Source organism: Mixophyes fleayi, chromosome 7 (assembly GCF_038048845.1).
Source record: "Mixophyes fleayi isolate aMixFle1 chromosome 7, aMixFle1.hap1, whole genome shotgun sequence".
Lineage (NCBI taxonomy): Eukaryota > Metazoa > Chordata > Amphibia > Anura > Limnodynastidae > Mixophyes > Mixophyes fleayi.
The window spans coordinates 15974938-16119116 of record NC_134408.1 but is presented as its reverse complement, the minus strand read 5'-3'; the positions used below and the strand labels follow the sequence as shown (position 1 = coordinate 16119116).

The 144179-nt window shown below is 43.4% G+C and overlaps 2 protein-coding genes across 8 annotated transcripts; one reads left to right on the top strand and one right to left on the bottom strand.

The window, feature by feature from the left end:
* Positions 1-5026: 5026 nt before the first annotated feature.
* On the bottom strand, positions 5027-18982 carry LOC142098628 (galanin receptor 2b-like). Of its 3 annotated transcripts, none has more exons than XM_075181463.1 (3): positions 18921-18982; positions 6344-6734; positions 5027-6043 (listed from the first exon to the last, which is right to left on the bottom strand). In XM_075181463.1, the coding sequence occupies exons 2-3, from the start codon at positions 6715-6717 to the stop codon at positions 5308-5310; spliced, it is 1110 nt and encodes a 369-aa protein (XP_075037564.1). In that variant the 5' UTR covers positions 6718-6734; positions 18921-18982; the 3' UTR covers positions 5027-5307. The 3 variants fall into 3 exon arrangements, with proteins under 3 accessions (XP_075037564.1, XP_075037563.1, XP_075037565.1); XM_075181462.1 differs by lacking the exon at positions 18921-18982 and adding an exon at positions 18725-18910; XM_075181464.1 differs by lacking the exon at positions 18921-18982 and adding an exon at positions 9107-9211.
* A 32547-nt stretch (positions 18983-51529) lies between these two features.
* SEPTIN12 (septin 12) lies at positions 51530-143619 on the top strand. 5 transcript variants are annotated; one of them, XR_012678175.1, is made up of 12 exons: positions 51530-51950; positions 94435-96054; positions 128873-129073; positions 133241-133357; positions 134002-134083; positions 134544-134681; positions 134965-135082; positions 135586-135681; positions 137490-137586; positions 140954-141005; positions 141592-142391; positions 142424-143619. XR_012678175.1 is itself a non-coding variant. In XM_075179137.1 (11 exons), the coding sequence occupies exons 1-11, from the start codon at positions 51896-51898 to the stop codon at positions 141713-141715; spliced, it is 2700 nt and encodes an 899-aa protein (XP_075035238.1). In that variant the 5' UTR covers positions 51530-51895; the 3' UTR covers positions 141716-143619. The 5 variants fall into 5 exon arrangements, 4 of the variants coding, with proteins under 4 accessions (XP_075035238.1, XP_075035241.1, XP_075035239.1 ...); XM_075179137.1 differs by having other exon boundaries at positions 141592-143619; XM_075179140.1 differs by lacking the exons at positions 51530-51950; positions 94435-96054 and adding an exon at positions 104907-104952 and having other exon boundaries at positions 141592-143619.
* Positions 143620-144179: the final 560 nt, after the last annotated feature.

Below are 144179 nucleotides of genomic sequence, written 5' to 3'. Positions count from 1 at the left end.
CACTGATACCTTATTTGTTTATAGAATATCGCAGATTGACACTATGGCATTGTGACAATTCCTGTGCACTGCTATTGACTACATCCTTGTTTAGTAGTATTGGTATTAACATCATGACTACAAAGTGTCGTTAATTCCTCTGAATGGGCGGGCTGGCTGACAACCAACCAATCAACATAGAGCCCCACCTACTGTCATTCACAGCTGGAACCGATAGGATCTTCTGACTGGACCAACCAATCATGGAGGAGCACTGCCACACACGGCACCTTTATAAACTCTCTAATATCCCATGTTGAGCATCCACACATTGGGGCTAGATTTACTAAGCTGCGGGTTTGAAAAAGTGGGGATGTTGCCTATAGCAACCAATGAGATTATAGCTTTCATTTATTTAGTACTTTCTACAAAATGACAGCTAGAATCTGATTGGTTGCTATAGGCAACATCCCCACTTTCTCAAACCCGCAGCTTAGTAAATCTAGCCCATTGACTTTATTGATCTGATTCACTACCGAGACAAATTCGTCCACTGGTTCCACGGAACTTCCACTTATTGGTTGGTCCACCTACAGACTGGAACTCTGAGTATTCGGCTCTTTCTTACCTACCTTATTGAAGCACCTGCCGTGCTTTTCAGCATCGTCTCTATTAGATTACTGCCAGAGGACTTATATATCACACATACCAATCTTGGAATTGACCTAAGGACTGTCCACTGTTTGTCTATTGGTCCTATCCATGTTATTTGTACACTGCTTCATGCTGATGTGTCATTTAGTTCACAAATGTTTATGGTTGAATTTTACTAAGGGTTGCAATCTTTGTTTTGTTTTATACAAGAATTGATATATGATCTATTTTAGCATTTTTACTGTCATAACTGTATTATTAAAATACCTGCCCGCTATTTGGACTATTGTTTACTGATCTGCGCCAAGGGTATTACCTCTATTCCTATTTTTCCTTTTATATCCATTAACCTGTAAGAGAAGATTCAGAGGATACTGAGGTGCCCGTCATAGACTGTGATCCTTCTTACACTCTGCAATAACCGCTAAATAACACATCTAGTTTCCTAACCTCAAACGGTAAAGTTAATTGATTGATTAAATGGTTGCCAGGTTACGTAATTGCCTTAATGAGATTAATTTGCAATAATCGTTGCAAACTGTGCACAGCTAAATTGTACAATACAGGTGTGAACTGCGAGAGGCCCATCATTAGCGCCCTCTTATAGTCCTGCTCCCATTGGGTAATATTAAGGTGTTATTCAGAAGCCGATGTAAACACAATTACACAAACCTGCTTAGTGAATGGCTCAATATATTTTGTTTTTCTAAATTAGAATTTGTTTGACGTTACCTGTGAAAGCGACATGGATCCACGTTTAACATAATTTGATTTAGACGAGCAGATTCCGAGAAAGTGTCTTAAGCAAACTGCTCAGTAAATCGTACAGGCGACATTAATCCTGGTGCCAGCATGTCTCTGCTGTATAGGAGAGTGGGTCCCTGGAAAATAGAGTGGATGCAAATCTCTTGTGTTTTGCTGTCTGCCACTGTCTCTGCTGTTTCTACTGCATAGTTGCCTACTCTCCCAGAATGTCTGGGAGACTCCCGAATTCTTGGGAGTCCTCCCGAGAGAGCAGGCAGTTCTCCCTGATTCTGGCCAACTGTGTAAACTAAACGGAGGGGCGGGGCCTAGTGACGTCATGGGTGCCCCATCATTGCCCTGCCCCCTGTTTTTATTGGTCCAGAGTAGTGATGACGCGATTCTTTGAGCCCCGCCCCCAAACACCCACCTGCCCCGCGGACCTCCCGGGAATCATCTTGCCCACGTTGGTAAGTATGTTCTACTGCCACTTGTCTGAACAACAGCGGTATGCAGGAATCGGGATCATTGGTGTTCTGAGCAGATTGCTGACGTCAGTTTCAGGGGCTGGGGGTGCAGGGGGGCATCGGCCCCCCAGACCGGTCCCATAGTGGGCCACCTTGGGGTTGGGTCACTGGGCCACCTGCTTTTTATTCCCTTTAAAATGTTCCTAACAGGCTGCTGAGCCTAGTCTTGACCCCCAGGCTAAATATTGCAGCCCTCCCCTGGTCACTTTCCATTTGGAAGGTAACGTGAGCAAATCTGTAATTGTATTAAATTATTTTATTTGGTGAATTTCCCTGATTTTACAACACTTACCTTTTACACCTCAAAAGATACCCAGATCAGATACTAGTGTAGTGCTCTGCAGTAGTTTTGTATAATGTTGTGTACATACAGCTACATAAATTCTCTTTACCATTTTGAAACTGTATGAATTGAAATTAGTTAAAATGAATAAGTTAAATTGATTGAAGGCGGTAGCACGGTTAGGAGGGGAGTGCGTTCCTCGCTCGTACCCCTGGGTACTCCTTCTGTGATGTCACTAGTTCCGAGTGAATTGGCAGGCTGCATAATGGTTCAGCCCACAAAAAATGTCTGCCTCCACTGCACGGAGGTGACAGCTCCACTTTAAATACATTTACACAGAGGATGCCTTCATGTGGAGACCTCTATGTCACTACAAAATCGGGTTAAGATATACAATTGTACAAATCCAATTTACACATTTGCATACCTCCCAATGGTCCCGCTTCTGGAGGGACATCCCGATTTGTGTGCTGCAAAAGGGAGGGGCTTAGCAGGAAAGTGGGTGGAGTTTACGCAGATTTGTGGGTGGGGTCTGGTCTGAATTGGAGTGGGGCTTATTTTGTCCTGCTTTCGGAATTCTAAATGTTGGGTGGTAATGCCTTTGTGAGAAGAACTAATTTTCCTGAGAGCTCTAAAACAGGCCTGTCCAACCTGCGGCCCTCCAGATGTTGTGAAACTACAAGTACCAGCATGCCTTGCCAGTAGATAGCCAGCTGATAGCTGGAAGGGCATGCTGGGACTTGTAGTTTCACAACACCTGGAGGGCCGCAGGTTGAACAGGCCTGCTCTAGAGCCACTCATACACAACATAATACGAGCACAGTGACTGATTTTAGGTTTGCTCAGCAGCAGGTGAAGGGGGGCTGGTTCTGTCATCCGTATGACGCTGATATCTTTGCACACAGAGGTTATAATGTCACATCAGATCTCTAGGGCTTAAATCATAACTCTGTCCTTCTCTCCGAAATCCCAACGTCCACTTTCCGTTCCCCGCTGAAAATCTTCTTGTGGATTTCTACCAGGCAGCTGCCCTTTTCAAATACAGTACTCTTATTATAGACAAATCCACAGAAATCCCTGGAGGGGCCGTGTACAATGTCCGCAGCCGTCCTCATGCATTAAAGACACAGAAGTTACCGCAGCAATGGGTGCAAGTGACATAAATTTCTCTTTAATATATATATATATTTAAAAGAAACCCTTGGTATCACTATGTTATACAAATATTTCCATGTTAGAATACCAAAGTAACATTTACATTATGATTATCTCCTTTATATTGTTATTATTATTATTATCATCATCATCATCATCATCATCATCTATTTATATAGCGCCACTAATTCCGCAGCGCTGTACAGAGAACTCATTCACATCAGTCCCTGCCCCATTGGAGCTTACAGTCTAAATTCCCTACTATAGACACACACTCACACACAGACAGACAGAGAGACAGAGAGGGAGAGACTAGGGTCAATTTTTGATTGCAGCCAATTAACCTACCAGTATGTTTTTATTACAGACCAGTAGTGAATCATGACTCTTTGGCATAAATTTAACTGCGTGATATGTATGTGTTTTGGCTGGTGTAGTGTTTTAATACTTGAGACATCAACTCTTATATGCAAGAAATTGCATTCTATATACTGTAGATAATAAGAGTATTCAGCAGCACATTAAAGATCTGTATACATGTACTTGGCCTGAATATGCGGCTTTATATACGAGCATTTGTTGAACTCATCCGATGGTTATAAGAATAAATGGGGAGATCAAAGATCAGACCAAAAAGCCGGATCCCGTGAGGTTCCGTTAGTGATGGTGGCCCCACACACAGAGATACAGAGTCAAGGGATGAAATGTGTCAGTTAGTTATGAATACACCTGTGCTCCAGCAAAGAGATATGGAAAACAGGCACTGTTAGGGGTCCCTGAGGACGGGAGTTGGGAACCAGTGTTCTAGAACATCGCAAACCTTACCACTCAACAGTCTATTGACACTAGCTATCAGAAAGGAGCTCCGTCCTGATCAGCTGATGATGGCCATGTGACCTTGTTTTCCCACCATTGGTTCTACACCCATATCTACCAGTAGTCACAATTTTACTAGGACAGGACAGATAGTTTGTGGCCCACAGAGGCAACGCCTGCCAGAAAAGGGGCAGGATATTTTGAGAAACAAAGTGGATTGGTGGATTGTAAATGTTGACATGGATGTAATTAAATGGCTAGCAGAGACAGCAACAGTGTAAATACTTAATCTCAGTCTGTGTTGGGATTTAAGTGACCTTTTGCCTTAATATTGTGGAGGCAGACATTTTGTGCGGTAACCAAATGAGAATCACGTCACTTCTATAACCGTCAATAATCCCGATTTCCATGGGACATTGCCGAATTACCATGGCAAAAAATGGGTGCAGCCTATAAATGTGGATGTGATCTTGTTTAAAATGTATATGGTTTGGGAAGATCTGGAGCGTGGCCAAAAATGTCTTAATTTTGGGAATGTATACAGTTTCTGTCTAAACTAGTATTCATAAGAAGTTAGCCTAAAATGCAAGAATACATATTCAATTGCCGTATGGCCCGGTGATTTTACCAGTTCTTAATGGATTAATTTGCTTCCTTCTCATGAACATCGATTCATTCCACAAGATGGCTGCCTCCACCATGTGTAGGTGGGGTGCACATTATGATGATTCTGAACTGCAAAAGTGATCTACTTTTTAATCTGTAAGTTGAAACTTATCAGATGTACATAAAGCGTTTCATTAAATAAACTGCAAAATATCCATCAGGGTTAGGGACAACTATGCCTTGTCAAAAATCTCATTCCAGTCCATAGGGTACAAACATTTTATTAGGGGAATATATTTCAAGGTATTTGTTCTTTAAAAGTCTCGGATGGTATAGTGTCTTCTGCAAAGAGCAATAAGTTAAACTTAGGTACTCTGTAATGGAGATGCTTATCCATCTCAATTAATCTCAACCCCCACAAGGGTAGGCATCTAACAAACCTTTTATCGATACCCACCATACACTCTGACTAATTTTATTCCAGAGAAGGTGCTTTAAATATGGTGCATCTCATTTTTCTTTCAGTCTTTACTCCTCTACTACAAATTATGGGGTGCCCAGTTGTCTGGAGGAGTTGGAATGATTGCCAACTGTCTGTCGTCCGTTTCTCTTTCCATGTTCTTCGTTTATGTGGGAGACTTCTGTGGAGGCGGCGTCGAAACCTGGTTCAGCGTTGGCTGGACTAACCACATGGACCTTGTTCCGACCCTTCTTCCTCAAAAGGCAGCTGAACACTTTCTGGAAGCCTTTACGGAAGTGTTTGGACACTAAAGCATAAACGATCGGGTTTAAGCAAGAGTTGGCGTAAGCCATGCAGTGAGAAAGCAGTCGGAAGGCATACGTAGCTTGGTTAAATGGAAAGTCACCGTAAAGGTAGCACATGACCACCACATGGTGAGGAAGCCAGCATAAGCAGAAAAGAACGGTCACGATAATGATCATCTTGGTCACCTTGCGCTTTGCCTTCTTAGACTCTGACATGTCCTCTAGAGGATCAACAGCAGTCCACAGATATTTAATGGTCCTGGTGTAAGACAGACTTACTATAAGCACAGGGATGACATAACCCACAATGAAGGTGCCAGTATCCATAATTTTGCGAGTTCTCTCTTTCCACCCTGGCATGCAAATGTGGCTGGTCTCAAAGTCCATCAGATCGTAGTAGCTTAAGTATGGCCCAGCAAAGACCACGGAGAGGCCCCATATTATGGCCATGGTAGCGACTGCATTGCACGGCGTTCTCAGTTCCCGGGATCGCAAGGGATAACGGATCGCAAGATATCTACAAAAGAAACAAAAAAATTAGATCAGTTCCCTTTTTCGTTCTGATCACCACATTGTCGTCTTATTGATGCTTGCAAGATGCTAGATTCCTTTCTGATTTTTACTTAATTATATCCAGGTTGTTTATGCTGTGGGACACACATGTATCTTTGGTTTCTACCTCTTTCTAGAGTATACATTTCATTGCTCTTTCAGAAGTTACAATACATTGTTTGATGGGTCCATAGACTTTTATCTAAATTCTCTACAACTTGAGATACCTCTTTATGGGTTCTAGAAATGTGGAAAGACAACATACCTGTCTACAGACACCGCTGCCAGGGTGAAGCTGCTGGCATACATGGTTAGGTAGATGAAGAAGTGGACAGCTTTGCACATGAAAGCACCAAAGACCCAATCTTCCAGGGAGTAGATGGTGGCCTGGAATGGCACGCAGAAGATGATGAAAGAGACATCTGCAACGCTGAGGTTGAGGATGAAGAGGTTCGTGGTGTTGTGAGTCCTCTGTCCGCTCCTCAGAAGGACGGCTAGGACTAGACTGTTCCCCACCGTGCCCAGAAGAAAAATGAGCGAGAAGATAACTGGGACCACCACGCTGGCCGGGTTAAAGAGGCTGAGGTCCGATGAATTCCAGGGGACTGCTAGGCCTGCAAAGTCATCGTGTTCCGACATGGACCCAGCTGGAGGAGCTGTGGGAGGAATGTTAGAAGTTAATTAACATTTAATTGTTCTAGGTGGGCATGTAAAAAAATAAAAAAATAATTTGGGTATAAGTTAGCATACAGCGAGCTGGTAATATCTCCACCTGCTGGGGAACTACAAGTCCATGGAGACTGTATTCCCAACAGAACGGAGCAACTGGGAAATATCCTCAGCTCTGACAGTCTCCTGCAATGTTTGCCTATATTGGTATGGTGACTGGCGGGTATGATGGTACCCTGACAACAGTACTTTAGTGAATACACGTTTTTGTGTTCTATTTTGTATAGATACCCATTGAAGAGCATCTGTCACCTAGACTCATAAGAACACATTTACCAATATTGCATTTAGTATAGCTCACTACCGTCTCAATTTCAGTAGGACTGTCACCCTTCTCTGTCCTGGACGTCCCAGCTCCCATATTGCCCTGTGACTCAGGATTCACTGTGGGTGTGGAGGTAGGAGGCTATTTGTCAGAGCGACCAATGATAGACAGTCTGGTAGCAAATGAGATTGAATGAGCTGCAATTGGATTGGCTGTAGGACTGTGTACCACATACTGTAATGTGCAACTTTTAGAGGGGGGATTCAATTCAACGCAAGGTTTCATAAGAGTCTCGCATGATGGCACTCTGATTGTAATAACAGAAATCTCTCTACCGTAATAACCAGTAATGTGAGCAAGCGCACAAGGCTTCAATGGGACCTCGCACTGAATTAAATTGCCCCTTTATTATTATTATTATTATTATTAAGTGAGACATGATGGAATTCTCATCTCGCATCACTAAGTTTAGCAGTAAACTCATCTGCCAGACTCTCTGAGAGATGTTGTTGTTAGGAAGCCACAATGTTGGCAAACAATTTTGATGATGCTGTCTGGTAGCTACCTCATCATCAGTAAGTATTAAATGTGTATTAAGACGGGGGGACTCAATTTGTGGAAGTGGCAGTAATGAATAGGAGGAGAATCAACTTGGGTAGGTGTTTACCAAATAAACTTGGAGAAGCAAATATTTTTACAGAACTGTACTGATGAGTGTGGGGGCTGGGGTATGGCAAGGGGTGGTCTTCTTTTGTAAAATTTTGTCCCTCTTTTCCCATTCCAGCCCTAATGTAGGCCGCCATTCTTTTGACAAAAAACAGTACTCCTAATAATGCAGTCTGCCAATTCATATCCTTAGAAATATTTCATCATGAAGCTTCTCAGTTACATCCTAGTCAGGTGATTTCTCATGACTACTGGTTCAGCAAACAAAATGGCTGCCTACACCTTGGGTAGGGTTACATGTGCACTTCAAGTAATGTGTTTTCCTGAGCCACAGTTTTATTTGCTTAACTTGGAGTGTTAAGGTTCTGGGGTGTAGTCATTTTGTTTGTCTACAGATTTCAGTTAAGATGACGGCTGACCAATCAGATTCTAGCTATCAGTTATCTTGTACATTCTAGAATATGATAGCTAGAATCTGATTGGTTGCTATGGACAATACCTCTACTTTTATTTTTTTTGAAGGATTGATAAATGTTCCCAGACATGTTGATTGTAAAGTGGGTATAACTCCATATAAAACATCTTTTTACCTTTTTGGCAGCAAGTCTTCCGAAGTTATTTGAAAATAAATATTTTTCCTATATTGGATATTACTTTATTTTTTAGAATAAACATTAGATCTATTTTGTTCTCAATACATAACCAAACCTGCCTATTTCCCATTTTTAATAGTAAAAAAAAAAGTACCAAATGAACACTAGCTAGGCAGCGATAAAAGAAAATCCATGAACTTCATCTAATGCAGGAAAATATCATTTATTATCCGCTGTGCACAATCTCTTTGTGGCATGATCATTCTATTACAAGTCGCTTTTTAATAAGAACCGTGGATTCAGAACGCCGACTTTAATCAAGACACTCGGCACGTTATCCCCTGGGACACATAGGAAGCCCCTGACATTTGCTGGCACAACATTTCGTGGAGGAAATTTTGGATTTTGTTTTAATCAAACAAAATCATTTCAGTAATAAAATAAGAACTTTCACTTACTGATACATTTGATTTTTATAATAAATGAATATGAAAGATAAAGGCTTGGAATTAATTCACCTTATATCGAGTCATCTGTATTTAGGAGATTACAACTCAGTATATGGATCCAGAGATAATCACCTGGGATAGCTCACAGAGATCCATGTAGGATAAGTGTACATTGGTAGGATATGCACGTAATGACCTATTAATATCACCTATAAACATTATCACCAATGGATGGCTTATCTGTATAGCTTTATATCACTATTATCACCTACAGCATCATGACTTCTGCAAACATGACATTTTCTTGTAAACATCCAGCGTCTCACCCCCTCATTCTCCTCTCTCCGTGGGAGAGAACATTGCAGAGCACCGGGATATCCATCCATAGACGTGTAACTGTTTCAGCAGGGAGCCTGGCAATGGATCAGAGAAACGTCTTTATTTCTATTCATGCTCTAACTTGTGTCATCTGGAGTCCTTATCACATCCCCAGTTTACTGCTTATACTATATATACCGTGGCCACCAATAACAATATATAACATTATGATAGTAATGTTGGTTAACCCATTCACCTGTTTTATTTTGGGATGTAGGTTTGTGAAGGATTTTCAATATATATATATATATGTAAGATAATGCACCCCCTACTATAAATTATAAGGATATCCCGTGATCAGATAAAGGCAGGAGACAGCAGACCAATTCTCTTACAAATTATCTCCTTTTCAAAAGCTCTCTGCTTGGAAAAACTGGCTGTCAGACACAGTCTGCTACACAGACACAGAGTTGCAGCTCTCAGCAAGTCATGTGATGGCAGAGGGGCGAGAGGGTAATATTGCTGTGCAGACAGAGCGCAGAAGGGCGTTCCAAATACTGAGTCCTTGGTCACTGCGCAAGGCATATTTGTCCATTGAAAGTAGTTGATTCCTAACTTTTGGCCCCGGCCCCTGACTTTTGACCCGGCCCCTAACTTTTGACCCTGGCTCCTAGCATTTTTTTCTGCACACATTAGACGTCCTGTTCCTGTGGACAGGAAATCATATTAAATTGTACCACATAATGACAAAGCAACTGGCCAGGCTTTATACAACAAGGCATATCTTAGTTTAGATTTAGTGACCCGTTAAAGAGAGCCCGTCACATTCCTGCGTATTAGTGACTTTTGTACGCTCCCTGGTGATTTCTTTTAGTCAAACACAAATGCGTCACGTTCTCTTTAAGCGTCCAACCTGACACGAGCAATATAAAACACATCCCAGAGGACCATCCTTCTACTTCAGAGCATATATTAAACCATATGAAATTATAGCGTGCCGGGAGACCCAGATTTCACGGTCTACAGTTATGTGTAATAACTGTAATTTCAGCTTGATGGAATTTGATCTGTCATGTGTGATGAGGCGCTGACCTGCATGGGAATTACATTCCGGTTTGCAGATCTACTTTCATTTTATTGACATAATTTACATTTAAATACTGTATGTCGAGATCTCCTCCTGTACAGATTTGTTAATGTCCCCTGCAGGCCATAAGGGCGGCCATTTTGTCACATCACTGACAGTGACAGGAGCCAGTGACATCACTGAGGCACTGCGTCTCACAAATATGGGTTCCATTTACAAGATGGTTGGCGGAGGATTGTGAGGAGTGAACATTTAACTTTAAATTAGGTACTGATAGATTTACTTTGTTATACAGATGTCCCGTAAACATACAGTATACAAGGGCTGGCTGGCAAATTTTAGCCCGGGGACGAGAATCGGCTCTCACCCTATTAGTAACATTTTTGAAGTGTTGCCTATCGCTGATCTACAACATTCTAGAAAATGATAGCTAGAATTTGAATGGTTGCTATGGGCAACACCTCCACTTTTCCTTATAAGGTTTTCAGAAATCTACCCCCAGGAGTAATTTCAATTGATAATGGATGTACATCATCCTTGGCTCCTTATATGATCCAGCAGGCCCCTTAACTCTACATTATTTTGCCCACCGCTGGTGCATCAATTTGATAGAAAATATACATTTATATACATAGTATATTTAACAAACAGTATCTTTATAAGCACCGTCGTGCATGTTATTTTGCCAGTGTATAACTATTATCCATGGACCACAGTAGTAGGGTGCCCCCTAGTGGCAGAATTGCCAGGATAAAGTTGCTTTTTTGACTTTATCAAACAATACATTCTGGTAAAGCGGTTCTCATCTCAAACTCTCACATTACTCAGAAACATAACATCGGGATAAACGTATCTTACTCTATAAATAAGGATGATTTCAGCATCATGTACATTTAAAATGCCCCATTTGCAAATGTTTGTGCTCCGAGTTCAGCTGAAGGTGGATGGGTTGAAAGTGTTGGAGGGATAAAGTGTGCAAAACATTTCATCACGGAGCACGATGTGATGTTGTTCATTATATGGAGTCCTCTGTGTTAAATCTGAAACCTATTGATAGAACACTAAATAGACATCAAACACTGAATATAAAAGCACTCTCAACGGTCAAAGCAACAGGGACGGGTCTATTCCTGCACAATGACACAAGGGGGACTCGTGGTCACACAATGACACAAGAGGGACTCATGGTCACACAATGACACAAGGTGGACTCGTGGTCACACAATGACACAAGGGGGACTCGTGGTCACACAATGACACAAAGTGGACTCATGGTCACACAATGACACATGGTGGACTCGTGGTCACACAATGACACAAGGTGGACTCGTGGTCACACAATGACACAAGGGAGACTCGTGGTCACACAATGACACAAGGTGGACTCGTGGTCACACAATGACACAAGGTGGACTCGTGGTCACACAATGTCACAAGGTGGACTCATGGTCACACAATGACACAAGGGAGACTCGTGGTCACACAATGACACAAGGTGGACTCATGGTCACACAATGACACAAGGTGGACTCGTGGTCACACAATGACACAAGGGAGACTCGTGGTCACACAATGACACAAGGTGGACTCGTGGTCACACAATGACATAAGGTGGACTCGTGGTCACACAATGACAGAAGGGAGACTCGTGGTCACACAATGACATAAGGTGGACTCGTGGTCACACAATGACATAAGGTGGACTCGTGGTCACACAATGACATAAGGTGGACTCGTGGTCACACAATGACACAAGGGAGACTCGTGGTCACACAATGACACAAGGGGACTCGTGGTCACACAATGAAACAAGGGAGACTCGTGGTCACACAATGACACAAGGGAGACTCGTGGTCACACAATGACATAAGGTGGACTCGTGGTCACACAATGACATAAGGTGGACTCGTGGTCACACAATGAAACAAGGGAGACTCGTGGTCACACAATGACACAAGGGGACTCGTGGTCACACAATGAAACAAGGGGGACTCGTGGTCACACAATGACACAAGGGAGACTCGTGGTCACACAATGACACAAGGGGACTCGTGGTCACACAATGAAACAAGGGAGACTCGTGGTCACACAATGACACAAGGGGACTCGTGGTCACACAATGAAACAAGGGAGACTTGTGGTCACACAATGACACAAGGGGACTCGTGGTCACACAATGAAACAAGGGAGACTTGTGGTCACACAATGACACAAGGGAGACTCGTGGTCACACAATGACACAAGGGGGACTCGTGGTCACACAATGACACAAGGGGGCTCATGGTCACACAATGACACAAGGGGGCTCGTGGTCACACAATGACACAAGGGGGCTCGTGGTCACACAATGCCACAAGGTGCACTTGTGGTCACACAATGACACAACGGGGACTCGTGGTCACACAATGACACAAGGGAGACTCGTGGTCACACAATGACACAAGGGAGACTCGTGGTCACACAATGACACAAGGGAGACTCGTGGTCACACAATGACACAAGGGAGACTCGTGGTCACACAATGACACAAGGGAGACTCGTGGTCACACAATGACACAAGGTTGTAATTGTAAGATCAGCTGTCTTCAAATGTTATGACAGAACAAGTGACATTTTTGGGATGTTTGAGATATGATGAGACTGCACCTAGGTACTCTTACATTTTTAATAGTCAATAGGAGTAATTTACTACCTTTTATTTAGGGAAAAACCTTCCATTATAAGTCAAACTGTTCAGTAGTAAAAAGCAGTCACTGGAAAATGGGACATGTGAAATCCTTAGTGATACCTAATATGTGGACAGGTAACTTTCACAATGTTTTGAAGCATCTCCCATTGCCCGAGTAGCTTTATTATCAGACTATTATTATAATACCATCAGACTATTACTATGACACCATCAGACTATTACTATGACACTGTCAGACTATTACTATGATACTATCAGACCATTACTATGACACCATCAGACCATTACTATGACACCATCAGACCATTACTATGACACCATCAGACTATTACTATGACACTGTCAGACTATTACTATGATACTATCAGACCATTACTATGACACCATCAGACCATTACTATGATACCATCAGACTATTACTATGACACCATCAGACTATTACTATGATACCATCAGACTATTACTATGATACCATCAGACTATTACTATGACACCGTCAGACTATTACTATGACACTGTCAGACTATTACTATGATACTATAAGACCATTACTATGACACCATCAGACCATTACTATGACACCATCAGACCATTACTATGACACCATCAGACCATTACTATGACACCATCAGACTATTACTATGATACCATCAGACTATTACTATGATACCATCAGACTATTACTATGATACCATCAGACTATTACTATGATACCATCAGACTATTACTATGACACCATCAGACTATTACTATGACACCATCAGACTATTACTATGATACTATAAGACCATTACTATGATACCATCAGACTATTACTATGACACCATCAGACTATTACTATGATACCATCAGACTATTACTATGATACCATCAGACTATTACTATGACACCATCAGACTATTACTATGACACTGTCAGACTATTACTATGACACCATCAGACTATTACTATGACACCATCAGACTATTACTATGATACCATCAGACTATTACTATGATACCATCAGACTATTACTATGACACCATCAGACTATTACTATGACACTGTCAGACTATTACTATGATACTATCAGACCATTACTATGATACTATCAGACCATTACTATGATACCATCAGACTATTACTATGATACCATCAGACTATTACTATGACACCATCAGACTATTACTATGATACCATCAGACTATTACTATGATACCATCAGACTATTACTATGACACCATCAGACTATTACTATGATACCATCAGACTATTACTATAACACCATCAGACTATTACTATGACACTGTCAGACTATTACTATGATACTATCAGACCATTACTATGATACTATCAGACCATTACTATGATATCATCAGACTATTACTATGACACCATCAGACCATTACTATGACACAATCAGACTATTACTATGACACCATCAGACCATTACTATGATACTATCAGACCATTACTATGATACCATCAGACTATTACTATGATACCATCAGACCATTACTATGATACTATCAGACCATTACTATGGCACCATCAGACTATTACTATGACACCATCAGACCATTACTATGACACCATCAGACTATTACTATGATACCATCAGACCATTACTATGATACTATCAGACTCTTACTATGACACCATCAGACCATTACTATGACACCATCAGACTATTACTATGATACTATCAGACTATTACTATGACATCATCAGACTATTACTATGATACCATCAGACCATTACTATGACACCATTAGACTATTACTATGATACTATCAGACCATTACTATGACACCATCAGACTATTACTATGACACCGTCAGACTATTACTATGACACCATCAGACTATTACTATGATACTATCAGACCATTACTATGACACCATCAGACTATTACTATGACACCGTCAGACTATTACTATGACACAATCAGACCATTACTATGACACCATCAGACCATTACTATGATACCATCAGACTATTACTATGATACTATCAGACCATTACTATGACACAATCAGACTATTACTATGATACTATCAGACTATTACTATGATACCATCAGACCATTACTATGATACCATCAGACTATTACTATGATACTATCAGACCATTACTATGGCACCATCAGACCATTACTATGACACCGTCAGACTATTACTATGACACCATCAGACTATTACTATGATACTATAAGACCATTACTATGATACCATCAGATTTTTACTATGACACTGTCAGACTATTACTATGATACCATCAGACTATTACTATGATACTATCAGACCATTACTATGATACCATCAGACCATTACTATGATACTATCAGACCATTACTATGGCACCATCAGACTGTTACTATGACACCATCAGACCATTACTATGACACCATCAGACCATTACTATGATACCATCAGACTATTACTATGATACTATCAGACCATTACTATGACACCATCAGACTATTACTATGATACTATCAGACTATTACTATGATACTATCAGACCATTACTATGATACTATCAGACTATTACTATGATACTATCAGACCATTACTATGATACCATCAGACTATTACTATGATACTATCAGACCATTACTATGACACCATCAGACTATTACTATGATACTATCAGACCATTACTATGATACCATCAGACTATTACTATGATACTATCAGACCATTACTATAATACCATCAGACTATTACTATGATACTATCAGACCATTACTATGACACCATCAGACTATTACTATGACACCATCAGACTATTACTATGACACTGTCAGACTATTACTATGATACTATCAGACTATTACTATGATACTATCAGACCATTACTATGACACCATCAGACTATTACTATGATACCATCAGACCATTACTATGATACTATCAGACCATTACTATGGCACCATCAGACTATTACTATGATACCATCAGACTATTACTATGGCACCATTAGACCATTACTATGACACCATCAGACTATTACTATGATACTATCAGACCATTACTATGACACCATCAGACTATTACTATGATACTATCAGACTATTACTATGATACTATCAGACCATTACTATGATACTATCAGACTATTACTATGATACTATCAGACCATTACTATGATACCATCAGACTATTACTATGATACTATCAGACCATTACTATGACACCATCAGACTATTACTATGATACTATCAGACCATTACTATGATACCATCAGACTATTACTATGATACTATCAGACCATTACTATAATACCATCAGACTATTACTATGATACTATCAGACCATTACTATGACACCATCAGACTATTACTATGACACCATCAGACTATTACTATGACACTGTCAGACTATTACTATGATACTATCAGACTATTACTATGATACTATCAGACCATTACTATGACACCATCAGACTATTACTATGATACCATCAGACCATTACTATGATACTATCAGACCATTACTATGGCACCATCAGACTATTACTATGATACCATCAGACTATTACTATGATACTATCAGACCATTACTATGATACCATCAGACCATTACTATGATACTATCAGACCATTACTATGATACTATCAGACCATTACTATGGAACCATCAGACTATTACTATGATACCATCAGACCATTACTATGACACCATCAGACTATTACTATGGCACCATTAGACCATTACTATGACACCATCAGACCATTACTATGATACCATCAGACCATTACTATGATACTATCAGACTGTTACTATGACACCATCAGACCATTACTATGATACTATCAGACCATTACTATGACACCATCAGACTATTACTATGACACCATCAGACTATTACTATGACACTGTCAGACTATTACTATGATACTATCAGACCATTACTGGGAATATCTCTTTATGATAAATATCTCATTACTCTGAATCACTGGTGAGTGCACACTGTGCTGCAGATTCACGTATTGTGTTCCCTCATTGTCCAGCGTGCAGATGATTTTTCTATATTTCTGCCAGTTTCAAAATTATGCCACAAGTGAGTTGGGATAATGAGCAGGAGAATTAGTAACCTTCTATCTACAGTCGTCAGTTAACAGATGTCTAACCATACAGGGCAGTGCCAATATCCCTGCCACGTCTGTACTGTACACATGGAGATCTAACATGTGCCACACTGCCAGGTAACCGGAGAACGTTTACTATAGTATGGAAGAGCTGGCGGGCATTACAACGTACAGTGTGCACTGCGCCAATACACACACACACACCCTTATTACTTACCAAGTGTCTCAAATAGTGCTCAGTGTTTATTGGTTAAATATCACAGTACTGGTACAGAACATGTCATACATCTGCCCTATGTGTGTACCATGTCATACATCTGTATCATGTCATACACCTGTACCATGTCATACATCTGTACCATGTCATACACCTGTACCATGTCATAATGTCATACATCTGTATCATGTCATACACCTGTACCATGTCATACACCTGCCCTATGTGTGTACCATGTCATACATCTGTATCATGTCATACACCTGTACCATGTCATACATCTGTACCATGTCATACACCTGTACCATGTCATAATGTCATACATCTGTACCATGTCATACATCTGTATCATGTCATACACCTGCCCTATGTGTGTACCATGTCATACATCTGTATCATGTCATACACCTGTACCATGTCATACACCTGTACCATGTCATACATCTGTACCATGTCATACACCTGTACCATGTCATAATGTCATACATCTGTACCATGTCATACATCTGTATCATGTCATACACCTGTACCATGTCATACATCTGTATCATGTCATACACCTGTACCATGTCATACATCTGTATCATGTCATACACCTGTACCATGTCATACATCTGTATCATGTCATACACCTGTACCATGTCATACATCTGTCCCATGTGTGTACCATGTCATACACCTGTCCCATGTGCGTACCATATCATACACCTGTAGCATGCCATACACCTGTCCCATGTGTGTACCATGTCATACATCTGTCCCATGTGTGTACCATGTCATACATCTGTCCCATGTGTGTACCATGTCATACACCTGTCCCATGTGTGTACCATGTCCTACACCTGTCCCATGTGTGTACCATGTCATACACCTGACCCATGTGTGTACCATGTCATACACCTGACCCATGTGTGTACCATGTCATACACCTGATTCAGCTAGTCATAGATTTCATAGTATCTCTGCTTTGTTTATTTCCTATTATAAATGAGTCTTCAGCTTAATCGATCTGTACAGAGCATGCTGGGACTTCTAGTTTCACAACAGCCACACATTACTTAGCACCCCTAAGGACCTTTTCTCTGCTCCGGGCAGTGGTTTTACTACATCACCCCCCCCCTCCTCCCCCCAACCACATCACTCACAGATGCTCCTGTCCCTAATATATAGTATAATTATATTATATAGTTAGATATCCCCAGTGCCCTAAATGTGTCTATTGGTCACTTCCCTGAATACCAGTATATCCTGCAATCAGTCTTCCAGATCCCAGTACAATCTGCCCAGATTCCGCTCCATAAAGTTGAGAGAATCCTTGATTTCTCTCGCTTGCGTCCTGCTGTACACACCTGGCAGCTACGTTGCCCCAGAAGTGCCCATACAGTCATAAGGTTAGATCCTCACTGTCACATTGCCCACCAGTCTTTGGCTCTGTAACCACTAAATGCCCTGCACTACCAGTATCTATCACCCCAATGCCCTGCACATTACACACAGATCTGACCTTGCATCAGTCATCTGCTCTGCCAGCTCCCAGCACACAGGGCACAGCTGTACTTACCCATCCACTACAGTTCTCAGTCCCAGTGGTGACACAATGCACATTCCATAGAGGGCAGAAGGTTGTACATCCAGTGATAACCTGATCTCTCTAGGACACCGTGCTCAGGTATCAGCTCAGTACATAGCAGCTTAGAGTCCGAGCCCAGGCACACAGCAGAACTGCTCTGTCCTCTCCTGCTGCCAGCCTGGCTTACCTTGTATAGGATGTGTGACTGCTCCGCCTCTGCCTGCCAGGCTCACACAAGCACAGCCTCCGATAAATCCTCCAACGCGGAGAGGAAAGGGTGAGATGGGGAACAGTGGAGAGAGGGGGGCATGGAAGTGACAATAGGGGGGAGGGATAATGCTAAAAGTCATCCAAGAGGAAAAGAAACAGACTGCAATAAACATATGTCATATATACAAATAAAGTCTAAACTCCTCTATTAACACTTTGGGTTAGTGTCGTTATTGAGCCATTGTAAAGAAACTTGGCGAGGATTTTATTTGCTGGGAGGAACATTTTAAAGGTTAATATTTATCTATTTTTAATGCTATTCCTGTACAAAATTAGCTTCTTCTTTATATGCTACCATGAAAACATTAGAAGACTCCTAGCTTAACATAAAAAAGGAAAATGTATTTAAAACCATTTACGGTATTTGATAAAACCTCAATCCAGGGCCTGATCAGTCAATAGGCTGACCAGGCTGCAGCCTGGGGCGCTGGAGCCTGGGGGGGCGCAGCGCCACCGAGATATTTTTTGTTTGTTTGTTTTCTAAATGTGGCAGCCGGAGTCATCGGGACCACCCCTGGGCTAAAGGAGCGGTCCCGACTGTCACTATCACATGACAGGCAGTCTGGCAGCGATCGCTGCTAGCTGCCTGTCAGTGTGGCCGCGGGTGCTTCTTACTCTAAGAAGCACCCGTGGCCTCACTGACAAGCAGCTAGCAGCGATCGCTGCCAGACTGCCTGTCATACACAGCGCTGAAGAGAGGACTCCACAGCATGTAAGTCCGTTCTAATGTCTCGAGGGTAGGGGCGTCAGATGGGCAGGTGAGGTGCTAAAGGGGGCAGGTGAGGTCGCTGAAGGGGGCAGGTGAGGTCGCTGAAGGGGGCAGGTGAGGTCGCTGAAGGGGGCAGGTGAGGTGGCTGGAGGGGGGGGGGGGGGGCACTACACCTGAAATAGCCTAGGGCGGCCGGAACCCTTAATCGGGCACTGCCTCAATCACAAATGTTATGACCATGAGGGTTATTACCGTATTTCCCCATGTATAAGACGCACCTTTTTCCCCAAAGTTTTGGGTCTAAAAACTGGGTGCACCTTATACAGTGGTAGTAGCGCTCTAGAACATATTGATGCTGCTCCTATGAAAAAAGATCTCGTATACTGTGGCTCAAGAAGCGCAAATCAATATTAGTGACTGTGAAAAAATTGAGGATAATGTTCATAGGGGGGTATTCAATTGACGGCGGGATCGCCGAAAATCCCGCGCTCTAAAAATATTACCGTTAATAGGCTCGGGGAGCTGCGAGCTGAAATCCAGCGAGTAAATTACCGTATTAACGGTTTTCCCGCGCAGGACTACCGTAATAACGGTAATATTTTTCGAGCGCAGGATTTTCGGCGATCCCGCCGTCAATTGAATACCCCCCATAGTCTTTTGCAGGAGTTCTAACCCTATTGCTAATTCTGCCTTACCCTGTCATATGCATCCTCTGTCCGGTAAAGTCTTCTTTCTTCTGTCCGTTCTGATCCCGATGTTGGAAAGTCGCTTACTGTCCTTTTCCCGATGACCGGATGCGCTGCGTGAACCACCGTTGGAGCGATCACATCCAGTTTCTGCTTTTGGCGTGTATGAAGTCATTTAAATTTCCTACGCGTTTTGACCAATCAGGACTTTGTCAAAGTCCTGATTGGTCATCCGGTCATCGGGAAGAGGACGGTAAGCGACTTTCCAGCATCGGGATCAGAACGGACAGAAGAAAGAAGACTTTACCGGACAGAGGAAGCATCTGAAAGGGTAAGGCAGAATTAGCAATAGGGTTAGAACCCCGTCTCTCCTCTCTGTAGTACCCGCTGCACAATTACTCTGCAAAAAACATTATCCTCAATTTTTTTACAGTCACCAATATTGATTCATACAGGTGCGTCTTATAAATGGAGAAATACGGTATGTATTGAGAGGAGAAACTGCAGGGGAGCCGGACACCTAATCCTAACATTACAAGATTTGTTGACTACAATTAAGTATACCATTATTTGGCACAGTCTGGTGGCGTCAGAGGTCATTCATCGAGGATTTATCGTTTATTATGGCAGCTGTTTATTAAGAACCTGACCGCACTAGGTGAACTTTCATTGGCCACTTACCTGCTCTGTACACCATTCACACCGTACCCCATTCAAACCGTAGAGGACTTTGTGGGTGCTGTGTCCTCTCGCTGTGAGGTGTAGAAAAGAAGCCAATATAATACAATATTATCCCTTCCAAATGTTTGCACGGTACCTCTGGATATCTACGAACAATTGAATATGCATGCAGGATAATTCCTATGACATGATATGCAATTATTCTTGATCTCACAGGGCTATTAATAGAGTAAGTTGAGGTACATTAAAGAAAAGTATATAAACGCCTTTGACCTTTTCAGTAGCTGTACATGTACTAATTACATAATATTTTTACGCCTTCAGTAGTTGCGGATATGTGCTATATGCACACACTGGTTACCATGGCTCATTTATTAGTTGTTTAAATTTTATGTGATTTAAATAATGGGGAGGAAATGCTGGGAAACTTAACACATTACAACAGGAGGGAGAGGACTCCCCCAACGATCCCTATGTCATTTGCATACATAGTAGAAAATGTTAAACATAACATAATTAACCTCTTGAGATGGTGACAAAAGAACAGAGGAGAGATATCATAAAGGCCAACGGTGGGATTCAAATGTGACACAGATGGAAATAAAGTGTCCCTGGGGGAGTTTGCTGCATGGAAAGTACGGCTCCCGAAGCATTTATTACCCACTGAAAGCATGGAGTTTATTATTGATACTATTGCAAACTGTAGATTGAGGTTCTGATAAAGCAAATCAAGAACTGGAGACTCAGGATCTATTAGTGCTGATCAGGAACTGGAGACTCAGAGGATCTATTAGTGCTGATCAGGAACTGGAGACTCAGAGGATCTACTAGTGCTGATCAGGAACTGGAGACTCGGAGGATCTATTAGTGCTGATCAGGAACTGGAGACTCGGAGGATCTATTAGTGCTGATCTGTTACTGGAGACTCAGGATCTATTAGTGCTGATCAGGAACTAGAGACTCGGAGGATCTATTAGTGCTGATCAGGAACTGGAGACTCAGGATCTATTAGTGCTGATCAGGAACTGGAGACTCAGAGGATCTATTAGTGCTGATCAGGAACTGGAGACTTGGAGGATCTATTAGTGCTGATCAGGAACTGGAGACTCGGAGGATCTATTAGTGCTGATCAGGAACTGGACACTTGAAGGATCTATTATTGCTGATCAGGAACTGGAGACTCGGAGGATCTATTGGTGCTGATCAGGAACTGGACACTTGAAGAATCTATTAGTGCTGATCAGGAACTGGAGACTCGTAAGATCTATTAGTGCTGATCAGGAACTGGAGACTTGGAGGATCTATTGGTGCTGATCAGGAACTGGAGACTCGTAGGATCTGTTAGTGTTGATCAGAAACTGGAGACTCAGGATCAGTTAGTGCTGATCAGGAACTGGAGACTGTCATGGTTCCCTCCTGTCGCGGCGATCGCTCCAGCGCTATACTTTCGGGTAGCGCTGCCGCATCATGTGACCTGAGAGGCGGGGAATTCAAACCTCCCCGCTACTTAGGCTTCACTCTCCTGTGTCAGAACAACAAGTGTGCTTAATGTCTGCTGCTTCTGATTCCTGAGTTTTCTCTGTGCACCTCTCTTTGTGGAATCTGGCCGATCTCTGTGTACTGACCCAGCTTGTCTGATTAACTCTGTACCTGCTGAATCCCTGGCAATACGTTCTGGCTGATCTTCTGTGTACCGACCCGGCTGCCGTTCCTGACTCCTCTTGTGTTCGCCTCCTCGTGCTTCCCTACTGGAGAGCAAAGTACGTCTGGCTTCCACCTCTATACAGATAATCCGCTATTACCTAGCTTGACGTATCCTTTTACTGTGTTCTCGGAACCATTCACCCTCCAGCTACCCCTCTAGCACGCCAGTGGTCTAACCTAGGGGCCGCGACCTGTGGGCTTCCGGCAGCTAAAACCATCCCGCCTTGCGGAATTTCTTGGAGAAGACCAGGGGGTTCATTAGACTCGACGCCCTGGGAAGGCCAGTGCCAATACCGGCTGGTAGTAGTAACCCGTGAGACGTAACAGAGACTCAGGTTCAATTAGTGCTAATCAGGAACTGGACACTTGGAGGATCTATTAGTGCTGATCAGTAACTGAAGACTCGGGATCTATTAGTGCTGATCGTGAATTGGAGACTCAGAGCATCTATTAGTGCTGAACAGGAACTGGAGACTCAGAGGATCTATTAGTGCTGATCAGGAACTGAAGACTCAGAGTATCTATTAGTGCTGATCATGAATTGGAGACTCAGAGGATCTATTAGTGCTGATCAGTAACTGGAGACTTGGAAGATCTATTAGTGCTGATCAGAAACTGGAGACTCGGAGGATCTATAAGTGCTGATCAATAACTGAAGACTCAGGATCTATTAGTGCTGATCGTGAATTGGAGACTCAGAGGATCTATTAGTGCTGATCAGTAACTGGAGACTTGGAGGATCTATTAGTGCTGATCAGGAACTGGAGACTCAGGATCTATTAGTACTGATCGTTAATTGGAGACTCAGAGGATCTATTAGTGCTGATCAGGAACTGGAGACTCTGAGGATCTATTAGTGCTGATCGTGAATTGGAGACTCAGAGGATCTATTAGTGCTGATCAGTAACTGGAGACTCGGAGGATCTATTAGTGCTGATCAGGAACTGAAGACTCAGAGGATCTATTAGTGCTGATCAGTAACTGGAGACTTGGAGGATCTATTAGTGCTGATCAGGAACTGAAGACTCAGAGTATCTATTAGTGCTGATCATGAATTGGACACTCAGAGGATCTATTAGTGCTGATCAGTAACTGGAGACTTGGAAGATCTATTAGTGCTGATCAGAAACTGGAGACTCGGAGGATCTATAAGTGCTGATCAATAACTGAAGACTCAGGATCTATTAGTGCTGATCGTGAATTGGAGACTCAGAGGATCTATTAGTGCTGATCAGTAACTGGAGACTTGGAGGATCTATTAGTGCTGATCAGGAACTGGAGACTCAGGATCTATTAGTACTGATCGTTAATTGGAGACTCAGAGGATCTATTAGTGCTGATCAGGAACTGGAGACTCTGAGGATCTATTAGTGCTGATCGTGAATTGGAGACTCAGAGGATCTATTAGTGCTGATCAGTAACTGGAGACTCTGAGGATCTATTAGTGCTGATCAGTAACTGGAGACTCCGGATCTATTAGTGCTGATCATGAATTGGAGACTCAGAGGATCAATTAGTGCTGATCAGTAGCTAGAGACTCTGAGGATCTATTAGTGCAGATCAATAACTGGAGACTTGGAGGATCTATTAGTGCTGATCAGGAACTGGAGACTCGGAGGATCTATTAGTGCTGATCAGTAACTGGAGACTTGGAGGATCTATTAGTGCTCATCAGGAACTGGAGACTCGGAGGATCTATTAGTGCTGATCAGTAACTGGAGACTCAGGATCTATTAGTGCTGATCAGGAACTGGAGACTCGGAGGATCTATTAGTGCTGATCAGGAACTGGAGACTCTGGATCTATTAGTGCTGATCTGTTACTGGTTTAGTGATTGTACACATCTGGAGTTGGAGACCTTTGAGCTATGAAAGTGGTCTGTACCAGTATAATGATAAAATATCTCAAAATGATTTAGTGATCACCCGCTTTTCATTGGTACATTTAATGTCTTTGCTACCATTGAGCATTGTCTAATAAATTTCACTGTCACCAAGTTAACATTAAAGGACCTATCTATGAAAGGCAAAACGCCATTTTTCGCTGGCGATAGGGCTATATCCGCTTCACCCCATACATATACGGGGTTACTGTCAGCAATAAACTAGTCATCCTCATACTTCTGCTTGAGGAAGCCCATTTAGCAAGTTACATATTCTGTTCTCGGGTTTTGATCTCAAAACACCAGACAAAATGCCTTATTGGCGATGATTTTTTTCGTACGATTGTGGCAATAAGTCATTTTTAATAAATGTCCCCATGTACCTAGCGTTTAGTGTGACTTTTTTCATTATCTGCCTGATATTTCCACTACGTATTTGTCACCAATACAAGAAAGTATTGTCATTATAGTGGAGTCTCTTAGAATGCTCCTTTGGTTTTACCACTAAGGGATTTTCAGATAATCTAATGAATCAACGATGAACTTGCAAGCTTCCTACGTCATCCTATCTATTAATGTATACAGCTGGGAGACCTGAGATCAAATTAAATGGTTTGAGAACTCTGTGTTTTGATAGAACAAAATCTTAATTAATGAGAATTCTATTCCTTTCTGTGCCCAGAATACATTTAATATATTTTTATTTAATTAAAGAAGTAATGTAAAAGTATACAGAGAACCAAAGCAGATTATAAAGCAGTAAAAGCTGTGTGTAATCCCAACCACTATCCTGTACCTCTCATTAGTAATTACAGGTGCAAAATCTAAGCTGGCGAAACGCGTGAAGCAGGTCAGTCCCATAATTCCTTCTGCGCACTGCACAGAGTTTATAGTCTATCACAGAACTGACAGCCTGGTGCAGTACTGGTGTGGTGGATGGTGCTTACTCATGTACTTAGCTGGTCTAAGCGATCATCCTTGTCGTGATTCATCTTCCCGCATAAATCCCGTTGCGTGCCGTATTTTGTGTGAAATTGCTCTGCGCATGATCAGAAACTGACTTTACGCCAGAGAACGCAAGCGTAAAAAATGTTTTGGAATTGGACGCATTTGTGTAAAAAAAAACACTGAGCTGCACAATACACCGCCACAAAGACACACAATTATGTGTATGGTGATTGTCTCAAATCCGTGCTAATCAGAATATGCACGAAAGAGCGCCTGAATGCGTTAAGGATGATGATCCACTATCAGCGACTGATTCATGCTGCTGAGATCATTATGGTGATGACTGGTGTTTCAACATAGTGTATAAAAAAGTGTTCCCAGCCCCAAAAACCGCTACCAGCACCAGACTATGGGGCACATTTATCAACAGTCGCAAAAAATGAAAATTAGTTTTCAATCCTTATCGCATTGATAAGGATTGAACTATTTCTGATATGTATTAAAAAAGCAACACAGGAACAGCAGTTCCGAAAAACTGCTGTTCCTGTGAAGTGGAATTCATACTTACCACGGCCTCTTCACTTCCGAAGACGTTTGTGATCCTCTTCCCACTCCAGTGCGCATGCGCCGGCTGAACACCTCAGGCATGCACACAAACATCCCTGCAATTCACTGTTGTAGAGAGAGAGCTGTGTGAGACAGGGAGGGATCATGTGATCCCTACACACATGTGCTGTGAAGCTCTGCTCTTCGGAGCAGAGCTTCACAGTGTTGAAAACTGTCAAAAACAGTAATGTACGCCAGTCTGAGCTGGCGTACATTGCCATAAGTGTAAAAGTATGTGCGAAAATTGTTACATTCCGGTACATAGCAGTCCCCATAGACATCTATGGGGACTGCTATGTACTTCGAAAAAAAAAATGCAAAGCAGCAGATATCTATGATATCTGCTGCGAGGCAGTGTTGATAGATTAGAAAAACACTTAAATATGCGTCCATTCCCCGAAAATAGCTGTTTTCGGGGAACTTACCAGTAAATTACCTATAATAAATAGGCCCCAATAACACAAAGGGCTGGTGGCACTATAACCATACTTGACAACTCTCCCGGAATGTCCGGGAGACTCCCGGGAATGTATGGCAGTCTCCCGCATCTGCCCACTCTGTAAAATGATGGGTTTGCGTCATTACGTCACAGGGGGCAACTTGCAGCCCCAGGCTGTTCATCAGGTTGTTAAATTGGATCCACCAAAATATGTGTGCCCCCACCCCATCCTCAATAAGAAAATAAAAAAACAGCCTCAGGCTCCACCCAACTCCAATGCCGATGGGTGCTGGGGTAAGCATTTTCTTCTGTGGCACTACTGCTCCCAGCCATCCCTGGCAGTCCTAAACTAGAAGCAGGATTCCACTTGGAATTCTGTGTGCTATCATGCAGTTGATATGTTTCATATACACACGTACCAGATACCCACACCCACACATACATGTTCCTCTACAGGTAGAACATACAAACATACTACATACACATGCATGTTGGCTATTATGGTTAAACTGAAACATTGGCTCCCTTACACCGCAGATAAACATTTCTCAGAAAGCTGATTTTAGGAACAGATACCATTTCTACTAGTGTATTAAGCTTAGCGGAGAAGGAAAGTCACAGCTGCGGATTCAGTCCTCAGTCTAGGGAAACAAGAGTGTCACAGTTACTGACAGTATATTTATATTTCTATATCTGACTTAGTTAATTGGCGAGTGGAAGATTAGTGATAATAGAAGCGGCACTCCGCCGCTGTTGTGGAGCTACAAATCCCAGCAGTTTTCCAACAGATGGAGGTAACTGATGGCAGGGTATGCTGGTACAAGTCAGGGGCAAACGCAGGATTTGTAGAGGGGGGTCTCCACACCACGCCGCCAATGGGCGTGACCATTATGCATGGGGGCGTGGCTATAATTTTAGAGAGTGCTTGGCTGCTCTCCAACTCTCCCTATCCCCATAATATACACGGGCAATGCTGCGTGCACTACTGTTAGGTGCATGCAGCTCTCTCTTTTCAAGTAGAGCCGTGTGAAGCGGGGGCAGGGTCCAGCCACCTCAATTATACAGTGTCCCAGGCTTGGATGGGGGTTTCCAGGCACTAGGCAACCCCCCCTTGGTTTGCCTATGCAAGTAGTCCCACAGCAGCTGGTGAGACACGAGTTGCCTATGTATGCTGGAGACATAAAGGGTTAGTTATTGTTTTGCAAATTAAAATGACAAAAGTCACTTCAGGGTGATACAATTTAAAGACTAATTATAAAGGAAATCATTGCAAGCTCTCAAGGCGCTGTGGTATGAAGTACATACAGTAATAATATACGTAACTACTAGCAGGCAGGAATATAAAGCCTGGTGTGTGTCAGGCTCGGTCATAACCTGAAGACCTTTAATATCTCTGAGGAACCAGAGTGTTTATTGCATCTAGGAACCCTACAATCACTTTTAACCTCTGCCCACTTAACATGGATCCCAGAGGCATTTCCCTCTTGTTTTAAACGCGGCTCCGTAATTAACAACGGGACGAGCGAGCCCGGGAGAGAGAATTTCATTAACCTCTTTGCGGGTCGGCACAGTATTCATCGGTATCCACCGTGACTGCGACACACAAACATTGTGACACACCATAGGTACACCATAGGTTCTTCCTTGTGTCTCCAATATTACAACGTGGATGGACTCTCAGAGGTTTATTGACTTTAAACATCAAATGAGCATTATTCTATAGCAGGTCTGGTCAACCTGTGGCTCTCCAGGTGTTGTGAAACTACAAGTCCCAGCATAACGTGCCAGCGATCGGGTGGCTATCTGCTGGTAAAGCATGCTGGGACTTGTAGTTTCACAACACCTGGAGAACCACTGGTTGGACAGGCCTGCTGTATTGCAAGCACACAGCAACTATCTTTGATTGATTTGGTGCAGGATAGGCAATGAAAGTAATGGGGCAGCACGGTGGCTTAGTGGTTAACAATTCTGCCTCACAGCACTGGGGTCATAAGTTCGATTCCCGACCATGGCTTTATCTGTGTGGAGTTTGTATGTTCTCCCCGTGTTTGCATGGGTTTCCTCCGGGTGCTCCGGTTTCCTCCCACACTCCAAAAATATACTGGTAGGTTAATTGGCTGCTAACAAATTGACCCTAGTCTCTGTCTGTGTGTGTGTTAGGGAATTCAGACTGTAAGCTCTAATGGGGCAGGGACTGATGTGACTGAGTTCTCTGTACAGCGCTGCGGAATTAGTGGCGCTATATAAATGAATGATGATGTCCGGCTGGTGCAGGATACTGGGACCGGCATCATGGTGACACAGTGCTTGTATTGCTACCTCAACATTAGGACCTTGGGTTTGATACAGACCAGGGTGCTTGTATGTACTCTCCATGTTTGTCTATGAGCTCTGGTTTGCTCCCATGATAGGTTAATTGGCTTCAGACTAAATTTGTCATAGGGCTGTGTGCATTTGTTTGCCTGTGTTAGGGAATTCGATTATTATGTCTGCTGGGGAGTGAACAGATAGCACAGTGCTCCGTGCTATTTGCCGCTGCATAAATCTAGGTTAATAAATTATGGAAAAGGCTGGGAATTGTAGTCACGGACAGATGCAGCACACTCCATGTATCCGCAGTACAAGGGGTGCTGAGATTCCAAGACATTCTGGGTTAGATTTACTGGGGGTTTGAAAAAGTGGAGATGTTGCCTATAGCAACCAATCAGAGTCTAGTTATCATTTATTTAGTACATTCTACAAAATGACAGCTATAATCTGATTGGTTGCTGCAGGCAACATCTCCACTTTTTCTAACCCGCAGTTTAGTAAATATACCCCTCTGTGTTATCCTTCCAACGTCTGCGCTGGGCCTCTGGGGATGGACCATCGATTTGGCTACATCTGTACTTGGCGGATAAACATAACTGTTGTGGATAGTTACTATTCTGCCAACGCTAACGAGGAAAGCATTAATTAGACGTGAAAGGGCAGTGCTGAGGAAGGGGCATTGTTATGTTTCCCCTGCAGACATATTGTAATTAGTGCAGAGATAATTGGGAGCTGTTTCAGACACATATGTATATGTAATAATGTAAATATTTGCCTACAGAAGAGTCCTCCTGCCGGGTTGCTGTGTGACATTGTCTTCCACCAGCAGGTGATGATGGGACAATCTCCTGTCCCGTCTATATTCATCGCCATTATATGATCACAACATAAACTTATTTTCAGTTGTCTTTTACTGTTTGTTGGATCTTCCTGCTTCCTGGCTGACAATGTCCACCCAGCTCCCCGTGTAGCTGCATATATTTGTGTTCTCTAACATAACGTGTCTTGTATCTTGGTGCTTTTACGTAGTTTGTTTTGCATTGCTGTACTTTTATCTACTGTGGCTTGTATTACAGTGCTCTTACATAGTGTGTCAGGCATTGGGGTATTCTTATATACTGTATTATATTGAGGTGGCCGTACACAGCTTATGTTGTATTGCAGTACTCTTACTTATTGTATCTTTTATTGAGGTGCTCTTGCTCACTGTGTCTTGTATTTGCGGTATTCTTACCCTTTGTGTCTTGTATTGTCCCGTTCTTCACCAGTGTGTCTGGTATTGAGGTGCTCTTGCACACTGTGTCTGGTATTGAGGTGCGTTTGCACAATGTGTCATACATTTAAGCGCTCTTGCACATTGTGGTATTGAGGTGTTCTTGTACACTGTGTCATATATTTGAGCGCTCTTGCACACTGTGGTATTGAGGTGTTCTTGTAAACTGTGTCATATATTTGAGCGCTCTTGCACACTGTGGTATTGAGGTGTTCTTGTACACTGTGTCATATATTTGAGCGCTCTTGCACACTGTGGTATTGAGGTGTTCTTGTACACTGTGTCATATATTTGAGCGCTCTTGCACACTGTGGTATTGAGGTGTTCTTGTACACTGTGTCATATATTTGAGCGCTCTTGCACATTGTGGTATTGAGGTGTTCTTGTACACTGTGTCATATATTTGAGCGCTTTTGCACACTGTGGTATTGGGGTGTTCTTGTACACTGTGTCATATATTTGGGCACTCTTGCACACTGTGGCATTGAGATGTTCTTGCACACTGTGTCTGGTATTGAGGTGCCTTTGCACAATGTGTCATGTATTTGAGTGCCCTTGCACACAGTGATTGGCATTGAGGTGTTCTTGCCAAATGTGTCTTCTATCGAGGCTCCCTTGCACACTGTGTCATGTATTTGAGTGCTTTTGCACACTATGTATTGTATTGAGATGCTCTTGCACACTGTGTCATGTATTTGGGTTCTCTTGCACACTGTGTCTATTATTGAGATGCTTTTGCACAAAGTGTCATGTACTTGGGTTCTCTTGCACACTGTGTCTTGTACTGAGGTGTTCTTGCCCAATGTGTCTTGTATTGTGTTGCTCTTGCACAGTGGGTCTTGTATTGGGGGTTTCCTGGCACCCGTTGTTCTGCAGAATAATACTCAGGCATTTAGCGGGATGTAAGGAGTCAGTTAAACAGCTGCGACTGTCAAACCGTCAGCCGCGCAGATACAGATCACCGCCTGGCGATCTTCTATTAATCCCACTGCATCAATCTGCAGACGAGCTGTCAGCGGGAGAAGCCTGGGAGGGAATCACTGCATACAATACAACCTACAGGGAAATTAGACAATTGAGGGGAAAAACAAATTGGTAATGTCTGCAAAGGCAGAGCTGGTAGTAAGATGAGGATCTGGGCAGAGCACTAGAGGATGGTATAGAGCCGATATAGACAGATAACACTGTTATGTTATAGGAGCCCATACACCCTGCCAGTATACTCGTCTTAGTATTGACGCTGGTCTTGATATTGTACTGGTTTAGGCATTGTTGCTGGTCTTGCTATTGATACTGGTCTGTACACTGCTCTTGGTATTGATACTGATCTTGATACTTGTCCATAGAACATCTCAGACATCATGTTAGTCATCTGAGTTTGGTTCTATTCATTTAGTGTTTGTAATTGTCCTACCCCCTGTGCCAGCAGCTAACCGTTAGTGTATGTTGCTCCAGTATGCAAATGTGGGAGAAAAGACTGATTTATTAACATTTATTTATATAGCGCCAGCATATTCCGCGGCCCTTGACAATTGGGAGCAAACACAGTAATAAAACAATACTGGGTAATACAGACAGACAGAGAGGTAAGAGAACCCTGCTCACACACTCACAATCTATGGGACAATGGGAGTGTGATACACAAGGGTAAGTGCTACATATTGTGTATTGGTTGAAGTGGGAAGTCACAGCGCAGTGTTGGTCTGGGGGCCAGAGGGTTGTTTGGGTATAGAAGGAGAATACATATACGTGGGGACTGTCTGAGGAAAGTCCTGTAACCGGGAATGGGAGCAGGTAATGAGTGTGGGTGAGAGACACAGATCTTGTGCAGAGTGGAGAGGTCGAGGTGGGAGATGTATGTTGGTGCAGTTTTGTTAATAGATTTGTAGGTTAATATAAGTAATTTATATTGGATTTGGTTAAATACAGAATGGGCATTATTGGTGATCGGGAGGGGTTGGTTTGGGAGGTTTGAGAACAGATATAAATGTATTATAGAGGTGTTTGCGGGAAGAAGCCGGGGCGGAGGTGAGAGGTTAAAAGCACGTTTGTCAGCCCACAGGAGTGGTAGATTCTGTTAGTGTCACAAAGACACTGAACCTCTGATTAGAGGATAAGAACCTATGGCCAATACACAGGATATCATGATGTCACTGGTTTCTTTTGAATTGATAGGCTTTCTGGACAGAGCTGATTGGATGAGCTGGAAAATATTTGAAAATGTGAGCAAGCCCTGGTTACGTTCAGTTGTCTCAGACACCTTCAGGATAGGTCAGATGTAACTACATCAAAGGAAAATAACACGATCACAGACTGGGGTCCCACAGGAGGAGAGTGAGAGATTCTGGTTGTATGACATGATACTAAAACCCTTATCTGACATTAAACATTATATTACGTTTACTTTGGCACACAAATAAGATTATTAATGTGACAGATTGCTTCGGCCATCAGGCAGTATTATAATGTGGATAATGACTATTTGAGGACTAGAGATTCAGGGTTTTACCTATCCAAAAGTCCAAAAATTCACAGCTGGTAGAATTCAAACTTGTTTACAGCACCATCTTGTGGTGGAAGAATACATTGCGATTAATATTGAGCAGCAATTCAGGTTAAATGTAATGTAATGTTAATATATTCCTGCGATAGTTAATCCAACAGCCCAATTCCATGATTTGGATCAATAAATTAACTATCGGGAGAAAAGGACAATGTGTAATTCTAGATTATCACATTATGCAGGTTGGCACAGAGTGTTCTTCTTGTGCCTGTGGGTCATTTGTAAAAATGTCTGGTATTTAAATTTGTGCTTCTCTTTTGTTTCTAACTTAAAGATTGTCTCTGTTGGTGGAGATTTTGTTAATTAACTTTGTCCCCATGTAGCTCTACAGATAGCTCCACCAAGCATACAGCACCGTTAACACTTACTTTTGCCCCGTTCTGGGATTAATCAGATGCACTTCTTGTGTCTTACCTTTAATACAAAAGCAACAAAGACTTTTGCATTTTTATCTACAGTAGAAATGGCAGATCTGTTGCTGGCTATAGCAGTGTGCTGGGGGAAAAAATGTTGTGTGTATGTTCCTTGCAGGATAACCCCACCCTTTCAGCACCTGTTATGGCCTATAAATTGATTTGAGCAGCTTCCACTTTTGTATTTGTCTGAGAGGCATGTTGGTGTCAGTAGCTGAGGGGGAGTGCTGACATTGGATTGCTATTTGGAGGCTTCTGGGGTACCTCTTTGGTAAGTTGGCTCTCAATTTAAAAACACATATGTATGGCCCAAATATATGGGACTCTCATTGTTTATAGTAGGACCATCCTATTAGCAAAAGCGCCTTGGCGTGGCGGATGGCTTAAACATACATTTGCAAATGTGTGCAACAAAGACTTTTGCATTTTTATCTACAGTAGAAATGGCAGATCTGTTGCTGGCTATAGCAGTGTGCTGGGGGAAAAATGTTGTGTGTATGTTCCTTGCAGGATAACCCCACCCTTTCAAGCACCTGTTATGGCTTATAAATTGATTTGAGCAGCTTCCACTTTTGTATTTGTCTGAGAGGCATGTTGGTGTCAGTAGCTGAGAGGGGGTACTGGCACTGAATTGCTGTTTGGAGGCTTCTGGGGTACCTCTTTGGTAAGTTGGCTCTCAATTTAAAAACACATATGTATGGCCCAAATATATGGGACTCTCATTGTTTATAGTAGGACCATCCTATTAGCAAAAGCGCCTTGGCGTGGTGGATGGCTTAAACATACATTTGCAAATGTGTGCAACAAAGACTTTTGCATTTTTATCTACAGTAGAAATGGCAGATCTGTTGCTGGCTATAGCAGTGTGCTGGGGGAATAAATGTTGTGTGTCTTACCTTTAATGTCAGAATTTCTGTTTACTCAGATCATCCTTCAGAAGTTGCTTACTGCACGCTGCCATATGTATATATCGCTAACTTTATAGAGTGATATATTTTACAGCAGACTTTTACTGGCTCTTGTTACCTGTTTACATAAGATATAGCAGAACAAAAGAAGCATTTCTGTTATTAATAGTCTTTGTTTGTCACTGTAGAAGATTTATGAAATACACCCAATCATAACTCCTAACATTTAGAATCCTGAAAGTGGGTCAAAATAAGCCCCGCCCCTGTTCCATCTAAACCCCACCCACAACAAACAATGTCATTTTGTTGGTGTGCTGTAAGAATGACGGCGCTGTGAGAGATGGAGCTGTTTTCACTGGTACAGAGTCAGGTTAGCTCGCGACATTAAGGGCTAGAGTTACTAAGCTGCGGATTTAAAAAAGTGGGGATGTTGCCTATAGCAACCAATCAGATTCTAGCTTTCATTTATTTAGTACCTTCTACAAAATGATAGCTAGAATCTGATTGGTTGCTATAGCCCTAAGTCTCCTCAAGCCTGATAAGAGCATTGTGACTCCACAGACAGCAGAGAGTCAGCCTCTCGCTTTCACTCCTGCAACCTCAGAAGTAAATGGAATCCGGAGGTTCGCTCGGAACTTTAAGGAATAACCTGACGAACGATTCATCACAGTTCACCATTTGAAGTTCGGCTCAGTGATGCTGCATAAATTATTTAAGAGAATATTACTTTTCTATTATTACTGTGGTAGATATTGGCGTCAGGTTATAGCAGAAAATCAATTTCCTTTTAAATAGTCCAAAATAAAAATATTATTCTTAGTCTTTCTACAACCTCAAAATATTTAGCAGTACTGTGTTGTATGGGGAAATTTGTGGAAACAACAATAAGCACTGACATAAAAGCTTTAGAGCCCATTACATAAAGGACATGTTGAAACTAGTGAGATTAGCGAGGCATGTCGTGGGTGTTTCCTAATGAACTGATTGGGTCCTTACTCCGAAATATTGTTTCAGCGCACAAAATGGCTGCCACCACTGTGTGCAAATGAGACATACACTATAATACAGGCAACTTTAAGCAATATATATATATATATATATATATATATATATATATATATATATATATATATATATATATATATATATATATATATATATATATTGCTTAAAGTTGCAATTTGAAATGGGGGCACTACTGTGTGGCATAACATTACTCATTACTATTATTATCTTTATATTAACAGCATAAAATAAGGAATATTTTATACACGCACACACACCTGGGTTTGACTAGATAACTGCCTCTTAATGTTTATATAAATAATTTATCATTATGCAGCTTTTATAATAATTGTTGTTTATTACTTTGCTATTGTCTGTGTAATGTGTACGCTTTTATTCCCTTTATTTAAATGTAATTCCTGTTGTGATTCAGTGTATGTGTTGCCATGTAACTTCCATTGTTGGTACTTTATTTTTTTTTCAGGTTTTTTTTGTCAGGCATTATTTAATATTTTTTCATTAATATTTTAAAGCTCTTTCTTATAACATAATCTAGTTTTGTGTACCTCTTTTACTGTTCTTATTAAATGCATGAAATATTAAACTACCTTTCGGTATATATTTTTTTTGTATACTTAAAACGGTCATTAGGGCAGAGAAACGGTTGTTAATTTATTTGGATCCCACCACTGGATATATGGAAGGGGGGGGGGAGGGGGGGCGATCGCCCCCCCTAGCAGGGGCTTGCTGCTGATGGCTGCACACTGTGCAGGTCCGTTCAGCATTGACAGTGTGCTGCCCGGCTGCTTTGATTGTGTTTTAAACACAATCAGAGCAGCGGGGCAGCACACTGTCATTGCCGAGCGGACCTTCACATACTGTGCAGCCGCCGGCAGCCTTAGAAATTAGAAAGGGGGTGGGGCCTAAATCCCCCCCCCCTAAAATCGCCCCGGGTAGAGCAGTTGCCTAGATCCGCCCCTGGTGTGTACTCCGCTACACTTGCTCTTGTTTACTGCTTTAACAGTGCCAACACCTTTGTGTACCTTATTGCACGCTATGTGCTGTTCAGACAGTGCCAACATGCACACATACATAAATCTCTGACTGTCACTTGTTACCATCAGCGTCGTATAGCACCATTACATATAACTGATATCATTAGCCCTCATAACCTCAGCGCTCGTCCAGCTCAGTATTCCTACAGATCACGGTGGGGTGTTTAGTGACATTATCCTCTTGTCTAACCCCAGACAACCTTGGCCAGGACTGTGATTTATGTAGTGAGTTATAGCTGTTGGCAGCATTGCTCAGACCAGGGAGCTCGTCTATCTGCGGGGCAGGGCAGGGAGTTACTGGCACGGGTTTAGTTATAACTACTGTAAGTTTGGCAGCGGAGAGAGATGATGATGAATGTGAGCACGGAGCCAATACGTTCCAGGGCAGCATTTCATCCTGCGTGACACATGTCACTTTAATGGTAAGCAATACACATTGTGTGATGTAGGTATCTTATGGAGATACTAGCACGCATGGGCTTTTTCTTAAAAGGATATTTAAAAAAAATACAGTATACTGAACCTTTTTATCATTTATATTTGCTGGAGAGTCAGAAACATCCACCAGCAGCGGCGACGGGCTGGCAAATGTTAGCCCGGGGGGCAAGACTCAATTTAGCAGCAGATTAGGAACATGCGTAAAAAAAATGCAGGTGGTCCAGTAATCCAACCCAAGGTAGCCCACTATGGTACCAGACCGGGGGGCACATGCCCCTCAGCCCAGCTTGCCCCTGTCCACCAGTTCTCTCACTGGGAACATAAATAAACATTAGAATAAATCACATTATTTTAAGCCTATTATTGTCTAATTGGCTGCACAGCCTGTTACTGGTTGAACTTTAGAACACAGGAAACACATCTAGACTGTGCCCAAGTTAGTAATATATGATTTAAAGAAAGTTTCCATAAAGGGTTCTCCACCCAAAATTACATTCACAGACCTAGACCAGCCTGTAGTCAATCAGAGCATTAGAACACCCACAGGGTTAGACTAACCTGTAGCCAATCAGAGCATTAGAACACTCACAGGACTAGACCAGCCTGCAGCCAATCAGAGCATTAGAACACTCACAGGACTAGATCAACCTGTTGCCAATCAAAGCATTAGAACACTCACTGGACTAGATCAACCTGTTGCCAATCAAAGCATTAGAACACTCACTGGACTAGATCAACCTGCAGCCAATCAGAGCATTAGAACACTCACAGGACTAGATCAACCTGCAGCCAATCAGAGCATTAGAACACTCACAGGACTAGATCAACCCATAGCCAATCAGAGCATTAGAACACTCACAGGGTTAGACCAATCTGCTGCCAATCAGAGCATTAGAACACTCACAGGGTTAGACTAACCTGTAGCCAATCAGAGCATTAGAACACTCTCACAGGGTTAGACTAACCTGTACCCAATCAGAGCATTAGAACACTCACAGGGTTAGACCAGCCTGCTGCCAATCAGAGCATTTGAAGGTTCAAAGCACAAAATGTTAATGAGCTGTCAGCACGGCTGGACATCCTGCCTGAATTCAAATAATGTATTGGCCAGGGTAATGCATGATCAAAACAGACATCTGTCTCAGCCTAGTTCGGCCTCTTTCTGCTATGAATACACAGTCGATGGGGCAAGGCCTTCTGGGCATTACCCAGAAGTCCTTTCTCCTATTGATGATCTTTTTTTTACATATTTTATCCAGGAAGGCATAGCTTGGAATTGATCAGGCCCCTTGATTTGAGACATGAATGATGCATGTATGTTCAGGTTTAGAGTAAATCTATCCCAACATGTATTGGCTACGTCAGTGTGTAGGGGTGTGACGTCAGTTGCGTGCGCGACTTGGAAATTTTAAAGCAGCAACACACGGACCCAGGTAAGTATTACCTTTACGTTAGGGGTTAGGGTTAGGGGTTAGGGTTAGGGTTAGGGTTAGAGTTTAGGCTTAGGGTTAGGAGTAAAATTAATATTACCATAGTCCGTGCGTTGCTGGTTTAAAAAAAAAACCAGTCGCGCACCCAACAGACGTCATTTAGAGGGGTCGCAATGTCCTCTCATCGGATTTCCTCTGAGTCTCTTTACTGGTAAGTAGTTATTTTTTTCTATGTCGCTCTGTTCCTTATCAGAAAAATTATGTAGGAGTAAACAGTGTCTGTGTTTACAGCACCGATAACTTGATTACCACCGAGTGTGTAGGGTATTAACACTTTTTCTTCTTTTACAGTAGAAGACAGATTCCACCAGGTGGCGCTATATGCCTAAAAAATTCCTGTAAATTTCCTGGCATTGCTTGAACATATTTTATTTGTCACAGACTCTAAATGACCACATAAAATACGAGAGCAAAAAAAGCAGGCCATGTGTGAACTATTCATATACACAAGCAAATATGTTCTTGCAAAGGTATATTTTATTTGCAGACGTAATAAGCAGTTTGCCTGTTTTGTTGAAAGGGATCCTGTAATGTTTGATCTTTCTTATGACCTCATTGTTCTCCAATATGGTGAGAGAACAGGATTTTACCTCGCTCCTTACTCGCTATCTCCTATCTTTACTGTGAGGACCCCCGACGTCTAGGAACTCTGACGTCTGAGCTGTAGTGAGCACCCATAATAACGGTCCCCAATATGGAGCAGGCCGCTGTCACAATGGTCCCAGAGCCATAGTGATTTGCGCTGGGACCTGAACTGTCAGCAGTTATAGCGATGTAATGATGGGGACAAGAGGCAGGCGATATAAGGCTCAGCTTGCGGCCTACTCCAAGTCAGGTTCTCCTTTCATCATCATCATCTTCATCATTTATTTATATAGCGCCAACATATTCCATAGCGCTTTACAATTGGGGACAAACACAGTAAACTAATAAACTGGGTAAAACAGACAAAGAGGTGAGAAGACCCTGCTCGCAAGCTTACAATCTATGGGCCCCCTTTGTGTGGGGGTCTGATTTCTTCAGAAACCCCTACAGCGAAGAGATTGGAAGCACTTATTAACTGTTTATAACCTGGACAGCTTCCTACAGCCGTACTTGGGAACTATCAGGATGTGATTCCGAGGTCCAGGTTTTTAGTTACATCTCTGGGATTAGCATCAAAATCTCAGTATCACCCAGAGCCTTAGTTCAATGCATGCGTCCTGCTGTTGGTGTCACTCACTCTATGTGTTACAGTTACCGGCAGCTGTTCTACCCTGAGTGATGGTGTTTTCCTTATCTATGAGTAAGTATGAAGTACTATACATTCTGATTGCTATACTGTAAAATAAGATCACTATACCATAGGTTTAATATATATTTTGTTTAATGCACTATAAATATACCATAGCACAGGATTACTATACACTACACTCAGATATTTGTATCACAGGTTCCAGACGGTGATGTAGCTTCCCATAAGGTGAATATGATATCAGTGTCAGCCCCAGCTATGTATCCACCAACGTCCTGTGTGGGGAATCAGTCCGGTTACAGTCCATTCTTCTTACATAACTCATACCGCAGCCCCCCCCCCCCCCTTCTGTAATTATAACTCAGGCCGGGACAGTGCAGTCCACAGACAAAGCTGGGATTGTGTAGTCAGACACCTGTTCCTGATACTAGACAAACCACAGGCATTACAGTGCTAGGAGAGCGCAGGTCTGTGTGACACACACGTAGTGTGGACACAACAGCATTCTGTAGCTCTTAAACACAGTGACACGGCGCTGACACTATTGGTCGCAGCGTGACACGGCGCTGACACTAGTGAACACAACGTGACATGGCGCTGACACTAGTGGACACGGCGCTGACACTATTGGTCGCAGCGTGACACGGCGCTGACACTAGTGGACACAGCTGGACACGGCGCTGACACTAGTGGACACAACGGGACACGGCGCTGACACTAGTGGACACAACGTGACACGGCGCTGACACTAGTGGACACAACGTGACACGGCGCTGACACTAGTGGACACAGCTGGACACGTCGCTGACACTAGTGGACACAGCTGGACACGTCGCTGACACTAGTGGACACGGCGCTGACACTATTGGTCGCAGCGTGACACGGCGCTGACACTAGTGGACACAGCGGGACACGGCGCTGACACTAGTGGACACAACGGGACACGGCGCTGACACTAGTGGACACAACGTGACACGGCGCTGACACTAGTGGACACGGCGCTGACACTATTGGTAGCAGCGTGACACGGCGCTGACACTAGTGGACACAACGGGACACGGCGCTGACACTAGTGGACACGGCGCTGACACTAGTGGACACGGCGCTGACACTAGTGGACACAGCGGGACACGGCGCTGACACTAGTGGACACAGCGGGACACGGCGCTGACACTAGTGGACACAGCGGGACACGGCGCTGACACTAGTGGACACAACGGGACACGGCGCTGACACTAGTGGACACAACGGGACATGGCGCTGACACTAGTGGACATGGCGCTGACACTAGTGGACACGGCGCTGACACTAGTGGACACAGCGGGACACGACGCTGACACTAGTGGACATGGCGCTGACACTAGTGGACACGGCGCTGACACTAGTGGACACAGCGGGACACGCCGCTGACACTAGTGGACACATTATATAGTGCATGCTGATTAGTAGTCACTGGAGTAACACTGTACATTGTGTTGCTTAGAATGTGTAACCGGTATAAAGTATTTGAGATAATAACATATAGTAAAGCAGATATCTAGCTGTGGGGACCATCACTGACTGATTTTATATCCATCATGCATAACTTTCACAATTAGTTAAATGACACAGATTACAAGTGGTCAGGACACTGTACTGAGGACACGTTAAAGGTTTTGAACTTTCGAGGACAGGATGCTGGAGACTTGACGGCTCTCTTGGGAGTCAGGGAGACATAACCAGAATTCAGGAGTCTCCCGGACATTCTGGGAGAGTAGGCAAGTATGGGTTTTGTTTTACTCCTGCATTTTGACTTTTGTGCCTGCGAGCGACCTCTTATGTGTTACTCGTGCGACTTTGAACATGTAGTTGAGGTGTTGTGTAATGTGTTTCTCCTGTTCCTCTATATCCTCCTTCTCTGAGGGGCATTAGCACCTTGGTGCTAAGAGACACTTAGGCAGATGCTGACACTGACCCTCCCATGGACCTCCCAGGCCTTATTCACACCTCTATGCCAATGCCTGTGGCCCCCCACCCACCTGTCCGGGGGTCTGCTGGGCGCAGCTGAGGGTCCTGGAGCCTCACACACTGAGCTCTGGGCTCATATGTCATAACACTGCATGATGCCATGATCCAATACTGCTGCCCGCCAGGTCAGCGGTGTGATACTAATCCGGGACTCTCTCAGATCACACAGCCTGCAGATATAGCAACAAATGGACCAGATCGCTATCAGGCAGCTGAGAGATAAGGGAATGAGGATGGAGAGGTGGCAGAGTCACTCATTTGGTGATTTAGGGGCCTACTTATTAAACCATAAACGGCGAGGAACCAGCTTTATCTGCATGGTTCAGGCATTTTTAAGTATCACCTCTATCTAACAACAGCCTAACGCAGGAGATACCATAGATGTCAATGGGGACTGGGCTAATTTAACAAGTTCTAAAAGGCCTAGCTATTCTAAGCTTGACCCCGGGGGATAAAGCCATCTGAAGATGGCGATCGGATGCGCTGTCCATGAATGATTTTTTAATACATAACGGGGGGCACTTGCGGCCATTAATAAATAAGCCCCCTAGGCATTAAGGGCCATTTATATTATTATTTTTAATTGTAAAAAGTGACAGCCGGCAAGGCTTTTTTTAATTTGCGCAAACGTTTTTTTTTTTTGTGCGCTTCACACATTTCAAGGTGCATGGCCGCCTCCTGGTCCTTACCCAGGGCCATCTTTTCCATTGGGCACGATGGGCAGCTGCCCGGGGGCCCCACGGGCAAGGGGGCCCCATAGGCACGGCTCTTAATGAGAATAAATAATCCTGCAAAAGAAAAAAAACTGAAAAAAAAAAACTACAAGGGTCACTGAGCAAGTACATCTATCTATCTCTATCTATATATATATATATATCTGTATCTGTATACATCTATATATCTATATCTATAGCTATATCTAGGGGCCCCGGTGCACTGCTTTGCCCGGGGGCCCATAATGTTGTTAAGATGGCCCTGTCCTTACCGAAGGATTAAGCCTCATGTCCTAATTGAGTTATGAGAGTGAGGGGACACCGGGGCTATCTTCATTGCATGTGTCACCGTTGTACATTTCAGTGATTTTGTTGCATTGAATTGTGCTTAAAAAAAAAAAAACACGACGTAAAGAGCGCCCAACGGGAACTGTATGGAGAAAAATCCTCTCTGTACTACCTTACAACAGGGGACGCCCCCTTAATAGAACCCTGTCCAACCCTCTCATTTAAATAAATTAAATCTTACTTGTAGGCGCATAAAAAGTAGCATTTATCTAAGCAGTGAATTGCTCATTGATCTCTCATGATGTATGTTACACGCTGGGCCTCGCCTGTTTGCACTTTCATTAATGACCCTTATTGTCTTTCTAGAGGACTAATTTGAAGTTTACTGCAACCTTTTTGTGTGCTGAATCAACATTCATTAGTATGCATCCTGGCAATCAGTGACATCACACACAGAGAGGTACTGCAGAAATGACCATATTAACCAGTCTCCTAAATATAATTACAATTATCATTATTAATCATTGTGGGCTCTTTCTGCAGTTTAAATCTGGTGTACCAGGGGGAAGCTGCACTCAGTTAGCACTTTAATCCAGTCAACAAAAAACTAGGGGTATGAGGTCACAGGATGCCTGGGTAATTGGGCAGTTTTGAGGATTATGGGAGAGTTGGGAGCATATTCTGGAGTCCCAGATCTACATGTTAAGTGATCAGAATGAGAGAAATTCCACAACTTTTCTAAACTAAATTGAATTCAAATCAAGAACTTTTATCCAATTTTTTCCTTTCAATTTTAGCTCTTTCTAATTGGCCCAATAATTGATCAGCTCTGATCGTTATCAGTAAATGAAGCCAATGAGTGACTGATGCTGGATTTCAGTGAGGCCGACAACAGTCAGCAACAAATCTGTGTTACGTGACTGAGCGCTTTCATATCACTGTCATTATTCTGTTTTACAAATTTGCTGTTGCTTGTCTTGAAAAATTTTTTTGGTGCTTTTAAAAGAAAGTACATTATGTTTTGTAGCCGCATTTCCAGTCATCTCCGCTCTTTAACAGGTTTTAAAATTTGACATATTATGGGGGCAGAATAATCAAACCTTATAAAAAAAGGATAAGTGGAGGTGTTGCTCATAGCAACCAATCAGATTCTAACTGTCATTTATCCCGTACATTCTAGAACATGATAACTGAATCTGATTGGTTGCTAGGGGCAACACCTCAACTTTTTCTTTTTAGAATGTTTGATAAATCTGCCCCACAGTGTATGACTTTTCAGCTGTGCAGTTTTGTATTTTGAAATCTGACCATTTTTGTATCACTATTCGTTAAGTCGATAAAGTGAATAATGGTTCAGCTCACAAAATGGCTACCTCCACTGTGTGTAGATGTGGGGTCTACTTTACATAGGGTTACTCGCAGTGTCTGTGAGATACTATAGTCAAAATCATAATAATGGTAATACTCAGCAAGCTTTTTATATTTTTTTCCCCTGACAGATAGGACACACTAGTTTATTGCTGTTTATAAATAATATTGCTTTTTACCTCAGATGAGATACAGACGTGGAAGAATCCATTACATACAAATACTGTACAACACAATATCTGACCCACTCATATTGAGTTTCCTTAAAATTAGAGATGGTCACTGACCCCCGTGTTTTGGTTTTGGATTCGGTTTTGGATCTGGATTACCGTCGTGTTTTGGTTTTGGTTTTGGTTTTGCAAAACCTCCATTGCGTGTTTTGGTTTTGGTTTTGGTTTTGTTTGGTTTTGTTTTGCTATTTTTTGGGAAAATCCATGTTTTTGGGCCTAAATTAACCCAATTTAGTGCTCCAACTGTTTTAGAGACAAGTAATCTAATTGTTGAGGTAATAAATCATCCCAAAAAACAGTTTAATTCTTCGTTGGTAGGCCTATTCTACACACAAAACAGATTGTCTTCCTCTCCATCTATGCATATTGGCAATGCAGCCATCGTCTTTGAATGTATATTACACCCTACACTTATAGTTAAATATGTAAAGAAATGGAAAAAGCCAGTTTGGTTTCTGTCTCTCAAGGCCCCCCTCCACTTGTATAAAATACCAAAAAATTCAGCCATTATAGACTGTACAATATTAATTGACATGGAGAAAGCCAGTTTGGTTTCTGTCTCTCTAGGCCCCCCTCCACTTGTATAAAATACTAAAAAATTCAGCCATTATAGACTGTACAATATTAATTGACATGGAGAAAGCCAGTTTGGTTTCTGTCTCTCTAGGCCCCCCTCCACTTGTATAAAATACTAAAAAATTCAGCCATTATAGACTGTACAATATTAATTGACATGGAGAAAGCCAGTTTGGTTTCTGTCTCTCTAGGCCCCCCTCCACTTGTATAAAATACTAAAAAATTCAGCCATTATAGACTGTACAATATTAATTGACATGGAGAAAGCCAGTTTGGTTTCTGTCTCTCTAGGCCCCCCTCCACTTGTATAAAATACTAAAAAATTCAGCCATTATAGACTGTACAATATTAATTGACATGGAGAAAGCCAGTTTGGTTTCTGTCTCTCTAGGCCCCCCTCCACTTGTATAAAATACTAAAAAATTCAGCCATTATAGACTGTACAATATTATGAAAAATGGACAAAGCCAGTTTAGGGTCACTCTGTCTATGACACCCTACCCTTAAGGATAAATTGCCCTAACAGCAGCCTTTCAAGATGGTATGTGATATGGAAATGCCACAAGTCCCTTTCCTCTTTGGGGGTAGATTGCACCCTACACTTACATAGAAAGTTTTAAAAAGATGTTATCGGCATCATCTTCAGCTTCATCCTCACCCTCATCAGTGTTATCGTCATCATCACAGACTATCAATTCATCGCCGCTTGAATCCGCCATTAGAGAACAGTCAGTGCTTGCATGTCTTGGATGGTGAAGGCCTTCCTCGTGGAAGATGTAGTTCATTTTTATAAACATCATTTTCTCCACATTTTTGGGAAGTAACCTTCTACGGCGATCACTGACTAAGTTCCCTGCTGTGCTGAACACTCGTTCAGAGTACACACTGGAGGGTGGGCAGCTTAGGTATTGCAAAGCAAGTTTGTACATGGGTTTCCAAATAGCTTGCTTTTCTTCCCAGTAAGGAAAGGGACTGTCTGACATTTCCATATCAACTACCTCTTGAAAGTAATCCTCCACCATCCTTTGCATGTTTATACTCATATTGGATGGACTTATGGGCAAAGTGACACTTTGTTTTGAAAAATCCTTCAAACCAGCCCAGATGTTAAATTGTTCTCGTCTGCCCCCTGTGTCTTCCCTGCTTCTTTTTTGGAAATTTAATTTTTTACGAGCAACAGCTTGAGAAAGTGAAGGAGGACACGTCGTCAAGCCGAGGCCCAGTTCAGCGGCCAACTTGCTGAGCAATAGCTCCTTGCAAAAGTTCACATCTCGCTCATTTACAAGTAAAGACTCAATGTAGGTTTTAAACCTTGGATCAAGCACAGTGGCCAAAACGTACTGATCCGAGTTCAAGATCTTAATAACTCGAGGATCATTGTGAAGCGAATTAAGTACTTGATCGACAAGGCCAACATACTTTGCTGAATTGCTTGCTTTCAGCTCCTCCTTCATTTTCTCAAGCTGCTTTTCCAATAGTCTAATTAAAGGAATGACTTGGCTCAAACTAGCAGAGTCTGCACTGACCTCACATGTCACAACTTCAAATGGTTTCAGCACCTTGCACAGCACTGAAAGGATTCCCCACTGTGCAAGAGTGAAATACATCCCCCCTCCTTTCCCAATGTCATGACTTGTGCAATATGCTTGGATGGCTTTGCGCTGTTCCTCCATCCTCTGAAGCATGTACAGGGTGGAATTCCACCGAGTTACCACCTCTTGCTTAAGTTGGTGGCAGGGCAAGTTAAACTGCTCTTGGAGCTGCTGTAATCTCCTACATGCTGTGGCTGAATGCCTGAAATGGCCTGAAATTTTACGGGCCACCGAAAGCATCTCCTGCACCTCACGGTTGTTTCGTAGGAAGCTCTGCACCACCAAGTTGATGGTGTGAGCAAAACAGGGAATATGTTGGAAATCACCCAGCTGTAATGCTCGCACTATATTGTTGGCGTTATCTGAAATGACATACCCTGGGGAGAGTCCGAGTGGTATAAGCCATGCATCAATCACATCTCTCAGTTTGCGTAACAAATTGTCAGCCGTATGCCTGTTAGTGAAGCCGGTGATACAAAGAGTGGCCTGCCTGTGACAAATGTTACGTAGTGGTGTACATGCTGCTGCTGTTCCTGCTGGTGAAGGTGAATGACCAACCCAGTGGGCTGTCACAGTCATATAGTCTTTGGTTTGGCCACTTCCACTTGTCCACATATCTGTGGTTAAGTGAACAGTGGGCAGAATGGCATTTTTCAGCGCAATCTCTACATTTTTACACACTTTTTGGTATAGTTGTGGAATAGCTTTACGGGAGAAATGGTGTCGCGATGGAATTCTGTAACGCGGACACAAAACCTCAATTAACTGTGAAAAACCAGCTGCGTTTATGGTGGAGATTGGACGCAGATCTAACACTAACATTGCAGCCATGGCGTCTGTGATTCGCTTGGCGACTGGGTGACTGCTGTCATATTTGCTTCCCCTCGCAAAGGATTGTTTCACAGTTAATTGCTGAAATGTAGGACTGCTCATTTTATTCACCTGCCTCTGGGATGACGATTCACCCCCAGCAGCAGCAACAGCAGCAGCAGGACTAACGCTTTCTTCAGAGGAATCAATAATAGTGCCGGAGTCATCCAGCCTTAAGTGGGATGCCGGGCTAACTCCAGGCGCTACTGAGGATATTGATGAGGATGGTGTGGTGGGTGTATTTTGTGGCCGTCGGTATGTCGGTGAGCGGAGGGTCTTAGCTGATGAGGGAGTGCTTGTATTCTTTTGGGAAGAACTTTCAGCTTTTCCCAACACTTTGCCATGAACTCTCGTTAAATGGCGTAACATAGACGAGGTTCCAAGATGGTTAAGGTCCCTCCCTCGACTGACTGTGGCTTCACATACACTACAAATGGCTATACAATTGTTGTCTGGATTTGGGTAGAAATAATTCCACACATAAGAAGTGGATTTTTTTGTTTTATGCCCAGGCATGACAATGGCCTTTTTCTTGTCACGTGCCAGAACTGCTGCCACTGGTGCAGGACTTACACAAACAACCTCATCCTCATCAACATCCTCATTAGCGCCCTCGTCGCCTACACAAATCTCCCCCTCATCCTCTTCTAATTCCAAAGTGGCATCCTCAATTTGGGTATCACCGGCTACACTCGGGCTATTAAGGCACACATCAGCAGAATGCTCACGATTAGACATCCCACTGTTGGATGGACTCTCCACAGGGATTGTTGTCATTTGTGAATCAGAGCAAATATTCTCCTGTAATGCCTCACTGGTATCTTGCAGCTCAGCTTTGACGCGTAACAGTAGTTGTGCACCAATTGTAGGCTGGGTAACTTTTTGGGATCTGCCACTAATAGCCAAAGGTGAAGGCCTCATTCTCTCTTTGCCACTGCGTGTGTAGAATGGCATGCTTGCAATTTTTTTTTTATCGTCACTTAACTTTTGCTCAGTTACACTTCGTTTTCGCTTCAATACAGTAAATTTTTTTTTGGTTTTTGTTTTTTGCACTAATTTGAAAACACTCTGTTGTTTGACATCGCCTTGGCCAGATGACGTACTGGGAACACTAACATCAGGACTGGTGACAGAACCTGGTTGCTCATTTAGATCATATGTGGACTGCTTTGAATCCATTGCGTAGATACTGCTGACAGATATGACTTTTGACAGCCAGAAATATTAATGCACAATTAGGGAGGACACCCCAAAAACACAGAGGAGTGCTAAAATTTATTGAGTAGATACTGCTGACAGATATGACTTTTGACAGCCAGAAATATTAATGCACAATTAGAGAGGACACCCCAAAAACACTGAGGAGTGCTTAAAATTATTGAGTAGATACTGCTGACAGATATGACTTTTGACAGCCAGAAATATTAATGCACAATTAGAGAGGACACCCCAAAAACACTGAGGAGTGCTTAAAATTATTGAGTAGATACTGCTGACAGATATGACTTTTGACAGCCAGAAATATTAATGCACAATTAGAGAGGACACCCCAAAAACACTGAGGAGTGCTAACATTTATTGAGTAGATACTGCTGACAGATATGACTTTTGACAGCCAGAAATATTAATGCACAATTAGGGAGGACACCCCAAAAACACAGAGGAGTGCTAAAATTTATTGAGTAGATACTGCTGACAGATATGACTTTTGACAGCCAGAAATATTAATGCACAATTAGAGAGGACACCCCAAAAACACTGAGGAGTGCTTAAAATTATTGAGTAGATACTGCTGACAGATATGACTTTTGACAGCCAGAAATATTAATGCACAATTAGGGAGGACACCCCAAAAACACAGAGGAGTGCTAAAATTTATTGAGTAGATACTGCTGACAGATATGACTTTTGACAGCCAGAAATATTAATGCACAATTAGAGAGGACACCCCAAAAACACTGAGGAGTGCTTAAAATTATTGAGTAGATACTGCTGACAGATATGACTTTTGACAGCCAGAAATATTAATGCACAATTAGAGAGGACACCCCAAAAACACTGAGGAGTGCTTAAAATTATTGAGTAGATACTGCTGACAGATATGACTTTTGACAGCCAGAAATATTAATGCACAATTAGAGAGGACACCCCAAAAACACTGAGGAGTGCTAACATTTATTGAGTAGATACTGCTGACAGATATGACTTTTGACAGCCAGAAATATTAATGCACAATTAGGGAGGACACCCCAAAAACACAGAGGAGTGCTAAAATTTATTGAGTAGATACTGCTGACAGATATGACTTTTGACAGCCAGAAATATTAATGCACAATTAGAGAGGACACCCCAAAAACACTGAGGAGTGCTTAAAATTATTGAGTAGATACTGCTGACAGATATGACTTTTGACAGCCAGAAATATTAATGCACAATTAGGGAGGACACCCCAAAAACACAGAGGAGTGCTAAAATTTATTGAGTAGATACTGCTGACAGATATGACTTTTGACAGCCAGAAATATTAATGCACAATTAGAGAGGACACCCCAAAAACACTGAGGAGTGCTTAAAATTATTGAGTAGATACTGCTGACAGATATGACTTTTGACAGCCAGAAATATTAATGCACAATTAGAGAGGACACCCCAAAAACACTGAGGAGTGCTAACATTTATTGAGTAGATACTGCTGACAGATATGACTTTTGACAGCCAGAAATATTAATGCACAATTATGGGGGACAACCCAAAAGCGCTGGGGAGTGCCAAATATGAAGAAAAAATAATAAACCTCTATCCTCCTCTCTGCACTAGCGATTTTGGTTAGAGCAATTGCAAGAACAATATTGTATTCTTTCTCTGTCCCTGCTCTAATTAGCCTATGACTACACCCTGCTCTCTCCCTCTGTCAAATGGCGATGGATTGCTGTGGAGGCGTGTATTTATAAAGTTGAAGTATCGCGAGAACCGAGTCCCGAGATCCGACGACGTCACAATGACGTTCGGCCTCGATTTGGATTCGGAATTGGCGGGAGAGTACCGAGCTGCTCAGCTCGGTACTCGGATACCCAAAGTTCGGGTGGGTTCGGTTCTCGGAGAACCGGACCCGCCCATCTCTACTTAAAATATTGGTTCTTAGAATTATTGTTTATAAACAAGGTTGCTATTTGAGTTCATATAAAAAAAAACATCTAATCACCTTCTGTATACTTTAGAAATCGGTTTCTGACAAAATTATCCCTAGTCCAAGTGTGTGGTAGGTAATTACAGTCTCTGATGGGGCAGGGACCTACGTGAATGATTGTATATGCTCTGTACAGCGCTTCTTAAAATTATTGGCGCTATAGAAATAAATGATAATAATCTGAGCCAAACATACAGAGCCTGGTATTCTAATTAAGTTAAATATATCCTGCGGAGCATCGCTAAACCGGTATGTCCTGACTATTCCACTCACCGTCAGATGACTGTGTGTGATAATGGGGCTTATTTAAGAAGTATCAGGGTTTTGTCCGTTAAGTATCTCAATGATGAAGTTTAATATACAAGTCATGTCGGGACAGCGCACCTGATAGGATATGTTCACTGTGAATGCGTGACCTAGGCTCAGACCGCAGTCCCCATTGAGTGTTATGGGGACTGCGGTTTAACGCGGTACTTTGCCTAATGCAGGAGATATCTCCCATATCTCCCACCTTAGGCTTTTCTTAAATTAACATTTTACTTAAAAAAAAGGCCTAAACTGCTTTTCCCGCTTAGTTATGTTTTCCTTGTGTTTGCGTGGGTTTCCTCCGGGTGCTCCGGTTTCCTCTCACACTCCAAAAACATACTAGTAGGTTAATTGGCTGCTATCAAAATTGACCCTAGTCTGTATGTGTTAGGGAATTTAGACTGTAAGATCCAATTGGGCAGGGACTGATGTGAGTGAGTTCTCTGTACAGCGCTGCGGAATTAGTGGCGCTATATAAATAAATGGTGATGATGATGATGATGATGGTTTAGGGCTTCGCAAATAGGCCCCTACACAAGGCTATTTTACACAGCAACACTTGCTCAATGTATACATCAATAGCAGCGGATTACAATAGAGGGACTCGGACACACACAAAAATCCTCTCCGGGGAAAAAAAAGCAACCTAGGAAAGATTACACCTTTTTTTATACAGCTTACAGTGTAATTAGATACAGGAGGATGCAAATCCTAACCAGGGAATTAATTGAGTGCATAGTTGTGGGGTGAATGCATTGCTACATTATGGAAGAAATTCCAGAAAGTAAACAAAAATAGTTATTTGGCATTAATGCACTATATGTGCCACACATCTGGGTGCAGTTATTCATTCTGCATCTCTGCAACACATACCTAGAAAAGTAAAAAAAAATAAGTTTCCTTTGAGGGTAAAGGGTTAAACAAGATAGACCCAGGATCTGGCTAAAATACTCCCCCCAGCCCCCCTTTCTACCCTTCCCAACTTCCAGATGTGCTGATCAAATAGGTCCTAGAGAAAGGGAGAGAGAATGGGGATTCCTAAAAGGTATTTGAGGGGAGGGGAGACTGGCTGTGTAACTGATCCCGATCAGGGGTAGGAGGGGTCTCCCACTCCCTCTCTCTCAGTTTCAACTTGATTTTAAACCCAGGCAGAGAGGGATCTATTCAGTCCTGCGGTGCTTAGGACAAGGGGAGCTGTATTGTACCCTGTCCTTGTCTAGGGGGGTCACTGAGAGCTTTAATAATACCCCCTTCCCCCCCCCCCCCCATCTCCACCACGACCTGTCAATCATCCTGCTGCACATCTGGACACAGCACATGTGGGACGTTGCCTCGTTTGCCCCCATCGCTTAAGACTGACGGCAAGAGGGGGCTTTCTTCTTACCCAGAGTGCTCGGGGAGGTGGGCAAGGATGTCCCACTTATCAGTCAACGACCACCTGGAGGGGATTCTCTCGGATTTTGAGGGTAAGTCCTAACCTATGTAGGCTGCATCCTGCATGCCAGTCACCCCCATGGCACTCTCATGGCACCCTTGGCTGTGAACTGGGAAACTGGCACATCCCTGTGTCATGAGGTCTGGGTAGGTCATGAAAGTAAACCTATGTAGCCTGCATGCTGCATGCCAGTCACCCCCATGGCACCCTTGGCTGTGAACTGGGAAGCTGGCACATCCCTGTGGCATGAGGTATGGGTAGGTCATTAAAGTAAACCTTTAATTGCTCCCTTTTAGCTGCAATATATATGGCTGCTAATTTAATTGATATAGAGGAGGGGTAATTAATCTGACACTTGCCTGCTGCTAGGGCACTACAAGTCCCAGCATAATCTCCTGGCAGGGCATGCTGATACTTGTAGTACCACACAGCCGGCGAGCTGCAGGTTTTCTGCCTCTGATCTGTGTATGTCAATAATTCCAGGACACTGGATTGGAGGTTATCGTGGTCAGACTAGGAAATGGAGTGAGTTGAGAGCCCTCCACGTTATCATGTAGGATTTGGCAACTTTTCCTGTTTTCTCACCCAAGATGTCCATAAATGTCCTCCCTTTGTGTCCTTTATCTGCCCCCCTTCCTATCTACCCCTCCTCAGCAGCACAATCTTTTCCACAGACCCTTCTGACAAACAGATATTTCTATCCCCTGAACAGTATGTGAACTTTGGCTCCTATCCTGTGTCTCGCTGTCTGTAATTAGCCTCTCTGACTCCCCCTCTCTTATAAATATCATCGTTTCTGTAACACAATCATTCACGGCTCCTTTTAACACTATGGAAATGCATTATTTTGTTTTCCTCAATCTGCTCTGCCCCCCCACCCCTCGTCATGTTTTTACATGATCATTACCCCTAGTCTTTCCGCCACTGCACAGTCAGCGAGATACTTTAAGCGTAACTTTGACATTTGCAGGCACGCTATCATGGGTATATTACCGGTAATATATAATTTACTGGAAGGCAGAGTTTGATTTTCTTAATGTTTTGAAATATTATTCATTCATCAACATCATCAACATTTATTTATATAGCGCCAGCAGATTCCGTAGCGCTTTACAATTGGACATTGCATTAAGTCTTAGGGCTAGATTTACTAAGCTGCGGGTTTGAAAAAGTGGGGATGTTGCCTATAGCAACCAATCAGATTCTACCTGTCATTTTGTAGAAAGTACTAAATAAATGAAAGCTAGAATCTGATTGGTTGCTATAGGCAACATCCCCACATTTTCAAACCCGCAGCTTAGTAAATCTAGCCCTTAGAATACTTCATGTTTTTTCTATTTCTGAACTTATCTGTTCTAGAGTTGGGTTGTCCAGAGACTCAGCCCCTCTTATCAGTCTCCCTTTATCCTGTCCTAATGTTGAAAAGTTCCCAATCTCCTCCTTACATATCAGCTTCCTATAGACACATGGACAGAGCTTCCTCTTAATTCAAGAAGATAATCACTAAAACTGGTCACCTCCGTGCAAATCTTGCCAACCAAATTGGCGGCACAGTTTACAATATGTGGTCCTCCAAACGTTTGGTCTGAATCCTTAAAATACTATTGGCAATCACCGGACAGCAATGAAGCCTGGTCGGCCAGGGATGCCCATTTCGGCACCAGTTGTACAATGCCGTCTGATCGTGTGTCACCAAATTGCTGACAGATCTGGCCGTTGGACTAGTGAGGTGAATGAGCAGATTGTACTTTGAGTGGCCAGCTCAACAGGAATTGTGAATTTTCAGTTTTATATGTTGTAATTTATCTATGCCGATGGTTGTAGGGTGCGCTGCATGTCTTGGGCTGCACGACAATCACATACGTGTACACAGATCTAATGTGGTGTGATGTTACATACGTTCCTCACTCTGACAAGCGTTGGTTTGCGCTGTCAGAGTAAAAGGATGTTTGGAGTTTAGCTTGGTTGATTAATGGTTGTTTGATTAATTGATGTTTTCTTATTGACCTAGTAAGTAGCTGGATTGGTCTTGTTGGGGTTTCTAGGTAAAAGTTTTAAGGCAGACACTGAATCTTCTAATTTTTTATAATATTTTCGGCTGGAGGTTGTGTTAGTTATTTCAATCCAAATCCGATGTGAATGTGATATCACTGAACCTGTCTTTCTTTAGAGATAATGGAATAATGATGTGGTCAGACTGTATCGGATCATGGATTTATGATATGTTCCTGGATCAGTTCCTCTAAGGTATCATGTTACTGATGTCAGGGACTTATCTGTGGATCTTTTACAGGACCAAACTGCTTGGCTAAGACTTAAGTGTACGATTATATTACTGACGTAAATAGGAAATGAAAAAACACATTATTTATTATTTGTATATTCACTTATGCTGTATGAAGCAGGTAGGCCATACATGTGTATAGAATACATGCTAAGCTGTAGGACGACTGTGCTGATCCTGTGTGCTTACATTCTAGGAAGTGTGTAAGTGACATGTTTACAGCGTCCCTAGGACAAATATGTAAACATATTGTTCAGAGACATGCTTATCGGCTAGTTCTTACTGGGACCAATGTGTACACATGTTAGTGACATGCTTATCAGCTAGTTCTTACTGGGACCAATGTGTACACATGTTAGTGACATGCTTATCAGCTAGTTCTTACTGGGACCAATGTGTACACATGTTAGTGACATGCCTATCGGCTAGTTCTTACTAGGACCAATGTGTACACATGTTAGTGACATGCTTATCAGCTAGTTCTTACTGGGACCAATGTGTACACGTTATTCAGGGACATGTTTAGAGGCTAGTTCTTACTAGGACCAATGTGTACACATGTTAGTGACATGCTTATCGGCTAGTTCTTACTAGGACCAATGTGTACACATGTTAGTGACATGCTTATCGGTTAGTTCTTACTGGGACCAATGTGTACACATGTTAGTGACATGCTTATCGGCTAGTTCTTACTAGGAGTAAAGTGTACACATGTTAGTTACATGCTTATAGGGTAAAAATGTACACATTCTTTCATCTGATTTATGCCAGGCAGGGTAACGTTATGCCAGGCAGGGAGACGTTAGGCCAGGCAGTGAGACACATTATAAGCTCCTTTATATATGGTAGCATCCTGTATCCTGTGCAAATCATCGTTCCTTTCATCATTGTAAAACATCCATGCTCTGTCTTATGCAAACTTTGTTGTAGATGTGATAATCTCACTTTTTAATCTTTCAGCAATGATTTCCTTTGGTCTGCTTTAAAAAACCAGCATATAAATATATATTTTCTAATTCACATAAGCAAACAATTAGTCACAGGAAATGCCATCTTCAGAAGTTTCTAACGATCCAGATTAGTATCAGATGATATGTTTGCATTGAAAGACAAAAACTGTAAGTAACTGTTTGAGATTTTGTAACATGCTTGTTTTCCTGTGTAGCGATCGCCTACACACAGTGGTGGTGGCTGTCTTGTGGGCTGAGCCAGTATTTGTGGTGAGCACTGCCTGGAATCCTGGCATGGCATCACTGCACAACTATTGCAGCCCTTTCTCTAGGACGCTGTGATGTCACTGAGGCGCACCCTATATTGATGACCATGGAGCCTATCCATTCTCTAGGACACTGTGATGTCACTGAGGCGCACCCTATATTGATGACCATGGAGCCTATCCATTCTCTAGGACGCTGTGATGTCACTGAGGCGCACCCTATATTGATGACCATGCAGCCTATCCATTCTCTAGGACGCTGTGATGTCACCGAGGCGCACCCTATATTGATGACCATGGAGCCTATCCATTCTCTAGGACGCTGTGATGTCACTGAGGCGCACTCTATATTGATGACCGTGCAGCCTATCCATTCTCTAGGACGCTGTGATGTCACCGAGGCGCACCCTATATTGATGACCGTGCAGCCTATCCATTCTCTAGGACGCTGTGATGTCACTGAGGCGCACCCTATATTGATGACCATGCAGCCTATCCATTCTCTAGGACGCTGTGATGTCACTGAGGCGCACCCTATATTGATGACCGCGCACCCTATCCATTCTCTAGGACGCTGTGATGTCACTGAGGCGCACCCTATATTGATGACCGTGCAGCCTATCCATTCTCTAGGACGCTGTGATGTCACTGAGGCGCACCCTATATTGATGACCGTGCAGCCTATCCATTCTCTAGGACGCTGTGATGTCACCGAGGCGCACCTTATATTGATGACCATGCAGCCTATCCATTCTCTAGGACGCTGTGATGTCACTGAGGCGCACCCTATATTGATGACCGTGCAGCCTATCCATTCTCTAGGACGCTGTGATGTCACTGAGGCGCACCCTATATTGATGACCATGCAGCCTATCCATTCTCTAGGACGCTGTGATGTCACTGAGGTGCACCCTATATTGATGACCATGCAGCCTATCCATTCTCTAGGACGCTGTGATGTCACTGAGGTGCACCCTATATTGATGACCATGGAGCCTATCCATTCTCTAGGGCGCTGTGATGTCACAGAGGCGCACCCTATATTGATGACCATGCAGCCTATCCATTCTCTAGGGCGCTGTGATGTCACTGAGGTGCACCCTATATTGATGACCATGGAGCCTATCCATTCTCTAGGACGCTGTGATGTCACTGAGGCGCACCCTATATTGATGACGTGTAGCCTATCCATTCTCTAGGACGCTGTGATGTCACCGAGGCGCACCCTATATTGATGACGTGTAGCCTATCCATTCTCTAGGGCGCTGTGATGTCACTGAGGCGCACCCTATATTGATGACCGTGCAGCCTATCCATTCTCTAGGATGCTGTGATGTCACCGAGGCGCACCCTATATTGATGACTGTGCAGCCTATCCATTCTCTAGGGCGCTGCGATGTCACCGAGGCGCACCCTATATTGATGACCGTGCACCCTATCCATTCTCTAGGACGCTGTGATGTCACTGAGGCGCACCCTATATTGATGACCGTGCACCCTATCCATTCTCTAGGACGCTGTGATGTCACTGAGGCGCACCCTATATTGATGACCATGGAGCCTATCCATTCTCTAGGACGCTGTGATGTCACTGAGGCGCACCCTATTCTCCTAGGACGCTGTGATCGTCAACGAGGCGCACCCTATATTGATGACCGTGCCACCTATCCATTCTCTAGGCACCTGTGATGTCACCGAGGCGCACCCTATATTGATGACCGTGCAGCCTAATCCATTCTCTAGGACGACTGTGATGTCACCTGAGGCGCACCCCTATAATTGATGACCATGCAGCCTATCCATTCTCTAGGGCACTGTGATGTCACCGAGGCGCACCCTATATTGATGACCATGCAGCCTATCCATTCTCTAGGGCACTGTGATGTCACCGAGGCGCACCCTATATTGATGAACCGTGCAGGCCTTATCCATTCTCTAGGACGCTTGTGATGTCACCGAGGCGCACCCTATATTGATGACCCGTGCAGCCTATCCATTCTCTAGGACGCTGTGATGTCACTGAGGCGCACCCTATATTGATGACCATGGCAGCCTATCCATTCTCTAGGTCGCTGTGATGTCACCGAGGCGCAGCCCTATATTGATGACCGTTGCACCCTATCCATTCTCTAGGACGCTGTGATGTCACCGAGGCGCACCCTATATTGATGACCGTGCAGCCTATCCATTCTCTAGGACGCTGTGATGTCACCGAGGCGCACCCTATATTGATGACCATGGAGCCTATCCATTCTCTAGGACGCTGTGATGTCACTGAGGCGCACCCTATATTGATGACCATGCAGCCTATCCATTCTCTAGGACGCTGTGATGTCACCGAGGCGCAACCCTATATTGATGACTCGTGCACCCTATCCATTCTCTAGGGACGCTGTGATGTCACTGAGGCGCACCCTATATTGATGACCTTGCAGCCCTATCCATTCTCTAGGACGCTGTGATGTCACTGAGGCGCACCCTATATTGATGACCATTGCAGCCTATCCATTCTCTAGGACGCTGTGATGTCACCGAGGCGCACCCTATATTGATGACCGTTGCACCCCTATCCATTCTCTAGGACGCTGTGATGTCACCGAGGCGCACCCTATATTGATGACCATGCAGCCTATCCATTCTCTAGGACGCTGTGATGTCACCGAGGCGCACCCTTATATTGATGACGTTGTAGCCTATCCATTCTCCTAGGACGCTGTGATGTCACCGAGGCGCACCCCTATATTGATGACCGTGCACCCTATCCATTCTCTAGGACGCTGTGATGTCACCGAGGCGAACCCTATATTGATGACCGTGCACCCGTATCCATTCTCTAGGACGCTGTGATGTCACCGAGGCGCACCCTATATTGATGACCAATGCAGCCTATCCATTCTCTAGGACGCTGTGATGTCACCGAGGCGAAACCCTATATTGATGACCATGCAGCCTATCCATTCTCTAGGACGCTGTGATGTCACCGAGGCGAACCCTATATTGATGACCATGCAGCCTATCCATTTTCTAGAACGCCGCTCCCGCTGGGTCCATCATTGTGTAATGAAATTGGGCAGTCCATGTGGGCCCATAATGTGTTATTTGCAGTCACACGTGTGAAGGGCCGCCTGCCACATGTATGTGCCTCATTGTGTAACTGCACAAACACTCCCTGTGTATAGATATTTGGGTCTCTTTCGTCTGTTGTCGCTGTTTGTGTAAAATTTGCACACACACGTCCTCCCCTCCCCCATCTCTCTGCATTGCCTGTGTGATAAGCACAGGGGGCTGCTTTTAGTGCCAAAAGAAAACAACTGGCAAACATTTCCCCCCCCCCCCCCCCACCTCGAGATGCCATTTGTAAACACAAACTTGAAAGCAGCCAAATCCTTTTCTCCACTGGCCGGGTTACATGTCTGTAAGCCATCAAACAGATGGTAATACAGAGGTCTCCTGGCCAGCCGTGGGGTCCTCTCCGTGGGGCCCTCTCCGCACATGTGGGGATTATCCCCTCAGTGTCTGTGTTTCTGTGGATCGTCAGACAGTAAATGTGACCTATGGACGGCTGTCACATCAGACCCTTTACTTGTCTGTGTAGTATAGGGTCATCCAATTAATGCCACATGTATGGTATAAGCTGGCCACACACAGATCAACACTGGCACGCCACCCCAGCCACGGAATCATTGTGTCCTTTGGCATTGTTTCCAATTGGATGGTTATCTGGCATCGCTTGCTTGAGCTGACATGGGTATGCTCATTTGGGCTTCACTTCAATTAATTGAAATAACAATAAAAAATTAAGTAATAATATTTACAAAATGTAAAATCGCCTTGGCACAAACCCCCACCTTCCAACTGTGCAGTTATATGTAGGATAGAGACCTATCCGAGATAGAACATTATAGTATTGATGATGTCACACATAACATCCTGGCATTTGTCCCGCAAGAACATTTAATCCATTTTTTATTACACACATTAGTCACATTAGTCATTGAATAATACAATCCATGTGTCATTGGGTTACACACACATTCCGTCATGGAGTAAACACTGTGCTCTTCAGCACTTATTGACATTTTTCATGCAAACACTCCAGAAATGTTTTGACATCTCCCTTATAAAACAATATCAGCTTCCCAGAAACATACCCCGGGGGCCCAGCATGTGTCAGGAGGATCTCCTCGGCCCAGGGCCATCTTAACAACATTATGGGCCCCTCGGGCAAAGCAGTGCACTGGGGCCCCTACCAACACAACCACTCACAGGAATAAAAATGTAAATTATCGATACAATTAAGTTTGTATTTATTGTTACCTGCTTAAAAAGTCAGTGTTTAAACATTAAAATAACATGCTGTACTACAGAGATTAATCCACATAAAGGTTTTTTTCTGTTTTCCCCCTTCATCCTGGTTCTGGTCTCCCCATGTATCCGACACTGTGCCCTCCATTATGCTCCTTCACTTACCCATACTTGCCAACTCTCCCTGAATGTCAGGGAGACTCCCTGAAATAGGGGTGATCTCCCGCACTCCCTGAAGAGTCTGGCATTCTCCCTGATGCTGAGCCCGTACAAGACGTGGTTGGCTTCGCCATCTGTGGCATGATGACACAGTTCAGAAATTGTGTCCTATGTCCATGTATTGATGCCTATGGAGGTGGCCATTTTCATGGAGACCAAGATTTCATCAAAGACTGGCAGGTAAGACAACATGACTTCAGTAATGGAGACAGAAATGTTAAAGACACTTCAGTCTCCAGAGATTCATTAGCTGCTTTGCTTTAACGCATAGTTGCCTACTCTCCCGGAATGTCCGGGAGATTCCCGCATTTCTGGGAGACCTTCCGGGAGAGCAGGGCAACCTCCCGGTTCTCGCCCCTGCAATAGATAAGTGACGGGGGAGAGGTTTAATGACGCAAATATCGCGTCATCTTAGCCCCACCCCCTGCTGTAATTGGCCTAAATGGTGACAATTGTTTAGTGGGCGTGGCCAAAAATGTGATTCGCCAAGCCCCGCCCCCGCACACCCACCTCCCCCGGGATCTCCCTGAAGCCAACGAGGGAAGGTTGCCAAGTATGGACTTACCGTTCTATCGCCTTCTTCTCTTCTTTTCGGTTTTCTTTCTTCCTCGTTTGCTTGTCTGTCGCATCGTGGCTCCTCTCGGGGCGCTCCTTACTGAAAAAGTCAGGCGTGATGACGTCACGGCCAACTTCAGTGCGAGCGCAGCAGGGAGGAGGGGAAGAGAGGGAGCCGGATTATAGCAGTGCGACCACAAAAGGGTACATTTTGTTTTCTTAAATACTTCAGAGCCCTGGCCTATGCACGTGGGGCCCCGAGTTGCCCAGAGTGCCCAATCAGAAAGACGGCCCTGGCTTGGCGTGAGATGGTTTTTTTGGGAAAGATGAGCCGACAGCCTGAATGCACATGAAAATAAAAAGAATATTAAATTAATGCTATCTGTTAATAATATAGTAGCTCAGTGGTTGGCACTTCTGCCTCACAGCACTGGGGTCATGAGTTTGATTCCTGACCATGGCCTTATCTGTGTGGAGTTTGTATGTTCTCCTTGTGTTTGCGTGGGTTTCCTCCGGGTGCTCCGGTTTCCTCCCACACTCCAAAGACATACTAGTAGGTTAATTGGCTGCTAACAAATTGACCCTAGTCTCTCTCTCTCTGTTTGTATGTATGTTAGGGAATTTAGACTGTAAGCTCCAATGGGGCAGGGACTGGTGAATGTGTTCTCTGTACAGCGCTGCGGAATTAGTGGCGCTATATAAATTGATGATGATTGATCACTTTGACTCGTAGAGAAAGCGTGGTGTACTTTGCCCGATGCCAGGGTAATCTCCTCGCCCATACAGTCTGTACTGTCCTATGTCCAGCGATATCTCCGCCCCGATCTCTTCTTCTTGTCTGGGAGCACAGAGCTCTCCTACCAGGGTGGATAACGATCTGACGTATTCTCCCTGTAGGGACAGGATTTTCTATCATTCATTTTAACAGAGGGCAAAGATGAAAGGGGGGGGGGGTGATCTTTGCCAGGGGCGTGGTTGGGACAAAAGCGTGGGAGCCCTTTTTATCCTGGCTCGGACAATACGTGGCTTGTGTTTGATGTAGCCAAGACTATAATGTCCCCCCAGCACTTTCATACATCAAAACTCCCTTTCTTTGCCCTCTGTGTTCCATGTTGTTTGCCGAACTTCATGTTTCCACCTTTCACCGAGATCTTTTGTTGATTGATTTGCTCTGGAAACAGTAAAACCTGTCCCCCGACCAGTACATTACAAAGCCGAGTAACCCACGGAGTGCCAGCAACGTCTGTAGTATCTTGGTAGATATCAGTAATGCAAGATCAAAGCTTTCCAGCAACTAACAGAGGTGTTATCTTAGGCTGGCTACACGCTACAGAAAATTTCTCCCAATGCCATATCAGTAATGATTATACCAACGATGTGTACACACTATGGGGTATATTTACTAAATTGCGTGTTTGAAAAAGTGGAGATGTTGCCTATAGCAACCAATCAGATTCTAGCTGTCATTTTGTAGAAAGTACTAGATAAATGACAGCTAGAATCCGATTAGTTGCTATAGGCAACATCTCCACTTTTTCAAACTCTGTCATACCCACCGGCTGAAAAGATTATGGGCTAGATTTACTAACACTGCGTGTTTGAAAAAGTGGAGATGTTGCCTATAGCAACCAATCAGAATGTTGCTGTCATTTTGTAGAATGTACTAAATAAATGATGACTAGAAACTGATTGGTTGCTATAGGCAACATCTCCACTTTTTCAAACCCGTAGTTTAGTAATTATAACCCCAGCACTCTGTAAACTCTATGGAGATCCTGATCGTGAGTGTGCACACACTGCAGGATTGGAACGACATCATCCCATCGTTGAACGAGATTTTTAGCCCGGTTTAGAAATCAAATAAAACGATACGATGAGCTTTGGAACAACCATCGTTCATCATCATTTACTATCTAACCTGAATATCTGCAGGACATTGCTTTTATTTCCGCTGTTGAGCAAATAAATATATATATATCTGATGTAGAACCGGCAAATCAATTTTGCTCGCCAAATTAAATTGGCAGTGGGCGGGGGTACTTGATATATTGTACATTGTTCAAATTATTTTACAGTCCCGATCATTCCATTTAATCTCTCTTTATTGCGGCTTGTCATTGGTCCTGCCACTACACACCCACTCTCCTCAGTGGTTGTCCGGGTCTGTATGAGGACCCCCAGGATAACGTCTGCAGGTAAAATCCCCCTAGGATAGGGGCAGATGGATGACGTGGGGGGTAGTACAGCTTTAAGTAGACAAGAGCTGTTTATTGAACGTCAGTGAGAATACACAAGTTGACGCTCAGGATGATGTAACCTTCGGGGTCCAGGAAAATCATTTAGAATGAAACAAAATAGCAGCTGAAGCCTCTAATTTGTTTTTCTTTGCTGGTACCATATTTCTCAGTCATGAAAACAGTTAAAATTGTCATATTTTACATTGTTCGATTTCCTTTACAGTTTGTAGAAGATCCCTATCGTGTATCTGTCTTCATGGCTGCAGGCGAAACTTGTCAGCGCTCAGAGCGGAGATGGTGGAGGAGGGATTGTAACATGAAATATGTCTTCTCTGTAATGTGAGCTCCCTGGGCAGTCACTGGTTAATCCCCTCTAAGTGTCAGTCAGGCCTCTGGCACGTAGACCTTAAATGCTGAAACCCAGTCTGTCCTATAACCAGGATCCAATGGTCTCTGAGCCCCTCTTACCCCAGCAGGCGGGCGGTGGGAGCCTGCCTGTGACATCATAGCTCAGCGCCACATTCCCAGCATGCTCTGTGTGAGGGCTGCACTGGGGACATTAGAAACAAACAATGAGTGACATTATGTCTCTCATTCAGTGTTTTAGACGCCCACTGGACATTGGCACCCTAGATGACCAACTTGGATTTTTTAATAGTAGCACCCGGTCCTGCCTGTGGCTCCTTAAACAGATCACTGCCTTTATCTGTTTTGATCTCTTAGGGATCCCTATGTTCTTTGCTCTGATCCCTGTGTTCTCTGCTCCGATCCCTAGGATCCCTGTGTTCTCTGCTCCGATCCCTAGGATCCCTGTGTTCTCTGCTCCGATCCCTGTGTTCTCTGCTTCGAAACCTGGGAACTCTGTGTTCTCTGCTCCGATCCCTAGGATCCTTGTGTTCTCTGCTTCGAAACCTAGGAACTCGGTGTTCTCTGCTCCGATCCCTGGGATCCCTGTGTTCTCTGCTCCGATCCCTGTGTTCTCTGCTTCGAAACCTGGGAACTCTGTGTTCTCTGCTCCGATCCCTGTGTTCTCTGCTTCGATACCTGGGAACTCTGTGTTCTCTGCTCCAATCCCTGAGATCCCTGTATTCTCTGCTTAGATACCTGGGATTCCTGTGTTCTCTGCTCTTATTCCTGTGTTCTCTGCTCTTATTCCTGTGTTCTCTGCTCTGATCCCTGTGTTCTCTGCTCCGATCCCTGGGATCCCTGTGTTCTCTGCTTTGATACCTGGGATCCCTGTGTTCTCTGCTTTGATACCTGGGATCCCTGTGTTCTCTGCTCCGATCCCTGGGATCCCTGTGTTCTCTGCTCCGATCCCTGGGATCCCTGTGTTCTCTGCTCCGATCCCTGGGATCCCTGTGTTCTCTGCTCCGATCTCTGGGATCCCTGTGTTCTCTGCTCTGATCCCTGTGTTCTCTGCTCTGATCCCTGGGATCCCTGTGTTCTCTGCTCTGATCTCTGGGATCCCTGTGTTCTCTGCTCTGATCTCTGGGATCCCTGTGTTCTCTGCTCTGATCTCTGGGATCTCTGTGTTCTCTGCTCTGATCCCTGGGATCCCTGTGTTCTCTCTTTTTATTTATTTTTTATAATCAGTCCGGGATCTGTCCAGTGTTTGAAGTTTGGGCCATGAGTACAGACAATGTGATTCTTCTAATGATCAGTAGATCACTATTTTTGGTTACCCAATTTATCAGTGACCTGTTGGTGAATGCAGAGCAGGACAGTGTGCCACAAGTGGCTCTATAATATATTAAAAGATGCACCCTAAGTACACAGAGGAAAGTGAGAATGAAGAGGCGCTCCTTGTACATTCCAGGTTAATGACATTAGAAGGTGTTTAGTTCGGTGTTGTTGAGTGAGCGTACTCAGGGGGCATCACAAGATGATACTTGTCTCATCCCGAATGGGGCTGGTTTTATGGCTGTGATAATACTGAATTGATTAGGGTGGAGGAAGGGACTCTTCCCTCCTTACTTTGTCATGCTCAATTCATAGGAGGAATGTTGGCAGAAAAAGCAACACAATTTAACCCGTTCACTCCCGACTCTCCAGCAATGGAAACGCTTTAGGCCGTTGTGATAACAAGAAAACATCTTTCATTAGACGTCATTGTTTTCAGCTAAATAATTGTACCTGTGATTTCCAAAAATGTAATATTACAAAGGATCATGAAACTTTAATTAGTGTTTAATTTCTCTTTATTTTCTGTAGTTATACAGTATTGTAATGGAACATAGACCCCAGAACTTACAATCTAGACACAGGATTGTATATTGTTTCACAGTCCCAGAAGCAGTAATTGACGTATTCCCAATAAATGGGAGTTACTTCCTTGATTATCCTATATTTTATTTATGGCTATATTATTTCTTATTACTTCTCTGTACTACCAACATCAATAGCATATTAGCATATACCGACAGAGAATGATAGAAAGGCGCTGCATAATATGATTGGTGCTATGTAAATAAACAATAATAATTATTGTTTCTGGTTTAGGTTAATGTTTGTTAGGGCTTATCTTGTTCAGGAGAATGGACAAATGATAACAGAGAGAAACATCTAGATTCTAGATAAAGCCCCATAGGTGAAACGATTACTGGGTAAATTGGCGCACATCCACCAGAAGTGTCCAGGAAATGGTCATTTGTATTTGCCAAACGTCAGAGAGAATTTAAGGTCGGAACTTGCAATCTAGATGTATTCTCTATTATTGTGAATGCAACCGTTTCTTATATCTCCAGTGCAGTTCATTGATGGTAAATGCAACTAATTAACCCCAATTAACAGACCAGGATTTACAGAGAAACAAACACCTCTATTTGTACAAGAATTATCCCTTCTTACACCTCGCCCCCCTGTCAAGAGAACAATGTTCTGTGCAGACTTCTAATGAGTTTTATCATGCAAGTGACCAGGTTTAAAGTAGATAATTAATCACGCATAATTACCCTGTTTTGTCTTCTTTTAGTCTATGATTTGCAGATTATGATGTCCCTTCCTGACCCTTCAATTACCTACACTTACACATACACTGATACAATGCAGAACATCTGATGAACACATCTGTACACGTTAGGAGGAGTCTAGGAGACTGGCAGAAACATCTTCATTAGTACAAAGCGGATACTGTTCAAATGACTAAATTAACATTCTAAACATTTACTAGTATGTAGCAATCATATGGCTGCATTACAGGCGTGATCAATTAATCAAATGATCAATTAACTCAGGCCTCCTCAACCTGTGGCTCTCCAGCTGTTGTGAAACTACAAGTTCCAGCATGCTTTGCCGGTAGATAACCAGCATATAGCTGTCATGGTGTGCTGGGACTTGTAGTTTCACATCACCTGGACAGCCACAGGTTGGCGAGGCCGAAATGAACTGTTTGCGCAAATTTGTAAAATACATTATATATGTCTTAAACTCCTATGTAAGACATGTAAAGGGCTTTGTCACCACATAACTGCCTGCACTGTTCTCTCACTCTCCTTATATTCTCGCCAAAATAAATAAGTATACTGAGCTACTTCTTTTTTTTGGCACAGTAATTTGTCTTTCCTCTCTGTTGTACCAGATAGTGTCTTATGTGGTAAAGAAACTGGTTTGTGTTTGTGTAGTGTACATTACGATCTCAAAGAGCCCACTTCTATAGATGGTGGGGAAATCTACATTGCATACATTATCCTGCTGGCGCAGTCTTGACGACCGCCGTAAAATGATGGTAGCACGCACCAGCGCCAAGCCGGCGCCCTGAGATGTTAGCAAGAGGCCTAGTCAGAAGCTGCAGTCAAGAGGTTCATCATCGCCCCCATCATCATTTAGATTTCTATATTGCAGTATTGGCTGGATGCGTTGGCTGGCTCCCATTTTTGGCACATTATCATCGCATTCTCTCGATTACTGTGTGTGTTTAAGGCTTTGTGTTATCTGTGATTGTGTTAAGCTGGGTACACACTACGGAAATTTCGACCAACTTTTTATGCCGAGCGATTTTACATGTGATCGATGTTCCGATCGCTCGGTCCATGGACTGCATACACACTAGCCTTATTTAGGACGATAAAAGGAAGAGCGGATGTCCCTTTAGCGACTTTTTACAGCTATGTTGTCGTGAATAATGACTGTAATTTCGTACTCACTGTTGTGGATCGGTCGGAAGTTTATACACACTACACAGCGGAAACGAGATTGGAACGAAAATATTAAACGGTACGACCAACCAAATGAGGCGACAATCGTCCATTTGGGCAGACTTTCGACCCTCGTGTCACTGCACACACTGACCCGACTTTTGAACGAGCGGTCGTATGTCGGCTGATTTAGCCGATTATTGGATGAAACTGTGTAGTGTGTACCCAGCTTTAGTTGTGTTTCTTGTCTCCTCATGTCGAAAGTCCTCCAACCAAGTGTGTCTCTTTACACTAGTCTTGTGAAACACCGCTCTTTGGCCATTTGACATGCTGGCTGCTTTGGAAGGATATTAGAACCAATTTGCAATTTCCAAGTAACACCGGTCTTCTAACTGAGGACAGATGGGATTTTATAAGATCCCTGGTATGTAATGACCTCACAATTTAAAGGGCATCCTTTGTTTGCTATCTCTTGACATTACTAGACTTGTTGCCTACACAAAGTGCCTCATTGGTAGGCTCCATTCAAATGAATAGACTTTTAAATGTTACGTAAGCAGCATCCAGATATGTTATTGAGTCTACAGTACACACAGATTATAAAATCCTGCCGCATCATCCAGCTCATTCTCTGGTATTCCTTGGCGATCGTCCCCACGTTGCCGTTATCTCCCACCATCCCTGCTGGCAACCAGGTGTACAGTAAGGAACAATGCTTCCATGAAGACGGTTCTTAAGGGATGTTGCGGCGGAATCTTCCAAACTATCATATTCTTTAGTGTTTGAAAAATGTTTTGGCTTTGGTGGGAAATATTTAGGTAAAATAGTTTTTAGAGTGAACATCCTCCTTGCCATTATGGTTAAGAAAACCAGAAAAGTGGCTTGCTACATGGTTAATGGTCCATTAATGATGGAAAAAACGTTCTACTGTGCTTCAAGAATGACAATTATATCAATAATCTGTTTGTGTTTAATTTAATCCTGTAAATCCTGATTAACTATTTTAAAGCCACATGACCACCTAGAAATCGTCAGTGCCACAGTTCATTTAGTTCTGCTAGGTTTCGTTACCCAAAATGCAATCTTACTACTTCCCATGTACGTCTGCTGACAAAATAGTGTCTAAGATTGTCTTGTTGTATTTAATATTTTAAGTTATTTTTCTCTCCCGGGGAAAGATGAAAAGAAGATTTGACATTACACGGTTCATCTAGTAATAGATCAAAGGCTGTTGACCTGACGGTTTAGTGTCCTGGTAAAACATTATATAAATAAATATAAGGAAATATCCTCCCGCGTTTCAACAATACTTCAGGATGTCAATACCCGCTTCTGAAGTTACAGGAAGATCACTCATATTGCTCCTCATTGTCTTGCTTTGGTAATGTAATCCCAGTCTACGTTGGATATGTGGGCTTCTAAATGTCTGACCAGATTTTGTGTTATATCTGAGGTAAAGTGTCTTCATAAAGCTGTACTAAGAGCCAGAAGGATGGGGAGGGGGGGGGGGGGCTCCATCTGGGGGTGTTGTGGATCTGGTTTATGTCTACAAATAAATAGAGATCTAAGTGGTGACGTTGGCTCATAGAACATCGGCACAGCAAAACCGTTCAATAAACCAAGTTATAAAAATAAGGAGAGGACAGAGCCCCAAGATCTTCTCAGTGAGGTCAAGTATATAACAACCTGTCTGAAAATCTAAACTGAATACGCAAATGAAATATGCAAGATGGCGGCCATTTTGGAAAATATCTGTATCATATTACAATCATCATATGGCAAACAGATTTCTGTAATAAAACTAAGACAGGCCTCAGACGATCTGTTGGATAAGATCTAGGGGTGGATTTATTAACGCTTCTAAAAAAGGAAAAGAGGAGGTGTTGCCCATAGCAACCGGTTAGAATCTTGCCATCATCTTCTAGAATGTACTAGATAAATGATAGCTAGATTCTGATTGGTTGCTATGGGCAATACCGCCTCCTTCTTTTACTTTTAAGAAGCGTTAGTTAATCTAACCCCTAATGTCATTAGTCATCAGAGCGGCTTGTCAAGTGGATTTTAGTTATGGGTAATTGTTATTTTGAGGATTGGGACAGTGTGGGGCTGATTTTTAGACTCCATTTTGTCCTGTTGTTTTATGAAAACGTTTAGGGTAAAATATAAACTGTGTTTGGTAGAAAAATAGGCAGCAACATTACTGAATTTATATACTGTATTTCAAAGTGTTTGTACGGATGGGAAGGTCCAGACAAAATGTCCCCCGACTGCATAATATTACTCCGTTAAAGGAAGATTCTCTCCACTTGAGATGGTTAGTACAAACATGAAAGGTGACTTGTTGGAATATTCTTGCGTTAAGAACGTCTAAAATACCACAATCTCCAAATAACAAATGATCAGCCAGACAAAAACACCTCTAACCATCTAAACATGCTGTACACAGACTAGACACATACCGATAAGTATTGTGTGGAGTCAGTGGTATGTATGTAACATGATCTAGAAGCAGTGTATGCGATCCCTACCGGAGACAGGTCAGGCACCTCATTATTCCGTATCCCTTTTCTCCAGATCGGCTTTGGAATTCTTCGTTTATTTGGTAATTAGTGTCATCCATTGTACAAGTATACCATCTGAATTGAAACTGCTGCTAATCTCTTGTAACTCAGTAACGTTACTAGACTTTAACACGTCTAATCTGAGGAGATCTGGATAAAGCTTTGGTAACGCACCCAGGTGGGAGAAAGACATCTCTTTGGATGTAGCGTCAGTGACATAAGCGCATTGCGTGATATATACCGCTGCGCAGGATCTGAATCTGTTAATTTTTTTTTTTAGTGCATTTTTATAAAATAAAAACAAACATCTGGTTGCTATAGGCAACGCCTGCTTTTTCCTTTGCACTAGTTTTCATAAATGCTTCTACACGACATCTGGGCTAGTAATTATTTAAATGTGATGTGCACCTAGTTGCCAGCTATCCTTACCGTCCACGTAGACAGTATGGCACGCGTTGTGGCAAGATGTACCGGAGCAGAAGCGTGTTATATTTTATAATGGTGCAAGTGACCAATTCGCATACTGAAACACTGGTTGTTCTCTCCTGATCCACCTGACTGTACCTGTGTACTGGAGAGAGAGGCTCCGCCCACTTGTGTGACATCACTCATTTTGAAAGTGTTTCGTAATGGAATGCTCTATGACATCACTTAGGTCTGGAGACCACGTCTATAGGTAACTGGGGCAAGAGATAAATTGACCTTTCACCTTTAGGGGCATATTCAATTATTGGCCTTACATGTAAAAGTAACGCGGCGTGCGCACTATAATAGTGTGCGTAAATACAGTTATTACGGTACCTTTAACGCTGGATTTCAGCTGCGAGCTGAAATCCGGCTTACAATTACTGTAATAACGGTAATATATTTAACGCCGTGGGAAACGGCAACAATTGAATATGCCCCTTAAGGTCACAAGTCATGTGAGGCCAATGGAGCAAGTAGATCAACTTTTCCTCATTGGCTTCAGGGAGATCCCGGGAGAAGGCGGGGGCGGGGCTTGATGAATGACATCATTCTGGCCCCGCTCCCTAAACGGTTGTCACAATTTTGGCCAATTACAACAGGGGCTACGATGACGCGATATTTGTGTCATTAAGCCCCACCCCATCACTTATCTATTGCAGGGGCAAGAACCGGGAGGTTGCCCTGCTCTCCCGGGAAGTCTCCTAGAAATGCGAGAGTCTCCCGGACATTTCGGGAGAGTAGCCAACTATGCGTCAAAGAAAAACAGCTAATGAATCTTTAGAGACTGAAGTGTCTTTTACATTTCTGTCTACATTACGGAAGTCATGTTGTCTTACCTGTCAGTCTTTGATTAAATCTTGGTCTCCATGAAAATGGCCTCCTCCATAGGCATCAATACATGGACATAGGACACAATTTCTGAACTGTGTCATCATGCCACAGATGGCGAAGCCAACCACGTCTTGTACTGGCTCAGCATCAGGGAGAATGCCAGACTCTTCAGGGAGTGAGGGAGATCACCCCTATTTCAGGGAGTCTCCCGGACATTCAGGGAGAGTTAGCAAGTATGAAGTAGATTCTGTGTGGACATATTGGTTTGTGCCAACCAAAACGTTAAGTCAGTATTTTGATCACTATGGGGGACATTAAAGTAGTTCTCATAGGAAATGACCGGCCTTAGACTTCCTCTCTTAGGAACATGCACCGTGATCTTACTGTATGGGCTCCACTCATTACATGAAGGCTAATATATGATCAATTGCTCTGGATTAAAACACCCTCCTACGTTTCATGTGATGTTACTGAATAAAGCTTCTGAAATTTTAAATACTGTTCAAACATAACTCCATGCTGGGACTTGTAGTCCCACAATAGAGCCACAGATTGCCTAGGCTGGAAGTTACGGCTGCTTTGTCATGAAATGCGTTGTTATTGGCCCCTGGGGGCCAGGGTTTGAGAAGCCGTGCCCTGGTGCACTGCAGGTCTGAGATGGTGATACAACGAAGAAACGATGGATTCCAGTCGGAGCTCAGAGGGGAGCTGAAGGGGGACTGGGAGGGGCCGTGCAGGTAATAGCCAGGTGTAACCTGATGCTGGACAGGGGAACTCTGCAGGGAAGAATAATCAGCTTCCTTCATAATTACTCTCCACAGTAACCCTTACACTGCCAGCACACAGGACTAGTGCACACTGACTTCTCGGAGTCTGAGATGAGTGTATGCTCCATGTTATTTTTACCGCACGCTTGTCTCCTACACACTAGAATCGGCTACTAGTCCCTGGTTCCCAGTGAAGTAATAAGTTGGATTTTCGCTAATATTGGCGCAGACCCTCCAACGTCACTCTAATAAATGGGAAGTTTCCATCAGCATTAACCTAATTACCTGGAGTTAAAGGCATCTTTTTGACATCAGTTAAGGAAACCAAACCAGGTTACTGCAATTAGAAAATGAGTGTGAAAAGCAGAAGCAGAGCATCGTCTTACATCATCACCATTTATTTATATAGCGCCACTGATTCTGCAGCGCTGTGCAGAGAACTCACATCAGTCCCTGTCCCATTGGAGCTTACAGTCTAAATTCCCTAACACACACACACACACACAGACAGAGAGGGAGAGACTAGGGTCAATTTTGATAGTAGCCATTTAACTTACCAGTATATTTTTGGAGTGTGGGAGGAAACCAGAGCACCCGGAGGAAACCCACGCAAATACGGGGAGAACACACAAACTCCACACAGATAAGGCCATAACGGTATTAATAGGTGGAGATGCTAAGTGTCATAAATCCTGCATTAGTGATACCGGACATATTACAGCACTAAACTTTTACATTGGGCCGATTTGTATATTGGATGGTGGGTTTTTTCCTTTGTAGTTAGAGGCTGATCATAATTTTATAGGAAATCTGCAATTTAAGAGGGAACTTCTCCCAGCAATTACCCCAGAGCCCGGATCAGCACATGGTATTGGCTGCAGTGATTTCTGTCTTGTGCTTTTGTCTTCCTGTCAGTCCCGGATCATCCGCACATAATAGAATAAATATGAGAATGGGAGAGATCCCCCTTATTCGGCATGCTTGGCATACTTCAAGAGGTGTCTGCAGCTGAGGCTCATGGGAGATGCCGGACAGGACTGAACTCCTCTCCTGAGGGGTCACTGACTTGTGAACGTTTTTTGCTCCGGGGCAGGATTAAAGAGGATTCTGGCTGGTGCCATTGACTTGACCTATTGACATGTAAACTCTAGAAGGCATCAGATTTTGGGGAATGTCTAGGTGACAGTGGTGGGGTCTGTGTAACACACTTCGGCCACTTTCTCAGTTGCGTACTTATAGGTAAGAATGTGGTTTCACAGGGACATGGGTAACATCTCATCAGGTGGGAGTCCCAGGTCAGCAATGGATTACCCGATTGCAGATTCATCTAACTGTGCTGGGATTGTCACCTCCTCCCTGCAAATAGCGATGCACAGAAAACATCCACAATGCACTGGTGTAGCAGAACCAATCAGTCTCTACTCTCTGTGCATCCATACAGTAGGAATTGAAGTTGGTTCTTAATCAACTGTTCTATATTTATTTTTTATATGTGTCCGATATATAGCTGGACACACATGATGCCATATAGGGCAGTTTATGTGCTTGTGGTAGGGAAAGTATAATGTGAGCTCCACTGGGACAAGCCACTGATGTGGCTGAGTACTAATAGCTGTCACTTTCTCTCTGCCCACAATCTGGATCAGATAGGACCAAATGTCCATCACCCTCAGACCCTCATCGTGGTACATTGTTTCTAAATACCATCTTTTTATTATCTTGGTAAATAACTTTAGTTTTGCAAAAGCCATAGGTGAAGAACAAGTGACTACTATGCAGTATGTTCGGTAAGAACCTGAGATATGTAAGGATATAGACTGGTATCCTGTTGGCAGGTGATCACTTGCCAGGGCAACCACTTCTGTGCCGACTTCTGAGGCTTACAACCAAGCATGCCACTCTCTCTAGCCCATCCATCCCTTGTACGTCTTCCAGGAAGATCGCAGCCTCATGGCTCCTAAAACACTTAATTTGTACCTGCTTTGCCTCCACCTTGTACATCTTGCCTTAGTGGTGCCACATTTTTGATGATGGGTGAAGACGATAGACCTCAGTGGTGAGTAGTGTAGACACGACCATAGAAGAGAGAGCTCCCTCCAGTCTAACTTTCACTTCTCACTCTTTTGTTGAACCACTTTCCCCTTTGTCCTCCACCTGACTATTCATTACCCCTCTCCTCTCCCACTTCCCCCCGCCTCTCTATCCCCTCTCCGTGTTTTGAGTGCCCCTGGTAACGACTGTTGCGACAGAGGATGGGAAGAAGATGTTATCGGAGGTTTAGCTGAAGTCTCGCCATGGCTGGATTCCCATGTTAAACAGAGGGATTGTATTCTTCCTGGCTGTTCTCTCTGGCTTGCTGCAAAACTGGAATGACCGTCCGATAACATCTCCCGGGGGCCAAGGGGGGGGGTCTCTCACGCTTTTGATGGAGTTGTCTCTGACCAGTCACAGAATGAAGCCTGTATCTTCGCTAGAACTATAATTGTTATTCTGGTTTGTCATCTGCTCTTTAATCTGCGCTCTGTGATCTTCGCTGCTAAAGCTTCCTGTGATGTCTCACGTTCTTCTTTCTCCTACATTGAGTCACGTTAACCCTGAAGTGTGCGTCTTATGGTTTGAACCTCTGGTAACTCTTCACGTCTCTTTCTGCTATCATCATCATCATTTATTTATATAGCGCCACTGATTCCGCAGCGCTGTACGGAGAACTCACTCACATCAGTCCCTGCCCCATTGGGGCTTACAGTCTAAATTTCCTGACAGACAGAGACAGACTAGGGTCAATTTTGTCAGCAGCCAATTAACCTACCAGTATGTTTTTTGGAGTGTGGGAGGGAACCGGAGCACCCGGAGGGAACCCACACAAACACAGGGAGAACATACAAACTCCACACAGATATGGCCATGGTCGGGAATTGAACTCATGACCCCAGTGATGTAAGGCAGAAGTGCTAACCACTGAGCCACCGTGCTGCCCTAGTCTGACACCAGGTACCAATAATGACAGGTCTCTTTTCTCCAGTATCTGAACAGTTAACTGCATCCCATGCTGAGCTGTACAACACACCCCTACACTAATGAGCACTATTGAGGGTGAAATTGTCTGTCGGTGTGATTATTTCTCAGCTGTTGCTGTCCTCGTGCTTGGAATCCATAAGAGGCGAATAGTGGCCATTTATTTAGAATTATGACTCTCGCTGCCGAAGAAGCTTCTGTTTTAGACAGTTGTTGTATAAAATGTGTAGGTGCATTTTTAAAATAAATTTGCTGCCCGAGTCGTTTTGCCTCCTGTTAGGACTCCCTCTAAGTGACTGGCGCTATGATAGGGTGTGCACGAATGCTCAGCAATGAAACCGAGCGCATTGGAGCTCATGCACTGAGATGTAATAATATGTTATATCATATGATGCCTTTATAGTGCGTTTGATCAGCGTTCATATGCACTTATTGCACTATTGAAATGCTTGAGGCCAAACATATACTAAACTATGTTGACCTGAAATTGTCAGGCAGTTCCATGACCTTAAGATAAATGTACAATGAACAAGATCGCTCCTTTCTAAGAATCGCAGCCCAGAGAATTTGGAACGTGATTCGCACCCATTACCGTCCTCTGTATTAGTATTTCAAACTTATAAGGAACAATTAACAATAGCAAAACAAATGAGCACCCTTTTGTACCCTTCTAGGCTACTCGCTTGTAGGAAACCAATATTCTGGGGCATATTTGAAGCGTTTCGGTGAAAGCCAAGGAAAGACTGCGGTTATACAGGGGGCCAGGAAAGTCGCTTACAAAGAACTCGTTGTTTTGTACGGAATTAAATCCAGAGAGAAAAATCTTTTCACCACTTGAGAGATCTTTGATAATGAAGAACATAAAAATAACATATGTATTGTATACCCGAGTATGCTTCCACCTGGACGCGTCGTTCTAAGCAGAAACTTTACATTATACAATACAGTAGTATTACTGCTTCACCTGGCCCTGTCTGTACAATACCCGAAGGGTTTATGCTTACAGAAACTTGCAGATCATCGCTGGTACTGCCTCAAAAAGGTTCTTCTCCCAAATATTGGGCCAAGTACATGATAAACGGCCCGATATCACATTAGTGTGTACACTCCAACAATGAACGATTATCCCTCCAAAGCTCATCATATCATTTGAGTTGATTTTATAAATAGACTAAAAATCTCGGTCAACAATGGAGCAATATATATATATATATATATATATATATATATATATATATATATATATATATATATATATATATATATATATCCAGTGGTTAGCACTTCTGCCTCACAGCACTGTGGTCATGAGTTCGATTCCCGACCATGGCCTTATCTGTGTGGAGTTTGTATGTTCTCCCCTTGTTTGCGTGGGTTTCCTCCGGGTGCTCCGGTTTCCTCCCACACTCCAAAGACATAATGGTAGGTTAATTGGCTGCTATCAAAATGAACCCTAGTCTCTCCCTCTCTGTCTGTCTGTGTCTGTGTGTGAGCATGTGTCTATATTAGGGAATTTAGACTGTAAGCTCCAGTGGGGCAAGGACTGATGTGAGTGAGTTCTCTGTACAGCGCTGCGGAATTAGTGGCGCTATATAAATAAATAATGATGATGATATATATATATATATATATATATATATATATATATATATATATATATATATATATATATATATATATGCGGTAGATTCTGACAGTAGAAACTGACAGGTGGACTGTTAGACTGTTTGATCTGATGCTCAGCACTTTGCACCTCTCTGGGACAGAGCTGTAGATTGACAACAGTTTGTGTGTATCTCTATATTTTCCAATCACTCCGGATCTTCTGACCTCCCCTTTAAGTTCTTGTCCCTCTTTCCCCAAGTGCATAACCTCTGTTATCTAATCTTCCGTTATCACAGGTTGTCCATCGGACAATACCCTCATCAAAGGACAGTGTACTTTTTCAATCATATATAAACTTTATTAGAATTTCATGGACTCATCTCCATACAATGAAAGCACTCAGCCATGCGCTCATTCTGTGCCTCTTTCCAAATGCTTCCAGGTATGAATCGGTTTAACAGCTGTGCAAGTATAGACAATGTATATACAGAGCACACAAAAGACCTCGGAAATCCTGAGCAGTGATTCTAGTTAACTCTTCTGCTGCCGGTAGAATGGCCACTAAAACCAGATGCCTTTGAAATGAGATCTGTTATGGTTTTTTATGCTGTGGAAAAATATCACCCACGTCTTTCCAGGGAACGGAGAATGTTTGTAACCCTGTCTGGGAGCGCAGCACAGCGTTGGGTCAAAATCGCACGCTGTCTCTCTTAGTAATGTAACATACAGCTCCCTATGGGCTCTGGCTACACAGGTTTGCGCTCTGCTGCGACTGGTAAGAGGAGTTAAAGAAAGCCGCGGTTCCATCGGTCGCAGGACAGAGCGTGGCTTGCAGAATATTTTCATAAGTTGTAAAGGAAAGTACTGTCTCTCCTTTTCTTGAATATCATGACTGCTCTATATACTATAAAAACATTCAGAAGTTGCTCATTGCATGCTGAAACTATTTTGTGAAAGTCTACTCCATCTTTCAGTTCACAAACCTGGATAAATAAACAAATGTCCCTGATACCAATCTGTGACTTAGCAGAGTGCTTATGACCATATCATCACTCCGTCCCCTCACTCTTTCTTCAGCTCTGATTAATGGCTATTTCGAAGTGCTGGACAGTAATTACCTGTAACAAAGAGTCATAATTAAACTCCATCATCCAACCTCTTTCTCTTCCATCAGGTAATTTACAGCAGACGTCCCCAATTCATTTGCACTAGCTTGTCGGAAATGGCTGTAAGTTATTTATGAAGTGACTGAGAGGAGGTGGAGGTTGAGTCCTGTAACCCCTCACCCCATGTAATATAGATTTATTCCTCTTTCAGAACGTGAGAGGGAGATGTTTGAGGTCTTGTCTGCTTGTTTTTTTAGGAACAACATAAAGTTGTATAGTAAATATCTTCCTATAATAGTGTTTGACATAGAGCCCTCCCTACCTCACTAACAAAGGGAGCTTCATTCCCGGTCATTGAGATGCATTGATTATTATACATGTAATATTCAGTAAAGAGTCATGAAGTACAGAACTATAGATTGTAAGCTTTCGAGCAGGGTTCTCTTACCTCTCTGTCTGTATGTATTACCCAGTATTGTATTATTAATGTTTGTTCCCAATTGTAAAGCGCTACGGAATTTGCTGGCGCTATATAAATTAATGTTGATGTTGATGAAGTACAGTTACTATACATTTCTTTTCATGCAGATGCCGATGAATTCTTTTCTCTATAACAGTAAAAAAATAAAAATTTCCTATGTTGATTTTTCTTTTTATACCAGCTCAGGAGAAAAATGTAGAATTTCAAAGCCGTTTATGTCTGACGGTTTTGTCTATTTCCTGTTACAGAGCTTAGAACAATCAGACTTAAAGGGAGATTTATCAAACATTCTGAAAAGGAGAAGTAGAAGCGTTGCCCATGGCAACCAATCAGATTCTAGCTATCCTTTATCTAGTACATTCTAGAACATGATGGCTAGAATCTGATTGGTTGCTAGGGGCAACGCCTCCATGTTTCCTTCTTTTAGAAGGATGGTAAATCCATCCCAAATTGTTCTGCGCCCTGTTTCCCTCTTCTACTGTCTCAACTACTGAATTAACCTCGGCAGAGTTACATGAATGATGTAAAAAAATAAATCCTTCATTGAAAGGGTTAGCAGCCACTCAAAGAGGGGGTGCTCCATGGTGGAGGAGAGGTGATTGGTTATTTCTAATGGGATGCCAACCCTCTCCAGGCCAGAACTACCCCAATTCCCTTTCACGTTGCCCCCAGGCCTGTTCCTGTCAAATACAGAGATCTGTTCTATACATCCCCTTCAACATTGATTACTGTATTTAATTCAGCCCCAGTTGCTTCAAATGGAAAATAAGTGAGAAAAGCAGTTCTTCATGCAAAAACATACTAGTAGGTTAATTGGCTGCTATCAAAATTGACCCTAGTCTCTCTCTCTGTATGTCTGTGTGTGTGTTAGGGAATTTAGACTGTAAGCTCCAATGGGGCAGGGACTGATGTGAGTGAGTTCTCTGTACAGCGCTGTGGAATCAGTGGCGCTATATAAATAAATGGGGATGATGATGATACATTTGTGGCTCCAACACACTGCATGCCAGAGATTGGTGATGCAGGGCTTTGCACAGAGCAGAGGTAGAGGTGCCTCGTGGCTCTCGGAGCTGTACCTCCACAGGTTGCATAAGCCTGTCATGGAGGTGTTATAACCCTGTGTATACATGGGCATAATGACCGGTAATAAATGTCATACATGAAGAAACTATGCAGATAAGCGTCTCCTGGTCGCTCATAAATCTCTCCTGTTGTTAGGTTAGCATGCGTCCGTTATTCCACTCCCGCAAGTCATCCCTACAGCAAAATGATTGAGCAGGTCCGAGGTATTTAACCTGGGAACTCTAACCCCCAGCCCCCCTAACACACACACACACACACCCCCCCAGGGTATTCGCTCAGTCAGTATCTTATATCTTTGACCTGGAGCTTGCAATCTATTTTTGGTGTGAAGCGGGGAGCAGTGGGATTCAGATTGTATCCATTAGTCCTCTTATTTATTATACTATGTGGGCTGACCCTTTAAACCAATTTATTTAAGAATTACACTGTGCCCAGTTGCCCTTGGATCCTCTCACCCCCCCCATACCTTCATAGCACCTTTACTTTCATCGGAGGTCAAATTACCTCTGACCTTCTCCCCCCTCCCAGTCCTTCCTGGGTGATTATGGAGAGCTGCTCTCTGGAATTCCAGGTAATCATTTAGTTCCCTATGAACTCCTGTGAGTGTGCCTGTACCAACAAGTACACATGCCTGCCTCCTCTCCGGTCCCAGGCCCTCACTCACCCCCACAGCGGACCCTTAACCCTTTGGGCTTCGCTCCCTCCTGAGAAACAACTGAGAGGTAGAGAGCAGCGTTGGAAATTAGGATTGAAAGAACTAATAACAGATTTGTAAAAAAGACAATAAAAAGAAAACTTTTTATTAAATAAACATCCTGTGACCTGCAGGGCTCCCTAGAGAGGGATGCAGGAAAGGGGAATAGTTATTGACAAACACAGACAATTTGAGGCAGTAGTGACTTTATTGCACCCTTGTTGCCGGTGCTCACACCTCCGGCATTAGGACAAATGGCGGAGCCTTCACTCCTGCTGCTCACCATGAGCAAAAGGACCCATTTGTCTACACATGGACGATCATATAAGAGGAGATGGGTGGGCACATTAGAGGCAGGTTGGCGCTCGTCGTGCATGGCGTCGGAGCCTGTTGGTGCGCTCAGCAGTTGATGGGTTACACTCCAGCCATCTGCCGGTGGGATTTTGTTTGGATATTTCTCTGTGTCAGTGTTTGTGTGACCAGCTTTCCACTTTGATCACGTTTAAACAACACACGTGATTCTGAAGCTGGGTAAGACTTTCACAATAAGACTTTCCTCTGGTCTTCAAAGCTTCAAGCGTTCTCTGAAATCCCACCTCTTCAGACAAGCTTATAATATTCCTCAACCACCCTCTTAATCTCCCTAGGTTACCCTATTACCATCCACTACACAGCTAACACAAGACAACAACCCTCTGACCAACATTGCCACACACACAGCCCACTCAGTACTTTTACCTTTGCATTCTAGCTGGTCCATTGTGCAATATGATGTAGCACGTGCCCTTGTGTTTCTTCTAACTCCCATTGTCCTATAGATTGTAAGCCTGCGAGCAGGGTTCTCTTACCTCTCTGTCTGTATGTATTACCCGGTATTGTTTTATTAATGTTTGTTCCCAATTGTAAGGCACTACGGAATTTGCTGGTACTATATAAATAAATGTTGATGATGATGATAGGAACACACCTATGCAATTATCGTGCAGACGACCTGATTCACAGCCGATAGGTCCGATATTGCAAGAGCGTGTACGCTGCCGCCATCATGTTTTATTGTAGCAAAACCCATCACATCTGTTGATTTGGTTTTATAAACTTCCTAAAAATCACGATCAACGATGGAACGATGTCGGCGCAAATGTGGAAGTGTGCACGCACTCACCACCAGCAGTGTAGGCAGATATCTGCAGAGTGTGCAGAGTCACCATCTTTATAGCAGACAGTTATGACAGATGAAGATCACAGATCTGAAGGTGAATCGTGTAGGTGTGTACACATGAATCGGCATGTTCATCTGGACCTTCAGTGGTAACAATGCATAGGTGTGTACCCAGCTTTATGCTGGAAAGTAGATGATATTCACTTGCTGGTTAACTGGTTTCAGTTGTATCAAATGTCAGTCACTGAATTAACACGTTGACAGTCCCATTAACATTTTGATGTAATGACTCATTATTGATAGGAAGGTGTACAAAAAAACTGTTGTGTTTGAAATTACCAGACACAGCCCCGAAGACCTTCAAAGGGGATGTCCACTTTCATCATCATCATCATCACCATTTATTTATATAGCCACTGATCACTTTATAAATGTTTTCCTAATAGTGTAATATAGATTGTGCGATACTGACTGTATTACACAGAGATCTCCGCTATGTTACTCAGATGCACCCAAGTTATTCCACAGAGGTTCTTCTGTTATTATACAGATTCCACAGTAATTCTGAATATCTCAATTCAGGGTTTGTGGAGCTTTTTGCTGTGTGAAAGAAATCTGCACAGAGATGCTCTGATGAACAGTCAAACACCGTCCAATAACTGGAGGGACATAAATCCTGTTTATCTGATTTTCAGTGTAAGAAGTGACCCTTGTGGTGGAAGGTGTCGCCTTTCATCAGGTAAATTATAGCTTTAATTGCTGTAAATGTCAGGATTCCTTTTGGCATGATAATCAGGTCTACCTACAGGGGACACGTGTCATCCTCAGTGTCTCGGAGCCCATCCATCACTGTCAGGCGGCTGCTTTGGCCTCTTCTCTGTTTGGTGACCCAGGAAGTGTGGAGAGTTGGCTGTTAGTGGATACCAGGCTCTGTATTCAGCAGCAGTAACTGCGGGATCAAGACTAAAGGCATGCCCCAAGGAATTGTGGGTGCAGATATGGAGATGACCATCTTATGCTCTCATTGTACAGTGTCATTCGACAATTATTGGGCCAATCACCCAATAAACGACCGTTGGGCCAGATATCACATTAGTGTGTGTACTGACACCATGAAAGTCAGACGTTCCAATGTATCCATCATTGCTTCATTTGATTGGTCGGTAGAACTAAATATCTCGTTTCAACCTCCTTCGATCATGCCAGATAATACTGGGTACTGCTAGGTACTCACTGAGTAATGCTAGGTACTGCTAGATAACTCCAGGTAATACTGGGTAATGCTAGATAACGCCAGGTAATACCGGGTAATGCTAGATAACGCCAGGTAATACCGGGTAATGCTAGATAACGCCAGGTAATACCGGGTAATGCTAGATAACGCCAGGTAATACCGGGTAATGCTAGATAACGCCAGGTAATACCGGGTAATGCTAGATAACGCCAGGTAATACCGGGTAATGCTAGATAACGCCAGGTAATACCGGGTAATGCTAGATAACGCCAGGTAATACTGGGTACTGCTAGATAACACAGTGTGTACACACTCACACGACTGTCTGCCCAGAGCAGATGGTTACTATGTAGAAACTAACGAAATTTATATTGTTATTGTGGAAAAGTCAAACTTTATTTCGTGTGTTATAGTCAGCGTGAAAGGAACGACCGACTGTACTGCTCTTGGGCCAGATGAAGAGCACAGAACTGAGTAAATCCTGTATAGTGTGTACTCATGGATCATTGGAACTTCAGTCTTTTGCAAAATCTTTGGTGATAAGAATTGGTCAGACGTGTGTGTAGTGTGCACCCAGCCGTAGCTGTATACAGGATGATTACACACTGCAGACGTGTCTTTATCATGGTTATAAAGTTATCTTTATTAGTGAAAGCCCAACTGCCCAAAAAAGTGTAAAAACACAAAATGTTGCACAGGGGTACAGTCTTCAGGCTCCTCTAAAGAGAAAAGGACCCTCATTGCCCAAACCCCGGAACAAACAGGTCCCTAAGAGATGTAAGGCTAAGGAGGGCCCTTAGGCCCTGAGGTCTGCCGACGCTTCCCCCAGGGCGTTAAATCTTACTTTTCTAAGAGACGGGGGGTTACGTAATTCTTTCTGTTGGTTTTCACTCTGCATGGCTTTTACAAAAATAGACAGACTGTGTTTGGTTGAGTGTTTTGTTGACACATACACTTTTTGTGGTGTTGTCTTTGCCTTAAAAACACACAGAAAACTGCTCAATCCTCAAATGTTCCCTCAGTACCTCATGTAGTAGTCTTGCGGGGGTACATACAGCCTCTCAGTCCTGACACTAATTTACCTTTAATCCGGGTTAGGTCCAGGAGGAAGGTCAGAGAGGCAGACGTTTCAGTCTATGGAATAGACAAGTGATGTGTTACTGTTAGTTGTCAACTGCGGGTCTTGACCATTAAGCTTCAGCTTAAGCTGCCAAATGCCACTGGCCATATTGTGTCCACAGAGGGGAGCACCTCAATCTCTCATCATCATCATCATCCTCTCTTCATATAGCACCAAGAAATTGCGCAGAGCAGCACTTTCAGAGAACCCGGTGGAGCTTACAATCTAATTTCACTGCCACACAAACACACACCAATTTAGTCAGCAGCCAATTAACGTACTGGTATGGTTTTTTTTCCGAACTATTTGAGGAAACCCAAAATGAACCCACGTGAACACGAGAACATATAAACTCAACACAGATAGCGCATCAGTGGGATTTAAACCCAAGACCACCTCTGAAATTCCGCTGCTTAATTCCACAATTGGGCATATTACACCACAAGATAACAATAGGGGACTCGGTGAAAAGACAGTCACACCTACATGGTGCAGGGCAGATGTCCCAAAGGTGTGGAGATGTCTTTAAAAAAGGAAAGAATTTTAATTTTAGATAGGGGAAGAATGTATTTATTATATCCAGACATCTGGTCTAACCTTGTTCCTGACCTGTTCATCTGTGCTGGAGAATTCATACCCTCGCTCTATCTCACATGCTTCGTGCAGTTCACTTTCCCATTGCTCGCTGTAAAAGCCGAGGGGGACGTTTAAAGCAGAACAGATGTCCTGTAAAGTGCGCAACTTGTTGTTAACGCTGTTATTTTAGGAACACTTTTCTTTTTATGAATATTAAAAGTGTTATTTTTAGACATTAAGCCAAATGACACAAGTGGGAGCAATACATTATTAGACTGAAAATAGGAAATGGAGGGCTTGTAATTTTTGCAGTTTAAAAACAACATTATTAAAATAATTTTTACAAAATGATTCATGTTTTCTATAACTTTTCTTTTACTCCTGTGGCTCGTAGACAGATGCTGTGTTCAGTTAATGCCGGGTACTGCTAGATAACGTAATACTGGGTAATATCATCAAAGCATTCTACAATTTTTCATGCCGGTTTGGCCAGCAGGGGGCACTGTTCCATCCTGAGTCCCTGGACATCTGAATCCCACTAGATGAGCGAGCGCAATTCAAGATGCTTTGGAGAGATATCAGACTGAAAGTGCGCCAAAGTGTGCGGGGCAAGCGGACAAATATGGAGAGGTGCACTGTGCCAAAAGTGGAAAATGTCACATCGAAGTCCAACCTCCTACCACTTTAGTACCAATGTTTCTAATTTTCTCAGAAATTACTGCTTGTTTTAGCCTCAGCTATGTCTAAGTACAATAAGGGTTTTTTTGTGTTTTTTTTTTATACATTGCTCGAAGTGCGTCTAGAATTGCCCATCTCAGTTGAAGCACAACTGGAAGGAACAGATGGCATCTTGTTAAATGTAGGATGAGACCCGCTGTCGGGCATTTCTCAATGGTAGTAAAAATACCGCATTTTTGCGGGCTGACAATAGCTTTGTGTCCTTCCGTAAAAGCAAAGAACGCTCCTAACAGTGCATCCTTCCCACCCTGTTACCTTACGTCAGTAATCCCACTCCTGTGCGCACACAGGAATCGACAGGAATGCCCCCTGCTCTACCCAGCTCCTCCCACTTTTGCTCCATGCCGCCATCTTGCTTTGGAAACCCAACCGATTTGGTGGAAATCTGAGCGCAGCAGCGTAAATTGAGGTGTGTGATTCCACCGAACGGGATTACTCACAATTCCTCGCCCATTTCCTGCTTCTTACGTTACCTCCCATGACGTGTGGTGTTTCACCTCAGCAGAGGTAACAGCATGGCCACACCCCACATATATAAATAAAGGAAGTTAGGCTGTGTACGCTTACAGCCAAACATGCCTAGGTCTACCCAAACAGTGCCCATTTGTTGTGAGACTGTGTCCCCTTCACCTCAGAGAAAATTTTTCTTGTGAAAAAAAATAAAAAATGCATGGGATTATAGGACAGCTCGGCGGCTTAGTGGTTAGCACTTCTGCCTCACAGCACTGGGGTCATGAGTTCAGTTCCCGACCATGGCCTTATCTGAGTGGAGTTTGTATGTGTTTGTGTGGGTTTCCTCCGGGTGCTCCGGTTTCCTCCCACACTTCAAACACATACTAGTAGGTTAATTGTCTGCTATCAAAACTGACCCTAGTCTCTCTCTGTCTGTCCGTGTGTATGTTAGGGGATTTAGATTGTAAGCTCCTGTGGGGCAGGGACTGATGTGAGTGAGTTCTCTGTACAGCGCTGTGGAATCAGTGGCGCTATATTAATAAATGGTGTTGATGATGATGGGACTACTGTGTTTAATTACCAGCTGCCAGGAAATTACATGATAATGTCAAGTAAAATAGTTCTCAGCCATAGTAATTAGTTTTGTTGCCGAACTAGAGATAAAAGTGACGTTCAGATTATCCCATTTTAAGGAGTAAATTCCAGAACTAGAAAATGGGTTTTAGGTGGCGTTTGATTAGATTAATAAAAAAAAAAAATAATTCCTCATTCGCTCAGGTTCTCGTACGCTCTAACGGTACTATGACTGGGAAATTCATGGGGGAGGGGCATCAACACCCACTCAGATTATTTCTGAATGAGATACGGGTAACATGTGGTCGGGTTTGTCCTCCCACCACAACTCTACAGCCGATTCCTCTTTGCACTTGGCCTGACGAAAATTAGTTTCAGAAGTCCTGGGTTTTCTAATGCTGACAGAGCAAATTAAATTAAATAATTACCTGCTAATTAGTCACATCCCAAAGCTCCCTCTCTACCCTGTGGGGGCCATTTGTACAACGCTGTGTTAAACGCTTACAGATGTACAGAGGACATCAAAGATTAATAGTTGTATTGTTTTGTCATTTGTACCATTTTATAACGTTCGGATGTCTGTGCCTCTAAGGGACAGCTAACGTTTCAGTTCATTGACACGTTATGGGATTTAATACTGTGCATTCAACATGTATTCTTAAAGCGCGGTAAATGCGCTTTAACCCTAAAAGTCCCAAAATAACGTAAGCGAATTGAGCTGTATTTCAGTGCGGCCTGATTGCCATTCCTCCTTCTCCACGAAACTCATGAGCATGTATCCAGGGGTGCAGACTGCGCCCTCGCACACGCATTTCGAAACGCGTAAGGGGACACACGCATAGGCGCCGGCCCAAAAAATGGGCCGCCACGTTTGCCTGCTGGGACTTGTAGTTCCACGACAGCTGGAGAGCCTAAAGGCTGCTGTAAGCCCATGTTAACATGATTCCAGCAGCAAATTAACAATGTTTTTCTTTCTCATCTCCAGCAACAGAAACACAGGCCGGAGACTCGGAGGAGTGGGGGTCAGAATTTCCAAATAAACAATAAACTGGGAAGTTACCCCCCCCCCCCCCTTCTATATGGCAGTCTGATAAGATCTGAGGAGAATCAGGGAACAGATGGTGAAAAGGCAAATAGTACTGTGAGGAGAGTGAAGTCACAAACACCAAATGGACAGTGTGTACTTATGTGAGGGATCGCTCAGTGCTTACTATTATCAATAGTGCTGACAGAACCTAATGTCTAGGGGAGAGATGTCATTCTGCGCAAGGTGTCCCCTTAGCGGCCGCGGAGACACGTCGCGCAATTTTATCGCAGGAACCGACGCTCATAGAGGTGCGCAGGAAAATGAGCAAAGATTCCTACCGTAATGGGTGGCGATGTGTTTAGCCGGATACAACGGTGATGTCTGCACACCACAACGCCAGCAATTGAATGTCCCCCAAAGGGGCATATTCAATTGTTGGCGTTACTGGGAAAAGTAACGCGGCGTGCACACTATTACGTCATTACGGTAATAGTGCGTGTGATTGCCGTTATTACGGTACCTTTAACGCTGGATTTCAGCTGAAATCCGGCTTAGAATTATCGTAATGACGGTAATATTTTTAACGCCGCGGGAAACGTCAACAATTGAATATGCCCCAAAATGTCTTTCCAAATAATGGCTAATTAAACTAACTCTTGTACATTGGACTATTTCCAATATAGCCTGTTATTATAATATTACATATATTAGCCTATTATAATAGCCTATTATTATAGCAAATACGTTTCATATCTGATAACGCACTTTCGGGGTTAGTGGATAGTCCTTTAAAGTCTATGTGGACAAATACCGGCTTATGTACGTACTATAAGCCTGCGAACAGCGCCCTCTTACCCCTTTGTCTTCCTGATAATACCCAGTCTTGTTTTAGGACTGTGTTTTTGTTACTAATTGTAAAGCGCTACGGATTTTGCTGGCGCCATATAATTAAATGTTAATAAATAAGATTGTGGTTGATAAGAAAATATTTTATTATTAACATTTTCAGATATTAGAGCTTATAATGTAAAGGTGAATGTTTATTAGACTACGTTCGTTAGCTAGGCTTGGTAAATTTCTACTGTATCTGGCCAGTTGGTAGAACTGGTCAATCTGCCCTGCCTGCAGGGGGCGCTATGCTGCACGCCTCTCTGTCAGCGGTGGAAGCTGCTCCAGCGTGCGCTGTATTTTCTGTCAGGATATAAAGCTGGTGGGGGATATTCTGTCTGTAGATTACCCCTGACTGTGTGTTTTGGAGAAGTGATTGTGCACAGGTGGCAGCTGAGACCGTCATGGATGGGGCTAGAAGGGTCAGCCCGGACCTGCTGCTCCTTCTTGTTGTGTCATTAAACAAGGGACGTACACAACCATATGCCTCATGTCCTGGGGCCATGTACAGATGGCAGCAAAATGTAACTCAGCTTATGGTTCCCAGCTCAGTGCTACAAAGAGACGTGAAGCTTCAGGACAATGCTCTTGTAGTCCGACCATATAATATTCCAATTGTTATACCATACATGACTTCACTTCTGGGGGGTAGAAGTCATGTGACAGGGGTAGGAGGGGGCGTGGTGACGTTGCGTCACCATAGCTCCACCCCCACTATAAAATGCCGAAATTCACGGCATTGAATAGCAATGAATAGACTTAATGAGGTTTGCCTACTCTTCCGGGAGTCCGGGAGGACTCCTCGTAACTCTGGAGCCTCGCGATAATTCCGGGAGAGTAGGCAAGTATGTGTTATACTGGAGTGCAAATGTCCTGATTTTTGTAGTGGGAGCACACACACGCGTGTACTGTCACCAGCCAATCAGCAGACGTCAGACTAGTGTATGTATGTATATATATATATATATATATATATATATATATATATATTCCCCACACCCGGCTAAAGTTCCGCCCCTGGCATCAACCAATCAGACATTTGCTTTCATAGTCTTATTGCACTACAGAGATAATTATTGATTACTATGGTTTAGTGCAAATGTTCCCCTTCAATCTTATTTTGTCCTTTAAAGCGCACCAAAAATAAATTTTTAAAGACAATATTCTGATGCTGTGCCCACTTTACCAGCCGTGGTTAATGTTTTGCTTTTTTAGTAATTACTCACTATTACTGCACACTGTGGTGGTGGTATCTTGTGATATGGTACAAGAATACCATTAAAGGGAAACACATATCTTTTCCCTATCAGTGAACAAGGAAAGGGTTAATTCTATACAGTTTCTTCATTCATGGCTGCCTGGGTATGGGGGTGGTGGGCGGCCTGGCAGCCATATGTCCCAGTGCCCCAGGCGAAGGCATTTTTGGGCACAATTGTCTTAATTATTAAGTTCCTCTTGTTGTTGTTTTTTTTTATCCTTTTATGTCTTGAAGTTTCTACAGGGAAGTTCATGTTATCCCTGGCATCTCTGCTAGACTCCAGAGTTGGAGTAATCTAATATCTGTAGGTCCAGAGAACCGGTGCACCCTGCCAGAGATCTCTGCCCAGCTGTCTAGTGAACATCGCACAGTCTTACAGGACCTTGGTACAATTCAGTTCTAAAATGTGATTTAGTATAATCATTACAATAGACCAGTAGCTTTAACAGCCACTTACATCATTGTATATTACCCTGTATTTCTGGAAAAGTGCATAGTCCCACTGACTGTATTTCTCTGGTGTCATAAGTCAGGTCCAATTCTCATTATCTGTTGTTATTCTACATGAATTGACACATACACAGTAGGACGTAGTATCTTGTTCGGTACATGGATTGTAATTCTCACTATCCGTTCTGTGTCTAATATTCTTCCGGCCTTATGCTGCGTACTATACAATATTACCTTTCCTCTTTATCTGTACACTGGTTGTAATTCATAGTATATTTCCTAATTTTGTATGTTCAGACAACTACACAGCACCACTTCTATTGTGTTGGATGTCATTCTCACTATTTATTCTAACTGATGTGGAAAAATGCTATGTCTTATACATACTTACCTACTCCCGGAAACTTGGGCGGCCAATCGCGTCATCTTGGCCCTGCCCCGCGACGTAAATGACGTTTTTCGCAGGGGCGGGGCCAAAATGGCGCCATTCACCAAGAATCGCATCGATTCTCTGTGAATTCCTGGATGTGGGAGAAATGCCAGCTCTCGCGGGAGCCCAGGAGACTGGCCCTGAATTTCGGGAGTCTCCCAGACATTCCAGGAGAGTTGGCAAGTTTTGGTCTTATATATTGCACAGCATCCACCTCAAAGTCTATATCAGTATTTTTTTTTTGCCACACAGTACCACTTCTCTTGCCCTGTCTGTTGGGTGTAATTCTCAGTATCTATGTCCTTTAAGGATATTGCATAATTTCCTCACTAATCCTGTATGTAATTATCGGTATGTATGGTGTGACCAATGACACAGTACAGCTTCTCTATTCCTTTATTCTCAATATTGTTATACTCTGTATGTATCCAGAACATCACAATATGGTCATTCAACATCATACCAACATAGGGTTTCAAACTGACCGTTTCAGATTGTAATGAAATTTGGTACAATAAATGCTGCCTTGAGTGTAAATAAAACCCCTAAATCTTAGACTATGTGCACTGGTTTTGAAGTTATACACCTTTAAAGTTGCACAAAACAACTTGGGACACTTTTGAAAAGAACAAGATCCCATCATGATCCCAAAAGAAAACATTGGGGATTTGTTAACAACAGCATAAACAATTTTTAAGGTGTTTTTCAAAAATGTAAAAAATATGGCTTTTTGAAAAAAATCTAAATATTGATTTTGAAAATGTTACATTTTTAATTTTTATTAAAATATGATGCTGTGTTATATTACATATGAGAGCCCCTAAAAAGAAGTTGAAAATGAGACCTTGCCCAACTCTCTGGCTCAATCAGTAGAGCTACAAATGCAATTTAAACAAACATTAAATGCAAGTTTTTGGTTAAAAAAGTGCAACTTTAAAGGCTTATAACTTCAAAATGAATACACATATCAGCCTAAGGGGGGAATTCAATTGAACTTGAGGGTTTTTTTTCCCCGCAACATTAAAAAAAATCCTGCGCATGTTTTTACCTTTTTTTGGTTAACGCAGCGTTAAAACTCGTACAATTCAATTGAAAAAGAGGTAACCCTCCCCCCGCGCGTTAATCATTGGTGCTAGCGAATTTTTAGGGGAGTGAAGGGGATGGTTTAACACTGTCATGTATAAAAAAAAAAAAAAAAAAAAGGATTGCCATACATTTGCATACTTTAGATTGCATTAGATCTCTATTTGATAAAATCTACATGAAGTACTTTTTTTTTAGCATAATTTTTTATTTCACTATTTTCCACTTTAGGGGAATCATCTATACCATGTCAAAACACATTAGTACATACATATTAGTAAAAAAAAAATACATATATATATAATTAATTAGTGATTAGTGATTAGTGGGGGGGGGGGGGATTCTTCACACCCATGGCAGCATTTATTACACCAAATTTAATTGATATTATAGAATGTGAGGTAATAAATGTTCTAAAAGTCTGTTGATTTGAGGTGGATTGGCCAAATACCATTTCTCTCCTTCTGTGTGTTGGATGTAACTCAGTATCTATGTCCTTTGAAGCTATTGATTCCACAACTGCACAACGTTCCCCTGTAATTCTGGATGTAATTACCAGTGTACTCTCACTCTGTACTCTCTGTGAAATAATTAATAGGGGCATTTGCACAATTACAGATGCTCGGCGTTCCTGCATGTGTCACACTTTTGGAAGCGACCTCTAATATGTTTGCACAAGTATAGAGAAACAGAAATACCTAACGTCTCTGACATGAGCCTGACATAGATAATGTACAGCCTGTTGACTAGGTATGCCTGTCTTTATATATAATCCATAACTATATATCTCACTGTTTCAGTAATAGAAGCCCCATCCGCATGTTTGCACATGACCTCTTCCATTACTTTCCATCGCCCGGGGTGGGTGCAGAACAGCGTTTAGTAAGGTAGATGTCAGTTTATCAGGTAGAGATATTTACTTATTCCTGCACCAAGGCCTTAACCTCCGGGGAGGCAGCACCAAAAAGATGTTCTCTGCCGTCTTGTTTCATCTCAAAAATCAATCGTGGTGTTAGGAGAGGCTTTTGAAGTTGGGTGTGCTGTCAATCATCTTACCCTCACCGGGCTCCAGCAGACGCTTGTGTTATGTTCACACTTCCTATGTTGAATAAGCACTGCTGATTTACAGCATGCCTTCTGGCGCTCCCGGAATGTCTGTGAGACTCTCGAAATAGTGGTTGATCACTCAGTCCCCGAGAGAGTCTGTCAATCGCCCTGAAACCTGGCCAGATAGAGAAATGCATAGGCAAACCGAGGGGGGAGGGGGGGTCCTAGTGCCTGGAAACCCCCCTCCAAGGCTGGGGCACTGTATAATTGAGGTGGCTGGACCCTGCTCCCGCTTCACACAGCTCTGCTTGAAAAGGGAAAGCTGCGTGCACCTAACAGTAGTGCACGCAGTATTGCCCATGTATATTATGGGGATAGGAAGAGTTGGAGAGCAGCCAATCACTGCCTAAAATTATAGCCACGCCCCCGTGCATGCTGGTCACGCCCACTGGCGGCGTGGTGTGGAAACCCCCCTCTACAAATCCTGTGTTTGCCCCTGACGTGTTGGGAAGACTCTAGTTGTAACATCATCCTCTGCCCTCCGTGGTGTGATGACGAGATTGGCATCATCACATTACGGTGGGTCGGCCGTTACAACGCAAGTCACGCCATCGAGTCCCGTCTGCCCCCATCAGCTATGACGTATGGGTTCTGGAGTCCACGTTATTGTGTCGTGATTTTTATTGTCCATTGTCACAGGTTGAATGTAGGCGCTTTGTTATATGTAGAGGTGTGTTTGACACCACAATATTTTCACACCAGTTTGACATGAACCTCACGTCATTAGTTACTGCTTTGGCCAACATTTAAAGGCTGGGGTTGGCTCCTTGTTGGCGGAGCTGAGCTCCTCTGTGCTTCTGGTATCATTCTAATGCTCTGATTGGCTACAGGTTGTTTGACCATGCCAAAAGGGACATGATAGACGCTCTGACCTTCAAATGCATCTAAAAACATATTAAGTAGTTATTCTGCATACACATCCTAATTTCGTTATATTTGTACAAAGGCGTGATGTAAAATGGAATATCACTCTTACGGAACAGTGCCACCCAGTGGTCAAATTATCATGAAACTTTTTTTTTTTTTTTTTTTTTTACAAGGCGTGTTTTACGTTAAAACTGTCCCACATGGCAATTCATAATAAAGCGGTCCACAAAACTTTTGCGGGCAATTTTATATAATATCCTATTGAATGTGTATTCGTTTTTATAATTTTTGCAAGGTCAGGGGTGCACAACAGACCTTTAAACATTTAAGTGTACTTGTCTCTTGTACACAGTGGGGGCAGCCATTTTTTCATCGGAGGAACAAAAATGAATGAGAGTGTATCTTATCGAATCACTAGCCATTAAAAAAAATAAAAATCTCCCATGATGCTCAGCAAAAGAAGACAATGCCGCCATGTTGTGTCTGCTAGGAGTACGTGATCTATGGATACAGAAGACACAACATCTCTATAAACAGATTCATAGCAGACAAATGTGTAGTACAGCTGTGCGTACTCTTCCCACATTCCTCGTACACAGAACCCCATTGTTCCTACCTTTAATGGATAAAGGATATTGTGGGTTTCTCTGAGTTCGGAGTTACAGTGTTATTATGTAAGGTTTTCTGGCTCACTCTCCCCTTGATGATAAAACCTTATATGGATTTATTTAGTGAGGGCCGCTGGGTGACTGATGTGCTTTAGGAGGATCACTAAGTTTAAATGATGTTTCCTTAACTCATTTTTTTTTCTCTTTGAGCATACAACTCGGGGGTTTCATTTTTTGCATTTGGATTTTAAATCATAACTTGGTGGCTTATTTATCAATAGAGCCCCAATTTCGATCATAAAAAATTATCTTGTCACTGCAATTTAATTTAAACAAAAAAAAAAAGCGATACTCCACTGCTCCACCAATATTGGCCCAGAGCGGTAAGGTTTAACTTAGTGGTTCGCCGAGCAAGTCTTAGGGCTAGATTTACTAAGCTGCGGGTTTGAAAAAGTGGGGATGTTGCCTATAGCAACCAATCAGATTCTAGCTGTCAATTTGTAGAATGTACTAAATAAATGAAAGCTAGAATCTGATTGGTTGCTATAGGCAACATCCTCACTTTTTCAAACCCGCAGCTTAGTAAATCTAGCCCTTAAACTTTATTCATTAAAAAATGCTTTATTCAAAGAATAACATTTTTTTAAAATGCTTTTAACCTGTCATTGCCATTCTGAGATGGCAATAACAGAAGCGGTACTGCGGCAGTTTAAGTAATACTGCGTTATTGTTCATTGTCCGCTATGTACAAAGGGAAGTCGTCACTAGAGAAACTTACCGCCAGCGATGGTTCTATACTAGTGTTAGTAGTATTGACTCTGGTAGTAATCTTTTGCTGAATATGGAAAATCAGGGGGATGGGCTTTTCACCCTATAATCTATTAACGCATTGTGTTTTACAATGTGCGAGATACCATGCCAAACTGTTCTTAAATAGAGCTGCTTGTGTCTAGGCTACGACGTCTAGGTGGATTTTGGTATCAAAATAATACCATAGAAAAGAGGTGGGGGAAACGGTGGTCCTTAAATGGGTCACAATCGTTGCCCATGAGCGGAGAAGTTTTTCCTTTTCATTCCTGTAGCTAGTGATTCTGATGAGGTGATTAATACAGTCTGTGAGGACTAATCTGTGATCCTATTCTTACTCTGATCTCTTATGGTGATCTTCTCTGAGTAGGTAATCTGCACTTATCATGTACATGTTGGTGGATGTTCTACAAGAAGTTGGACACCACTGTAGGGCTGCATCTGTCCAATAAGCCAAGAGTTAGATAATCATTCACTAGAAAAACGGTGGCTATTGCTTTTAGCATGTGTAGAGTCACTTTTTTTTACACATCATTATTTCTATAGTCAATTAAACACTTTTTCTCTTTCTTCACAGCTTTGAAAAGGTCCTTTGACATGGAGGACATTGATGACACCCCTGTGTTTTCACCGACTTCTCCACTCACGTCTTCCTTCAGTCCAAGTCAAGCTACTATAACCCGAACAAGCAATGGGGACAGTCGAATATCTGCTGGATCCCACCAGCCAGTCTATCAGTCCCGAATCCGCATCAGTTCAAGCTGTAGTCCATCCCAGAGTCCTGTTCTCAAATCCAGAATCACCAGTAGCTTGTCCTTCAACCGTGGGACCATGCAAATGGCTAAGACCAACGGGACTACCGGGCAAGGCCTAGCCCGCGTTTCCTCGTTTCAGACGCGACTCAATCCCAGTGGTTTTTCTTCCTCTGGACACGGTAGCGATAGTGAGAGTCTCCATAGCTCCACTTCCAGTTTAGAGTGTCCACCTGCCACAAAACCTTTCCAACCGCTCCGCCCTACGCAGACGTCAACGGGCCAGCATGGCTCCGGCATCAAAATTTCTAATGTAACCAGCCCAGTCCTGAAAAAATTCTCCTCACACGGAAATGTGTTCCACTCTGAGATTGAACGCCCAGGAGTCCGTCTGGTGCCTATTGTTACTAAAAACCACAGCTCATTGCCATCTTTAGACCTTCACATTGCTGAGGATCAAGTTCCAGATCTCGTTCCTTCTCCAGATGCTGGATATCCACCATCGGAGGGTTGGAGTTCACCAACACCAGATTTCAAGCGACCTCTGTCAAGGAACGCCTCATCTATCAGCAGGGAACCTTCATTTTCCTCCTCTTCATCCTCTTCCTCACCACCCACTGAATGCACACCGATTAACTGCAGCCTGAATTCCTCCCCTTCTCCACCTCCCGTCTTTGGTACTGTGCAGCCCGCCACTCTGCAGAAGTTCCCAGTGGCTCTCCAGAGTTCTATAGGAAAACCTAATGGTTCCAGTCCAGAGCAGCTTAACAGACCATTGCCACGCTCACAGCTGAGAGTTAACTTCCATTCCACACCTGCCGTAACTTCCCATGTAAGCAAGGAAAAAGCAGAAGTGGCTTTCAAGAGTCAACCTCAGGTTACACCTGTAGGGAAGATACCAAGCTCTAAAAACTTCACAAAGCAATTATCACCCATTTCAGGTCCTTGCTTGCTCACACAATCACTTCAACAAGATTCCACTCGAGAATCAAACTTCAGTCATAACGTGAAGCCATCAGAGATAAATTCGTCAACTGATAGACTCAGATCCATGATGCAGAGGGCCAACTCCTTTAACAAGGCTGACATTGTCCCTCTACAGAGTGACTGTGCTCAAGAGGTCGGTCAAAAGTCAGCCGCTGAAGTAGCGAAGAGCGTCCAAGAAATCATTGCTTATGAAAAGTCATTTCTCTCGACCAGAAAAGAAGGAAATGGACTTCCAACATCCGTATTCCATCCTCATGATAACCTGCAAAACCAGAGGATCTCAGAAGAATCCAGAAATGGGGTTCTTCCTTTAAAGCACTGTTTTCGAAACGAAACTCAATGTAAGGTACCGCTCGAGGCCCCTCCAGTGGTGTCGGACAAGGAAGTTGATGGCCCCTTGAACCAATCAGAAAACACTGATGAAGAAAAGCTACAGATTGGAGAGTCCAGATTGGAAGGTAAGACGTTTTGTGATTGGACTGCTGACATAGACAATAGTGCTGTAGATGCGTAGACCATTTTGGGATAGTCTACTACAGTTTCGACCAATGAAAAGCTTTTCATGTGGTGAGCTCTAAGTTTAAATGACCACCCTAAATGGTGTGTTACCAAGGGAGCTTATGCCAAGCGAATGCCTTGGAAGGTGGCCACTTGATTTCTAGAAGACAAGCTGAGCAAACATTACATCCTCAGACTTCCATCCTAAGGGCATATTCAATTAGCCGCAATGTTCCTCTTAAAATGGCGGCTGCGCACATTTTCAGGCACTACAGTACGTCAACATTTCGGAAATCTCCTCGCATCTCTATGGGGGGCGAAGAGAAATCCATTATGTTACCATACTGCGTGTGCTTTCGCAACCGTTCCAGAGGCACTCTGCACCTAATTGAATATGCCCACAAGATTTAAGCAAATCTCAATGCCCATTCAAGTTTCTCGCTCTACCAACTAAAATGACACTTATTATTATATAAGGATTGGTGTGCATAAGTAACATGCAATAGCACTAAAATGTATACTGGAAGCTTACAAAATTGAAGTAGACTTTTTACGTGTCTAAAATACAGTACATTCTTGTTCTACATCACTGTATATAAAATGTATTCATTTCATCTTGGCGTACATAAGTATCATGTACATTTGTCTATATTGTTCATTTGTTGGGCAGAGATTGTCCCTTTGCATAGAGTGTTTTTCATCAAGGCCTTTATATGGTTCAGGCAGAGTTGATTATTATGCTGCCCTTGAGTACGACACGGCTCTGCTCTGTTCATTGGACCTAATTTAATCCACATGTTGTATCCAGGGGTAAGGGAAATAAATCTGCCTAATTGATTTAAAGGCTTTGATGAAAAACACAGAAGACTTAAAACTAAAGCAATAAATATAGTAAACGTTGTTGAAGGACATTGCATGGACCAATGAAATAAATTCATCTGAATGTGGTATACCGCCTTAGTAGTTAGTATACGCTATAGGAAATGGTACAGAGTATCTGTTTAGTGGGAACAGATATAGTTCTGGACAGTCCTATTGTCTCTACTAGCGAAAAATCAGCACCTCCTCTCTATAAATAGTAATATTGTGCAGTTTTACAGATGCAATGCCTATGGCATGTTTAGTGCATACTGTTTATGTAGCACCAAGCGTGATTATCGGTATAGACCAGTAAATAAGGACAGAGGAGAGCTATAAGTGAACTCATCATTCTGGGCCCAACGGATATTGACCATAGAATATTTGCAATAACCAAAGTGCTCTAAAAATCCTGACAGTACAAACAAAAGCCTTTCTACCTCTGTGTAATGTTCTGAAATCCTGCAAAAAAAAATAATCTACAAGGGGGGTGGGGGGGTTTGTAGTGAGTGGGAGTGGGCAAGCCCAGACCTGCTTGTTTGGAGAACAACTGTTGGCTCCTCTCCCAGTCTTTGGGAAAAGAAGCACAGAGGGAGGGTGAGGTATTTCTCCGGCCCCCACCCCTCCTTGGCACAGGACGGCATCCCCTGCATCAGTGTGTATCACGGGCCTGTGTGAGTGGGAGGGCAGAGGAGTATGAGAGGGGGGGGCTGCATGCTTTAAACTTCAGCTACCTGACAAGCAGATGTTACAGGAGAGAGAGGCGATGGAGAGTATTCCGCAATTTAATACGTCCACTATTATTCATTCTTATATGAGGCACAGATATCTCAATCTCATTTATCATTTTGCCGCTTAGAGGGAACCCGTCATTATATTATAAATACATTTACATCAATATTAAAGGGAACGTCACTCATGAATTCATTTTTTCTAATAAGTTTAGAAAGGGCTCAGGTTCATCAACTAAAACCTTTTGTGAACTGTGTTGACAAAAAGGCAAAAAAGGGAGGGGGGGGGGGGGGAATCCTTCCTGATCACAAAAATGGCAATTGGTTAAATTCAGTTGCGCCCATAATGTCCTCTAGTAATTACAGCTATATGTAAGAAAGGCATCCGACCCATTTTTACATCTTGATAGTGAATTTGCCATCAGCCCTTCATGTGGTAAAGAATTTCACAGTGTTACTGCCCTTACAGTAAAGAACCCTTTCCCATGCTGATGGCGAAACCTTCTTTCTTCCATTCACAATTGATGGCCTCTTGTCCTTTTTATGGTACTTGGTACAAAAAGTTCATTACTCCAATCAATGTGTTGACCTTGCATATTAATAGATATGAATTAGCTCTCTTTATAAATTAGGCCTTCCATACCCTTCATTAAGGAGGTTGTCTTCCTCTCAAGTTTATCTTTGTGCTGCTTACTATTAGGTGGCCAAAAATGGTACTCCAATATAAATGTTAGGTACTTTAATATCTCCATATTGTTGAAGTAGGCCATCTGCCTGAAATTGTCTGCTTAAAACCGAGAAACACACTGCTTTCCCCCAAGGCACCTGCTCAGAAGAGGCTTCTGCTCTACCCTGTTAGGAGGAAACCTGGGGGACTAGAGACGGAATTTAGCAATGCTCTGTTCCACCGCTGAACTGCTCTGATTGTTTCTATGGTTACAGATGTCGCTAACGAAGTTCAGTTATTCACAAACTACCTGTAAAATGAGAGATACAGTTAAATTATAAAGAGAAGTTGGAAAAACTAGGTTTGTGACTAAAGGCACCTTTTCAGTAGTAAAGGTTTGTAGTTTATATAATAACATATGATTTTGGTGATTTTTACTAACAAAATATCCATTTCCTGCTGACCTGTAGGAATTGTAGTAAAGATTTGTAGCTATTTTAAAGTATCCTAAGACAACAGCTTACATTTCAGATCTGGGAATACATTTTACTGGAAATGCTCCGTGATATGTGGTTCTCATCTCCTGTTCCTGATTTGTGGCTCCCTGATATGTGGCTCTCATCTCCTGTGCTCCCTGATATGTGGCTCTCATCTCCTGTACTCCCTGATATGTGGCTCTCATCTCCTGTACTCTCTGATATGTGGCTCTCATCTCCTGTACTCCCTGATATGTGGCTCTCCTCTCCTGTACTCCCCGATATGTGGCTCTCATCTCCTGTACTCCCTGATATGTGACTCTCATCTCCTGTTCCTGATATGTGGTTCTCATCTCCAGTGCTCTCTGATATGTGGCTCTCATCTCCTGTACTCCCTGATATGTGGCTCTCATCTCCTGTACTCCCTGATATGTGGCTCTCATCTCCTGTACTCCCTGATATGTGGCTCTCATCTCCTGTACTCCCCGATATGTGACTCTCATCTCCTGTTCCTGATATGTGGTTCTCATCTCCAGTGCTCTCTGATATATGGCTCTCATCTCCTGTACTCCCTGATATGTGGCTCTCATCTCCTGTACTCCCTGATATGTGGCTCTCATCTCCTGTACTCCCTGATATGTGGCTCTCATCTCCTGTACTCCCTGATATGTGGCTCTCATCTCCTGTACTCCCCGATATGTGACTCTCATCTCCTGTTCCTGATATGTGGTTCTCATCTCCAGTGCTCTCTGATATGTGGCTCTCATCTCCTGTACTCCCCGATATGTGGCTCTCATCTCCTGTACTCCCCGATATGTGGCTCTCATCTCCTGTACTCCCTGATTTGTGGCTCTCATCTCCTGTACTCCCTGATATGTGGCTCTCGTCTCCTGTGGTCCCTGATATGTGGCTCTCATCTCCTGTACTCCCTGATATGTGGCTCTCATCTCCTGTACTCCCTGATATGTGGCTCTCATCTCCAGTGCTCCCTGATATGTGGCTCTCATCTCCAGTGCTCCCTGATATGTGGTTCTCATCTCCTGTACTCCCTGATATGTGTTTCTCATCTCCTGTACTCCCTGATATGTGGTTCTCATCTCCTGTACTCCCTGATATGTGGTTCTCATCTCCTGTACTCCCTGATATGTGTTTCTCATCTCCTGTACTCCCTGATATGTGGCTCTCATCTCCTGTACTCCCTGATATGTGGTTCTCATCTCCTGTACTCCCTGATATGTGGCTCTCATCTCCTGTACTCCCTGATATGTGGCTCTCATCTCCTGTACTCCCTGATATGTGCCTCTCATCTCCAGTGCTCCCTGATATGTGACTCTCATATCCTGTTCCTGATATGTGGTTCTCATCTCCTGTACTCCCTGATATGTGGTTCTCATCTCCTGTACTCCCTGATATGTGGCTCTCATCTCCTGTACTCCCTGATATGTGGTTCTCATCTCCTGTACTCCCCGATATGTGGTTCTCATCTCCTGTACTCCCTGATATGTGGCTCTCGTCTCCTGTACTCCCTGATATGTGTGCTCTCATCTCCGGTACTCCCCGATATGTGGCTCTCATCTCCTGTACTATCTGATATGTGGCTCTCATCTCCTGTACTCCCTGATATGTGGCTCTCGTCTCCTGTACTACCTGATATGTGGCACTCGTCTCCTGTACTCCCTGCTACTATATTGGTCTTATGGGGTCTGCACATGCTGCAGTATCACAGCTAATATCAGGAATGCTTGGTCTGCAAACTACAGCAATCCTCAATAATACTTCTCTCATAATTGAGAGGATCATTATTGGTCATGGTGGAAAATGAAAGATGACTGCTGGCGGTCTCCCATTTTGGCCACCGAAACATGTCACTCCACCCTCAGTCCAGTGGCAGGTCCAGCTTTCTGTGTTGTGCCCGACAATCCTCCAGAATTCTGAAGTTTACCCCGCTCTGAATTGGTTATACCAGCAAGCGATTATCAATATATAGATGTGACAGGAACATCTTTCAAAGGGAGTACTGCGTGTATTATACAAATCCAACTGTTTATTATTGCAGAGGATTTAGAGCCAAGTTTATTTAAATAAAGACTTCAACACCGTGTGCAGCTGTATAAACAATCCCTCCACTTATTGTACGTCACATAACACACAATTGCAGCACCCAGGTATTGTCCTTGCAGAACACAAGGCATTCTGAGAAAATACCTACAGCACTTTGAATATTAAACCTTTGCAAACGCTACCCCTGACCTTTTCATTCCTGCAATTCCACCTCAGCTCAAGCAATAGAATGATTGGCATATCTCTGAGCTGGTAGTTGTTAGGTCTCATCGAAAATGAGATTGCACCAGGAAGTAATTTAGATGGAAAATAGAAGTGATTGGGAGTTGGACTTGGATGTGCTATTTACACTTTACACAAGGCTTCTCTTCAGATTCTGCTGACAAATTTCCATTGCTTTCCAATTGTTCAACACAGTTACTGAATAGTCCGATCTTGTCAATCTTGTCCTCAATTTGTACATACTTCCAGATTATGCCGAATAAGAGACACAGGTCATCGAGGTAGAGGTTTAATATTGAGATGTGGATGAGACATGATGGACACAGGACAGTGAGGGACAGATTCAGTGATGATACATGAGATGTAGATGAGACATGATGGACACAGGACAGTGAGGGACAGATTCAGTGATGATACATGAGATGTGAATGAGACATGATGGACACAGGACATGAGGGACAGATTCAGTGATGATACATGATATGTAGATGAAACATGATGGACACAGGACTGTGATGGACAGATTCAGTGATGATACATGAGATGTGGATGAGACATGATGGACACAGGATAGTGAGGGACAGAGTCAGTGATGATACATGAGACATGATGGACACAGGACAGAGAGGGACCTATTCAGTGATGATACATGAGATGTAGATGAGACATGATGGACACAGGACTGTGAGGGACAGATTCAGTGATGATACATGAGATGTGGATGAGACATGATGGACACAGGATAGTGAGGAACAGAGTCAGTGATGATACATGAGATGTAGATGAGACATGATGGACACAGGACATGAGGGACAGATTCAGTGATGATACATGAGATGTGGATGAGACATGATGGACACAGGACAGTGAGGGACAGATTCAGTGATGATACATGAGATGTGGATGAGACATGATGGACACAGGGCACGAGGGACAGATTCAGTGATGATACATGAGATGTGAATGAGACATGATGGACACAGGACATGAGGGACAGATTCAGTGATGATACATGAGATGTAGACGAGACATGATGGACACAGGACATGAGGGACAGATTCAGTGATGATACATGATATGTGGATGAGACATGATGGACACAGGACAGTGATGGACAGATTCAGTGATGATACATGAGATGTAGATGAGACATGATGGACACAGGGCACGAGGGACAGATTCAGTGATGATACATGAGATGTGAATGAGACATGATGGACACAGGACATGAGGGACAGATTCAGTGATGATACATGAGATGTGGATGAGACATGATGGACACAGGACATGAGGGACAGATTCAGTGATGATACATGAGATGTGGATGAGACATGATGGACACAGGACATGAGGGACAGATTCAGTGATGATACATGATATGTGGATGAGACATGATGGACACAGGACAGAGAGGGACAGATTCAGTGATGATACATGAGATGTGGATGAGACATAATGGACACAGGACAGTGAGGGACAGATTCAGTGATAATACATGAGATGTAGATGAGACATGATGGACACAGGACATGAGGGACAGATTCAGTGATGATACATGAGATGTGGATGAGACATGATGGACACAGGACAGTGAGGGACAGATTCAGTGATGATACATGAGATGTAGATGAGACATGATGGACACAGGACAGTGAGGGACAGATTCAGTGATGATACATGAGATGTAGATGAGACATGATGGACACAGGACAGTGAGGGACAGATTCAGTGATGATACATGAGATGTGGATGAGACATGATGGACACAGGACAGTGAGGGACAGATTCAGTGATGATACATGAGATGTGGATGAGACATGATGGACACAGGACAGTGAGGGACAGATTCAGTGATGATACATGAGATGTAGATGAGACATGATGGACTCAGGACATGAGGGACAGATTCAGTGATGATACATGAGATGTGGATGAGACATGATGGTCACAGGACATGGGGGACAGATTCAGTGATGGTACATGAGATGTGGATGAGACACGATGGACACAGAACATGAGGGACAGATTCAGTGATGATACATGATATGTGGATGAGACATGATGGACACAGGACAGAGAGGGACAGATTCAGTGATGATACATGAGATGTGGATGAGACACGATGGACACAGAACATGAGGAACAGATTCAGTGATGTTGCATGAGATGTGGATGATACATAATGGACACAGGACAGTGAGGGACAGATTCAGTGATAATACATGAGATGTAGATGAGACATGATGGACACAGGACATGAGGGACAGATTCAGTGATGATACATGAGATGTGGATGAGACATGATGGACACAGAACATGAGGGACAGAGTCAGTGATGATACATGAGATGTGGATTAGACATGATGGACACAGAACATGAGGGACAGATTCAGTGATGATACATGAGATGTGGATGAGACATGATGGACACAGGACAGTGAGGGACAGATTCAGTGATGATACATGAGATGTAGATGAGACATGATGGACTCAGGACATGAGGGACAGATTCAGTGATGATACATGAGATGTGGATGAGACATGATGGACACAGGACAGTGAGGGACAGATTCAGTGATGATACATAAGATGTAGATGAGACATGATGGACTCAGGACATGAGGGACAGATTCGGTGATGATACATGAGATGTAGATGAGACATGATGGACTCAGGACATGAGGGACAGATTCAGTGATGATACATGAGATGTGGATGAGACATGATGGACACAGGACAGTGAGGGACAGATTCAGTGATGATACATGAGATGTAGATGAGACATGATGGACACAGGACAGTGAGGGACAGATTCAGTGATGATACATGAGATGTAGATGAGACATGATGGACACAGGACAGTGAGGGACAGATTCAGTGATGATACATGAGATGTGGATGAGACATGATGGACACAGGACAGTGAGGGACAGATTCAGTGATGATACATGAGATGTGGATGAGACATGATGGACACAGGACAGTGAGGGACAGATTCAGTGATGATACATGAGATGTAGATGAGACATGATGGACTCGGGACATGAGGGACAGATTCAGTGATGATACATGAGATGTGGATGAGACATGATGGTCACAGGACATGGGGGACAGATTCAGTGATGGTACATGAGATGTGGATGAGACACGATGGACACAGAACATGAGGGACAGATTCAGTGATGATACATGAGACATGATGGACATAGGACAGTGAGGGACAGATTCAGTGATGATATATGAGACATGATGGACATAGGACAGTGAGGGACAGATTCAGTGATGATACATTAGATGTGGATGAGACATGATGGAACCAGGACAGTGAGGGACAGATTCAGTGATGGGACATAAGTGAATGAGACACTTGATGTTAGGACCTGTAGAAGGTCCTGAGGAACAATTTTGTCCAGTAAAAGTTGTGTGTAAATGTAAAAAACATGGTACAAATGGAGAATCAGACCACTATTTGGCATTGGTCTGTGAATTCAGTCATATTAACACTGTGCTTGGTAGAATATCTTGAAGAATGCAGATTGGCACCCCTAGGTAAGATCCGCCGTACATGTAGAAACAGGTGCACATTTCATACCTACACTACGAAGGTTGATCCTAGGCCAAATTCCAGGCACTTCACACATCCATCCATTTTCCTCTGTGCTACTCCATGATGGAATAATGTAGTTAAATGACTTGTTAATTACAGAATTCCTTAAACTCTGGCTTGTCAGCGACCCGTGACTGCTAAGCTGCTGCACCCTGGGGATAAGAGCCTATTTGCGGGATGACACCAATATCAGTAGGTCAGACAGATGAGAGACAGCTTAGGAAATGAAGGGACAGGTGAGTAGAGCTCACGATTTGCCGGAGCAGCGAGAGTGACAAGCAGTCACGTCAAGTAGGGGAAAGACAGATACCGAGGCTGAGTGATGAGAGATCACAAACGGTTGTTACATAATCAGGAGACAAGAGGAGGTCAGAAATGAGCGTTCCTTTTGCAGGAATGTTCTATATGGAAAACATGTTGTGCTTCTGTGGGATGATTCCGTGGAATATAAAAATGATCCTGTCAGAGGCTGTATAACTGGCAGCAAAGCATGATGGGGGATGTGTTCTGCTTTGATTTAGTGAGGTTCATATTCATAAAGAAACATCTAGCAGCTGCAAAAGTGTGGACACAATCTTGTACCGATGGCGGTGATTTATATCGCCATACTTTATCACCTCGTTGCGATGGTAACGAGAATCACATTGTACACAGTTGGCCTGAATTTTTAAAGCGAAAAGACAACCCTGGTTTAGTTGCCTGGATAACTAGGGCGTGATGGTGGCTTTGCGGTATTGGGCAGAGATGCCCATTTTTGACCTACGCCTGTAATCGGTGCTGATAATCTTCTGAGAGCTCACCAGTTCCGTCTTCCTAAGAATTTTTAGGTGTTTGGTCTTTATTTGTGAGGTATTTGCACATAGCCCCCTTTTCTTCACCCCTGCACAGATTTTCTGTTTCAGGGGCTGGATTAAAGGTAAACACACCCATCAATCACAGCCCTTGAGTAAATTGATTTCTGCAGGTCTTGCAAACAAAGGCTTTGAGTTTATTTGTTACTTAGCACTGTCGCAACCGTTTAAAGATGCCAATTACTCCTTTAAAGTAGTTTAAATGTACTCGTTTTAAGAGAGCCTTTAGCTAGTTATTACATCGTTTACACCCAGGGTCTAAGTGAATGTTGTGTAGAAGGTTGAGTCATTTCATTCAGTCAGCTTGGGAAAACCCTAATGAAAAGTGCCTTGAAATTACTGGTTAACTAATGACTGACAGAAAACCTATAAAAACCGGTTCCTAGTTCCAGAATCCTCTAACTTTGTCATCGACTTTTCGACACCAAGCTTAGCTATGAAAGGAAAGTTAGCTGACTTGTGGGAACGCCACTAGAAACCAGATATGGATATATATATTGTGTTGGAACTAAGGTCTTTAGGTCAGACAATTACTAGTACCCAGGCTGTACGGTTACCTGTCTAAGTAATTTAAATTTACAGTTACTTTTGGGAGACAAATGAGAAGTTTATTCCTATAGATTGATGCACCAGACCCAAAAGAACAACGACAGTGTAGAAGGGAAAGAGAGACAAAGGCATTTGGGCTGGAAACAGTTGGAGAGTTTGATGGAAGAAACTGCTGGCTACACTCAGACATCGCTACAGAAAATATTAGGTGGTGTCTCCTTAATTTCACAGGGACTAATTAACCTCTCTCTGTCCTCTGTGAGGACTGTATATAAGCCGTCATCCTACCTGATTACTAATCTGTTAATAGTATTCAATCATGGTTGTCCCTAAAGTCAGCAACTTATCTTGCAATGCAGTTTGAACATCTGGCAGCTATTGGGTTCATTCCTCGTCTCTCCAAGAGACGCTCGTACCAGATCGTGAGGCCACATCCTGATGCAATGCTGCCACCGTGTGTTCCGAGAGGGAAGTCCCTTCTGTCACCCTGCACAGGAAGGTCACTTTCATCTATCACAGCGACATCATCTAGGTCCGGATTGTATCTACTTCCATGAATTGATGTGGACCCCATGGATTTTATTTGGGATTAGCAAGGAGCTTGAGTAGAAAACAAGTTACTTAACTCCTTTTTTGGGAAAATGGCCAAGAGTGAGTCAGGCAGCTGCTGGGGAACATCTGGAAATCGGTGAGAGACCTATCAAGAATCAGATGATAGACATCGCATGGAATGCTCCAATGACATCAGACGCCCCCCCCCCCCCTCGTATGTAAATAATGGAACATCCTCTCTTCTCAAATCATTTAACCCTTTCCAATTCAATTCCAATTCTGTCTCCTTGGAATCTTATTGGAACATATAGGCAATGTACAATACTTTTGATTTCCAAAAGATGTCAACACCAAGATGTTGTAGAGAGGTCGTCATAAAGAGACATGACTAATAGTCAATAATGTAAGAGAGTTGTACTGTAGAGATTAGGATCGAGCGAGATCTTCCTCATATGTGGATTAGTGTTTTATTCACAGTTATGTCATCCCTGACTGTGAACTTGCGATTCTTCCAATCGTGAGAGCGCTATTAGGTCATTTGTAGGAACAGTAAAAATGGGGGTCATATATGAACCGACGGCGGCATTGTGACATCACAAAATGTTATTTGCGGACCTAGCGCTCTAGTTTTATGAAGTTGGCGCATCGATTTCCAAAAACAAATATGGCGTCCGTTACGGGGTGAGCAAATATTTTGCTTAATAATGGGGCTGCATGATAAACTCAGTGCTGTGCTTGACACGTCATCGGATCTCCAAAAACAAGATTTAATTTTGCGGGACAAGGGGCCTGATTCATTGGTGATCTTATCTGTCGTTTTTTGCTTATCTTAAGCAAATTCACTCTGTTCATGCCCAGAAAAGGGAGAGAAGAAGCAAAATCCACTGTGTAAGTGAAGAATTTCTTAAGTTAAGATGAAAATCCATCTTAACTTCACTCTTATCTCCATGTTTCGTCTTAAAATAAGCATCTTAACTTTTGCACAAGATAAGATCACTAATGAATCAGGTCCAAGATGTTTAAATGGTCTGGTAGGGGTGCAGATTGAGCTTATTCGGATGCGTTACTGATTATGCACAATGTGGCTTGGTTTTGAAGCCGCACAAATGGACTTTAAACTTACATCAGCTTGGAGCAAGTCTCTCGAGAGTATCGATAGCCAGTACTGTAGTAGATGTATAAACAGCGCTCATTTTCCGATCAATGAGGAAACCACCTCATTGGTTAGGGTTTCATTTTTCACCAACAGTGGATCCAACTCACCAAGTGGGCAGCGAAGGCATGCACGCGATTTTTAAAGCATCTGCTCCTTAGTTGTGTTTTCCAGGTTAGAGTGTATCTATGTCCATACTGTAAAACTTTGTATGTGAGCCACACATCGAATAAAGCCCTGAAAGTAAACTAAAACATTGCACATTGAAAAGTACAGCAGATCAGGGTAATCGCGGCAAAGAGAACAGCAGGCGTCTAAAGTCTGTCTGTTCTCTGTATGTGGGGTGTGAACCTGGCCTTAAACTTCAGAGATACCCACCTGTATAGCAAAAGGTCAGGGTCAAGGTCACAATAATGAAGTACACTCCAGAAACAAACAGGAGGCAGACTCAAAACAGGTGGTTGGTGTCTGAATAATTGTGCATTGGAAACTGCTGTGTTTAAATAGCCCATTATTGTCCCTGTTTGTCAGACACAGGATCAAGTCATTGTGTCATCAGGTTGTGAGAACACTTCACAGGGCTGCAGGGAAAATGACAGGTAAATCTGCCTCCTGGGAACCTGACATTGAACTTGTTAGCCCATTGTGTCAGTGCCTTTTGCCATTTCTTTCAGACCAGTGAGTGTCCCTACTTTTGTCCTGCGAGAGCCTGGAGTGCAGTCAGTGTATTGAATACTGCTTTGTAAGAGGGCTGAGAGGCGCTTAGGTAATAGTATAGGGACTCGGGCAGAGATTGGGAGGGGAGAGTGGGGTACAAACAGGTATATGAAGGGTCCAAGGCTTACCCTTAAATTTGCCAAATGCTGGCATGAGGTATCAATATACATGCCCACTCTCCCTCTGAGACTTAGGAATTATGGGTAGGTCTCCCGGATTCCTGGGAGAACAGGCCGTTCTCACGCACACTTTAGGCGGAGGAGCCTCAATGACACAATTTGTGTAAATTTTGGCCCCACCCCCAGCGGAGAAAGGACACAATAGCTGCATTGTGGCACAAATTACATGATTCATGGAGCCAAGCCCCCTCCGTGCTTGCAATTCACCCTCCCCTCCAGGATCTTCTGGGTTAGATAAAAAAAAAATTGGCAAGTATTGGGTACTGAGCAGGCACTGCCTGGGTTTTTTTTTAATGCAGTACAGTTTAAAAATATTTATTAATTAAAATTAAAAAAAATATATAAATTATATTTTATTCTTGTGTTTGTGTTTGTTTACTTTCTTTTTGTTATCATGCTTTATAAATATAAACAAGTGGAACTGAAAAACCAAATATGGACATTAACGCTTAGCTGCCTGTATGATATATCTACACAATGAGAACGGCAACCTGTGGATATGGAGATATATATATATATATATATATATATATATATATATATATATATATATATATATATATATATATATATATATATATATCCCCAGACTCAGGAAATGCTGTGAGATGTCCCTTATTCGTCTTGTGTACAGTATGGACAGAGTGCTGGGAGCTATCATAGGAGAACAGCATTTTGTGAATGAATGGAGGAGGTCAGAGGTCATACAGGGTGTGAGGATCCAGCTTCCTGGAACAACTAAAGGGGTGTGAGGGGAATAATGAGGGTGGACTGTGGAGGAGTAAACACAGACCAGGACTAGGGGAATTGATGATGGGGGGATATCTAGGGAGGAGAAGGAGGGGGTAGAAGGGAAAAGTATATATATGTGTGTGTGTATATATGAATATATGAATATATATATATATATATATATATATATATATTATATATTATATATTTATATGTAGAATACAAGTGTACTGCAAACGGTAATCATTTAACTCCTGCAGGACACTCCAGAAAGGACAACGACTTAACCAGTAACGGGGGTTAACCACAAAGTTTGCAAAAGGTTGACCCCCTTCCTTGGCTCACCCGGCCCCCAGGAAGAGTGAAGTGTTTGAAGTGCAAGTTGTACGTTTCTGGGTAATGTCAGCGAAATGCAGGAAGGATTCCCTGCGGAAGGTATAGGGTTTTAGAAACGCATTAGGAGAAATTGTTTGAGATGGTCTGGAAACTTAGAAAGAAAAAAAAAAGATATTTTCCATATTCCCAGCGATGTCTTTTCCAGGAGCTGCTGTAATCTGGAGGTGCTTAGACCGCTGCGTTTCAGAGGTTGTTGTGGACAAGCAGAGCTGCTTACCAGCAGGATTACAGCACATAAATATCACTCATGCTGTATTATGGGAGACAGATACAGGGTTATATCTCAGAGTATTGATAGGTATAAGGGATGGGGGCAGAGAATCTTGTTGATCATGTCTGTCTGTGTGTATGATATTTCCCTCCTCCTTACCTTGTGTATCAGCGCTCCTCACAGTGTCTGTAGGAGAAGACACTACATGATAATGTCTGTGTATGATATTTCCCTCCTCCTTACCTTGTGTATCAGCACTCCTCACAGTGACTGTAGGAGAAGACACTACATGATAATGTCTGTGTATGATATTTCCCTCCTCCTTACCTTGTGTATCAGCGCTCCTCACAGTGACTGTAGGAGAAGGCACTACATGATCATGTCTGTGCATGATATTTCCCTCCTCCTTACCTTGTGTATCAGCGCTCCTCACAGTGACTGTAGGAGAAGTCACTACATGATCATGTCTGTGCATGATATTTCCCTCCTCCTTACCTTGTGTATCAGTGCTCCTCACAGTGTCTGTAGGAGAAGACACTACATGATCATGTCTGTGCATGATATTTCCCTCCTCCTTACCTTGTGTATCAGCGCTCCTCACAGTAAAGACACTACATGATCATGTCTGTGTGGGCCGGCACTCACCTGCACATTACATTCTGTAGCAGTGCTCCTCACAGGGACTGTAGGAGAAAACACTACAGGATCATGTCTCTATGATATTTCCCTCCACCTTACCTTGTGTATCAGCGCTCCTCACAGTGCCTGTAGGAGAAGGTACTTTATCATTATGTCCGTGAGGTATGTCATTACTATCAAGCAGTAGCATCTATGAACATTTCTTATTTGTTTTTCGTGGCTCACGGGCTCATTCCTGCAGACCCCAAAAATTGGGGGGCATCATTTTTATTGTTAGTTTTTTTATGGTTTTCCCTTTTAAACGATATGCGAAGTACATAAGAACTTCCCACATCATTTTGAAGATACCCGTGCTTAATTTATTAATTGATGTTTTTTTTTTATTTAATATTAAATGAAGCCTTCTTTTTATTTTGCTCAGAACAGGAAACTGCTGTAGTAAATTAAGTGAGATGCTTCGGGGTCCGAGCATTTGTGGACTTGACCGGTAACGGGACCATTAATATATAACGATTGCACTCTGTCCAAGTATCATATTTTATCATAAAAAAAAATCACTTGCTGCCGACATTTATCAAATAAAAAAATATCGCCGATGAAGTTGATTGATACTTAGCTGCCCCGAGCGGAAATTGTTAACTTACCGCTACACCAGGCTGGTCTCCGTCATTCTGCGCCCACTCACTCGTGTGCAGTGGATCTGAGACACTTGTTAGAAAATTAATATGGAAATAAACGTATAAAACAGACACACAAATACGGACAACAGTATATATACCATATACATTGAATATACTGTTGGTGTTTTTTAACATTAATTTATAAATTATATTTAATTTTGTTCATTCAATCCATATTATTTAAAGATTACTGCAATAAAAAAAACCCAAAAACAAACCTTTTTCCTAGGAATAAAGTATTTGTGTAATGTTTTTCGTCATGCCATCCATATAATGTTACTGCCAGTAGTAATCCCTTTGTTTTAGAGGGGGACGCGGTAACGTTCACTACTACCAGCAAACGCTCCTGTTTTCTCCGTCAATCGACCCCTATACTTTACAGTGACATGGACAGCAGGTGGCATACTTCCGGTCAGTCAGCTCGGCAGCCATCTTGTCTCCATTATATCTTAACCCAGTTGATTTTAGTCAACGTCGTTTTTTCATTTTGGTCGGCCTAGTTTGTTGGTGAAACATCTCGCCCAACCCACGTGCGGCGCTCACTGGTGTCTTGGATAAGAGGCAGCCCCAGATTGGAGGTAGTAGAGGTATAAAGCGACGGCAGACCGGCACGTCTGGACAGAATAAATACAAAGGCAGACAGGACTTTGCTTTTGTTATAAGGAGGCTGTGTTAGCTCACGTCTGTGGGAACAGAGGCTGAGAAGCGTCTGAAATAAAGAAGCCTTGTCTCTTTACCCGCTCCCCCCCTGCCCGCCCTGTGTATATTTTCCTGTCAGACACTTTTAAACATGGCTGTCATCTGGCTTTTCCAGGGAATACTGTAGCCGATAGTAAAATAACAATATAGCTATGTAAGTGCAGTGTTTAATCTGTGGAGCCCTGCGCCTCATCAGGACTGTGTTCAGGCTGCAGAAATATACATAAATCCAGATTGTGAGTGGTGTGACCCTACACAGGAATTGCAAGATGGCGGCCCAGGGGATCACATGGTCGGCGTAATTGTTATGTCTTTTGCCAAATGAAGAACTCCTGACAGCACATAAACACTCACTCATTACCCCGACCTACAGATACAGCGAAACAAACCGTATTACAGCTTTATTTAGCATGTATACTTATTTCCCCAGGAATAAGACACTTTTGAGATAAGGATTAAAAAAATATTTGCAATACATTTGTGACAGGATGGGCCGCCTTTGCCACCCTGTCTGTTGTTGCTGGGAACCGCCTGGGCTTACTTTGCCACCGTTCCCTTTCGTTATCCCAAATGTGCCCTCTTGCCGCAGTAGGAGGGGCTTACACGAGCTGCCACCACTGGACTCCTTACCGGCATCCAGTACCGGGTTTCTTCTGTGTAACTGACGCTGCTAGCGTGTCTCGTTGCTGGTGTACCTGGCCTGGTACTCCTGACCTCTTACTGGCCTATCACACTGACCAGGGCTGCTGGGTAGCAGGCAGAGCGGTGGTACTGGAAAGCTTGGGTCCAAACCTCAGACAGCCGGAGAACAGATTAGATTTTTGGTGTAATCTCCAGATCACAGGGATACAGCAATATTGACGATGTTTTCAAACAGGTCTTGAAGCAAGATGTTTATTTGCTCACACTGGTTAGAGGTATCAGTGATCAGGTCAAATGTTGAAATCAGAACACATTTCAGTGTACAAGTCAGTGCATTTATACATTTCAGACACATGCTATGTTTAGCATCAGGATATACTCTAGTTACACAAACATGGATTTGCATGCATTGCAAAGCTAACAAAATTTGCGCTTATCTATGAAATTCACTCTGGACAAGAGGCCACACAGTAAGAACCCCCTGCTAGGCCTTTGGCCAGAGCAGGCATGACACTTCATCACAAAACTAAGTTAGCACTTCCTGCTATCAGACTTCGTTGCACATGTCCTAATTGGAGGTTTCCACTAGCAACCTTACAAATCATAAACAATGACACTTCCATACTAAATACATCCCAGTACACACAAGACCTCCATCCACAAAGACCTATTGTATCAGATATATGCATCAGAAATAAGGCATATCCTTTAGTAAGGTGAAAACAGGAAAAATCAGTTTCTACCCTGGTCTCAGAAATAACAATTTCCTATCTCAGAATATATACAATATTAAAAATAAGTGCATTGGCAATTTATATACATCAGCGCCCTGCGCTATTTCCCTTAAATAAATTGATACCATAAGTTATTTATGAATGATCCAGTCACAACATTGTATTGCAATACCTTGTATGACCTCTATGAAGCCAGAATTTTGGGGAGTCCTCCTGGACCCTGCTTCTCTTTCTTGTGAAGTGGGTGGGGGGTGTTGACCGGCAAATCTGGCTGCAAAAAAAGTTTTTTTAAAAAAAGACTCATTTACAAACTGCAAAACGCGTAGCGCAGAACTGCGTCACAATTTGTCCACGTAGCGCATTGCGAAGTGCAGGCCCACTTCATCACCCATGGGACTGTCATACATAAAGAACAGTTACATATGATGTTGACAAAGAAGGTGCAAGCGTGAGGATAGAGCGCACTCTGCTTGTCAGAACTTACAAGCCACACACACAGGGGGGCGCTGTAACGTTTTTCCTATGCTGATGTAATTGTTTTGTGATCAAAGCCATTGCTGCCACACAAACTACATTCATTAGATGTGAAATGGTCCTATTATACTGTTATAAGAGTGAGCAATGTGCTCACATTCTCCTCCCTGCTCCAACAGGCTGCTGTCTTTATATAAAGTGTTATCACAAATATGTCTTATCTTAATCTCCTGTGATAAGCGTTACTGAACTGTCCTGATATTGCTAAGTGAGAGGGATTAGCAGGAACACAAATAAATTACCTTCTCATACTCATTCTCTTGGAATGCGCTCTATTTCCTGCAAATATACAGTACAATGTATGTGATAGATATAGGGTCAGTGAACAGCCAAGCACAGGACGTGCACCGAGAGATGGCGGCACAGGTGGTTTTATCTTACACAGGAGCGAAACAGCGACAAAAAGAACATTTCTGTCACATTTTCCTCATGTGATGAAATACTTGTTGTGAAACTACAAGCCCCAGCATGCTTTGCCAGTAGATAGCTAGCTGACTGCTGGCACGGCATGCTGGGACTTGTAGTTTTACAACATCTGGAGAGCCACAGGTTGGCTAGACCTGTCTGTACTCGGTGATATATAATATACTGTACACGTCACCTGCACCAAGGAAAGGCAGCCAGCCTGCAAGCTGAACAAATATTCAACCTATCAATTCACTAAGAATTAGTGGCGCCACTAGAGGCATGAGGCACACGTCGTGCGTCATGCCTCGGTGACGTCATTAATACCTAGTGAATTGAGAGGGTAAAGATTAAATTCATTTAAAAAGGTGTACAAAATGTCATACTTCTCTACTTTTAGGCACTGAAGTCCGGGAGATCCCGGACAGGGGGCATGACTAGAGGACGGGAGCTGCGGGTCACGGTCAATCGCGTCATTTTGGACCCGCCCCCACGTCGAAAATGATGTTTTGATGCAGGAGTCGGGCCAAAATGACGTGATTCACCATGTTATTTTGGCCAGGTATTTGCTGGATGCGGGAGACTTGCGAGAGTCCAGGAGACCGATCCGGATTTTAGGAGTCTCCCGGACATTCCGGGAGAGTTGGCAAGTATGCAAAATATATATTTTAAATGGTTTATTCATTCAGTTAATGATTTTAATGTGTTATCATCACCCTGAGATGGGGATGACAGATCAGTTACTGCGGCAGAACAAACAGCGTCACATTATTCTGACCGTATAGGGTGAAATGAAACAAAGCTGCATCGCCATCGCCATCTCCCGTATGTGCCTGAAATAGATCTTTTCTCCTTTGATAAATCAGCCCCTGCGCTCTATCACACGGTACGTCACAATACATCTCAGCGTGACAGTGAGGATACTGAGACACAGATACATATCTGTCTTTTCTCTGTAATCACACTCTTCCTGCCATTTACTTTATTTATACAAGGACTGACTGACTTCTGTAATGGGTTGTCTGCTGGATCGGTAATTCCTCACGTTTCCTTTGAGTAACAAAGAACGGTGCAGTGAAAAGGCCGTCTGGCTGCACTACTGACGTCTGTCTGCTCTCCTGAGGTGTCATCGCTCCAGTCTGACACCTTAACATACCTGACACACTGTCCCAATCTCTGGGGGATAGTCACTAGCCCAAAATAGCTTTATATACCAGCAAAGGAGCTGTCTCAGAGTATTGTCCAAGTTATCCTGATCTTGTAGTCAGATATTTTTTGCAGGGATGCTTTAGTACAGCGGTCAGGGAACAAAGGTAAATTACCCCAAATGGGGTAAAAATGAAATTCCTGGGGGTAATGCTGCCGATTCACATGCTGTCAGTTGGATTGTAGACCCCTTTAAATGTGAAATTGCTGTTGTACCAGAAGAGCCTCAATGGTTGGCAGAGGCACTTTTTGAGCTTCGATGCAATAATGAAGCACGTATTGCATTTGAAAACAAAGCAGATCTGTCATATTTTTGGATGTCAACAGCTGCAAAGGCACATGAGGAGACAGTCAAAAAGTTGCTGCCTTTTGCAACAACCTACCTTTGCAAACAAAGATTTTCCACTCTAACGAACATAAAAACAAAGCAGAGAAATCGATTGGACGCCAAAGGCTGTATCCAAAATGCCCCAATATTGATGCTCTCGTTTCAAAAATGAAGCAACATCATTTCTCCAAAACTTTGAAGTTGAATCTTTCCAAGATTCAATAAAAGTTTGAATTCCAATAATTAATATATATAATATATGATTTCCTTCCTTTCAAATCAAGGGGGTAACGTCGGCGTATCTAAATATATTTGGGGGTAAAAGGTAAAAAAGTTCCCTGACCCCTGCTTTAGTAATTCATATCACTCTTGCCTTCTCCCAGCATATCTGGGAGTCTCCCGACTTTCCCGGACTCCCAGCAGAGTACTGTTAAAGGCTAATCACACCGCCATCGCCCCCGCTTCCACAACGAATCGCACCATCATGCAGTGGATGGGGGTCGAAACCATGATACAGAGATGAAATGCGCGGTAGGCCAGTATGATTTATATATTACACATTCACAAATATACTTCTATCGAACTGGACCATATTTCCAATTAATTTAACAAATGAAATGATTTCTATGTCTGACTTGTAAGAACATAACGACATTCCGGATACATAGCTCTGTACGAATGAAGTCTTACCTTGGATCCCAAACCTTTATGGCCCCGGACTTTGTACACCAGCCGGCACACTGTGTGTTGTGTGATTTAATAAGTGGTGTTTGTATCGCCGCCAAGGCTTGTTCAGATGTCTTGGGGAGTGTGCAAAGTCCGCTGTTTGCTCTAAACTTACTTATCTTACGCTGACTGTTTAAAATGATGATGGGGGGGAAGTGGTTGAAATATGATGGATTCTGAGATAACAGGCAGCCATTAAAGGGCACTCTCGGAGCTGCGGAGATATGTGGCATATGGTAAGAGACTGACAGCCCTGAAAGGACATGAAAGAAACTTTATTGGGAATGGAGTTGATAAGAACTGTTTGCGGCTAAAGAGATTCCATCAGATGTGAAGATAAGACAGAACAGTCAGGACATGTAAGTTATGTAGGACTGTGGATGGAGGGGAATGGTTTACAGCACTAGAAGGAAACTGCACCAGCACATATATTGTCTTTAGGGTTTTCTATGGCTCAACCTTTGCACACAATTCCACATTTGGGGGTAAATGTATCAAGCTGAGAGTTTTCCGGCGGGTTTGAGAAACCAATCAGATTCTAACTATCATTTATTTAGTACATTCTACAAAATGACTTTTCAAACCCGCCAGAAAACTCTCAGCTTCATACATTTACCCCTTGATGTTTTACTCTTGGTATAAATATATTCACACGGTAAAGCTGCAGTTGTTATCTCTAAAGCTTTTCCACAGTCAGTGTCAATGTGTTTCAGAATATAAGGCGACTGTATTAAGGCTCAGAGGGTCTCCAGCAGACACGTTTATTGGACAAAGCAAGTTGTTCCTTCCATACAGAGCTCCTTGTCCTCACTGATAACTGCCCCTACTTCCATGCTTAAGACCAACTAGATCAGTGTTGGCTAACCTGTGACACTCCAGGTGTTGTGAAACTACAAGTCCCAGCATACCATTTCAGCAATAAGCTGTTATATATTGGCAAAGCATGCTGGGACTTGTAGTTTCACAAACACCTGGAGTGTCACAGGTTAGCCAACACTGAACTAGATGGTGCTGTTTTTTATGTAGCCTATGTAGAGTTTTCAAGAATAGTCACTTATACAGCGAGTACATTGTTCCCCCTGTTTTTAACCTCAGAATTTTTGGGTCTGTTATGATACCCACTCATATGTAAACCTCGTTAATGCAGCATGTTCCCTAGCAAACAATCAGTTACTCCCACCTGTTGCTCCTGTCAGTGTGAGAGATACACATGCTGTGCAGAAATAGGAAACATATTCCTGTAAAGAAGACTGAAATAGCTGCGTGACTGAGTCATGGTCTGTGTCACAACACTTACAGTGAGATACAGAGAAAAGAAGTAGTGTGGCCTCACTATCAATATATATATATATATATATATATAAATAAACAGACAGAAACGGGGGGCACTCCGTAGTACAGTTTTACTCAACACTTCACAAGCTTCAGTGAATTTATCCGTACCAGATTAAAAAGCATGTAGATGTAATGCATGAAAGAAAACTCTCAATGTCTTTACTGCATCTATTCAGTTGTTATGGACACAAACCAAGTTTCGTTCAGAACGCCAATACACAAGCCAATGCGTTTCGGCGCAAAAGGATATTACTAACATGGAGATTATTGAGGCAATGTGGAAACAATTTCGGCCCCGTCTTATTTATTAACCTTTATTTATATAGCTCCATAGTAGCGGCGTTTTCAGAGAATATTTATCACTCACATCAGTCCCAGCGGAGCTTACAGTCTAAATTCACTACCACACAAACACACACATTAGGGTCAGCTTTGTCAGCAGTTAATAAACCTACCAGTTTGTTTTTGGACTGTGTGAGAGGAAACCGGAGCACCCGGAGGAAACACATGCAAACACGGAGAGAGCATACAAACTCCACACAGATAGGACCCTGGTCGGAATCATACCCATAGCTGTGAGAGAGCAATGCTAACCACCTTGCCACTGTACTGTGCTATGTATTTTTGGCTCTTTAAGGGTGTATTAAGGATTTTGCTAATGGAGTACTGGTGCATTAATGCATAAATTAACAAGTTTAAATGGATTTTCCACCTTTTACTTCTTCCATCTCCACACTAGTATTTCTGTGGCACTCACCAGTCCTGTTATTGGGTACCTTTACATAATAGCTGGGAGGGCACAGACTGGTATAATAATGTGCTGGAGGGCACAGACTGGTATAATTATGTGCTGGGGCACAGGCTGGTATAATTGTGTGCTGAGGCACAGGCTGGTATAATTATGTGCTGGGGCACAGGCTGGTATAATTATGTGCTGAGGCACAGGCTGGTATAATTAAGTGCTGAGGCACAGGCTGGTATAATTATGTGCTGGGGCACAGGCTGGTATAATTATGTGCTGAGGCACAGGCTGGTATAATTATGTGCTGGGGCACAGGCTGGTATAATTATGTGCTGGGGCACAGACTGGTATAATAATGTGCTGGAGGTCACAGGCTGGTATAATTATGTGCTGGGGCACAGGCTGGTATAATTATGTGCTGAGGCACAGGCTGGTATAATTATGTGCTGGGGCACAGGCTGGAATAATTATGTGCTGGGGCACAGACTGGTATAATAATGTGCTTGAGGTCACAGGCTGGTATAATTATGTGTTGGTGCACAGACTGGTATAATCATTTGCTGGAGGGCACAGACTGGTATAATTATGTGCGGTGAGAGCACAGCTTGTTTAACTATGTGGTGAGGGAAATACGGCTAGTAAAATAGTGCACCAAAGGATACAAGGTCGGTATGATAGTGTGTTGGGGGCATATCTTACCAGAGTACAGTTGGAGGGCATGCGTTACCCCGGGTATAGTTGGAGGGCATATGTTACCCTGGGTATAGTTGGAGGGCATACTTTACCCCGGGTATAGTTGGAGGGCATACGTTACCCCGGGTATAGTTGGAGGGCATACGTTACCCTGGGTATAGTTGGAGGGCATACGTTACCCTGGGTATAGTTAGAGGGCATACTTTACCCTGGGTATAGTTGGAGGGCATACGTTACCCTGGGTATAGTTGGAGGGCATACGTTACCCTGGGTATAGTTAGAGGGCATATGTTACCCTGGGTATAGTTGGAGGGCATACGTTACCCCGGGTATAGTTGGAGGACATACGTTATCCTGGGTATAGTTAGAGGGCATACTTTACCCTGTATATCTAGAGACCGAATCACAGGAAAATGACGGCTCCAAGTCACCCGGGAGCTCTGGTATCAGCTTTGGATAATGGTTACAGGATCCCACAGTAATATTCTGCAGGACGGTGCAGTGTGGAGAAGAGATGTTAATAAAACCAAAATAGAAGCAGTTTCTGTTCCCTGGAGGAAGCCGCAGAGAGAGGAGACACTGGATCTCACACCTCCATCGTGTCATCCTGAGAGGTGGGGGACAGAAGCTGTTTATAGATGGATATGATATGCCCAGCACCAGTAAGCGTTGTACGGTGATACAGAACCTGTACATCTACACACTGAAGACACAGCCGTGTAACACAATCACAGGGCTTCATGTCTACAGATAGGATGTCTTCTGGGTGCAGGAGCTCAACACCATGAATACTTCATTTCTTATTATTGAATTGGCAGAGGACCTACCAGTGAAAGGTAAAAATCCTGTTTTAAAAAGCAAGTTAAGCCATTGACTGTAATATATGAAGTGCAAAACAACCTTTGCTCTGCTCAAAATCCTCTTTGGTTACGTCACGTACCTCCACGTGGACTGGTACACCTAGATTTCCGCCAAAGGGCATGGCTTTCCGGCAACATCATGGTGGAGGAGAAGAGGTTTACGCTGAGTGATAGGAGGCGTTGCTAGGAGCGAGTATGGAGTACTTTGGTGCGCCTAGTTTTGTGGAGCAGTGCAGAATCCATAGGAGTGGAGGGGGGACATTTTTGGGTCGTTCCTTGCTGTGTGAAAGAGTGTACAGCTATTTCCACTCCGTAAAACACTAGCGGAGATTGGGTCGTCTTGCATTTTACTGTCATGATTCTTTTAACAGTAAATGAGGTTAACTGAGCGGCATTGTACAGTGCGCCTCTAAAAACTTCCCCCTGATACCAAGGGGCATTTATTTTGGTTTGGATTTACAGAGGGGCGTTTATTTTGGTTTTCTTCTGCAGAGGTATGCCCTTGAAGGGCACTGTGTTGACCATCTACACACATCAGTAAAAATCCAAGGCAATCTACAGGGCTTATACAGCGGGCTTCATAACTGAGATCCACTGGGTGGATTGGTAGATTCATACCCAGGGGCAGAGCCAGTTATGCTCCAGCAGCTCAACTGACTGCAGGGACAGGGCCAGTTATGCTCCAGCAGCTCAACTGACTGCACTCTCAGCTTTTTGAACTGTAGCAGATCCTAATAAGACAGTGTCCTAAAGATGGGGGATGTGGCTCTCCATAACAGAGCTGGGAGGTAAAACACTTATTACATTTTACTTTTTACATAGATGCAGTTAAAAATGACAGGTGAACATTGATCTATGTATATTACCTGAGATGCAGGCGGCTGGACTTCAGCACAAAGTCTGACCACAAGAGGGAGCTAAACTACCTCTCACAATTGATTGATTGAAACTTCATCCTCTGTATCCAAGAGTGCACAATACTTTTCTCCAGCTGCTGACAACTCTATGTACTCGCGATAGAGTGGGCATCGCCGCTGGCCATTACCGTACGGCATATGCAGTGACTAAATCTTAATCCAAGATGGTGCCATTGATCGAGGAAACAAGGTCCTTGGCTGTATTTTTAATTAAACTATAAATATTACAAAATAAATAAACCTTGTTCACCTCCCACGTCAGAAAATCCCAGAACTCCTCGGTGACTTCTAATCTTGCTATAATTTGCAGTAGAGAGTGCAATATCCCATATATATTTCTACAGAATGGGATGAGGCGACGGGGCTCTCTAGATGCTGTAGGTGTCAGCTCGTTGCTCGGCCTTGGGAATGCAGAAGGGAAACAAATGGAGAGGACAGAAGTTTCCTTCCCCGATACATTAGGAGATTCTGACAGATAAAGGGAGAAAGCCTCTTATGAAGAGGAAGCAGGTACTATACATTAGTGAATAGCGATGGGTAACCATAGCTTTGGGTATGGTAATTTTGGAAAGAAGTCACTGTTTTCAAGGCCTTGGAATCACGGTACATCTGCAAGTGAATAGGCAGAGGCTCCCTTGTTTTACATATGAATGTGTACTTTATGTAGTGCAGGAACTGTTTCTCTCTAAAGGAAGATAGAACAGGGTGACTTTTTTTGTCATGAATGATATTTGCTCAGTGAGGTCGATATGACATAGCATTATAAGCTAATATACGTTCCAAGGACCTTTGGCTGCTATGCTGATGGGACGGCCTAGTAGGGTACTTTTGTTCTACAACCGCTGAAGCCCCACAGGTTGTTAGAAACACTGCCACCATTGGTCTAATTATCACAGAAAATCACCCATCACACAGATCATCATCATCATCATTTATTTATATAGCGCCACTAATTCCGCAGCGCTGTACAGAGAACTCATTCACATCAGTCCCTGCCCCATTGGAGCTTACAGTCTAAATTCCCTAATATAGACACACACACACACACACACACAGAGGGAGAGACTAGAGTCAATTTTAAAAGCAGCCAATTAACCTACCGGTATGTTTTTGGAATGTGGGAGGAAACTGGAGCACCCGGAGGAAACCCACGCAAACACAGGGAGAACATACAAACTCCCCACAGATAAGGCCATGGTCGGGAATTGAACTTATGACCCCAGTGCTGTGAGGCAGAAATGTTAGCCACTAGGCCACTGTGCTGCCCACAGATGTAGAGAATCCCATCTATCCAGCCTATCTTTATATAACATCTATACCGAAACATACAGAAAATATAAATTTGTGCAATACACTTTCATCAGTGTTCTCCATCCCCCCCCTCCCCCCTCCTTCCCTGTGTTCTCTCCCAGTCGCCCCCTGTTAGGATTACACCATTGTCCCGGGACTTTATACAAAGCATGGCCCCTGGCCTCCAGTCCCCGCTCCCTCCTTTGTCTTGACAAGGAGAGTTCTCCCATCCTCTGAATAGCCTGTGTTCTGTTGCTGGGATAGGCCGTTAGTGTGTGTTTAAATGCGTCTTTAATCGCAGCTGGTGGAGATCAGACGTACACGGGGCTGGCTTCTCTCACAGAGCCGCTAGCAGAGACACAAGGAGCAATCGGTTTATTTCAAGGGTTAAACGGTCATAACAACAACTTAGGCTGGATAGACTCGGCACAAAAGTTTGCAAAATTGGCTCCTCTTCCTGTGACCCAAACTATGAGATCAGCTGTGGAAGGGTTAGTAGGTAAGGATGCGCGCCAGGAGCGTCGATACCAGACACGCGCTCAGTCTTCTTGTAAAATAAAACAGCGTTCGCTTCCGGGTAAAGCTCATGCACTCATATTAGAAACTTTAACGGAGGATATGACCTTGATAAAAGTTATATTTCACCTATATTTTGAATCTTGTTACGTTTTGACAAAACTGTCAAACAACTAGGGTAGGTCTATATGGCTCCGATTGGTTGCTTCAGCCTCACCGCGGTTTCTCACGACCAATCACAGGACTTCTGTTCCCTAAAGTTACTGACGGTATTTTATAAACTGATAGCGCTGATTTTGGTGGCGGTGGTTCTGATGCCGACCACTCCAATAACAATAAACAACAAACCTGTGGATCTAGCCAAATGTATCCTACCCCTCTTAACCCTCTACCTGCCGCTGTCCATGCAAATAACAGACACTTGTTTAAACACCTACATTTGTTTTGTTTATTGTTATTTATTTTTTGGGCTATTTAGGGGAGCTTAGTTGTGTCAACCGAATGTATCCCCCAAAAATGACAATCATCCATCTGTCTGCGAACCTTAAATCAAAACTACTAAGGGGTATGTTTACTAAGCTGCGGGTTTGAAAAAATGGGGATGTTGCCTATAGCAACCAATCAGATTCTAGCTGTCATTTATTTAGTACTTTCTACAAAATGACAGCTAGAATCTGATTGGTTGCTATAGGCAACATCCCCACTTTTTCAAACCCGCAGCTTTGTAAATCTAGCCCTAAGCGTCAGATCTTCTCTTGTTTGTAAACATCTTACTAGCAATGGGAATATCTGCAGAATTCTGAGTTGAATCAGCTTTCTGATAAGTCTCAGTGAGTCAGAGTATTGCATGATGTAAGATTAGTATATACAGGGCCAGGGACAAGGACTAGTAAAATGCTCCATTTCAGCACCGGGTCTATTATTGTAATTCATATAATTACTGAGCTTTTTTTTCCTATTTAGTTAATTGTAAAGTTGTGACAAGAGCGGGGGGGGGGGGGGGGGGGGTGTCTGCCAGGGGGTGGGCGTCTTCTGCCCCCGCATTGGAAACCCCATTGGCTGTTAAAGGGTTATTATTATTTCCAATTCAGGTCACGTGTGCCTATAACGCAGGGTCTCTCTTTGTTGTCTCATCCCGGTGGGGGGGCTTCTATAGAGAGGGGATGAGAGAGATCAGTTTGTCTGCCATAAGGTACAGTCACTTCGTGTCCCCACCATCGGGAAAAAAAAAGAAGAAAAAAAAAAGCTGGATTTTTCCAGGACCTCGACAATTCCTGGAAGACGGCAGAGGAAGATTCTGGGGGGGCTTTATGCAGTTGGGAGAGGAGGTCCGCTGCCCCCCCCCTCCACCCCTATCTGTGTGATTAGAAAGGAGGTACGTGTGTGTGTGTGTGTGTAAATAGAACATTGAGATGGAATCCTGGGAAAGATGAATTGTCTTTACGCTGAATGGTCTTATGCTAACGCCTCGGTCTCTCCTTAATCTGTCGTTATGATCGGCATCCTTTATCCGAGTGAAGGAGTTAATTGGCATCAGCGAATATTACAATAATTATGGCTTTCCATCGGTGTAATGCCATTTACTCCTTCTGTCCTGCCTTGTGCTTTATCCCCTGCCAGCGGGGCCAGTATCCTGCCTGAACGTATAGCATATCAGATGTATGTCGTAGGGTCACACCGGGGACAGGTCAGGTACAATATCTCAGTACGGGGAACAGATTAAGCTCATTGACCGACATTTTAACTCCAGAACCTAAAAATCCTTCCGTCATCACCTACTGCCATCCATCACATGCTTATATCACAGTGTAGACGGTTATCCATTCATACACCTTGTAAACGGAACAGTTATATAAAGTGTAGTGTTCCATTGTCAGTAGCGTCCAGTAATAGACGTCTCACCTCTGGCAGTTTTTGGGAGAGCACGTTGCTTGTCTGAGAAGGTAAAACGTGTCTTTGTCTCTGCTGAAAATAAGAACTGGGTGCGATTTTCAGCCAGGATAGGTGGAACTTGATATATTGTCGATCAGAGGTGATTGTGCTTGAAACCTATATCTATATATCAAGGTAAACAGATGCGGTTGTATAGCAAAGCGATTGCTTTATTTATCCACAAAAAAATAATCTATTGATTTCTGTTAAACTTTATGATTTCCATGCATTTGGAGCAAAGACCTTGTTTCGTAATGACTTTTTGTAATTGTAGCCGTATTTATCAAGGGGAATGTTCGGTGCAAGACTCCGAATCGTTTCCTGGGTCGTGTTGGAGCAACAACTTTGCAAAATATTGGTCTAGTTTCGTCTTGTTACGTAGAATGTAAAATCAATTTCATATGGGCTTAAATGTCATGTTACTTGTTCTTGTGATTGATTATTGCCAGTATTCATGTCTTGGAGTAAATAGAGCATGTTTGTCAGGGTATATTACATAGCTGTTCAGTATACTAGAAGCCTTCCCCCCCCCCCCCCCAAGATCTGTATATTTTAGTCCAGGTGTATACAGCGCATTAGACCACTGGTGGATTATTGAAACATCAGAATGCAGCATTGTATGTATGTGAGAGATGGAGGTATTATTACTAGATCAGTGTGTATAATGGTGGGCTTGTACCCAGGCCGCCCACTCGTAATCCCAGTCCTGTACACAGGAATCATCTTATCATCCTGGTTATAAGCAACAGGTGAGCGAGTCTCAGTAACCGGGCATTGCTGCTGCCTGCAGCCATAGTGGTGTCAGCTACCAAACCAAGCGGCTGGGGATTTACATCTATTGTATGGGTAACTTGCGCAATACCTGCTATTGCAGCCGAATCTGGGTCTCCTGTAGTTTTATCTGACTATACGTTGGAGGCCTACCCCTAGTTTCTGTTCCGGCCCTGTATGTTATACCAGCAATCTGACTTCATGATTACTCCAATGCCAGCCATAATGTACGGTCCAGCTACATATATACCTACTCTAACCACATTGCACGGTCCAGCTGCATATACTCCTACTCCAACCACATTGTACGGTCCAGCTACATATATTCCTACTCCAACCACATTGCACGGTACAGCTACATATACTCCTACTCCAGCAACATTGCACGGTCCAGCTGCATATACTCCTACTCCAGCCACATTGTACGGTCCAGCTACATATACTCCTACTCCAACCGCATTGTACGGTCCAGCTGCATATACTCCTACTCCAACCACATTGTACGGTCCATCTGCATATACTCCTACTCCAACCACATTGTACGGTCCAGCTACATATACTCCTACTCCAACCACATTGTACGGTCCAGCTACATATATTCCTACTCCAACCACATTGCACGGTACAGCTACATATACTCCTACTCCAGCAACATTGCACGGTCCAGCTGCATATACTCCTACTCCACCCACATTGTACTGTCCAGCTACATATATTCCTACTCCAACCACATTGCACGGTCCAGCTGCATATACTCCTACTCCAACCACATTGTACGGTCCAGCTGCATATACTCCTACTCCAGCCACATTGCACTGTCCAGCTACATATACTCCTACTCCAACCACATTGCACGGTCCAGCTGCATATACTCCTACTCCAACCACATTGCACGGACCAGCTGCATATACTCCTACTCCAGCCACATTGCACGTCCAGCTACATATACTTCTACTCCAACCACATTGTACGGTCCAGCTACATATACTCCTACTCCAACCACATTGTGCGGTCCAGCTACATATATTCCTACTCCAACCACATTGCACGGTCCAGCTGCATATACTCCTACTCCAGCCACATTGCACGTCCAGCTACATATACTCCTACTCCAACCACATTGTAAGGTCCAGCTACATATACTCCTACTCCAACCACATTGTGCGGTCCAGCTACATATATTCCTACTCCAACCACATTGTACGGTCCAGCTACATATACTCCTACTCCAGCCACATTGTACAGTCCAGCTACATATACTCCTACTCCAGCCACATTGTACAGTCCAGCTACATATACTCCTACTCCAGCCACATTGTACGGTCCAGCTGCATATACTCCTACTCCAGCCACATTGTACGGTCCAGCTGCATATACTCCTACTCCAGCCACATTGTACGGTCCAGCTGCATATACTCCTACTCCAGCCACATTGTACGGTCCAGCTACATATACTCCTACTCCAGCCACATTGTACGGTCCAGCTACATATACTCCTACTCCAGCCACATTGTACGGTCCAGCTGCATATACTCCTACTCCAGCCACATTGTACGGTCCAGCTGCATATACTCCTACTCCAGCCACATTGTACGGTCCAGCTACATATACTCCTACTCCAACCACATTGTGCGGTCCAGCTACATATACTCCTACTCCAGCCACATTGTACAGTCCAGCTGCATATACTCCTACTCCAGCCACATTGTACGGTCCAGCTGCATATACTCCTACTCCACCCACATTGTACAGTCCAGCTGCATATACTCCTACTCCAGCCACATTGTACGGTCCAGCTACATATACTCCTACTCCAGCCACATTGTACGGTCCAGCTACATATACTCCTACTCCAGCCACATTGTACGGTCCAGCTACATATACTCCTACTCCAACCACATTGTACGGTCCAGCTGCATATACTCCTACTCCAGCCACATTGTATAGTCCAGCTGCATATACTCCTACTCCAGCCACATTGTACGGTCCAGCTGCATATACTCCTACTCCACCCACATTGTACAGTCCAGCTGCATATACTCCTACTCCACCCACATTGTACTGTCCAGCTACATATATTCCTACTCCAGCCACATTGTACGGTCCAGCTGCATATACTCCTACTCCACCCACATTGTACAGTCCAGCTGCATATACTCCTACTCCACCCACATTGTACAGTCCAGCTGCATATACTCCTACTCCACCCACATTGTACTGTCCAGCTACATATACTCCTACTCCAACCACATTGCACGGTCCAGCTGCATATACTCCTACTCCAACCACATTGCACTTCCAGCTACATATACTCCTACTCCAGCCACATTGCACGGACCAGCTGCATATACTCCTACTCCAGCCACATTGCACGTCCAGCTACATATACTCCTACTCCAACCACATTGCACGGTCCAGCTGCATATACTCCTACTCCAACCACATTGCACATCCAGCTACATATACTCCTACTCCAGCCACATTGTACGGTCCAGCTGCATATACTCCTACTCCAGCCACATTGCACGGACCAGCTGCATATACTCCAATGCCAGCCGTGTTGCACATAGAACTTGTGTCTTTTTCACAAGGTGTCTTTTCACTGGTTCTCTCTTCAGTGTTGGAGCTGCAGGCTAAGTCTGTGTTAGACAAGTTCTTTAGTGGTAAGAATTACATAGAAGTGGATGACAGACTGGGATTAGATTTCAGACCCTTGAACCTTACCAGGGTAACATTATCCCCTGAGCGTGCAGCTTTTTAAGAGTCACAAAGGTTTTATATATATAATCACAGAACCACAGAGCGTAGTCACTGACTAAGACGTGTTGAGAATGGACTTTGGCGTTTTATTGTCTTTACTTATTTTTGGCTGTGCCGTGCATAGTTGAGAAATAGGGGTGACCACAAGCCCTGTCCTTGATCTTTAACCTCGATATGTGAACTGTGGAGTGGCAGTGAACGGGTTAATCACACGTGTGTTGGGCAATACCTTTGACTCCTTCAGGACCTGGTTAATGTCAGACTGTGGCGGAGTCACTTTGTACATGTTATGAACCGTTACAGGACAGAAGGGTTAAATCTCGGGACATAAGTGACATTTCTCCTTTTTTTTCTTGCTGATAGGTTTCATTCTTGGCCTCCTAACACTGTCTTCCTCTTTCCTCCAGACTTAGGTCACGATCCGGCCAGCATCGGAGGCAGCATGGAGGAGCTGAGCCTGGGCAGGCCGACAGAAGACACCGTGGACACCAGGATGTTTGAGGAACTGGGCCGGGAGCCTTTCGGCTACGTGGGGATAGACTCGGTGCTGGACCAGATGAAACGCAAGGCCATGAAATACGGATTTGAGTTTAACATCATGGTGGTGGGTACGTATCACAGGGTGACACCGTACATGGAAATAATCTGCTATATAGGGGACGCTTTCACCTGGACAGTGTAAAGGGTTATTTAATAACATTGAGTAGGAATAAGACATTTGCTGATAGTGGAACATTTATACTGTACTCAGGGTGCAGTATATTATTAAATAAAGCTTAAAATCTGGTAATAACATGTTCCTCCATTCCCAGGTGCCCAATCAGATCTCCTCTCTGCATCACAGACTTTGGGCCAGATCCACAAGTATGGGGTTAGGTGAAACATAATCAATGTCATTTTTCAGTACAACTACCACCAGAATTACAAACATGGTCTAACAACTAGGATAGAAATGACTAAAGTTAACACCAGATCAGATTAAGAATGTTAATGTCAAATAATCAAAACTAAAATCACTACATTCAAACACTAAAGGTCTTCAGTGGCCACTATTTCAGCATTGCAGAAGTAATGCACTTTGCTTTCTCACTCTGATCTGGAAGCAGTGGCTTTATGCTTTTAATAGCTAGGTTTCCCCTTGGGAGGGTGCAGTGCTGTGCAGGCACAAGTCTGTGAAGTCAGCAGCAAAGTGTATCATCCTATGGCAATAGTCAATTACGGGTAAAGCCGGGATCAGGAGCATAGACTGCCGAGGCAGGAAGACAGGCAGGTGATGTCATTAGGAACACTCTGAGCTCATTGTCTGCGCTCACTGTGTGACATCACCATCCAATCACACACTAACCTGCTACATAGACTGTGTGACTGCGCTCACTGTGTGACATCACCATCCAATCACACACTAACCTGCTACATAGACTGTGTGACTGCGCTGTGACATCACCATCCAATCACACACTAACCTGCTACATAGACTGTGTGACTGCGCTCACTGTGTGACATCACCATCCAATCACACACTAACCTGCTACATAGACTGTGTGACTGCGCTGTGACATCACCATCCAATCACACACTAACCTGCTACATAGACTGTGTGACTGCGCTCACTGTGTGACATCACCATCCAATCACACACTAACCTGCTACATAGACTGTGTGACTGCGCTGTGACATCACCATCCAATCACACACTAACCTGCTACATAGACTGTGTGACTGCGCTGTGACATCACCATCCAATCACACACTAACCTGCTACATAGACTGTGTGACTGCGCTCACTGTGTGACATCACCATCCAATCACACACTAACCTGCTACATAGACTGTGTGACTGCGCTCACTGTGTGACATCACCATCCAATCACACACTAACCTGCTACATAGACTGTGTGACTGCGCTGTGACATCACCATCCAATCACACACTAACCTGCTACATAGACTGTGTGACTGCGCTCACTGTGTGACATCACCATCCAATCACACACTAACCTGCTACATAGACTGTGTGACTGCGCTGTGACATCACCATCCAATCACACACTAACCTGCTACATAGACTGTGTGACTGCGCTCACTGTGTGACATCACCATCCAATCACACACTAACCTGCTACATAGACTGTGTGACTGCGCTGTGACATCACCATCCAATCACACACTAACCTGCTACATAGACTGTGTGACTGCGCCCACTGTGACATCATCATCCAATCACACACTAACCTGCTACATAGACTGTGTGACTGCGCTGTGACATCACCATCCAATCACACACTAACCTGCTACATAGACTGTGTGACTGCGCTGTGACATCACCATCCAATCACACACTAACCTGCTACATAGACTGTGTGACTGCGCCCACTGTGACATCATCATCCAATCACACACTAACCTGCTACATAGACTGTGTGACTGCGCTCACTGTGTGACATCACCATCCAATCACACACTAACCTGCTACATAGACTGTGTGACTGCGCTGTGACATCACCATCCAATCACACACTAACCTGCTACATAGACTGTGTGACTGCGCCCACTGTGACATCACCATCCAATCACACACTAACCTGCTACATAGACTGTGTGACTGCGCTGTGACATCACCATCCAATCACACACTAACCTGCTACATAGACTGTGTGAATGCACTCACTGTGTGACATCATCATCTAATCCCAGGATGATATAAAGATGCAAGTAGTCCATTACCCTGAGTTGCATGTAATGGCGGTGAGCACAACGGCATTGCATGTTGAAATAATAATCTTGATCCCCACACACAGGGACTGTACATGGCAGGTTCTGTAAATCATGGATGTAACACGCTGGTCTGCCATGGCACTGCATAACTATATAAGGACATTAGTCTGGACTGAAGGGCCACAAAGGAGTGATGTCAGTGTAATCAGTTTTCAGGATCTAGTGATATTTTCATACCCAAATCCCAAATCTGACAGTGTAAGCCGCGTTCCTGTTCCTCATCTTTGTTTCTGGCTGTGTCAGCACGTTCTGTATGCTGCATCCTGTGCACTATTTATATACAGAACTAACAAATAACACTCTAATTATATACTAAGTACCAGGGGATATGCTGAAATACAGCAGAGGTCAGATACATTACCTGTGGAGGTGTCAGACCTCTCCTGATAGCTTTCTTTCTGCTGATCACAGAATTGTCACATGTGGGCTTACATTTTGTTTCTGCGGAACCACAAGTCTCAGCATGCCCTTACAGTGTTTTCTTTTGTCATCCTTTATGGATAGATGTATTACAGGGCTACAGGCCCCATTAACGGCTTATATGGGTGTTAAAACTTGTTGATAAAACCATATTTTTTTTGCAATCCTGATACAGTTACACTGAGTTATAAACCTCTCTCCCACATTTGTGATAATTATTTCTCTTTCTGTTCCTCTGATTCTGTTTAAATGTGTTTCCCCTTTGTGCACAGCTTTGTTTCCTGCCCCCTAAAAGGGAACTATTATTACATTCAACTGATGTTTCTGTGCTGCTCGAAAAATGCCCCATTATAAGTTATGTGCACTCCTGTACTTGTTTATTAATGATGCTTAAGGGGTAGACTTACTAAACCTTTTAAAAAGGAAAAGCTGAGGTGTTGCCCATAGCAACCAATCAGATTCTAGCTATCATGTTCAAGAATGTAGTCAATAAATGCTAGCTAGAATCTGATTGGTTGCTATGGGCAACACCTCCAAGTTTCCTTTTTAGAAGCGTTAGTAAATCTACCCTTATAGGTCAGTTCCGTAGTGCAAGCAGGACCTCAGCAGCTCAAATCCAGCTCTGCACCTTATTTTGCACTTAGTTGTCCACTGGGACACAGAGGTTTCTGGAGCCCGGTGGCCACATTTGCGGAGGAGCAGCAGTTGGCGCTGTCAGTGGGGGCGGTCAGAGGCATCCCAAGCGAGGTACGGAGTAGGTGCGCCAGTTTTGTGGAGCAGTGCGGATATATTCAATTGCACCGAGACAGAGAGGGTTTAATAAACAGGTGAAGAGAGAATCTTTTATTCAAATACTTTTTATTTTAAAATTGTATGGGAGCAGGGAAGAACCCAGGCACTTTTCAGTGTGGGGCTATTAGCTTCTGATGGGGCGCTTGGGGCAATCCGTCGCTCCCATAGAGACACCAGCTCTGTGTTGACAAGAGGCTTCTGTGCTTTTTCGCTGAATGAGTCCCAGGAAAAGGACGAGCCCTATCCCCGCCAGGCTTTGCAGACAAGTACATTTCTAGGCACGCTGTGCAGTGTAAATAAAACGTTTACACCGTGCACCAGCTGAGGATTTTTCCGCCTCTCTGACAGGAGGTGCGCCGCTTGATGTGTACAGTAGGGGGCGACGCCGGTGCGCTACTTAAAAGGCCTCCATGTTTCCCAGTATCACAATGAGCATCCCAGGGTATCATCGTTTAATTCCATATATAATCATAACTGAAAATTGTGTGTTTTGGTTTATTTTTTGTCTGCATTATGATGCACTGTTGTTTAATACTTTCTGCTAGATCTGGCTATACACAACGTGGGGTAAATGTATCAATCTGCGGGTTCTTCAACACCCGCGTGTTCAGCCTCTTCCGCGATTAAATTTCAAGCGGCGCTGCATTGTAAAGGGAAGTTAACCATTTACAATGCAGCGCCGCTTGAAATTTAATCGCGGAAGAGGCTGAACACGCGGGTGTTGAAGAACCCGCAGATTGATACATTTACCCCCATATGTGCTAACCTCTGTCTGTTCTCTGTACGCAGGTCAGAGCGGTCTGGGCAAGTCCACGCTTGTAAATACTCTGTTCAAGTCCAAGGTGATTCGCAAATCTCCTGGTGCCGGGATCCCCAAAACACTGGAACTGAGAGCCGTCAGTCAGGGTAAAATATTGTCTCTCCCCACTAATAGCCCAAGTCTAACTGGAATATTTTAAGATCTACTAGACCAGTGATGGCCGATAGGCTGCCCCCCCGAGCCGTCACTTGCGGCCCCCAGATTCTTCCTGCGTTATTGTCAGATGTGTTAGTTATAGCTTGTAACACGTATAAAATGCCTGATGATATGTTATTACAGATAGGTGTCGCTTTCTTTGATTAAATGCATTGTATTAACTTATTACTGAGATTATGGATAATGTGCGGCCCTTTTAAAGGTTAGAGGGTCGCACCGTGCGGACCCTGGAGTGTATCAGGATGCCTATGACTGCCTCACACACTGCAATTGTGCCTGTTAATTAGGATATTTCATACTTAATTGGCCACACATTCCAGCTTGTATTGGGCCAAACAGATTGCCGATCCCAATCAACGCCTGTCCATGGTCGTTCATAGGTCATCTGGGCCAGCTGGTAAATTGGGTGAGACGATGACTGTGCTAACTGCGCCTTGTATGACCCGAACAGCTTTTGAGCACATGTTAATGTACTGTTGTGGTCGAATCGTCTCCGTCCGGCCCTCCCGGGGGACGGACGCTTATAGTTTGTGACTATATAAGATATTTACCACCTCACTCTGTCCTCCTACAGTGGTCGAGGAGAAGGGAATGGAGATGAGACTCACAGTGATCGACACGCCAGGATTCGGAGATCAGATTAATAATCAAAACTGGTAAAAAACAAAAAAAAAGAAACTGTTATTACCCCTAATTTTACAATGTTGTATTTTATAGCCTTTTGGCTTCTATGGAGTATGGAAGACAGAATAGCTCATTACCCCAGTAAGAAAAGAAGAGTATCTGAGGTCACGATGCAACTTGCCCATTGATTTAATTGTAACCTGTTCTAGGTGCATCAAGATGAAGGAGTAGACTGAGATGTATCCTGGGTTCTAGAGCTAGCAAGGGAGAATTGAGGTCTGATGTCATTGTAGCCTGTTCCGGACTCATCAGGAGAAACACTGATATAACTGTAGCTGGATTCTAGATGGAACAAGGGAAAAATGCGTAGTGATGTCATTATTACCCGGGTTCTAGATCAGTGTATAGAACTTGTAAAACTAAATCAAGGTTATCGTGATGTAGATAACGTCCCACCTATCTTCTATATCTTATTTCCCTTTCATGTTGCAGCTGGGAACCAATCATCAAGTACATTCACGAGCAGTACGAGAAGTACCTGAGAGAGGAGATCTTGGTCAACCGGAAACGTCGGATCCCAGACTCTCGTATTCACAGCTGTATCTACTTCATCCCACCTACTGGCCACTGGTGAGTACGTTATAGGAAGCGGAGAGAGCGACCTTTGACCCAAATTCGGGTCCCCCGTTACATACGAGGTACATTCATTTAGGAACAGCCTCTTTTGAGTTCCACTGGTAAATACTTTACACACCGCACACCCAAGATAAAAACACACAACACGCCGGACCCCGGTGACTACAACCTCTATACTGCGGGATGTACGAGTGATTACAACACCCCCCGTTGTATCTGTATCGCTAGAAACACAATTATCAGTTGGACTCACCTCCGTTATTGTCTCCGCTGCCAGGCTGAGACCGCTGGACCTGGAGTTCATGAAACGCCTGGGCCGGATTGTAAACGTGGTGCCGGTCATCGCAAAAGCCGACACGCTGACGTTGGAGGAGAGAGAAGAGTTCAAAAAGAGGGTAAGTGGGTGTCCTAACTGCGATGAAGAGGACGTACCGGCATCATACTATTTCTTAGTAATCTACATTCCCAGCGTTTCCCTTACAGAGTACCTGTCAATAGTGAGTACCAGATAAATAGTGAGTTTCTATTAACTATACACTGATGGAAATTGAATGCACCAGACCTGCCCCCTTGCTATATGTTATCTCTCCTTACTGGTCTAGGGAGGCTGGAGGCAGATAGACAGACTCCTGCCCAGCAGACCAATTAGCATATTATTCAAGCTGATTTGCATGTTAGTCGCTCTACAAGGGAGCTCAGTGTCTGGGAACACGTACATGCCATGTAAGGTAGCTATAGGGATAGATCTCTTGAAATGATTCACAACTATTTAAGATTAGGAAAATATTTTTAGCAAACTGTTTTTACCTGTCATGTGCTCATTCACCTCCCCCCCCAAAACCACCAACGAAACGAAAGTGTCCACAACCCCCTTAACGCTTTTACCTGTCCTCTGTAGATAAGGAAGGATCTGCAGGCCCATGGAATCAGTGTGTACCCTCAGCCAGAGCTAGATGAAGACCCTGCGGAGGCATTGCTCAACCACAAACTCCGGGTAAGTCAGTCTGCCGCTTCCCACCCCTGTTTCGCCTCTCAAGTCGTAGGATGGCTGAGTCAGGTTACTCACTGACTAGAACACATTCCGCTGGGATCTTCCTGCTATGCATTGCTCTTGTAGATACATTTGAGATATTAAACGATTGGGATGTTATAGGGCAGCACGGTGGCTCAGTGGTTAGCACTTCTGCCTCACAGCACTGGGGTCATGAGTTTAATTCCTGACCATGGCCTTATCTGTGTGGAGTTTGTATATTCTCCCTGGGTTTCCTCCAGGGGCTCTGGTTTCCTCCCACACTCCAAAAATATACTAGTAGGTTTGTTTTCTGATATCAAAATTGACCCTAGTCTATCTGTATGTGTGTGTGTGTATGTTAGGGAATTTAGACTGTAAGCCCCAATGGGGCAGGGACTGATGTGAATGAGTTCTCTGTACAGCGCTGCGGAATCAGTGGCGCTATATAAATAAATGGTGGTGATGATGATGATGATGTTTCATCTTGCATTGGTTTATGCTTAACGGAGGGGCTGAAGTGTGAGAAGCCTCATGGAGTATGTGTTTAACACAGTCTGTAGAATACATCCATTAACCACACTTGAGTCAAAGAACATTCTGAAGGTCGAACCATTTAATTTATCTCTTTAATTCTGGTCACATTTTGACTGACACTATATGTGTGACGTTTTAGAACAAATTAGTATTGTACGTATTCACTTTAGTAGAGTAACATCATAGCATATGACATTTGATATTTGTGATTGCAGAATGCAATGTGTGAGGTTTCATCAGTTCAGTTTATTATATTTACTTAGCTGCGTAGAGATCACAAAGTACAGTATATTGTAGGTGCGACTATGTTACCCTAATGTATCAATCCCCTCCATTACACGCCCAATCTTTTAATATCTCAATTGTATCTGTTGTTGTTGGAGACTATCAGGTGTCTCTAAAGCTGGGTACACGCTACAGAATTTTCCACTAACTTTTTATGCCGATCGATTTTACATGCGATCGATGGTCCGATCGCTCGGTCCATGGACTGCACACACACTAGCCTTGTTTTAGAAGATAAAGGGAAGAGAAGACATCCCTTTAGCGACTTTTTACAGCCATGTTGTCGTGAGCAATGATTGCAATTCCGTACACATCGGTCGGAAGTTTATACACACTACACAACGGAAACGAGATTGGAACGAAAATATTAAACGGTACGACCAACCAAATGAGGCGACAATCGTCCATTTGGGCAGACTTTCGACCATCGTGTCACTGCACACACTGACCCGACTTTTGAACGAGCGGTCGTATGTCGGCTGATTGAGCCGATTATTGGATGAAAAATGTGTAGTGTGTACCCAGCTTTAGGGAGCACTAGCTGATGGAATATTATTGTTTCATGGCTCTTGTGGATACAATGTGGTCCTGCTCACACACTGACTTTATGTAAAATCTAAAAACATCGGAACATAGTTCTGTCATTGTGTAGAAAGCTCATAGGTTCCATTGCAAATATTAAAGTAAATATCAGCGCTCACACATTGAAGATTTACCATTAATAGTCCCTCCTCTTAGCTATGTCTGCACAGAACTGACTTGGTGCCTGTCCTTCCGTATCTGTAAATGGGATATCATTTAATAATGATAGATAAATCCATGGAGCACGTATAAAAAATTTTAAAAATGCATGGGAGAAACACAAGACTTTTTTTTAATATACAAATACCACATTGCCGTGAAAGAGACCAGTATGTAGCGTTAAAAGACCAGTTTTTCCTGCTGTTTACGTCCCTGTTTGGCTCTTGCAGGAGAAGATTCCTTTTGCTGTAGTTGGGACCGATGAAGAACATCAGATCAATGGCAGGAGGATTCTGGGACGGAAGACGAAGTGGGGGATCATCGAAGGTCAGTGTCTCAAGGCGTCTTCTTCTTTTGTCGTGTTTACCTCTCCCCAGCAATTCCTCGGCTAATCCGTCCATTAAACGGTATCTGCAGGATTTGGAAGTACACTTTATCCTGGAATCCAGATTTAAACCGCTAGTAGGACAGTACCTCTGTCCATGTGGAAGCTGCCTCTTCTCCTAACACCTATGGATTAATGGTTAAGGATGTCTCCCCTCATAAGCCATCCGTCTCCCTCCCTGGTTCTTGCTAACAGTGAGGAAGGGAGGACGTCTGTTCTCCATCACTGCACATAGATCTAGGGAGAGCGAGTGATGACAGAGGCTCTCCAGCTGCTATCTGACATGACCATGCTGTGCTGGAGAGAGACATCTCTCATAGGGTGTACCAGCAGCCTTCAGCGTCTGCCTAATGGTCAGAACTATGCAGATCACTATGTAGCAGCTACAAGTATATTATTATCCATTTTATGTGGCTGGATCACTATGTCCTACAGAACATATTCCCCGGTAACTTTGTTGGAGGAAGACACACCCTTGTCTGACACTACACATGTGATGCAACAAAAAACTTTCTATTCACTGTTGTGGAAGCCACTCTGGTGACATCGGGTCAAAGGGCAACAGGTTCAAAATACTTTGTAAATTAGCAAGACATGCATGTTTACAGTGTACCTACAGCAGGTCATACCACTTCATGTTTACAGGCTAGCTATAGCAGGTCATACCACTTCATGTTGACATGCTAGCTACAGCAGGTCATACCACTTTATGTTTACATGCTAGCTACAGCAGGTCATACCACTTCATGTTTACATGCTAGCTACAGCAGGTCATACCACTTCATGTTTACAGGCTAGCTATAGCAGGTCATACCACTTCATGTTGACATGCTAGCTACAGCAGGTCATACCACTTTATGTTTACATGCTAGCTACAGCAGGTCATACCACTTCATGTTTATAGGCTAGCTACAGCAGGTCATACCACTTCATGTTTACATGCTAGCTACAGCAGGTCATACCACTTTATGTTTACATGCTAGCTACAGCAGGTCATACCACTTCATGTTTACATGCTAGCTACAGCAGGTCATACCACTTCATGTTTACAGGCTAGCTACAGCAGGTCATACCACTTCATGTTTACAGGCTAGCTACAGCAGGTCATACCACTTCATGTTTATAGGCTAGCTACAGCAGGTCATACCACTTCATGTTTACATGCTAGCTATAGCAAGTCATACCACTTCATGTTTATAGGCTAGCTACAGCAGGTCATACCACTTCATGTTTACAGGCTAGCTACAGCAGGTCATACCACTTCATGTTTACAGGCTAGCTACAGCAGGTCATACCACTTCATGTTTACAGTGTACCTACAGCAGGTCATACCACTTCATGTTTATAGGCTAGCTACAGCAGGTCATACCACTTCATGTTTATAGGCTAGCTACAGCAGGTCATACCACTTCATGTTTACAGAGTACCTACAGCAGGTCATACCACTTCATGTTTACAGAGTACCTACAGCAGGTCATACCACTTCATGTTTATAGGCTAGCTACAGCAGGTCATACCACTTCATGTTTACAGGCTAGCTACAGCAGGTCATACCACTTCATGTTTACATGCTAGCTACAGCAGGTCATACCACTTCATGTTTATAGGCTAGCTACAGCAGGTCATACCACTTCATGTTTACAGGCTAGCTACAGCAGGTCATACCACTTCATGTTTATAGGCTAGCTACAGCAGGTCATACCACTTCATGTTTATAGGCTAGCTACAGCAGGTCATACCACTTCATGTTTACAGTGTACCTACAGCAGGTCATACCACTTCATGTTTACAGTGTACCTATAGCCGGTCATACCACTTCATGTTTACAGAGTACCTACTGCAGGTCATACCACTTCATGTTTACAGAGTACCTACTGCAGGTCATACCACTTCATGTTTACAGAGTACCTACAGCAGGTCATAGCACTTCATGTTTACAGAGTACCTACAGCAGGTCATACCACTTCATGTTTACAGAGTACCTACAGCAGGTCATACCACTTCATGTTTACAGAGTACCTACAGCAGGTCATACCACTTCATGTTTATAGGCTAGCTACAGCAGGTCATACCACTTCATGTTTACAGGCTAGCTACAGCAGGTCATACCACTTCATGTTTACATGCTAGCTACAGCAGGTCATACCACTTCATGTTTATAGGCTAGCTACAGCAGGTCATACCACTTCATGTTTACAGGCTAGCTACAGCAGGTCATACCACTTCATGTTTACAGGCTAGCTACAGCAGGTCATACCACTTCATGTTTATAGGCTAGCTACAGCAGGTCATACCACTTCATGTTTACAGTGTACCTACAGCAGGTCATACCACTTCATGTTTACAGTGTACCTATAGCCGGTCATACCACTTCATGTTTACAGAGTACCTACTGCAGGTCATACCACTTCATGTTTACAGAGTACCTACTGCAGGTCATACCACTTCATGTTTACAGTGTATCTACAGCGGGTCATACCACTTCATGTTTACAGAGTACCTACAGCAGGTCATACCACTTCATGTTTACAGTGTACCTACAGCAGGTCATAGCACTTCATGTTTACAGTGTACCTACAGCAGGTCATACCACTTCATGTTTACAGTGTACCTACAGCGGGTCATACCACTTCATGTTTACAGTGTACCTACAGCGGGTCATACCACTTCATGTTTACAGTGTACCTACAGCGGGTCATACCACTTCATGTTTACAGTGTACCTACAGCGGGTCATACCACTTCATGTTTACAGTATACCTACAGCGGGTCATACCACTTCATGTTTACAGTATACCTACAGCGGGTCATACCACTTCATGTTTATGATTATCACAGCTAAAACAATTTCTCCTAAACAATTTTTAAAACAATGGAAAAATGATATAATAAATGTAAGAAGAGTTGCAGGAAGTGCATGTACAAGCCAATCAGTTAAAGTCTTCCTAAAATGGAAGACCCTTTAAGTTGGGGATGTCTATTTTTGTAGAATTTGGGTTGGTTTTCTAACACAATTTGTGTGCTATAAACCTCAATTTTTTGACAACCATTTACAAGCGAGGTCAGGACCCTCACACGCACCATGGGGGTAAATGTATGAACCTCCGGATTCTTCAACTCCGGCGAGTTCACCATCTTCAGCGCTTAAATTTAAAGCGGCGCTGCCTTGTAAAGGGAGACTTTCCTTTACAAGGCAGCGCCGCTTTAAATTTAAGCGCTGAAGACGCTGAACTCGCCGGAGTTGAAGAATCCGGAGGTTCATACATTTACCCCCATGTCTCATGTTTTCTCCCGTTTTATATTTTTGCAGTTGAGAACACGTCACACTGCGAATTTGCGGATTTGAGAGATTTACTAATCAGGTGAGATTTGTCTTCAAGTTAGTGGTCTTAAAGTGGAACTAGACCTAAATAATATGTACATGTGTTGTAGTGGAGGGTCAGCTTGTCTTCTTTTCTGTCAATGTGACAATAGTGGTGTTTTATTGTAAAATCATTCAGCAGTTACTTGCTGCATGATGCCATATTCCTATGAAATTGCATGTTCAGTGATTTTGATGAGTCTTGCTTCAGAAATAAATGGCAAATATTTCCATTATCATAGAATTGTCTTTGTGCTGACCTGTCACATGTACCAACAGTTTGTAGGGTCATTATCAGGCATCATGGTCACAGATATATATGGGAACACGGATATATGGGAACACGGATATATATGGGAACACGGATATATATGGGAACACTGATACATGGGAAGAGACAATGAAGCAGGTGGATGGATAGTTGTTATTAGATTATGCAGTAGTTTGGCTCAGTGTTACGTGTGCATTTATACAGACCAGTCTATAGTCAGTGGGTGTAAATCATCAATACTCTATCATTTATGTGATTGGATATGAGCAGTTAAATTGATTTGATCCATTTTTGTTCCCCTTGTCCCTCTCGATAGGTCCAACCTGCAGGACCTGAAAGACATAACACACAACATCCACTATGAGACATATCGAGTCAGCCGACTGAATGAGAAAATGAACGGCGCTCCGTCACAGATGAAAGATCAGTCTAATTTATGAGTCATCTGCAATATTTCCAGCAGCGTGCCTGTCTATTGGGCAAATCAACTCACTGCCCGGTCTGTGTCTCTGGCACACACTCCCACTCACTGCCCGGTCTGTGTCTCCGGCACACACTCCCACTCACTGCCCGGTCTGTGTCTCCGGCACACACTCCCACTCACTGCCCGGTCTGTGTCTCCGGCACACACTCCCACTCACTGCCCGGTCTGTGTCTCCGGCACACACTCCCACTCACTGCCCGGTCTGTGTCTCCGGCACACACTCCCACTCACTGCCATCATATGTGATAGACACACACTCATCACACGGTCTGTGTCTCCGGCACACACTCCCACTCACAGCCATCATATGTGATAGACACACGCTCACCACACGGTCTGTGTCACCGGCAACCACTCACTGCCGCTACGTCATAGGACCAGCTCACTGCCGCTGTATGTCACATGACCAACTCACCGCCGCTGTATGTCAGAAGTCAACTCACCACCATTATATGTGAGAGACACCAACTCACAGCCGCTAAATGCTACAGACACCAAATCAGTGCCAGTCTATGTCACCGACACTAGCTCACTGCCGATATATGTTACATACATATTAACTCACTGCCGATATATGTTACATACATATTAACTCACTGCCGATATATGTTACATACACCAATTCACTGCCAGTCTATGTCATAAACACACCAACTAGTACCAGCCTCTGTGAAATAATGACACACCTAAATACTGCCGTATACATCACAGACGCACCAACTCTCTGCTAGTTTATACACTAGCTGTACCCCTCACTGATAATCTATATGACAGACACAGCATCTCCCTGCCGGTCTATACACCAGACATACCGCCTCACCGATGGTCTATATGACAGACACAGCGACTCCCTGCCGGTCTATACACCAGACATACCACCTCACCGATGGTCTATATGACAGACACAGCATCTCCCTGCCGGTCTATACACCAGACATACCGCCTCACCGATGGTCTATATGACAGACACAGCATCTCCCTGCCGGTCTATACACCAGACATACCGCCTCACCGATGGTCTATATGACAGACACACCGACTCCCTGCCGGTCTATACACCAGACATACCGCATCACCGATGGTCTATGTAACAGACACAGCGATTCCTGACGGTCTTTACACCAGACATACCGCCTCACCGATGGTCTATATGACAGACACAGTGACTCCCTGCCGGTCTATACACCAGACATACCGCCTCACCGATGGTCTATATGACAGACACAGCATCTCCCTGCCGGTCTATACACCAGACATATCCCCTAACCGATGGTCTATATGACAGACACAGTGACTCCCTGCCGGTCTATACACCAGACATACCGCCTCACCGATGGTCTATATGACAGACACAGTGACTCCCTGCCGGTCTATACACCAGACATACCGCCTCACCGATGGTCTATATGACAGACACACCAACTCCCTGCCGGTCTATACACCAGACATACCGCCTCACCGATGGTCTATATGACAGACACACCAACTCCCTGCCGGTCTATACACCAGACATACCGCCTCACCGATGGTCTATATGACAGACACACCAACTCCCTGCCGGTCTATACACCAGACATACCGCCTCACCGATGGTCTATATGACAGACACAGCATCTCCCTGCCGGTCTATACACCAGACATACCGCCTCACCGATGGTCTATATGACAGACACACCAACTCCCTGCCGGTCTATACACCAGACATACCGCCTCACCGATGGTCTATATGACAGACACAGCAACTCCCTGCCGGTCTATACACCAGACATATCCCCTAACCGATGGTCTATATGACAGACACACCGACTCCCTGCCGGTCTATACACCAGACATACCGCCTCACCGATGGTCTATATGACAGACACAGCATCTTCCTGCCGGTCTATACACCAGACATACCGCCTCACCGATGGTCTATGTAACGGACACAGCTACTCTCCTAAAGACTAGACAAACCACTTCTCCACCCAGACCTCCCGCTTGTGTGTCGCACACATATGCTGTATACAATTATTATTAACTCAATTTTTTACCCATTGATTGGTCCTCACACAACAGCAGTCCGTCCATCTAGCTAAGTAGCAATATGAGACTGCGATAGTAACCAAAACACGTCTTTATCTGTGTCCTATGTGTCACATACAGCATTTATATTTTCCTAAGATGATTTGTATACGTTTCTACATAAAGGACCAAGAATGTAAACATGGACTGTGGCTGTTAGACCTTGTGTACCACGGAACCACGCTGAGGACCCAGAAGGTGTCTTGACCTGTCGGGACGGTGGAGAGAGTTTCTTTTATCCATATATAAGAGTTTAAAATGAACCAGAGAGAATTGCATTTATATATAATGTTATGTCAGATTTTTTTCCAGATATTTTTTAACAATGTATGTACGAATTAAGATACTCTCATCTT

Coding starts and splice junctions, on each gene's coding strand:
- LOC142098628 (XM_075181462.1), bottom strand. Junction 6,044..6,343: donor GCAGCGGTGTCTGTAGACAG/GTATGTTGTCTT, acceptor TTTCTTTTGTAG/ATATCTTGCGATCCGTTATC.
- SEPTIN12 (XM_075179137.1), top strand. CDS start 51,896: ATGTCCCACTTATCAGTCAACGACCACCTGGAGGGGATTCTCTCGGAT. Junction 134,682..134,964: donor ATCCCACCTACTGGCCACTG/GTGAGTACGTTA, acceptor CTCCGCTGCCAG/GCTGAGACCGCTGGACCTGG. Junction 137,587..140,953: donor GAAGTGGGGGATCATCGAAG/GTCAGTGTCTCA, acceptor ATATTTTTGCAG/TTGAGAACACGTCACACTGC.